This window comes from Lycium barbarum, chromosome 6, assembly GCF_019175385.1.
Source record: "Lycium barbarum isolate Lr01 chromosome 6, ASM1917538v2, whole genome shotgun sequence".
NCBI classification, from domain to species: Eukaryota; Viridiplantae; Streptophyta; class Magnoliopsida; order Solanales; family Solanaceae; genus Lycium; species Lycium barbarum.
The window spans coordinates 25319088-25463266 of NC_083342.1; the positions used below are offsets into that span (position 1 = coordinate 25319088).

A 144179-nucleotide genomic window follows, 5' to 3' on the forward strand; every position below is an offset into this window, starting at 1 on the left:
GGTACCCGCTCCTGGTGATGATCTTAGGCCTATGGAGAGCGCTGTTTTGATCGTGCCTGATCAGGATCTTGTTGGGAGGTTCAGGAAGTAAGAGCTGCCGAGGTTTTCAGGTACTTCTTTTGAGGAAGCTTATGAGTTCATTCTGGATATCTATGAGTTGCTACATAGGATGGGGATCGTAGAGACCCATGGAGTTGACTATGTGTCCTACAAGTTTCGCGGCGATGCGAAGATTTGGTGGAGGTACTTTGTGGCTTGCAGACCTGAGGGTTTCCCTCCCCTGTCTTGGACAAAGTTCTACCGGGCCTTCCTTGAGAAGTATGTGCCTCGGTCTTTGAGAGAGGCACGTAGGGAGGAATTTCTTCATCTTGAGCAGAGGGGTATGTCTGTGGATGCCTATGTGACCCTCTTTCTGTATCTAGCCCGTTATTCCACTCTTTTGATCCCTACTGAAGCTGACAGGATCAGGAGTTTTGTTGGTGGGCTAGTCGGTTCTCTTCAGATTCCGTACCTTCAGATAGAGGCTATGGGGGAATCCTTCCAGTCCATCGTCGAGCATGCTTTTATGGTTGAAGGCGCTAAGGCCTGTGCATTTGGTGGTGGTGACAAGAGACCGCGTCAGTGTCACAACCCAAATTACCGATCGTGTGGGCACCTACTTTATTATCACCAGTAGGCGAACCCTTACCCGTTAACCCTTTAATCACTAGCCAATTTTAACTTCTTTAATCATTTTTACTTAAGCAATCAATGATCATGTGAATAAATAAATAAATAAAACAAGTCATAATTAATAGATAATATAAGTACGGAAGTCTTAACTATTACACCCCTAAAATCAGAAAGTCATTGTACAAGGAATCTAACAAACAATGTCTAAAGGATGAAATATATCTCAAATATAATAACAAATAATGTCTGCAATGAAAGTAGACATCTGGAAAGAGAGATCTTCCGGTGGCATGGCATGGGTAAAAGCTCACCCTCGGATCTGATCGAGCAAACTAGCTTCAAGCTACAGATGTAATCCAGATGAAATCTCTGGAACACAATTTGTACTCAAAAAGGGTGCAGTAAGGTAGTATCAGTACAAACACTATGTACCGATAAGCATCATAGGCCGACTAAGATTAGTTTACGCATATAAGTATAAAATCAACAAGACAAACAGATAGGCACTTAACACTCAATCCAAGTCACAGAATATCCCATAACGGAGTCACATCCTAAGATAAAGCTTCTAAACCACAAGTCTGTCAAGTTTCAATAATCTCACCTGATAATCGCAAGTCCAAGTTCCTTCCCTAGGTAGAGTCACTAATCCACAATTTAACTCAGTCAAAGGTCATATTTATATCATAATAGGCATTCAACATCCAGACCAAAATCAGAAACAACTGAGCATATAATAATGCAAAATAAAATGTAATGATGTGCAATGCAAAATATAATGATGTTCAATGCAATGCAATGCACTGGCCAATCACTCGAACTGTAAACACATGCTAACTGATGTCATTGCTCAATAGTCATGACCTACAGGGGACCCATGTGTCCATGTACCACTCGTTCCGGAAACTCATTGGACCTGAGCCATAAATCCTCCGCTCCGGAAAGAATCTCGGACGCGGATCCACATCATGTACCACAAGTTCAACAAGAAAATTATATTAACTTTTTTACTAATTTCACATCACAATGTATGTCTCCACGTATTCCAGTTCATTAGTATGTATGGACTATGAACAATTAGCAATAGCAATGTCAAACACAAGGCATCATGCCACAAGTCTTTTATGAATCGTTACCGAACCATTTCCATCATGTATGAGTGTATGAATGCATAAATGAGTGTACACATGTAAATCAATGCAGGTAAACTAATGATGAAGGTATAAGTCACAAGCCATAAGTCATATAAAGACTTAGATCAACTCAACCATGAAATGAATCATACAACACATCTCAACCAACATGAGAGTCCTTGTCCCTCTTTACTTCCATCTATAGCAAGTACGCCTCGCAACTAAGTCTTGTATCACCAAGATACTCCGTTTTTCTATATAATATCATCAACAGTAAATCATACATCAAGTGTTCATCTACGTACTATCATAAATATATAAATCACAATTCAGGTCTAAACTCAGTATCTTTCCTTTCTCCGATGATATGTGTCACAATAAGAGAGAATTGAGTACAACACGACAATTTAGGTAATGAGTCTAATCATAATAACAGGGAAATAAACCACCATCAACAACAATCAACCTAATAGAAAGTCATCCCGAATCACCACAGTATGAATACAACTACACCTCGTATTTCAGTACATAACGTAATGGCAACGAGCCCACAAAATTAGAAGTCATACCAACCTAGTTAATATCCAACCAAAACACCATGTCCGAAGACCTAATCGTGCTTTCTCCCATCAATTCTACACAATACATACGTTTCGCTAATCAAAGTCTAACTAAAGCAAGTCGTAACCTACCTAGAATGCCGAGTAGCAGTCTCGAATCTCCAAACCTTAGCCTTTCCTTCCTCTTTGGAGAACCTCGAAATGATTAACTTCTATCAATATGTATTTTACGTCAGAATACAAATCTAAGGGTACCCATATTGCTATAGTTTTACCCAAAACCCAAAAATGGACCCAAAATAGCCAAATCCGAGCCACAAGGGTAAAAGTGTAATTTCATAAAAAATTCAGATACAATATATTCAAAATAGTACTCTACGAGTCCAACGATACCCATAGTGCTATACTTTTAGAAAAAATATCCAAAATACCCCTACAATGTGAGTCCGGGTTCATGAGGGTAAAACGGGAAATTTAATGCATAATTATGTTACCCATCATGTAGTTAACCTTCAATCTTAATTTCATGAAATTCTATTTATCACAAGATTTTCAAATTCATCTTTTCTATTTTTCGTCCTAGGGTTCTTAACCCATTAGTTTTTCACAATTAGTGTGTAGGATGACTATGAGATGATGATAATCGACAAATAAATAATGAATACTCGGCTAGAATCTTATCCCAAAGTGTTTGTGAATGCTTTTTCATTATTAACCAAGTCAAGCCCAACACTTTGAAACAAAGCCTTCACTCGAGACTAAAAAAATCCTTGAACGCCTTGGAACCCAAACCAATGGCTTCATTAAGTCATAGTTCGTACTAACGAGACTTGGGGAAAGGGTCAACACGGTTAAATAGGTCAAAACACTATAACGACTAAACAGGTTGCTACAGTCAGACTGGCAGTTATGGTGGTTCTAGTTCGAGGGGCGCCGGTCAGTCTTCTAGGTCGTATCAGCCATATTTTGGCGCCCTGTGCACTCAACTTTGCATGCTACCTCCAGTGAGCCACCCAGATAGAGAGCTCCTGAGCGCTCGTTTTCCAGACCAGTAGACAAGGTTGTTTCATCCGGGTCCTCAGCTTCAGTTTATCAGCCTTCGTCCCTTCTGATCTATTTTTCATGTGGAGAGGTTCGACATATTGCTAGGAGGTGTTCCCGACCCAAACGGGATTATTAGCCACAGGGGACTCCGACATCATCCGATGGTCGAGGTGGTACTTCTCAGAAGGGTGACGCTCAGTCAGGCCGCGGTGGTTCTCAGGGATCCAAAGGTGGATCCCAGGCAGCCAGAGGTGGATCCCATGAAGCTAGAGGTGGGTCCCAGTGTGCGAGAGAGGGATCGCAGAGTGGAAGTGGTGGGTCCCATTATTACTCGTTTCCAGGTAGGCCCTCGACAGAGGCCTCAGATGCAGTCATTGCAGGTACCATTTCTGTCCGTCATAGAGTAGCATCTGTGTTATTTGATCCTGGATCAACTTACTCGTATGTGTCTGCATATCATGTCGTTGTCTAGGATTTTCCTTGTGATAGCATAGATATACATGTTCATGTGTCTACTCTAGTTGGAGATTCTGTGATTGTTGATCGAGTATACCGGCCCTGTTTGGTTGCTTTTATGGGGTATAAAACTTGGGGAGATTTGATGAATCTCGATATGGTGGACTTTGATATTATATTGGGGATGTCTTGGCTTTCTTCTTATCACGCGATTTTGGATGCCATGTTAAGACAGTCACCTTAGCTATGCTGGATATTCCTAGGCTTGAGTGGAGGGGTATTCCTAGTCTCGCTCCAAAGAAGATTATTTCCTTCCTTCAGGCGAAGAAGTTAGTCAATAAGAGGTGTTTAGCGTATCCAGCTCATGTACGAGACACGACTGCTGCATCTCTACCCCTTGAGCAGAGATATTCTCGTCTGATCAGCCGGGTATGCCACCCGATCGTGACATTGATTTCTGTATTGATTTGGATACGGGCACTCGCCCTATTTCTATTCTGCCATATCGGCTGGCACATGCCGAGTTGAGATAGCTTAAGGAGCAGTTATAGGATTTCATTAGACCGCGTGTCTCTCCTTGGGGTGCTCCTGTGTTATTTGTGAAGAATAAAGATAGGACCATGAGGATATGCATTGATTATTGCCAGCTGAACAAGGTTACTATTCGGAACAATTGCCATATGCCTCGTATTGATGATCTATTTGACCAGCTTCAGGGTGCTTCAGTGTTTTCGAAGATTGATTTGAGTTCAGGCTACCACTAGTTGAGGATCAGGGCAGAGGATATTCCGAAGACAACCTTTCGGATAAGGTATGGCCACTATGAGTGTATGGTGATGTCTTTTGGGCTTACTAATGCCCCGGCTACATTTATGACTTTGATGAATGACATTTTTAGGCCATTTCTTGATTCCTTCGTGATTGTGTTTATTGATGATATCTTGGTGTATGCCAAGAGCAGAGAGGAGCATGAGAGTCATTTTCGTATTGTTCTTGGGTTTTTGAAGAAGCATAGCTTGTTTGCTAAGTTTTCTAAGTGTGAGTTCTAGTTGGAGTCTGTGGCATTCTTGGGCCACGTTGTGTCTAATGATGGGATTATGGTTGACCAACAGAAGATTGAGGCTGTGAGGGGTTGGGCGAGGCCCACTACTGTCACTGAGGTTCGTAGTTTTGTGGGTTTGGCCAGCTATTACCGTCGCTTTGTGAAGGGTTTTGCTGCTATTGCTTCATCTTTGACCAGATTGACTCAGAAGGATATTCCTTTCCAGTGGTCAGATGATTGTGAGGAGAGCTTTCAAAAGGTCAAGCTTCATTTGACTTCAGCCCCGATCTTAGCATTACCCGTAGAGGGTAAGAATTTCACGGTGTATTGTGATGTCTCCCATATGGACTTGGGTGTTGTGTTGATGCAAGAGGGTAGAGTGATAGCTTCCGTCAGTTGAAGATTCATGAGAAGAATTACTCTACCCATGATTTGGAGTTGTTAGTCGCGGTCTTCACTTTGAAGATTTGGAGGCATTATTTGTACGGTGCCCATTGTGAGGTTTTCACTGATCACCGTAGTCTTCAGCATGTGTTTACCCAGAAAGATCTTAATTCTAGGCAGCGCCGATGGATGGAGCTCCTGAAGAACTTTGACATCTCTATTCTGCACCATCCCGGGAAGGCCAATGTTGTGGTTGATGCCTTGAGTCACAAGGTAGTGAGTATGGGGAGTTTAGCTCATTTTGATTGTTTCTAAGCGTCCGTTGGCCATGGAGGTTCAGACTCTGGCCAACAGTTTGGTCTGCCTTGATATTTCAGCTTCAGGCAGGATTTTGGCTTATGTAGAGGCGAGGTCATCTTTATTGGACCAGATCTGGACTCATCAGTTTGAGGATGCTTAGTTGAGAAAGATTCGAGATAGAGTTTTAAGGGGCGAGGCCAAGGAGGCCGTGATTGATTCTGAGGGAATTTTGAGGATTAAGGGACGCGTGTGCGTTCCTCGTGTTGGTGATTTGATTCAGTTGATCTTGTCTGAGGCTCATAACTCTCGTTATTCCATTCATTCGGGGGCAACTAAGATGTACCGTGAAGAGAGATATAGTTGATTTCGTGGCTAAATTATCAGCAGGTAAAGTATGAGCACCAGTGACCCGGTGGTGTACTTCAGAGGATGCCCATTCCCGAGTGGAAGTGGGAGAGAATTGCCACGGATTTTGTGGTGGGTCTTTCGAAGACCCTGGGAAAGTTTGATTCTATTTGGGTGATAGTTGATCGATTGACTAAGTCCGCTCACTTTGTTCCAGTTCAGGTTTCCTATACCGCGGATAAGTTAGCACAGTTGTATATTCGGGATATTATGAGATTTCATGGGGTCCCCATTTCTGTCGTATCTGATCGAGGTACTATCTTCATTTCCCGATTCTGGAGAGCTTTTCACAAGGAGTTGGGTACCTGATTGGATCTCAGTATAACTTTTCATCCCCAGACCGATGGCCAGTCCGAGCGGACCGTTCAGGTGCTCAAAGACATGTTGAGAGCGTGTGTTATTGATTTTGGTGGTCATTGGGATCAACACTTACCATTGGCAGAGTTTTCGTACAACAACAGCTATCATTCGAGTATTGGCATGGCACCTTTTGAGGCGTTATATCGTAGGAGATGTAAATCTCAGGTTGGCTGGTTTAATGGGTTCGAGGCTCGACCTTGGACTACTGATCTGTTGAAAGAGTCCCATGATAGAGTGAGAGTTATTCAGGCCAAGCTCTTGGCAGCTCAGAGTAAGCAAAGAATGTATGCGGACCGAAAGGTTCGAGTTTTAGAGTTTGCTGTAGTTGACCAGGTTCTATTGAAGGTTTCACCCATGAAGGGTGTTATAAGGTTCTGGAAGAGGTATATTGGTCCATTTGAGATTGTTGACCGTGTGGGTGATGCAGCTTATGAGTTGGCATTGCCGCCAGGCTTGGCGGGAGTTCATCCAGTTTTTCATATTTCGATAATGAAGAAGTACTATGCCGAGGTACCTACATTGTTTGTTGGGATTCTATATTACTTGATGAGAATTTGACTTATGAGGAGGAGCCTATTGCGATCTTGGATAGGCAGGTTTGAAAGTTGAGTTCGAAAGAGATTGCTTCTGTGAAGATGCAATGCAAGCACCGTCCTCTTGAGCAGGCTACTTGGGAGACCGAGTCTGACATGCGTAGCTGATATCCCTAGTTGTTCAGTGATTCAGGTATTTCCCGCTCCTTTTCTCTTATTCACTCGAGGACAAGCGATGGTTCAACTGGTATCTGATGTAACAACCCGTTTGGTCGTTATAGTCTTTTCGGCACTTCCGCCCCTTTTTAGCTTGGTTAGCTCATTTTTTACCCTAGGGCACCCGTTGACACGCTTCCCGAGGTTTCTAGATTTGATTCGAGCGACTTTTTGTGAAATTTGGGCTTAAAGCGAAAAAAAGTTGACTCAAAGTTGACTTTTGGGTAAACGGACCGTTTTTGAAAATCCGTCGATTCTGAGAGGTCCGGATGGTCGTTTAGAACTCGTGTGTATATCTAGTTCGGTTTCCAATGCACTCGGATGCATTTTGGGACTTGGGTTGGGAAATTGGAAATGAGGTATCAGGGGTTGACTTGGTTAACGAGACCTCCGTTGGAAATTTCGAGGCCACGAATGCGTTCGTAGTGTATTTTTATGTGGGTCTGTGTGTGTGGTTTGTGAGTAGATGGCATCGCAAGTGGTTCGGGATTTCGGTTGAGACTTAGGAAAATATTTGGTTTCTGGTACCTGGTGTCCGCCATAACGGCACCGCTATTGCGGTGGGATGGCCGCTGGGGTGGCCAAGCCTATTTTGGCCCAAACCGTCCCGACGGCCTGTGATGGTGCTGGGGCAGTGGCGCTGTTGCGACCCCGGTGCCGCCGTGGCAGTATCAGGCTTGTTATTTCATTAAGTGTGTATTAAAAAACCCTTAGTCTATCATTCTTCACCATTACGAAAATTGAGCTCTTGGGGACTGTTTTAGAAGATTCTTGGAGAAAACTCTTAGTGGTAACCTCTTTATTAATTCCTTAGTCTTGCTAACCTCTTTATTAATTCCTTGTTCCTAATCATCATAGAATTCATCTTTCCTTATTAGTTCCTTAGTAATGGAAGATAAAAAGTGGATTTAATGGATATTCTACTTAGGCTTTTGAATGGTGATATTGATTGGGTTTATGCTAGATTATGATATATCTAAGGTTATTAATCATATATCTTCCATTATTAGTGTTGAATCTTTGAATCTAAGAGATAGGGTTCATACCCAAAATTAGGGGTTTTACTTGAATTTCGAAATTGGATAAATCCTTGAGTTAATTTAGCAATTAGTTGATGGGTTTTGAACACCTAGTGTTTAATTTGATATTTTACCCCCGAGTTTCCCGTTTTGCCCTTGTGGGGCCCGTTTTCCCAAATTCTAGGGTTGGTTTTGACCTAATTTGAATGATAGCAATATAGGTATCAATCTTCATGATTTCTAATCTAGATTTCGAATATGCCTAGACTTCTTTGATCTTAAGGCTCACCGGAAGGGCAAGGCTAAAGAGTGATTGTTGGTGTATTGTTGTTCGGCTATCTAGGTAGGTTATGGCTTACCCTTGGTGAGACTTCGTGTAGCGAAGCATATATTTAGATGATATTGCCGGAGAAAGCATGTAAACCTTCTGGTATGAAGTTGAGTTGGATATTGTCTTAGGTTGGGCCTTGTTGCGTGATTAGGGCTAGCCACCCCGTTGTGTTATGACTTGATTGTTCTATTGTGTTTGCTTGATGCCACGTGTTGTTAGTAGATATTGGGATATGTTGTCCCATCTTGATTGTGATATTGTAGTATCTTACGGGTTGATGTTGATACGAGAATAGAGTTCTATATGACTCGTGTAGTCTTTCATGATATTGTTGGCATACCGATGTTGGTACTTGTGACACTGATATATTGTTGGCGTACCCATGTTGGTACTTGTGACATTGATATGTTGTTGGCGTACCCATGTTGGTACTTGTGATATTGATCTGATTATTGATGTTGATACATGCATTGCACGCACTCTCATGATATACTGTTGATACATTGTTGGTGCTTGATGAAACATTGTGATGAGCTGGGCTCGGTTTTAAAATGAGAGTGATGTGAGAGTCCGATGTTAGTCCCGGAATCATGGATTGAGTGAGTGCATGGACTTCGCGGGTCCCCTAGGGTGGTGCCGATGAGAACCCCCCGTGGGTAAAGATCCGGGGTTTCGTCTGTCTATTGGGCAAAGATCCGGGACGAGTGGCACTTAGACTTCGCAAGTCACCTTGGGTTGTGCTACCGAGACGTCGATACTTCCGTCCGGAGTACATGTGTACACAGCATTGCTTTGCATTGTATTTACATTCATACATTATTGCATTACATTGCATTATGGATTATATTGTGATGATCTGGTGTTTTACTTATGATGTTGGTTTCGGATTGGACATATTGAGACTTGACACATTTGGGTTTAGATGCTCTACTTAGGTGATGACATGTACTTGGTTCTGATTATGTTTGGCTTACACTTGTTGATTTATTTGCCTATCTTGCTTTATTGTCTAAATTATGTTAGTTATACTTAGTCGGCCTATGATACCTACCAGTACTGTGGTTTTGTACTGATCTGCACCTGCTGCATTCTTTTAGGAATGCAGAGTTCCAAGTTGGGTCTTCTTCCGTCTCCTGTGGCTGATAGTCACCATCCGGACAACTTCGAGTTTATAGGATGAACACGAGACGTTTGCTGCCTTGAAGACTCCTCCTATTATGTCTTACTTTTTCTATTCTGAGACATAGACAGATTTGATGTATTATTATATTCCAGACTTGTATATTTTCACTTAGATGCTCTTGTATGGCTTAGACCAGACCCTGGGGGTATTTCGTTATTTCGGCACTATTCTATTATATATTGTTGTAAGACTTACGTGATTACTCTCTTTCGCTTGATTGATTAATTATTTATGTTTTTTTCGTTAGGTTGAGGGTTCGCTTACCGAGGTGAAAAAGGTAAGTGCCCGCGCGACTTAGCCAAAATGGTTCGTGACAGTTGACCGACCCTAAACCGAAGCGATGACGAGGGTTGGTCTTTCTGATACTTACCTCCACGTTTTGTTAGTAACCAATTATACAAGCTATAATTCATTTAAGCAAATAATGAATACAAAGTCCACAAATCAAGTAAACAACCAAAAATCAACAATTAGGTAAGAAAAGCTTCTAACCACGTGAGGTTCCATGACTCATTAAGTAAGCAATTTAAGCTCGATTCTTCCCAAGAATCCTACAGTATGTTTGTCACACCCCAATCCTGATAGGGCATGATGGGCACCCAACCCTTACTTAGAGTCGAGCGAACCCACTGGCTCTCGTTATACTCCTAATCACACCGGATCCTTAAGTCATGAAATGAGATGCATAATGGAAGCTTTTCAAAAATATTCTTCTCATCTTTCTCGAATCAAATAAAGTTTGCAATCATATGAATCTGTAAAGTAATGCATAATGATACATCAGCTTAAATAGCCGCTTACAAGAATGGCATACTATATACGTGACTCTGTCTGCAAAGTCTCTAACATAAATCATTATACCGTGATAGGGCGGATGTCATACATGCTTACTTTAAAAAAAAAACATTTTTATACATATATATATAGTAACATGCCCGGCCATTAAGGCGCGGTGTCATATATTATATCATGCCCGACCATCAAGGCTCGGTGTTGTCATCATTAGCCTGCGTCCAGGCCTCCCGCGTCCGGGGCAATATCATAACATGCCCACTGCAGTGGTGTGCACATCTACTTGCCTGCCCGGCCGACTATAGCGCGGCGCGGTGTGAGAAAATACATACATATATATATATATATATAAAGCATGCATGAGAGCCAAATAAAAGCTATGAGTACATCAGAGTGACGTAAGGTCGGTAACCTCCGATTATATATTATGGAATAATCATCGTCGCTTTGTCTCACCTTGAAGGAAAAATTATTATAAGTTGAGACCAACAACAATGAATAAAATTAAGAAAAGTCAAACGATAGCTCATTATTCTCATATCGTCATTGAAATCATAAACTTGGAACCATTAAACATGAAATCATTCTCATCATAGTCATCATAATAATATAAAGCTCATGTACATGAAAATCTCTGTGAATACAAATTATCTCATAATAACATGAAATCTGTATGCCTTGGAGCTTGGATAAATAAATCCCTCATAATCATCGTCATGGTTATCATGAAAGAAATTATTCATATTTGCCATCATAAAACTTTTAGAGTCATAAATTCCTAACATCCTTGGAAATGAATTTTTTTATGGAATCCATACATAGTTTGGTAGGAAAAGATTCGTGCTTTTGGAAATTCGATAACCTCATAAGGATCACGAAATTCATGGGTTTCTAGCATTTGCAGAATCAATGATATTATGGATACGACACAAATGTTTATAACGAAAAGATCATGCCTTTGGAAAGAAGGGGACTAGCCTTAGCATACATGGAAGATAATTCTCGACTTCCAACTTACTTCCCGTCTTGCAACTCTCTTAAGAATTATTCGTAGCCTCGTAATCTACATATAAAACCATTCATGATATCATTAGGATCATCGTCATACCCTCGTCTTAAACACTTAATGAAAGTCCTTTTAGATTCTGTCGAAATTCGGGCAGCATTTTCCCTGTTTATGTGCCTAGCCCGAAATTCCAATTCAATAACCAAAAACACCAACAACACTACCAATTGTAATAACATCATTTCCAACACAACATATGCCATAAAACATCCCACACAATGTTTTTTTTTCAAATTTCTCAACCAACCCACTTGCGATACGACTATTTAATAACTTTATTTCCGTAAAGAAGCCGAAATTAATACTAACAACATCAATAACAACATCCCCAAAATCCTACAAGATAAATATATGTATTTCCATCCAAATTTCTCTTCAACCCTCAATCCATAAATCAAAAACATCAACACAACAACTACAACTTTTATTTCTTGCAAATACTCCTTAATCAAGGTTGATAAAGAGAAGGATTTAATGATTCATACCTTGTTTTTATGAAGGTTGCAAAATCTTCATCATTTTCTTGTTCCCAAGCTACTCTTAACACAAAAATGAAATCATCATCGCGTCTACGTGTTGTTCGGACTTCGATTAGTACTCCGTAGCTTGAAATTTTGCTCAAAATCTTCAATTTTAAGTGGGATTTAGGACCTCTTTTGTTGCTGAAGTTTCTGGAAATTTTTGGATGATGAAAATGGGGGTTTTCCCCTTTTTATAAAAGCTGAGGCGGCGTCACTGTAGCAGTACTGTAGCAGTGTTGTTTCTGCGACGGCAGTTCAGTTTGTAATGTCTATAATTCTCTACTCCGATGTCCTATCAACGAGCGGTTTGTCGCATTACAAACAAGACTCGACGAACTTCATTTTAGGCTTTTGAAACGCCTTAAAACTCCAAATATACATGGAGATATACCCCTCCAAAGTTGACTAAAAATCTGTCCAACTTTCTCAAATTTTCGTCGAACTTATTTTCTTCAATTTGCTCAATCTCGAAATATTCCGAAACTCTTCCTACATGATATTTATCATTTATTATACATGATAATGGCCATATTCTCGTGTTCCAAAATAGTCTTTCCCGATTACGACTTACGAGATCGTAATTCACCCTTTTTCTTCGTTGTTACGTACTTTCCATGGCTTGTGCCCTTTCAAAACATCATGGGACGTCTTTGACACTCCATTACTACGGTGAGGTACATGTCATACTCGTGCTCTGAAAACGCGGGGTTTAACAATGTTCACTCATCTCAACGAGATTTCATCAAGTAAACAAATAAACTGGTTGAACCCACGAACAAGCCAATTAATGAGAATACAAGAAAATAAGAATAATATGCAATGCAATACAATGCCATGACTATAATGCACCAGTATACAAACGCTCCTGCGGTAGGTTTCACGTGATCCATTGGGGACTCATAAGGTCCATATAACTCATTCGGAATCCCCAATCTCCCAGATCACATCGGGTATACAACCGATAGGCTATCATGTCATCATCACAACCAGTACCATATCCAATCGGATCATTACAGACAATCCCTTATGAATCACTAATAACATGCTAATGATATCACATAATGTATGAAATAGATATGCGTTCAACATGCAATTGCATAATATCATGTCAATGACAAATATAGTTCATTTTTCATGATTTAGACAAGATGTAGAGTGATGAATGTACAATGAATCAATATCACAAGTATTAAACAAACATGGCTATAATAAGCTCATTTCATCAACAACCATACCAATAAATTAGATTTAACACTACCAAATCATGCCCATAAGCGTGACACATATTACTTTACAAAATTAATCCTTTTTCATTGATTTACCCATAACATGACATCGGTACCCGCACAAGTGCTCGTCACATCACGAGTACGGGACCCCCAATTCCCTGTTACACCCCTTGATTACAATAGCCAACACAAACACTTCATAAAGAGTCTAGTAAGTCTCAACTTGATTTAGATTTGAAGTACAAAAGCTCATGAACAGACTTGCCCTTCCTCGACGTCTCCGAAAGATCCCAAACTTGATCCGAGCGAGACACCTTCCAAAAGCTCCACCGCATCCAAATTTGCCAAATGAGTTCAATCTAGGCAAAATGGTACTCTACGAGGTTAGATGAGTCCAACAATATCCATATTGCTATACTTTAATTTGGAACTCAAAAAGGCAATCTCGAGTCCCGAAGGTCAAAACTAATTTTATCGCAAAATCGGGTTACCTATAACCCATAGGTTATAAATCCATAAAATCAACCAATTTCATCCATAAATTTCCCCTCAAATCAAAGATTTACCATTTTTCCACTTTAAGGCTCAAAATCCCCGTTTCTAGAACCCAAACATGGATGAAAATGATAACTAGGGGAAATAATTATGGGGAAACACCAAAATAAAGGTTAGATACTTACCCCCTTTCAAAGACGCAAAAAATCACCTCAAACCGAGCTCTTGAACTCAAGATATGCTCAAACTACAATAAAATCCCGATTTGTGTTTTTAAACACTATCCAGGCATATTTTATTAATCTCGATTGCGGCCCGCCACATCACGATCGTGAAGGTATTTTCTTTTTTTGTTAGAAAATTTTCTTCCTCACGATCGGGACCCCCAAATTTCACACCAGAAAAACTAGCAACAACCCAATCTTCATTTTAGTACCCCGAAACTCATCTGGAACTTCCCTGACACAAACCACTTATGCATTTCAATCATAAAACACGCTACGAACCTGCTTCCGCGCTCAAAACTCTGAAAAAAGGTCATTTTGACCCGATGTTGAGCGTGGTCAACTCCAATTCCTTAACTTAACTAGTTTCTCAACCGATGACCCAAATCACACTCGAACCTCTCGGGACCCGAACCAATGACTCGTCTAAGTCATAAATAACATTTCGAACCTAATGGAATTGACGAAACTCTAACACAGACCCATTTATCCCCAATATTGACTTTGATCAAATTTTCTCAATTTCTTAACTTAATAACTTCCAAGTTTGCTAAAACTGATCCGAAACTCACCCGATTGCGTCGAGAACCATGCCACCCATACCCGCAAGTAATAAATACCAAGATGAAACTACAGACAGGGTATTTTGAGGAAAAAAAAGTCTAAAATCTCAAAACGACCAAGCGGGTCGTTACAGAAAAAATTCGAAAAACCAAAAAATTGGATCAAATCAAATTGATTCAATTCTCTGCTTTCGATTCTTCAATTCTTTGATTGTTTTTCGATTTTGATTCTTAAAAAGTTTGGTTTTCGTTTCTAATTTAAGGTATTTCCATTTAACCTAAATAGCAAACAATTCTGTTACTGTTTCCTACTTAGTCCGCATATTACAATTATTGTGTACCTTCGTCAATATATTTGTCATGACCCGAAATCCCAAGGTGGCCGTGAGGGCACCTTCTCTAACTGGTAAGGGAACCCAAGTAAAAGGTAAAATCTTTTAACAATTATAAAAGCGAATATAAAGTAAGAACAACCCATAAGTCAATAATAAGGTCTCATAACACATAAATGCGGAAAACTAAGTCATACATCTCCCAAAACCTGAAGTTATAAGTACAAGAGCCACTAAATACGGAGTACAAGTTTGAAAGTCTACAATACTGTACGAAAAGTAAAGACTGGAAAGTAAGATAAATATGGAGTCCAGTGCTGCGGAACAGCCAGCAGCTCACCCTGATAACTCTAAAAGGTATGCATCAACGATCGATTAGTTATGAGTTAACTAAACTTGTAATACATATAACAAATCATTGTACTTTTAAACTTTTATTTTAAACAATTATAGATAATATAAAATGATTTGCCTATCTAAATGAAATTCAATATGGTTATTTTTGAGAAAAATTGCACAATTTATAAAAATTTGATTTCGATATCATTATAACATATGAACAATACTCGCTATCATGACAATAAAATAAGATAAAATTATAAAAAAGAATAGCTTTCAAATCATAATAAAAACAAAAAATGCTAAGTAATTTGAGTTCACTAGCACATAAATCAATTCCGACACTTGTAAAACACCATTAACATATGAAAAATATTATTGCCTTTATCATTCTTTTTAGTCTGTCCCAAAAAGAATGATATATGTTAATGAAATAATTTACCGCCACATAAATATCTATAACTTGTTTTAAATATAAGTTTAAAAAATCTTCCTCGGGACGGAGGGAGTAGTAAAAAATGGTCGGGCAATTCTCAGAATTGCCCTTCTTTTGGGGTGGTCTTTAAATTTTGCCCCTCATATTTGAAATCTTTAAATTTTGCCCTTCGGCTAAACCCCATGGGTTCCAGGTTCGAACCCCCACACAGTCAAAATTTTAATAAAAATTCGCAAGACAGAGTTTAAATTTCGCTATGCCCCCATCGGCATACACTTGTGAAGGAATTACCAAAGTTATGCCGGACCCGGCATACTTATGCCTTATGGCAGGTTTGGCATAAGTATGCCGGGTTCGGCATAACTTTGATAATTCCTTCACAAGTTTATGCCGGGTCCGGCATAAAAGTTTGCCCATTAAAAGTATGCCCCCACTGGCATAAACTTGTTAAGGAATTACCAAACTTATGCCGGACCCGGCATACTTATGCCTTATGGGCAGACTTGGCATAAGTATGCCGGGTCCGGCATAACTTTGATAATTCCTTCACAAGTTTATGCCGGTGCGGGCATACTTTTAACGGGCAAACTTTTATAGTATGGCACATAAGACAGAATTTTTCCTTAAGGCATAACTAAAAGTTTGCCTTATAAGGCAAAGTCTATACCGTAAGAAAAAGTTCTGCCTTATGGGGCATACTTTTGGTTATGCCTTAATTAAAAGTTTGGCCCATAAGGCATTGTTCCTTAAGGAAAAGTTTGCCCCATAAGGCATAACTAAACTATGCCTTAAGGAAAAGTTATGCCCCCTCCGGCATAACTTTAGTTTTTCCTTAAGGACTTTATGCCGGATCCGGCATACACTCCCCCCAGCCCTGCCTTGCAAAATTATTTTTTTATTTTATGCCTAAGCGGGGGTTCGAACCCAGAACCTCAGGTATTCAAGCGAAGGACAAAATTTAAAGACCACAAATATGAGGGGCAAAATTTAAAGACCACCCCAAAAGAAGGGCAATCCGTGCAAAAAAATGAAAATGGTCCAAATGAGTCAAACAGTGTTCGTAAAGTTAATTAATCGTAGTATATCAACTTTACCAAAATTACAATCTACTCCACCAAACTCATCCTATCCACCCCACCCCACCCCACCTTCAAATATCAAAACAAAAATAGACAGACACAAAACACAAACCTCTCTCTGTTGTTGTTTGGCTTTTATCTCAGTCAGTTGTTTTGTTTGGTTCTTCCTTCTTCGTCAATCCCTTTTAGATCTCCTATTAGATACTGAGTTTAAACTTAGTCATATTTGAGATCCCAGTTCAACTCAGTTCGTAGGTACTATTATTTTGCAATGTTGGCTTCACTTCAACGATAATGTCGGCTTCACTTGCTGCATTTGAGCGTCCACGTGTCGGCACTTCCAATACGGTAAATGTTCTTTTAATTTTCTTGAAAATTGTCAAGTTAATGATGGTCAAAATGGAGTGGAATGGGGAAAATTACGCTCTATCTCTACTGGGAGAAAATATTTATGCCTGGTAGCCCTTATTTTGGGTTTGTTACCTGGTTTAATTAGCCCATATTTGTGTATAAACACCTTTTATACAAGGTTGATACGTCATGTATATTGCTTTCGCCCGAGGTATAATGTTGAATAATGTTGTATTTGCATTATTTCATTTCCATATCGCTTTAAATCTCATCCGAAACTCTTAACCTTATCTAACCTTATCTGACTTCTCTTTATGCTTTTATTGAGCCGGGGGTCTTTCGGAAACAGCCGTCCTACCTTGGTAGGAGTCAGGTCTGCGTACACTCTACCCTCCCCAGACCCTACGATGTGGGATTTCACTGGGTTGTTGTTGTTGTTGTTGTTGTTGTTGTAATGTTGTATTCGGAGCTACGTGGGGTAATATTTTATGTTGGGATGTATATTTTTGAAAATTTCCCGGCTAGAGTTTGTTAGCATATTGGGTAAGTTAGAATTGTGAAATAAAGAATTTTGGGTCTACGTAGAACGTCATAATTTTGAAAAAAATTGGTAGGAAAAAGAGAAGAAAGATGGGGCATTGTTGTGAAGTCAATGATGGTCAAAATGAAAAAAGATTGGGACTTTTTGATATGGGTTAGATTGTTCTAGCCTAATTGATAAGTTAGCATTATCAAAGAAAAATTTGGGTCAATGAGAATAATATGCATGACTTCAGAAAAATTATGTTGTGTCGGAGTAATACCAGTTTTAACGAATAGATAGGATAGAAAATAGAAGAAAAGATATGGTTTACTTGTTAAAACGTTTAGGATTTGTTATAGTTGAGTTGCAGTTGTTTTAAGCAGATGATAAAGTAGAATGGAGAAGGAATTGTTTGGTCACTGAAAAGTCAAATTAGTACTCTTTGAGAAAAATGGGACCTTTCTTGGGATTGTATTAGAGTCAATTTTGAGTCATTGTGTAGTCAATGATGGTCAAATGATTTTCATTTAGAAACAATATGATTCTTCTTTCTCTTGTTTTTTTGGGTGATTGGAGATAATACTTGTTGTTCCAGAAAATAAGTTTAAAAAGTGAAGCAAATTGTGCAACTGTGAAGTCAATTATAGTTGAATGAATTTCATTTCGGACAAGTTAGGGTATTATGATTCCGCTTGCAGTTTTTTTTACCCAAAAGATATGCTGAAGAAATGAAAAATTGGTCAGTGTGAAGTCAATTATAGTCATATCTTGTATGATTTGCATTAGAGACATTATGATCTACTGATTGGAGTTACACCTGTTTTTACCAAAATGTAAGTTAGAATAGTGCAAGATAGAGTCAGTCTGAAACAATCACAGCCAAATGATTACGATTCAGAAAAACAGGACAGTCAAACCCGCAAGGGTGGCTCAGTTGGTTGAGCATGAGGCTTTCATAATGGAGGTCTCAGGTTCGAAACCCCCTGCCCACGACAGCAGGGGATTTGCCTTCTGGGTCGAGGTCGTCGCACGGGGCTTGCCTAGTGCGGGTTATCTCTCCTGTGTGGTTTGCGAGCTATTGCACATGAGCTGGGTTTACCCTGTGCGCACCCGAAGGGTAGCGGCTGCGGGTTCTCATGTCATCAAAAAAAGAAAAAAAAAAGAAATAGAGGACAGTCAAATAAAGTCCATTCAGAAACTAATGATTTTCTTATTAGGTTAGGTTTGATTTATCCTATAGGTTGTGTTTTGGAAGAAATAGGATAAGTATGTTTGGTACTATGTTGTATTTATTGGGGGCAAAAAAGGAGACAGATGCAATTGAGATTAGTTTTTGGATTATTGAATTATATATTTGTGTGTTTTATTCCCTTAAAAGATATCTGTATCGTGCCTGAAATTTATGGACTTGTATCTCTCTATTAGCTGAGAACTCCTCTAATGCTAAAAGGAAGAACAACACCTTGAACTCTTTTACATGCTATATAATCAGGGAAATAAAAAGGCAAGCTTTGTGTTGCTGCAAGATTTTTTCAATTTCTTGCTAAACATAATCTAATGAACCAAAAGGAAAGCCAAACTAGACCTGCACTTTGATTAAAGTATGAATTTACATTTTAAGGGACAGAACACAAATTTCTTTCCTTCAAGTAGAAATAACTCGGGGAACAAACATTTTTTTGATAACCGTGACTCTTGAACAAACTGATCACCTGCAACTCAACACCTGTCACATAGATTTATTTATAGTTAACCATTATCCAACCAAAAAAAAGGAATTTTTTATTTGTAGTTCGCACTGGATTTGGCAAGATAAGTTATAGAAGCTAGTACATCAGGCCTGGAATTGTTGCCAATATTAAGCATGCTAACATGTGAGGAGGTGATAGGTCTTTTCTTCTTCACATCTCAGTGCACCATGTAACTAGTGGCCAACGAGGAAGAGAAAGTAAAATCTCTGCGCCATCGATGGCGTTTCCACTGAACTCTTTTTAATCAGTAATAAGATGATATTATTGAAGAAATAACTTCACTAAGCAAGTGCTTCAAAACATAGTTAAACATCATGCAAATCCCGGATCATATCTAACGTGGTATCCACATCACGTACAAAGACCACGTTGCAGCCACAAGCTGATAAAGAAAAAGTTCTAAACTTAGGCTAAGTAAATTTCTTGACGAACCTTCAAAATTTGTAGTTTCTTTTGGTCCAAATCGTCTACCAGACTGCAATTGGAATGGTGCTGTAGAATTATTTTTGACTAATCATTGAGTCCTCTACTCCGAGCTTCAAAATAATCATTGAGTCCTCTACTCCTCTTTACTCTTCAGAAACTCCAAAGTGGAGTTTGGCATGCACCATTCTACTCCCAGAATGGCTATGAACATGCTCCACAACATGTGACTTACCTTGCATGTAAGAAAAGACGACAGACATCTTCGGGGTGTTCTTCACAAAGAAGGCATCTGTTACAGAGTTGGAAACCACGTCTCTGAAGGTTTGTCTGAGTGAGGCAGGCCTCTCTAGCCATTAACCAAGTGAAACAAGATACCTTTAGGGGTGCTTTGTTGTGCCAAATCTTTTTCCAAGGCCAAAGTTCTCTATTATATGTGCAGACAGCAAGTTATAGCATGATTTGGCCGAAAAATACCACTTTGCTGATCCATACAGGTAATGGAGTCCATCTTTGATTGTTCAGTGAAGTGTAACCAAGCACAAATTGTAGCTCACAGGTACATTGTACTTCCCAATCATTCAAATCTCTTCTGAGAAAGAGATCCCAGCCTTGGGCAGTAGATATTGCAGCGTTGTGAAGAGAAGAAATGCTGTAAATTTCATGAAACAGATCTTTTAGAGGAGAGTGCCCAACCAAGCGTCTTCCGTAAATTTAACTTTCGTGCTGTTTGTGCTTCCAGATTCCCACTCCATGAGGAGCCTTTGAACCTTTTGTTACTCAAGGACTTTCATAGGAGAATTTTTCAACTACTACTTGTCTCCAAAGTGCGTTTTCCTCCTAGGTGATCCTCCAATGCCTTTTCAACGGTAAGCTTTTATTATGGTGCTTTAAATTCTTGATCCCGAGGCCCCCACTGTTCCTATCTTGGGTGACATTGCTCCTTTTGAAGAGGCAGAAAAGCTTTGTTAGTTTATTTCCTTGCCAAAGGAAATCCCTTCTCACCTTGGCCTTTTTTTTTTTTTTTTTTTTTGTTTGAAACTGGTAAATTTGTATTCCTCAGCATTTAGGATATGCTGGAGACCATCAAAAAGAGTTAAACTGAAGACAGAAAGAGTAAAAGAAATACCTACAGTGATCTTAATAAATCTACAAACGGATCTATATCTTCTAATCCTATTTCTTTACACCAAAAGTAGAAAGATACTATACAATTCCATTTGACTTTCTGAATGGAATTAAATCTATCTTCAAAACACGTCTCATTCCTTTCTTTCCAAATAGTCCACCAAGTACAATGAGGGATCATCCTCCGCCATTTTTTCTGGCTCTTGCTGCCACCTCATCTCATCCAACAACTTAGCAGATCTGCAGTATGCTCAGGCATAGTCCAATTAGTCTCTGTCAGGTTGAAGAACAAACACCAAAGTTGTGCTGTGAATTTGCAGTGAAGAAAAAGATGGTTGTTGGTTTCATCTGTTTCGTTGCAAAGATAACATCTGGAAATTATGATGCTTCCCTTCATGTGTTAAACAAGCTCTCTTTGCCACCAGCCAAGTGAAACATTTCACCTTGGTTGGGGCTGGACACTTCCATATTTTGATCCAAAATTTTGACTGCTCCCCATTCTGCACCATGTCCTCCTTTTCATAAGCCCTGTTTACAGGGAATTGCCCATCATTACTGTGTCTCCTCAAAGTGTCTGGATCAGTGCTAGTGCCATGAAAATTAGCAATCCTATTCAACAGACTAACCAACCTTTCCACCTCCCAGTCATTCAAAACTCTTCTAAAATTTAAGTCCCATCCCTGAGCACTCCAAACTTCATGTATAGTGACCTCTGGGTTGTTACTTAAAATGAATAGATCTGGATAAACTTCCATAAGTGGGACCTGTTCATTCCAAGCATCTTTCCAGAACTTTGCTTTTTTCCCGTCTCCTACTTTCATCTGCAAGTTCCTTTCCAGCTTTGGCCACAGAGCTCTTATTGTTTTCCAGACTCCAACACCATAAGTACCATTGCTCACATTAGTACACCATGGATTGAGTTCACCAAATTTGCATTTAATAACCTTCCACAGTGCATTTTCCTCACTATTGTACTTCCATAGCCATTTCATCAATAAGCTATTGTTTTGTGATCTCAAGTTTCTGATGCTATGTCCTTATTAAAAAAAAAAAAAAAAAGAAAGAAAGACATGGTGCTGTGGGTAGATTGAACTCTTTCCTTATCCACATTGGAAAGGGATGGAATAGCAGTAGAGTTTCTCGGAATTAATGAAACCTTCCCCTACTAACGACCTTCTACACCCTCTCTATTGATTGAGCTACAAGTTTCAGTGGTCCTATGAGAATCCAGTTCTCTGAACAAGATGGATTTCAGATATTTCTTCCCCTGACATCCTTCTTTAGGTGAGATTGAGAATATGGAATCTGCTTTTAGTTTTTTTGTATGTCAAAAGCAGACTTCTTCTGGGCCAACGAGGAAGAGAAAGTAAGAAACTCTGATCCGTTTATGGCGTTCTTGCTGAACTCTTTCATCGTCCATCTTAGAAAGGAATTGGAATAGCAATAGAGATTTTCCGAATCAACAAAACCTTCACCCTAGTAATGACTTTCTGCACCCTAGTATTGATTGAGCTACAAGCTCTGATGGTCATATACGGGTCGAGTTCTCTGACCAATCAGGACTTCAAATGCTTCATCCTCTAATATTCTTCTTTGTTGAGAATGAGAAGATGGAATCTCCTTTTAGTTTCTTTGTACGAGAAAAATTAGAGAAGAGGAGGATGTATTGATGACTTGGATACTTTATTGTTTGATGAATACACAAACAAACCAATTTATAGTTCTTTATCAAAAAACAAACCAATTTATAGTTGTCAAATATTGTACACATATCACTGATGTAATATAGGACAAATTCTAACTTAAGAACTCATTACTTTCTAACACAAACATTTCTGTACACCCCACAAACACAAGGTGGAAAATTTGCTTGAATTTGTTCTATTTGAGAACACAAAAAAGCTTAGTCACTGGGTTGTCATAATAAGTTGCTTGAACAATAATTATGAAAACTTGTCGAGAAGTCATCAATAAGTTATGTGTGTCATGTCTCTGTTTCCTATCCCATCTAATGTTCTGAAAAGAATAGATTCATTGAGGAGAAATTTCATTTGGCAAGGCAACAAAGAAAGGAAAGCAATCCATTTGGTTAAATGGGACTGCCTCATCACCAGTAAGAAGGATGGAGGACTTGGCATTAGGGATCTCAAAATCCATAATCAAAGCTTACTTGTGAAGTGGTTGTGGAGATATAACATGGAGGTCAATGCATTATGGAGGAGGTTTGTGCATGATAAATATGGCCAAGAAGAAGAGTGGTGCTCTAAGTCAGTTAATAGTCCCTTTGGAGTGGGTGTTTGGAAAGCTATTAGATCATTGTGGCCATCTCTGGCCGAAAATATCAGTATAAAAGTGGGCAATGGAAGGAAAATTCTCTTGTGGCATGACAACTGGCTTGGGCATGGATCCTTAAAAGATTTGTTTCCTGAGTTCTATAATATTGTTACTTTACCGGAGGTAAAACTGGAATATTACTTTCAGAAGATTACTACATGACTGGGAATTGGAAAGAGCTGTGGAATTATTCAAGACCTTGGAACAATTTCAAGGTTTTAAAGAATCTGAGGATTCTTTGTACTGGAAACATGGCAATAATGGTGTTTTTACTGTCAAATCAGCATACAATTATCAGCTCAGGCAATATACACAATCCGATCAGTGGCCATGGAAATCCATTTGGAAGACTAAGGCACCGTATAAGGTTTCATGTTTCTCTTGGCTGGTAGCAAGAGAAGCATGTCTCACCCTGGAAAACTTAAGGAGAAGGGGTTTTCATCTATGTACTAGATGTGTTCTGTGTGATGCAGCCAGAGAAAGTAACTCACACTTATTTATACATTGTCCTTTCACTATACAATTGTGGCAATTTTTCTTGAACATGGTAGGACTAAGTTGGACTATGCTGTGAGCTATTGAAGTGCTGGAACTATAATGGGGGAGCAGTAAGACAAAAGAGTTGGTGGAAACTTGTCCCAGCAGTTATTTGGTGGATAATTTGGAAGGAGAGGAACAATAGAGTTTTTGAAGACAAATGCAATTCTGTGCAGAAAATCAAGATGAATTGTGTGATTTTGTTTCACTTTTGGTATAAAGAAAACTATGTAGAAGAGGCTGAATCACTAGTTGATATGATAGGTTCCTTGTGAAGCAGTAGTCCTCAGCATGGTGGGGTGTTTTTTTTTTTGTAAGTATGGCTGCACTGTCATGGTGCAGGTTTAATATATATATATAAATATACATGTTACCAGTCTCAAAAAAATAAGTTATGTGTCAAAATTTCACTGAAATGATTGTTGGAAACCAGAACTATCACTGAAAAAGAGACTTGAAGTTGCTGAAAGATCGTAGGGAACAAATACTGTTGTCTGATCTGTTTCTGGAGCAAGGTGCATTGCCACTAGATCGATCACTGAAAATAGGCAACAACAATAAAATTATAAAAGGAAGGAGAAGCAGCATCCAAGGTTATACATAGGTGTCAAATGCAATATGTACATGTTATTTTATTCAATGTGTGAAATATCTAGTTGAAGAATTTATAATCTGACATTCTAACTTGCATTTCACTTTACAACGTTCTGCTAATGACAACTTAGGCCCTCTAGTCAGTTCCTTATAAGACATCATAATTGTTGATGCAGACCGCATTTGATTTCGCTGGAATTCAGAGATGAGAACTAGTTTCAGATTATCTTCTTATTTACCGGTTGAGGTTCTAGAGCTAAGATGAATCTGATTTTTGTCTAACCTACTTGTCTTTCCTGTTATTATCTTTTTGAAAAGTAAAGCAATTTTATTAATGTAAACGTCACCAAGTAGGTGCAAAGATGAACAAGCAAAATTGAGTCCCTTATAAATGCAGGGAACTTCTAACAAACTATCCATGTCATATGCATGTAACAACTTACACAAAAAAGCCAAAAATACAGGTATTTTATACTTAAACTTGTTGATGGGTTCTGCCTTTCTCTCATACCACCTTTGATTTCACCATAGATTACCCAAAAGACACTAGCGAATGGGATCCTTTTGAGGAGATCTCTTTGGTAAATGTTTTTAAGAAGAGATGAAACCTTTTCTTCAGCCTTCCTATTACCAACTTCGTACTTTGATCATTTTGTTTTTATTGCCCTTTTGTTTTGCCCTTCTATGACCGACCAATTTTGATCATCATCTTGTTTAATTTTATCGAAGTAGTCTTTGCTGCTTACATAGCTATGTCATGGTTCATGGCTTTTCCCCTGTTTCATGGATCATGTATTTTCTCTTGTTATTCATTCTTGTTACTGTTGTTCTATTGTTGCTTATTTTTGTTGATTGTTCTTTATCTCTTGCTTTTTATGTTCTTCTTGATGGTATAGAAAATCTGTTCACGACGTCATAAGATCTTTGCTCTTTTATGTAATGCCTTCATCCTGAAACAAATTAAAGTCCAAACAAATGAAGTTACTGCCATTTAGGATTCAGAAATATGCAGAGCATGACAGCATGCTGAACTTTGAAATCCAACATTATGTCTTTATTGAACTTTATAAAGATAACAGTCTCCTAGTCTTATATAGTTCACTGTCTGTAATTATACTTTCTTCATGAAGGCGGTATTGCCTCTTCTTTAAATGCTTCTAATCTTGCTTTACAATTAGACTTCTTGGGCTTCAAGTTTTTAACTGGCTAACTATTTGCAGGTTTTCAAGAGTGGGCCACTGTTTATCTCTTCAAAAGGTCTGTAAAACTTTTCTAGTTTCCTTAACACCTTCATGTTGATGATTATTATGCTGGTCCCTCATGATTTTGCTTATTTCTTATGCACTAGTTGGTTAAAACTTTGTCAACAAGTCTTTACTTGATAATGGCTTTATGTTATATATAATTTCAGGGCTACACTTTTTTTCCGGTCTGTAGGAGTTAAACAATATCTGTTAAGATAAAAAGACTAATTTTTCCGTTCTTTTTTTTGAAATTACTAATTTTAAAGTTCTTCTCAAAAGGCTGGTCTGATTATTGGAGGATCTTAGATTTTGATGGGCCAGGAGGTTCCATTAAGGCATTAACATCTTTTTTCTTCTCTTATTGTTGAGGGAATTTTGGAATAAAGTCAATTTAGAAATCTGAGGTACTTTTCCTTGTGGGGATGCCGAGAAATCCAGGATAACGGCTTTCAGAAGACAAGAAAGGGACAGCCCGATTTACCCTGATCTATTTTCAGTTGGTTTTGATTCTATATTGATAGAAGACAAACAGGCAAATGTTAGTTATGAAGGTGTGAACCTGGGAAAATTTAATGATAAGATTGAAACTAAGAGAGCAGTGTGCAGTAGTGTTCCTTACCCTGCTAGGTATTCATACCCTTTAGCAGAATGACACTTCCGAATGAAACTATGACAAGAACACTCTCAGTCCCTATTAGTAGAATGCCATCTGCACTTCACCTATGGCAAACCTCAAAAGTATGAATATGCACATTTTTTTTTTGGATAAATCGAAATGCTCAATGCATGAGGTCAGAAACAAATACAAAATGAAGAGCTGGGATTTGCAGTTGCAGGTCCAATCTAAGTGTTAAAGGACTTCTTTTTGGGCTTGCACTAGTTGGTTTATTTATTAGGATCAAATTATTCTTGGGAGGGGACTGGGAAATGAATCCTTCCTACTTCAAATTTGAAAATATATGGCTGCAACTTGAAGATTTCATGGAGAAAATTGAAGAATGGTGGGGAAGCTACAATCTAAATGGGAGCCCAGACTTCATTCTTACACAGAAATTAAGGCTTCTGAAGAAGGACATTACAATCTGGAACAAGGAAATATTTGGCAAGGTGGAGGTTAGGAAGAGCAAAATCCTAGATGAGCTCATGGCACTCGAACAGTTCACTGAAAACAGACATGGGAGGAGAGGAATAAAATGGTTGCGTTGAAACTGGAAATGGAGCTATTTGTTAAAGCTGAAGAGATATCGTGGAGGCAAAAATCTAGATGTTCTTGTCTCAAGGAGGGAAACAAGAACACTAAGTTCTTTCAAAATATTGCCAACTCCCACAGAAGAAACAATCAGCTTGAAAGACTAAAGATGGGCCCTGAGGTAATTGAGAATAAGGATCAAATCAAAGGGGAAATCCTTGACTTTTATCAGAAACTTTACACAGAATCAGAACAATGGAGACAGCCAGATTTGAAGAACTGGCCACCATCTCTGAGGAGGATAGGATCTGGCTGGAACACCCATTTGAAGAACAGGCAGTGCTAGATGTTATCAAGGCCTGTGCCCCAGACAAGGCCCCTGGACCTGACGGTTTTACCATGTCATTCTTCCAAAAATCCTGGGGGATCTTTAAAAATGAGTTGATGTCTGCTCTACACTATTTCCACCCAAACTGTTACATGGTGAGATCATGCAGTGCCTCATTCATTGCCTTAATCCCCAAAAAGAAAGGAGCCTTGGAACTCAAGGATTATAGACCAATCAGCTTGATTGGTAGTGTATACAAGATTGCTTCTAAATTCTAGCAGAAAGGCTCAAAAGGGTGGTACATGGTTTGGTCTCAGGGTATCAAAATGCATTCATCAAGGGTAGACAAATAACTGACGCAACACTTATCGCAAATGAGGTGTTAGACTGCCAACTGAAGAGTGGTAAGCCTGGAATTTTATGCAAATTGGATGTGGAGAAAGCTTTTGACCAATTAAACTGGTCTTATCTACTACTAGTCCTAAAAAAAGTGGGCTTTGGTGATAGGTGGCTAAGATGGATCAAATTTTGTATTACCACACTCAAGTACTCGGTGCTGGTTAACACTGGGGGGGGGGGGGGGGGGGTTTCTTCTCCCCACAGAAAGGTTTGAGACAGGGCGATCCCCTCTCACCCTTCCTTTTCATTCTTGCGATGAGGGCCTCAGCAAGATGCTGGAAAAAGCTAAGGAACTGCAGTGGCTCAGTGGCTTTCAAATAGGCCAGATTCCAGGGAATCCTCTCTCTGTTTCCCACCTTCTATGTGCAGATGACACCCTCATCCTCTGTAGGGCAGAGAAATACAGGTGCTGTATCTCAATCTCACACTTCAGATATTTGAAGCTCTCTCAGGTTTGCACATCAATATGTTGAAAAGCAAGGTGTATCCAGTAAATGAAGTTCCCAATCTTGAAGAATTAGTTGGAATCCTATCTTGTGACATAGCTTCCCTGCCCACTACTTACTCTAGGTGCTAAATTCAAATCAAATGAAGTTTGGAGTGGTGTAATAAAAAAAATTTGAAGCAAGGTTAGCCTCCTTGCAGAGACAGTTCCTCTCCATGGGGGAAGACTGGCACTCATTAACAGTGTCTTAGACAGTATCCCCATCTATCTAATGTCTTTGATTCCAGTCCCTAGCAAGGTAGTCAAGCAGTTGGACAAAATCAGGAGATCTTTTCTATGGGAAGGAGGCAGCAAGGGCATAAAATTTCAACATTATGCCTGAACAGCTTGGGGGGCTAGGCATAAGAGACCTTGTTATTCATAATAAATGCATGCTTATGAAATGGCTTTGGAGATACTGTCAAGAAAGGAACTCATTATGGTAAGAGGTGGTAATGGCAATTCATGGCTCCCAAAGTCACTGGTGTACCAATTTTTCTAGAAGAGCTTATGGAGTAGGGCATTGGAAGTTCATCAGGAAGTTCTGGAATGAGTTCTCTATGAATACATCCTTTAAGTTGGGAAATGGCAACAACATCAAATTCTGGAAGGATAAATGGTTAGAGGGGACAGTTCTAATGAATGAGTTTCCAGTCCTATATCAACTAGCCACTGCTAAAGACTCGACAATCTCTCAAAACTGGCAAAACAACATCTGGGATATTCAGTTTAGAAGAAATTTTCAAGATTCGAAAATTCCACAGTTGATGAATCTCCCGGCTAAACTAGAGGGACATTCAGTTAATGAAAACATGACTGACAACATTAAATGGAAGGATGGCCTCTATTCAGTCAAAGTAGGGTACTCTCATTTGTGCTCCACTAATGAAATCATTGACAAATGGCCCTGGAAGTACATCAGGAAAACAAGGCTCCCCCCAAAGATCATTTGTTTCCATTGGTTAGCCCTCAATGAAGTTTGTTTGACACAGGACAACCTCAACAGAAGAAGAATACAAATCGTCAACAGATGCCCGATGTGTCAACAACAATTTCCAACGGACACCTTTTGCTACACTCCAATTGTAGCAGACATATGGTCCGTGTTCCTCACTATTTTTGGTCTAAGTTGGGTTATTCCTCAAAGTACTAAAGAAGCTTATGAATGCTGGTTTGAATGGAAAGTTGATAAAGCCATCAAGAATGTCTGGCAAATGATACACAACAACTACAACAACAACGACGCACCCAGTGAAATCTCACAATGTGATCTGGCAAATGATACCTGCCTGCATATTTTGGTGTGTTTGGACTGAAAGGAATCATAGATGTTTTTATGGGTTATCAACTCCCCTGTACACTCTTAAAGCTAGATGTTCTTTATGGCCGTATAGTTGTCTTAAATTAATCCCTGTAGACTGTCCTATTGCATTTCTGGTCAGCCCATTTGCTCTAGCTTAGGCCTCTGAGGCCTCGTTTTGTATTATAGCTGACTCTATCCCTCTTTTGTACTAATTGCATCTTCTTGATGCCCTTTCTATACAGTCTATTACTTCATCAAAAAGAGACTTGCTATCCGAGATAAAATGTCTAATGATGGAATTATGATAGAGTACCACACAATGTCCTTTGGGGTGTGATGGAAAAGAAAGGAATTCATACTAAATATATAAATGTCATAAGGTGACATGTACGAAGGAGTCGTCACTAGCATGAGAACAGTAGTAACAGTAGTAACCGCTAAGTTACTCGGACTCTTCACTTTCGGCGCCGCACCCGTGTCGACACGACGTGGGTGCGGGTGTGGGATCCGTACCCGATCTATTCAACCGATTTTGGGTACTTTGAACAAAATCAACGGATAAATTTGGGATAGATACAATGACTTGTATAATCAAAACAAAAGCTAAGGTGAAATTGAAGAAAATTGAATACCTCCTATATGGAAATTTCTATGTGAGTTCTTTTCCTTACATCTCCTTCTAGGATTCTCTTCTTGATCAATATTTTCTCCTCGAAATACCTTGTATGTTTTCTACACAATGTCTCATAATTTAGACATATAACTATATTTTTATTTATTTGGATTATTTTTAACTGAATTCCCGCACCGGTATCCGTACCTGGATCCATACTCTCGAATCTTAAAATTTAGATCATGAAGGATCCGACCTCTAGATTCGTACCCGTGTTGGACACCCACAACTGAGTCCTAGTAACTTAGGTAGTAGGTGATATAGAGGAGCTTCCCATAACAGTGGATTTACACCAGGGATCAACATTGAGTACTTACTTGTTTACTCTACTTATGGACGAGCTAACCAACACAATACAAGATGAGGTCCCATAGTGTATGCTTTTTGTTGATGATATTGTATTAATTGGCGAAACTAGTGAGGGTGTCAACCAAAAGCTTGAATTGTGGAAGTACTTTAGAGAGTAAGGGTTTTAGGATGAGTAGAAGTAAGACTAAATACATGCATTGCAGGTTTAGTCAGCATGAGAAGAGAAAAGCTGAGGTGAGACTAGATGGGATTGCGGTGCCAAATTGCAAACAATCTAGATATATAGGCTCATTGTTTCAAGAGAATGGAATAACAACAACGACATACCCATTGTAGTCCCACAAGTGGGGTTTGGGGAGGGTAGGATGTACGCAGACCTTACCCCTACCTTTGTGGGGTAGAGAGGCCATTTCCGATAGTTTCAAGAGAATGGAATGATAGATGAATATGTTACTCATAGGATAAACCGGATGGTTGAAATGGAGAAGTGCTACCGGGGTGTTATGTGATAGAATGCTCAAGGCTTCCTACCAAAGTGAAAGGCAAGTTCTATAGAGAAGCTACAAGACCGGCAATGTTAAATGGTAGTGAATGTTGGTCTGTTAAAGTCCAACATATCCACAAGATAAGTGTTGTAGAGATGCTGATGCTAAGATGGATGTGCGGTCATACCAGATTAGATAAGATTAAAAACGACCACATTTGCTAGAAGGTGCAAGTAACACACATTGAGTGTAGAATGCTAGTAGGTTGCTTGAGATGGTTTAGGCATGTTCTATGTTGACCTACCAATGCACCGGTCCATACGTGTTAAAAGGGAACAGATAGACCTAAAATCACATGGAAGGAAGTTGTCTCGAAAGACCTTCAAATGCTTGGTATCAATGCAGACTTAGCTAAAATAGGGCACAATGGAAGATTCCATATAGGTGATAGCTACTAGTTGAGGATAGGTTCTAGACTTGTTAGAGAACTTTTATTATTATTATTAATAACTTATTTTTCACTTTTATTTTATTTGTATGATGAATTGATGATGATAGGATATGAGCTTAAATGAAGAAATGGCTCTGTGCAGTCCTATTTATACAGAAACCTCTGTTTTCCATCATTATCAGACCAACTTGACCACTTGACATCCCAATTGTTAAATAATAACTTTCTGCAGGATTAGGTTGGAAGTCTTGGAAAAAGCGTTGGTTCATCCTTACACGCACATCTCTGGTCTTTTTCAAGAATGATCCTGTTAGTATAATTTCTCACTTTGTTCTTTACTTCCAAAGTTGATTTTTTCTGTTCAACTGTTTATTTGGCTGCATATTTTACTTCTAAAGAAAAGAGAATGTAGCTTGAATTCACGCTGATGATTTAATTCTAGGAAAACACCTAGTAGTTACTCTTTCATTCCCTTTGCTCTTCGAAGTTTGATACTTTAATTTTATTTAATGACTTTGTTCTCTTCAGTTCATATCAATGACCACTTGGTATGTCCAACATAGATATTGTCTTGTGAATTATTTCTTTAAAAAAAAAATCATCTTTCTATAGATGGAACATGTGTACTATATGGGTCTTTACAGGTCAAAGCAAGTTAATGGAATGATTATTTCTTGCATCACCTATAGATCAATCATCCAGATCTTTTTTTTTAATTTTGTTTTTAATTCTCCATTGCTGTGAACAAATCTTTTTGAGAAAAGGCATCATGATGTAATTACTACTACTGAGATACCAAATTGAAGGAAAAACAGTAATTAAGCAAAGGAAATTGATACTTCATAACTGATAAGCTCTCACAGAGCAATGGACTACATATATATCTTCCAAAAGGGAAGAGAAGGACTTAAATGTAAACAAGCAAATATAGGGACTGAACTCTAAATACTAAAGTGTAAATACCCAAACTTATTAACCAACTAAGGAATGTACCACTCTTCAGCCAGCTTACAATCCCTAAAGCATCAGCCCAAAATCAGTTCATATCATTGCTTCCCTCTTAAAACATTCCTTGACCTCAAGGAATAAATGTAGGAAATCTCACTTTAAGGGCATTGACATCTTCCCATGTAGCATGAGCCTCACTAAGCTGATCCCACTGTACCAAGAATTGAACTACTGCCTTGTTTCCCTTCTGAATCATCCTTCTATCCAACACTTTGGCAGGAGAGGGACAATAAGGACTTGCTAGATCAAGCACTGGAGGGTGAGATTTGGTACTGGGAATCTCATGACAATATTTAAGGAGGGAAACATGAAATGTGGAGTGAAGAAGCAAGTGGGGTGGGAGTGACAATTTGTAAGCAACCTTGCCAATTTTTTGTAATATCTGATAAAGCCCATAATATTTGGAAGAGAGCTTAGAGAAGTGCTTGTTGGATAGAGTAAGTTGTCTGTAAGGCTGAATTTTCAAGTATACCCAATCACCAACCTAGAACTGTCTATCTGTCCTTTTCTTATTAGCTTGATCTACCATTCTTTGTTGTGACCTCTGTATGTGGAACTTGAGCAACTGCACTTTCAACTCTCTTGCTAGCAAGCTTCTGTCAACTTCTTGTATGTCAGATTCCCCTTGTATGTATGGCAAGTGCAATGGTGGGGCTGGCCATATAAAGCTTCATAGGGAGTGGTTTGAATGGATGTGTGGAATGTGGTGTTGTACCAATACTCAGCCAAAGACAAGTAATCAACCCAGTCCTTCACAGCATCTGAGCAATAACATCTTAAATAAGTTTCAAGGCATCTGTTAACCACCTCAGTCTGACCATCAGACTGGGGGTGATATGCAGTAGAGGTACTGAGTGTTACCCCTTGAATTGAAAACAGTTCCTGCCACACTTTACTCATGAATTAAGGATCTCTATCACCGACAATATCTTCAGGCATTCCATGTAATTTAAAGATGTGTTCCATGAGCAATTTGGCAATATCCAAGGCTGAATAGGGGTGGGACAAAGCAATAAAATGGCCATATTTGGCAAGCCTATCCACAACCACCCATATAACTTCCTTTCCTCTAGATTTTGGCAGACCCTCTATGAAATCCATGCTAATATTTCCCCAAGCTACAGTAGGAATTTGCAGAGGTTGTAGTAAGATAGGGTAGGCTGATTGATCATATTTGCTCTTCTGACACACATCACATTTCTTGACAAATGACTCCACATCTCCTTTCATGCCCTTCCAATAGAATAAGCTGGCTATCTTTCTGTATGAATGATCAATGCCTGAATGTCCTCCTACTACTGAGCAATGCCATAGCTGTAGTATTTCCTTCCTAAGTGCAGGATCAGCCCCAATGACCAATTTGCCATTTTTCCTGTGTTGTTGATTCACAAAAGAATTAACCCTTAACATCTTCTTTTAGCTCAGTAAGCTTGTGAATCAACTCAGTTATGCAGTATCAGTCTTCCAACTTTCCTTAATAGCTTGTAGGAGGTCAGTTCTTACTGAAGAAAGAGACAAAGCAGCCAGTTCTACTGCTGGTATCTAGAGAGAGCATCTGCAGCTTTATTTGCTTTCCCTTTCTTGTATTCAATCTCAAAATCATACTTCATAAGCTTGGTTATCCATTTGAGTTGTGCCCCAGTGTGTAGTTGTTGTTCCAGGAGAAATTTGAGTGCCTTCTGATCAGTTTTCACAATAAAATGCCTTCCCACCAAGTATTTTCCCCATCTAGTTACCAGCCATCACCAAAGCTAGCAGTTCTTTGTCATAGACTGACATTGCTTGATGTTGTTTAGATAATCCTTTACTAAGGTAAGCAATAGGTTTGCCTCCTTGCATGATTACAGCTCCAATACCGACATCACAGGCATCAGTCTCCACTATGAATGGAAGGTCAAAATTGGGCAATGCCAGCGCAGGAGCACAAGTTAAGGCCCTCTTTAACTTCTGAAAAGCTAGATCAGCTCCAGTATCCCATTTGAAACTGTCCTTCCTAAGCAGATCAGTCAGTGGTTTACTAATTTGACCATAACCAAGGATAAATCTCCTATAGTACCCTGCTAAACCCAAAAAACCCCTCAATTGTTTGAGTGTAGTAGGGACTGGCCATTGGTGAACTGCTTGTATTTTTTTTTGGATCAGTGGATACCCCTTTAGTAGTATAAAGTGACCTAAATATACTACACAAGCAGCAGCAAACTGACATTTTGATTTCTTGGCATACAAATGGTGTTTGGTTAGGAGGTGAAAGGTAGTTTTTAGGTGTTCAATATGGTCTTCAATACTTTTACTAAAAATCAAAATGTCATCAAAGAATACAAGGATAAATTTCCTTAAATGATCTCTAAAAACATGGTTCATGAGGCTTTGAAAACTGGAAGGGGCGTTAGTAAGGCCAAATGGCATTACCTTTGGCCTTACTAGGTATTCATAATGCCAGAATGGGTCCTAAAGGCAGTCTTATGCACATCTTCAGGTGCCATTCTAATTTGGTGATATCCTGATCTAAGATCAATCATAGAAAACACTTGTGACCCTCCTAATTCATCTAGCAGTTCTTCAATAATGGCGATAGGATACTTTTAATCGTGATCTTGTTCAGGCCTCTGTAATCAACACATAGCCTCCAGCTTCCATCTTTCTTCCCTACAAGCACCACTGGGGAAGCAAAAGGACTGCAGCTGTTTTGAATGAAGCCTTGCTCTTGCAACTCCTTTACCATGTTTTCTATTATATCTTTTTGCACTGGGGAATATCCGTAAGGCTTGGCATTGATTGGATTAACACCATCCTTAAGAGGTATATGATGATCAAATTGGCTTTTGAAAGGAGGAAGTTCTTTTGGTTCCTGAAAAACTGTAGCAAAATCCTGTAAAACAGCTTGCACAGCCAAGTTATTAGGGGTTTGAGAATCCTTTGCCTGTGTTCCTGTATGCTCCTCAGTTTTAGAGTTAACTTTGATCATGAACGGTTGTACTGGTTCATCTGATGCCTTCTGTACAGAAGAAGAGTCTACCAGAGCCATTTTAGGGGTTATCCCTGTGAGTGAAAACAGTTTACCATCATACTTGAACTTCATAGTTAGTTGCTTAAAGTTGAATAAGATATCCCCAAGGTCACTGAGCCATTGTACCCCTAAAACCATATCACAAGAACCCAGTGGCAACAGCAGGAAGTCAGCCTTAAAAACTAAGTTGTGTAACAACCACTCGACACCTTTGCACATGCCTGATAAAGGGACTGAGTTGCCATCAGCTAGACTAGCATCCTGCAGTTCACAGCCATCCACCTTCCATCCCAACTTAGCAACTAGATTACTATTAAGAAAATTATGAGTGGAACCAGTGTCCACAAGTACATTTAAGGCTCTCTTTTGACAATACCCCATTAACCTCAATGTCCTGTACCCATGAGTACCATGAAGTGCATGGATTGATATCTCACAAGTCTCAGCAACTTCATCTTCCAACACTGTCTCCTCTTCTACTTCTTCTATTTGCACTTCCTCCTCCAATTCTAGTAAATACAGCTGAGCCTTAGCTTTACAAATATGTCCAGGTTGAAACAGTTCATCACACAAAAAACATAGCCCCTTAGCTTTATCAGCCAATTCAGCAGGAGTGAGCCTTCTCCTTTTGAACTTGTCATTGTATGGAACTATATTGTTTTTAGGCAAGTGGTTCACAGGTTTTGTAATTGGTTTAGAGTAAGAGGAAGTGTTGAAAGGGGTTCTGTTGTTATTGTGACTGGACTGTGACATAGAACTCTTCATTGCTTTAGATTGTTTCAGGAAATTAGACTCTTGAATCCTAGCTAGATGGTAAGCTTGAGGTAATGAATAAGGTTTAAGGATTCTGACAGCATCCCCTAGTTCAGGTTTCAAGTTCTCTAAAAATATGCTCACAGCATAACTAGGATCCAAATTGAGCCTAGTCATGGCTCTGTCAAAGGTTTCTTGAAATTCTGCTACACTAGCAGTTTGTTTAAGTTTGACTAGCTCACTCATAGGGTCATCAAATTCAGTACCAAACCTATCAGTTAAAGCCCAAATGTATTCCTCCCAACTAGGAAGGTGCAAATTAGCTTGAGTTCTACTCCGCATATAGGCTCTGTGCCATTGTAAAGCCAAATCATCTAAATGCATAGATGCAACTCTTACCTTCTGATGATGGGGGTATTTCATCCATGGAAAAGAATTGCTCCACTTGGTACCACCAATCTTGGAATCCAGTTCCATTGAATCTAGGAAATGCTACCCTATACTGTCTTAAAAGAGATGCAGGTTGAGATTGAGAGTTTTGATAGAAGGGTGTATTATAGTTGTTGGTATACGAAGAGAAGGTTGGGGAAGCATTAGGGGTCTGGATTTGGTTAGGTATTGTAGTATTGAGCATGGGTTGGGAGTAATTAGGTATTTGAACTGGGTTTTGTGAGCTTGAGCTGATGAAATTGAAATTTGGTACGGGGTTTTGATTTTGTAGAGTCGATGTCGAGGTCAAAGAATAAGGTACTTGTCCAATAGAAATTGATGGTTGAGCATGTGTGTAGGTGGGTGTAGTTTGAGCTGGAGGTGTTAAAATGGAGCTCAAATTGGGTGGTGGCAGAGAAGATGATAATGATGATGTTTGGGGCATGAAGAAGGGAGGACTAGATGATTGTAACCCAGAATTTCTAGGGATATTAGGGGTAGATTGAAGTCTGCGAAGTTGCACTTGAGAGCCCATACCTACAAAACCCATCGGACCTTCAGTCGGTGAGTACAAATCGTCACGTTTGAACTCCGATTGCAACTTCTTTCCTCTAATCGAGGTTTGTCCAGCCATCATCGTGTTCTTGAGCTCACGTATTGCCTTTTCATTCATAGCTTCCCTCTTATTGAAGTTTTCCACCTCGATTGCCATACGATCCAGTCGACTGAGAATTTCTCCGATGTCACCTGCCATTATGTTCCCACTGAGCAGGAAAATGCTCTGATACCACTGATGTAATTACTACTACTGAGACACCAAATTGAAGGAAAAACAGTAATTAAGCAAAGGAAACTGATACTTCATAACTGATAAGCTCTCACAGAGCAATGGACTACATATATATCTTCCAAAAGGGAAGAGAAGGACTTAAATGTAAACAAGCAAATATAGGGACTGAACTCTAAATACTAAAGTGTAAATACCCAAACTTATTAACCCACTTAACCAACTAAGGAATGTACCACTCTTCAGCCAGCGTACAATTCTTAAAGCATCAGCGCAAAATCAGTTCATATCACATCACGGGATGCACTCTTTTTATTGGAATCTTGAATAAGCTCACAGATGCGCTAGATTAGAAGTTTCTGGCAAATGCACTAGAAATACAAGTAATCTAGTGTAAATGTAAGTGTTGATCCCATGGTAATTTGGATGTTTAATTTCTGGAAATGTCATTTTTTCTCCATGCATGTTACCTGTGAAGCTTTTACTCTTGTTGATTTTATCATCTAAGACTCTATTGATTTATCGCGTTCCTCATATAGAGTACGCTTCCACAGCGAGGAGGTGAAGTGAATCTAACTTTGGGAGGAATTGACTTGAATAATTCAGGGAGGTAATAAATGAGTCCTGATCTGGTTATATTTAGTATGTTTAGGGTCTCTGTCTTGCTCTTACTATAATTCCTTGCTATCCAGTGTTGTCGTTAGAGAAGATAAAAAGCTTTTGACCGTACTGTTTCCTGATGGACGTGATGGGCGAGCTTTTACTCTTAAGGTACTATCCTTTTCTCTTTGTCTCTCTTCTAAACAGGAAAATAATCCTAGAAACTGTCGATGCATGTGACAAGTGATATACTTCGAGGAGTTGGGCAGCAAAAAGAGCTGCTTGTTTTCTATATAATGGAACCCTCCATGGGTTACTTTACACTGGTCTATTTCATACTCTTTCACTTTAGGATTATAGAGAACTGAACATGCAACTCAAAGAAGTGCTTCGAACTGAGTTAAATAATTTATCTGAAAGAACCTATAATTTGGCTTATTATCATCTCACATAGGCCTGATGAGTGACTTGAGTTCTAAATGCATTTCTTCTTCACTTGCAAGTAGTTTGTATGAATTCCTGTCTCCTGCCACATACACCAAGCTCCCATGCAATTCTGCTACAGTGTACTTATTACTGGATCATACATTAGTAGAAGTCGTCTTTTGAGCTTTGAACTTTGAACTGCAGGCAGAGACATTGGAGGATCTGTATGGGTGGAAGACAGCCCTAGAGCATGCTCTTGCACAAGCACCAAGTGCTGCTCTTGTTATGGGACACAATGGCATTTTCCGGAATGACACTAGTGATTCTATTGAAGGGTCTTTCCATCAATGTTAGTCGCTTTTACTGTTATCTGCCAAGACTTTTGTGTTCACATCTTCAATGCTCCAGATGAGATTTGGATGCTATCCTAATGAAACTGCACCTTCTCCCTGTTTGCTGTTAGGGCATAAAGATCTGACCAGGTTTCTTTTATTCAGGGAGGGATAAACGCCCTGTTAAATCTTTAGTTGTTGGAAGACCGATTTTGCTGGCCCTAGAAGATATAGATGGAGGCCCATCATTTCTTGAAAAGGCACTAAGGTTCCTTGAGAAGTATGGTAAGGCAATCAGTTTCCCTCCTGAAAAATTGGTTATGTAAGAGTAATATCGAGATATTGTTTGCATTAAATTGCATGGCTAAACTTCAGTTGGATAACCTTTTTTGGCTGGCGTAATATCATCTTATGTTTATTATTACTGTTGTTTTTTTATTAATAAGAGAAAATACATAAGTTGTCCCTCAAACTTGCCCTGAAAAGCCAGTTACACACCTAAACTTTATGGGCGATCTCTTACCCTCCTAATCTTGTTCAAAGTGGAACTAACACCCCCTTAAGACATATATAACTAGTCGCATGATGGAAGGGTATATTATACTCGCGCCTGGATGTTGCCACGTCAGATTACTATTTAGTTTTCCTTTTTACACTTATTCTTTTTTCCCCGCTCTTTCATCTCCAGTATTTTTTTCATTTTCTTCTCTCTACATTGCATGGTATCTTTCCACTCCATCAAAATCTCTACAATCACCTTATTTCACTCTTCCACCACCATCAAGCTACCACATTTCTTCCACTGCAAATCCAGAGCCTTAATTACTCCATTGCAAAACCCATGACCTCTATCCCGTAACTCTCTCACCTGAAATCACTCCACACTGATCTCTCTCAGCACACCAAAACCCCACCTTTCTCTCCATGGATATACTCATATACCTTAAGCCCGGCAGCTTCCATCCACAGAAAACCCAGGACAACTAGTCTGCATCAACGACACTTTCAATCCTCAAAGACACGGGACAATCCTTCTTCATTCCTCACCCATTTTTGAAGAGCAAAAGTTCTTTTATTCTAGAAGAGCTCGTGTTGTACTGTTGAGATGGACTGATGTAGTATGATTGAAAACTTTGTACTTTGCAATTGAATGTGAATGAACTGATATACGATTATGAACTTTTAAGCATTCTTGATTTGATTGGATTCTACCTTATTTGTTATCTGAATAATTAAGTCACGCAAGTGTGGTTTGTGTATTTCTGCGGGTCTCGTTAAAATACTTCATAGAGGAACAAAAAAGGATTAGTCTTCCTTCTCTAATTATGTTTTTTTTTTTTTAAAAAAGGAAGTAAAACAACAGAAGAAAAGGAAGAGAAAAATAGAACTGCTACGAATGGATCTTGAGCCCAACTCAACCCCAAAAGCTAGCTCATGAGGGGAGGATTGCCAAGACCATATAAGGAGACCATCCATCCCATTAACCACCATGTAGGACTTCTTCACACCCCCCTCATGCCCAGGACTAGACATCTGGAGCGTGGGCAATTTAATATGGGGGCTCAACATCGGGAAACAGGAATTGGGATGGTCCTGCTCGGATGTCATGTTAAGAATGGATCTTGGGCCTAACTCAACCCGAAAACCTAGCTCATGATGAGAGGATTGCCAAGACCATATAAGGAGACCACCCATCCCATTAACCACCGATGTAGGACTTCTTCAAGAACAAAAGAAGAAAAAATAAGAAATCTAGAAATGTACTGAAGAAAGGGATGAGACGAAGATGGGGAAGGAGATAAGGGGTGCAGAAGCATTAGGGAACGGATGATAGGGGCTGAAATGGAAGATAGGTGGGCCCACAATAGACCAGTGTAAAGTAACCCATGTAGGGGCTGGAATTCTGGACTGCAGCTATCACATCCTTGTTTATTACTGTAAAGAAATGGATCTTGGGCCTAACTCAACCACAAAAGCTAGTTCAAGAGGTGAGGATTGCCCAAGCCATATAAAGAGACCCCTATTCCGTAAATCCTCAATGTGAGACTCTCAACAATTACCTTATTTACCTCCCAACAATGTGCGAAAAAACCCATTGAAAGCTCAGGCATGTTGAGTCTCAAGTGTTTCTTCAGTCATCTATTTACGGCCAAAGTTCTTATAGATTTTCTTTGTCATTATTAATTGGATGCTTAAGATTCTGTCTAAAGGGACTTCTGAGTCAGTGACCTTAAGTATAAAGAGGTCCTCTATTAATCAGTGTTATCAAATGCGAAAAGCGCAAAAAAGCTCTAAGGTCAGCTGGGGCTTTAAGCGCAAAGCACAAATAAAGCGCGGGCTTTAATGAAAAAAGGCGCAATGGTGCAAAAATACAGCTATATGTATGTTTAGTCCAAGACAAATAATAATAAGCATGAATAACAAATATCCGAACAAAGAAACTGTAAAAACATTACGATAAAGTGAAATATCAATTATCTAGTATCACCTCTTCAAGAGAGACTCATTGGCAAGGAAAAGTATGTCTTAGAGCCTTGATGATGACACTGAAGCGCAGAAAAAGCTAGGCGAAGCGCTCAACATGATTTGAGCCTCGCTTCATGGCTTAAGCGCGCCTTTGACAACACTGCTATTAATTGATGCCTAGTTGGTAACATGTGATTTAGGACATCTTGCTCCAGCTGCTGTAATTTCTGCACGTGCATTTTTTCCTTCTGTTCCCTGAATGGTCCTCCTTCCATGAAGAGCCTCAATTTCTCTCTTGTTTCCCTTTAGTTTCTGGTCACATCTTCTTTTTGTCTGATCCTTGTTATGGTTTAAACTTTGGTTTGAAATATTGAAGATCTGCATAACCTTTTGTGTCACTGATTATGATGTTCACATTGTATTCTTTCACTGAGGATGCTGAATGGGTTTAGTGATGATAAGGTTATGTTTGTAATTATTCTTATTATAAACCTCCTATTTTTTGAAACTGGTAACTTTTTCTATATTTCATATGTAGCAAACAGTACTTAGGTAGTATTGAAACCGTATTTGCAAGAAAGTCTAACTTTTACTGCCCTCTCTCTATATTGTATCTAAAACATCGATTATAGTGACAGTATCATTAGAGTAGATCTGATTGCACCAAAAACACAACAGCAAAATAAAGCTTAACTTGATCTTATTTAGGAACCAAGGTCGAAGGTATATTGCGACAATCTGCAGATGTCGAGGAAGTGGAGCGGAGAGTAAAAGAATACGAACAAGGTACAGCTTCTTTACTGAATGAATGCCATCTGTCGGATTATTATCGCATTTTGAGGCTTTTCTATCTGTACCATCTAATTTCACTATATTTCAAGGAATTAAAGTAAATTTTAGATCAGGAATGCATTTTGGTTGTGTAATTCCATTCTATTCTAGGTTATCTCTGATTGTTATGGACTGTTCCTTGGATTAGCAAAATGTTAATGACATTGCTTCTCCTCCCACTTGCTTTTGCGTTGCTCCTGGCAGAAGTGCCCTTGACGAACCATAGAGTACCGATGGCATTTGAGTAAAGGTCAATGTAGTGCTTTGCAACAGAAGTACGGGTCTCATTAACGGTCCAATCCTATGTTTTGTAATGCAATGCCCATCTTTTTTTTCAATCTATGAGTTTTGTTAACTGATGATGAAAAGATGCTATTCACAAGAAACTCGTGTATGACCATTATCTTTTTCGGTTTTCACTCTTTTTTTCTTTTCCTTGTTTTGGTGTTGTGGATGTGTTCTAGCTAATTGTTTTTTTTTTCAAAAAAATAAAATAAAAATGAAGTAAGAGTGTTTTAGTGGTTTATTATGTCTATTGTACTTTTATATTGATGGATTCTCCATAGCTTGCTGATGTAAAATTGATTTCCATAGGAAAAACTGAATTTGTACCGGCAGAGGATGCTCATGTAATTGGCGACTGCATTAAGGTACTGGTTATAACATTTGATGAACTTGCATTCATGTGATGCTCTATCACAATTTCTCATCTTAATATCTTGATGCTCTTTAAGTTTGATATTATTGGGACGACATTTATGCAGCATGTGCTTCGTGAGCTGCCATCTTCTCCTGTTCCTGCGTCCTGCTGCACTGCTTTGTTGGAAGCTTACAGTAAGTAAATTCCCAACTATTTTATGAGAGAGTTTGCAACCATTTTTTGAGTTTGTTATTTTCTGGTTACTTATAATCACCGCATGGCTCTCTTTCTTGTTTTCCCTTGTAGTCTCTTTTATACTTGTGTTTATTTGCTTTATCCTGCACTGTATATAAATATAACACAAAGGTGCCCAAGTACTTGGTTTACACTTTTGACCCAAAGGACGTTGGAATATTTAGATGTCCATAGTCAGTTAGCAGGATTTGAAGACGACGGGGGCATTATCTTAACATAGACGTCGATGAAACTTTCGCTGATGACCGACGGGTAGTGCCATGGCGGGAGAAGCTGGGTATGTTATTGGATGAAGGGCTTCTTTTATTTTCTATAGCGTCAGTGTTGTCAAAGGCGCGCTTAAAGTGCGCTTAAGCCCTGAAGCGAGGCTCAAAACATGTTGAGCGCTTCGCCTCGCTTTATTTGCGCTTCAGTGTCATCAACAAGGCTCTAAGACATACTTTTCCTTGATAATGAGCCTCTCTTGAAGAGGTGACACTAGATAATTGATATTTCACTTTATCGTAATGTTTTTACAATTTTGTTGTCCATATATTTGTTGTTCATGCTTATTATCATTAGTCTTGGACTAATATATATATATATATATATATATATATATATATATATATCTATATATATATATATATATATATATATATATATATATATATATATATATATATATATATATATATATATATATTTGTATTTTTTCACCATTGCGCCTTTTTTCATAAAGCCCACGGTTTATTTGTGCTTAAAGCCCCAGCTGACCTTAGAGCATTTTTGCGCTTTTCGCTTTTAATAACACTGTATAGCGTCGAGAGAGAAGTGATTTCGAACTTTTCTGAAGAAAGGGGTTTAATTAATAGAAAGAGGGGGATTTTTTTTTTTGTATGTGTGTGTGTGAGAGAAAACTAAAGGCGAAAAGCCAAAAAAAAGGAAAAAAAGAAATCAGGGCTGCATTTTAAGCCATTGAAATCAAAACAAAAAAACCAAAGGGAATGTGAGATATGGAACTCGATCCCAGCTCACAACTAAGGTATGCAACAACTTCAACTAGTGCCCCCAACCAACTTTTGTCTTTCAGGGTGCCTAATCAAATATAGACTCGTTTTTCAAGATATATATATATATTCAGAATTTTTTCCGACATTAACGGGGTCCGGTGACCCCCTACCTTACACGTGGTCCGCCTCTGGTTACAATCCATGAGTCATCGGACCTGAGAAGACTGTAGATCTGATGCCTTGATTGTCGTTGTATGCAGAGAAGCGATGTGACCATCATGCTTGAGTATCTGTCGTTCTTTTACAAGAGATTTGAGGGAGAGAATATTAGGCTTTTTTTTTTTTTGATAAGTTAAATAATTTTATTAACATTTGGGGGGAAACCCCGTATACAAGTCATATACTGAAAGAAGAGAACCTACACCAAAATATGGTTCTCAACAAAAGAGATCCAATCCTTCATACAAATTGGGACCTCGTAAGTACACCAAAAGGAAACTAGGGACATAACACTACTATGCATTTTTTTTTTTTTACAAAATCAAGTTCCACCCCATCAAATGCCCTCCTATTCCTCTCTTTCCAAATGACCCACATGATTGCTAAGGGGGCAACGCACCATGGCCTCGGGCTTTTCTTCCCCCTTCTCTAAGTCCAACTCTGCAAGGCCTCCTTCACTGTACCCGGCATGACCCATTGCATCCTAAACCACTTGAGGGCCACCCTCCATAATCGACTAGCCACCTTACAATGCAAAAGAAGATGATTTGCATTTTTGCCTGCACTATTGCACATGAAACACCCTCTGACATACGTGATTCTCCACTTTCTCAGATTCTCCGCTGATAAGATCACACCCCTTGCCGCCAACCATACAAAGAAACAAACCTTCCTAGGTGCTGTAGGGATCCTAATGAAGTCATGGGGGTAAGTACCTTCCTCTCTCAGTAGCAACCTCTTATAAAAAGAGCTAATATTGAATAAAGCCGTCACCACTCTCTAGTCACCTCCATACGTCCGATATGTTGTTTGGTGTGTCCAACCCATACCAAGCTCTATCAAATTGTGAAATTCTTCCATCTCCCCATCATGAAGGTTCCTTCTGAATCTTAAGTCCCAATGAATAACACCCTCATGAGACATATAAATTTGTTGAACTGTCATCTCTCTCTGGCATGAAACGCGATATAAATTAGGAAAGGCTTGCTTCAACTTGATCTCCCTGCACTGCGTATGTGCCCAAAAACTAATCCTACTACTTCTCCAACCTTAAAAGAGATATGTCCACAGAAATCCTCTCACCCCTTCATGATACTCCTCCACAAACCACACCCAAATGGAGTTATAATGTTTCTGGTCCTCCAATCACCATCCACTATACCATATTTTTCCGCTACCCCTACCCCCCCCCCCCCCCCCCCCCCCTCCTTCCAAAAAGCATTCTCATCCATCCGAAATCTTCAAATCCACATCCCTAACTGAGCTTTATTGAACACCTTGAAATCTCACTCCACGACCTCCCCATTCCTTTGGAGATGTGACAGATCTCCAATTCACTAGCTGGAGCTTCCTAATGCCTCTGGATAATATTAGGCTACGTGAGGACTCTTTCATTTCTTGTGCACTGCATTGACTATTTCAAACCCCATAAGTCGTTCTCCTGTTAATCAAGAACAGGCAAGATTAATAGAGAGAGTTTTAGGGTCAACATATTGATTTAATAGGAGAATAAAGAGAGTATTTATGTTGCCTGTTCTATGATGTATTTGTGCTTTTGCGCCTCTCTGGTGCCTGTTTTATGGGAAAAAGGAATGATCAGCGGGTTCAGGATTACTCTATTGAGTCTGCAAATATGAGGAAGAGGAGATTCATTCATGTGTTTGGCGCTATTAGTATAGATGTTCAGGTGAAGATGTGGATCAATTTTTATTACATTGCCAAGTAGTCACGCACCTGTAATGGGAGGTTTTGAGTTGGGTTAAAAAGTGGGTCATGCCGAGGACAATAAAGGAGGCATTTCATAACTGGACTTGCAGAAGAAGGAAAAGAAGACCCAAGGCATGAGATGTAGCTCAACTAGCTCTTATGTCGGTAGTGTGGAGGGAGAGGAATATGATAGTTTTGAAGGGATCGGGTCTGTGTTTGTTTATGTGAAGAGTAGTCTCATGTCTCTAGTTTCTTTTTGGTGTACCCATGAGGTCCTTGTTTGTATAGATGATTGGGTGACGTTTACAGAGAACCATATTTTGTTCTAGGTTTCTATACTTTTTGGGGTACTACTTGTATACAAGGATTTTGTGCGTTATTAAAAAATAGTCATGTGTACCAAACACTTAGTCCAATTCAGCCATATAATTGCTACATAAGCTCTCAAGGGTGAACAATAATTAAGATATTGGTTTTGAATATGTTAAGGTGTCTGGATGATCCCGTGGAATTTTTTTTGGGGGGGTGGAGGGTGCATCAATTGGTTTCCCTGCAAATATGGCCTATGGGTGTCTATTGGCCTATTAAGGCCCCCCATCTCAAAAGAGAAAAAAAAAAAAGTCGAGACTTCTCTCAAGTGACAATTTAGAATAGAGATGAAAGAAACTATAAACAAAGAGTTTCAGCTTTATGCAATAATGCCTTGCCATCTTCCATGCCTATCAAGAAAGAAATAAACAAACGTTCCATCTTCCACATTCTCTTCTTTGGGAAACAGTCACTTCATACTATTTTTCTGCTTCCTGGGGTCAAATAATATCAACTTTTTAAATTAAGATTTTAGTTAATTATTTTGGGAACTCTGCTAGAGATTGTGATTATATGGACATTCATTTACTTACTGCGTTTTACCTGTCTATCTATCTTTTCTTTGTGATTGCATGGACTGCTGGTTTATGATCAATTAACATCCTTCACTTTAGACTGTTGAAACTTAAGCAAATTGGTTCCTAACATCAAGTTGTTTCACTTTTGATCATAATAGAAATTGATAGGAAAGAAGCTCGGGTTAATGCTATGCGCTCTGCCATTCTTGAGACATTTCCTGAACCAAACAGGCGCTTATTACAGAGGTAGTTCCATTTGGTATGATGTTGATTAGTCTGCATGAAATTCTTGATTGGATCCTTTGGTTTCATTTTTCGTGATATCTTTTATGGTGGTGCTGTTATCTTCTTTTTCTTGATAAATTACCACACCCTTTGTGCTGGTTTATTTATAAGCTTGCTTTACCTTTTCAAAACAAAAAGAGCTTTATATATCTCAAGTTGGATTTGAGAAAAAACTAAATTCATTTGTAGAAGTGGAAAAACTGAATTAGAACGGAAACCTAATCGAACACTTTAAACTCGATTCAAGGCAGCAATGGAATAAATGACACAGATACTTTTGTGGTATTTTATTACTTATGTGGGGAAGAAATATGTCTCACAGTGGGAGGTTGTCCACAAAAATTTCAAGAGGAGATATTTTACCCAAGTATAAAAAGTATGAGGAGATATTATACCAAGTATGAAAAGTATGTCCCCAAGAAAAGTTTATGATGTCTGTGTTCACATTGAAATTTGGATGGGGAATGATGATACGTTTCTGTATTTAATGCAGAAGAATGAAAGTAGTCCATCTAGTTGATTGTTATGTTCTGCTTGTAGTTTTAAATTTATTGATGGAAGAAGAATTGATATGTACAGCAAGTGGTTATCAGTTCTCAGCTCTTTCAACTAGGACCTGTCTTTCCCCCATTTATTTTCTCTAAAATACTCCCCCATTCACTGTCTCATTCAAGTGATTGCTAGCTTACGTGTGTTATGTTACGCGGCGCCTTCCTGAGACTTCTTGGAAGGGCGACGTAAGGCTAAGCAACCGATGATTCCAAGGTTACTGTCCGCCAACCGGGGTCCCCTCCGCACGCTAGACGAGACTGTCAGTGCCGTGCGGGAAAACCAATGTCGAGCAATTGAGAGAACAGGAAAGTGAATTGAGAAAAGAGTTGTTTGCATTAATGGAAGCTATTACAAAGAAAGCAAGCGGTGTTGAGGGGGAGAGACACCAGTACAGAGAATTGATTGCTTGCTTGAAAGTTTTGATTGCTTGATCCCCCCTAATAATGCTTTAAAAATAAAAACCCAAGTCATAGAACTAGACATAGACTTGCTAGAGAATCACAACAAAAAATACATAAAGTAAACTACTCTATAATTACAACAAAAGAGACCTAACTAGAGCAGGTCCATGTGCGGGGCACTGCCGTGCGCGCAGGGCATGGTGCGCGCGCGCACTGGGGCGCAGGCACTAGGCGCTGAGCGCTGGCACTGTAGCAGAGCTGCATTGTCACTGGGCGCTGGGCACGCGGTGAGGCACGACCAGCGCAGGGGCGCGAGCGAGGGACATTGATGGGGTGACATTGGCAGAAGCAACCTTGTCACTTGGGGCATCCGAGATCACGGGGCCGTCCATGGCGCTAGGCGCTAAGAGGCTTGCCATGGCGCCATGGGGCGCGCCCAAGGGGTCATGGGGCATGGCTGGAAAGCTGCCCATGACATTCTCCCCCACCTGAGTTGGCGACGTCCTCGGCGCCTTGCTTGCAAGATAGTCATCGATCAGGTGCTTGTAGGCTTTGAGGCTGGTGCCCCTGTCCCACGTATTCTCTTCAGCATCACATCCCAGCCATTTCACCAGGAACTCTTGGTGATCTTTCCTTGAGGCATGTATGACTCGATCGTTGAGGATGGCTTCTACTACCCTTTTCCCAGTTGCTTGTGGGCCTCGAAAAGGCTGCATGAAGGGTCTTCTGTGTCTTCTCGAAAAGGCTTTAAAAGACTGACATGGAACACAGGATGAATCTTCCACCAAGCTGGGGTATCCACCCGGTATGCTACCTTCCCGATGCGCCTCTCAATGGACAGAGGGCCAATGTATTTTTGCAACAGGCGAGGGTCGTGGACCCCTGCAAATAGGTATCTCTTGGGGATCTTCACCATCACATTGTCCCCAACCTGATATTCCACAAAGCGACGATTCTGATCAGCATGTCTCTTCATCCGCTTTTGTGCTTTTATCAGATAGCTCCGCACAATCTCTAGATTCTGCTTCCATTCTTTTGAGAAGCTAGCTGCTCATGGAGATTTGGCCATGTTTGGGGCATTCACAGTGTGTGGGAGTAGCGGTTGCTGCCCGGTAACAATTTCAAAAGCGCTCCTATTTGTGCTAGAGCTCTTTTGTGAGTTGAAACACAGTTGGGCCGCATCCAATAGCTTCACCCAATTCTTCTGCGAGCCGGTAACAAAGTGCCGCAAGTATTCCTCCAACATGCCATTGAACCGCTCCGTCTGACCATCGGATTGCGGGTGAAAACTCGAGCTGTGGCTCAATTTAGACCCCAAGCACTTAAAGAGCTGGGTCCAAAAGTTGCTGGTGAAGCGAGAGTCGCGGTCACTAACAATATCCTTGGGCAGGCCCCAATATTTGACAACATGGGTGAAGAAGAGTCGAGCTGTCTCCTCTGCTGATATATACTTGGGTGCTGCAATGAAAGTAGCATACTTAGAAAACCAATCAACCACGACTAAGATAGTCGTGAGATCTCCAACCTTGGGCAAGCCGGTGATGAAATCCAGTGAGACGCTTTCCCAAGGCCTCTTTGGGACAGGTAAGGGCTCCAACAGGCCCGCTTGTGTCAAACGGACAGACTTGTCTTTCTGGCATACTAAGCAAGTCTTCACATACTGAGCGACATCATCTGCCATCTGGGGCCAATAATATGCACGGCGTAGCAATGCCATGGTACGTTCTTCTCCAGGGTGGCCTGCCCATAGAGTATCGTGACATTCCATCAGGAGAGTTCTCCGCAAATCTCCTCCTTTAGGAACGTAAAGGCGGTTCCCTTTTGCTTTCAGGAACCCATCTTCCATGTAGAACTGGCGAGTTTTTCCTTGACCTGCTAGGTCAACCAAATACTGTGCCGAAGGGTCCTTGGTGAGAAGGTCCTGGATTTGATCTTTTATGGTGGTAGCCATCTCGCTCCCCCTAAGGGTGGCAAGCAGGCATACCGATGCTAGATCGGCCCTTCGACTCAGTGCATCCGCAACATGATTGGTCTTCCCACTTCGATATTCCAGATTGAAGTGAAATTCCGCTAGAAGTTCCTGCCATCTAGCCTGGCGGCCATTTAGGTTTGGCTGGGTCATAAAGTGACTGACAACCGTGTTGTCCGTCTTCACCACGAAAGGGGAACCCAGAAGATAGTGCCTCCAAAGGCGCAAGCAATGGACGACAGCCAATAATTCTTTCTCATGAGCCGCATAGCGCCATTCCGCATCTTTCAATTTTCGACTTTCGTAGGCCACCGGGTGCCCCTCTTGTAGCAAGACTCCGCCCAAGGCGTAATCAGAGGCATCCGTCTCTACTTCGAAGGGTCTGGTCAAGTCGGGCAAGGCCAAAACAGGGCTACTAGACATAGCCACTTTTGGTGAGTTGAAAGCGTCTGCTCTCTTTGGCGACCAGTCCCAAGGTGTGATCTTCTTGAGGAGCTCTGTCAGTGGTAATGCAATGAGGGAGTAGTTCTTGACGAACCGTCAATAAAAGTTGCATAGGCCAAGGAACGCCCTCAAGGCATGGATATCCTTGGGTGGTGGCCAATCTGTGACAGCCTTGATCTTTTGTTGGTCCATCTTGATGCGACCTTCTTCAACAACATGCCCAAGGAAGTCAATCTGTTTTTGAGCAAAGGAGCATTTGGATAGCATTACGTACAATTCATGCTCCCGCAACCGAGTTAGGACTTTCCTTAGGTGCTCCAGGTGTTCGCCTAACGTTTTGCTGTACACCACAATGTCGTCCAGGTATACCACCACAAATTCATCAATGTATTCTCGAAAGACCTGGTTCATTAGAGTGCAAAACGTGGCTGGAGCATTGGTCAGACTGTACAGCATGACCAGGAAGTCGAACGAGCCGTATCTTGTCACACATGTCGTCTTGGACTCGTCTCCTTCCGCAATGCGGACTTGCCAATAACCTGTCTTCAGGTCTATTTTGGTGAACACTGTGGCACCGCCCAGTCTGTCAAACAAGTCCGCCATTAGTTGTATGGGGTACTTGTTCTTCACGGTGATCTTGTTGAGGGCCCTATAGTCAACACAAAGCCTTAGGGTGCCATCGTGTTTCTTTTGGAATAGTACAGGTGACCCATAAGGCGACTTGGAGGGCACGATGATCCTCGTGTCCAGCATCTCCGTCAACTGTCTCCGAAGCTCGGTGAGTTCGGGTTGTGACATTCTGTAGGGTGCCCGGGCAGGTGGCTTCGCACCCGGCACTAATTCAATTTCATGATCGACCGTCCGCCTAGGCGGGAGTCGTTTCGGCATATCTTGCGGCATGACATCCTCAAATTCCTTCATGAGCTCCTTCACGGGCATTGGAATGGGACCCGAAGAACGCTCAATCTCTTCAATGCAAAGGGTAGCTAGGAACGTGGGTTCTTGTCGCTGGACCCCCTTCTTCAGCTGCAATGCAGAGATATTTCCTGAAGCCATCTTTATGGTTGTGCATGGGACAATGCAGGGTTTGGCCCTGTTTGCTCCCATCATCAGAAGCACATCCGCGTACGGTATGGGAATGATGTTAGTTTGTCTCATGAATTCCAACCCCACTATCAAGTCGAAGTCATCAATGATCACTACCCGCAAGTCGAACTTGCCTTCATAAGGACCCATCTTTACCGGCACTCCTTTGGCTATCCCACCCACCAATTGGGGCGGTGAGTTGATAGCTTTGACACGACCTTTACCCTTTCCAACAACTAGGCCAAGGCGTTCTACTTCTGTGGTGGCCAGATAGTTGTGCGTAGCACCTGTGTCTATCATGGCCTTAATAGGTTTGCCATTTACTCTCAAGTCGACAAACATCAGGGTCTTCTCCTTGCTGGGAGGAGGCCCGTTGCCTGCCTTTGTCTTTCCCCTCTTGGCAGTCGAGCTTGGGTCTTTCTTTTTGCATAGGCCGGCACTGGTGCCCTCTACAGCGTTGGAAATGGAACAAACAAGTGCATTGAAGGCACCTATTGGTTCTGTCTGATCCGCATCATCCTCATCATCGTCCGTCCCATCATCCAGAATTTGATGGGCGTTCATCTGTTCCTGTGGGCATTCATTGTTCCAATGTGGTCCGCCGCAATGACGACATCCTGAGGGGGGCTTCCGCCCCCGATCATTATTATGAGATGCAGCACTATTGCTGCCTGAGGAGGAACCTTTAGATTTGGTCACACTACGATCTCCCCCACTTCGGCTGGGGCCAGCATTGTAGGATTGGCCCCCTTTGAATCCCCCACGGGCTGGTGGTTGAGGTCTATCCTTTCGAGCATCCACTTGGTAGTCACTGAGGCATTCCGCAGCTTGGATAGCTTTGGGCAAGGAATCCACCCTTTGTCTTTGTATTTCCATGCGGGCATAGGGTTTCAAACCTTCCATGAACGTGAAAAGCTTGTCCTTGTCGCCCATGTCCCTTATGTTCAGCATGAGTGCAGAGAACTCGCGGACATAATCTCGGACCGACTTCGTTTGCCTGAGTTCCCGAAGTTTCCTCCGTGCATTATACTCGACGTTCTCGGGGAAGAACTGTAAACGAATGGCTGCTTTTAGTTCTTCCCATGTCTCAAGAGCATCCTCACCTGCCTTGATAGCTTCATATTTCACACGCCACCAGAGTTTGGCGTCGCCTTGTAAATACATGGCAACAGTTGCTACCTTCTTGGGCTCCTCCAGTTCTCCCACAGCGTCGAAGTACTGCTCGATGTCAAAGATGAAATTTTCCACTTCTTTGGCGTTTCGAGCACCCTGATAGGGCTTTGGTTCAGGAATCTTGAGTTTCTGGGGTGCCGCGGCAATGTTTGCCGCGCCCCCAATAGGATTGCCCCCTCCTCAGAGTAGGCCCTGTAAGGCAGCGTTGACAACATTGAGCTGATTAGTCAAGTTGTCGATGGTTACTTGCATGGCAGTCATTCTATCTGCCTCCTGAGTCCTATGGGCCAGGTCCTCATCTCTTTGTGCGGCAGCCGTCTTTGCGGCTGCATCAGTGTCAGTAGCAATATTTACAATGTCTTGTTCGGCCTGCCGCATCCTGCGGTCCAGGTCCTCCACCCTTTAGGTCACGGGTCGAAATCTATTGACCGCAGTTTCCAAAATCAAGAGGCGGTCTCCATGGTTCACCATGGTCAGAAAATGATAACAATAGCAACGTGTTCCCTCGTCCGATGTCGAGCCTAAGCTCTGATACCAACTGTTACGCGACGCCTTCTTGGAAGGGCGACGTAAGGCTAAGCAACCGATGATTCCAAGGTTACTGTCCGCCAACCGGGGTCCCCTCCGCACGCTAGACGAGACTGTCAGTGCCGTGCGGGAAAACCAATGTCAAGAGCAATTGAGAGAACAGGAAAGTGAATTGAGAAAAGAGTTGTTTGCATTAATGGAAGCTATTACAAAGAAAGCAAGCGGTGTCGAGGGGGAGAGACACCAGTACAGAGAATTGATTGCTTGCTTGAAAGTTTTGATTGCTTGATCCCCCCTAATAATGCTTTAAAAATAAAAACCCTAGTCATAGAACTAGACATAGACTTGCTAGAGAATCACAACCAAAAATACATAAAGTAAACTACTTTATAATTACAACAAAAGAGACCTAACTAGAGCAGGTCCATGTGCACCCTTGGTCGGGGCATTGCCGTGCGCGCAGGGCATGGTGCGCGCGCGCACTGGGGCGCAGGCACTAGGCGCTGAGCGCTGGCACTGTAGCAGAGCTGCATTGTCACTGGGCGCTGGGCACGCGGTGAGGCACGGCCAGCGCATGGGCGCGAGCGAGGGACATTGATGGGGTGACATTGGCAGAAGCAACCTTGTCACTTGGGGCGTCCGAGACCACGGGGCCGTCCATGGCGCTAGGCGCTGAGAGGCTTGCCATGGCGCCATGGGGCGCGCCCAAGGGGTCATGGGGCATGGCTGGAAAGCCGCCCATGACAGTTACTTTGGTGCTCAATTTCCCCCTATGTCTGCGTTCACAGTTATTCTGCTGAGAGGTTGCCGGTCTAAGTTTAACTCAGTATTCTGACTAAATGTAAGACATTTCCCTCACCGCCATGGTTGTTATAGATCCATTATGCTAAATTGCTGGCTCAGACAAGAAGATGATCAAGTCATGGGATAGAGACAGGGATACTCTTAAAGTCTCTGTTCGATAGTAACTACAATCATATTTACACAGTAGTTTATTACATCTTTATTCGAGGAAGCTGAACTTCCATATACTAGCCAGACAAGTATTTTTTTGTTTCTCTTTGATCTTCAAATGCATGCATCAGTATACCAACCTAACCTGTAAAGTTCCTTCTCCTGTAGAATTCTGAAGATGATGCATACAATTTCTTCACATGCATCTGAAAATCGGATGACTCCATCTGCTGTTGCTGCTTGTATGGCGCCGTTGCTGTTACGCCCTCTTTTAGCAGGGGAATGTGAGTTGGAGGATGACTTTGATGTTAGTGGAGACAACTCTGCTCAGCTTCTTGCCGCCGCTAATGCAGCCAATAATGCCCAGGCTATCATTACGGCACTTCTTGAGGAGTATGAGAATATCTTTGATGTAAGTGGCTCCAAAATAAAAGACAAAAGGGCGTTCACTAAAAAGTAAAACCCTGAAGTTGTTTAAGAGTTTATATCTTTCTCTTTTGTGGTGCGATTTCTTTGTCCTTTCTCCTTATTTATGAGTTTATTTCACCTTTCCCCTTACTTATGAGTTCTATATCTTTATCCCTTGTGATTCCCTTTCATCTCTCTCTGCATTTATTTTCTTATTATTGGTTGTAGATTTCATCTTTCTCATGAAAGTATTTTCTGTTTATTGACTTACTTGGTCTATCCTATTATAATACATATTTGTTGTACTAGCTATGTCCTTCTGCAGAATTTCGTTTGATGGTTGAGCTTAGCTATTTGTTGGCTTCTCTTGCAGGAAGATAATCTTCATAGGTGCTCTATTTCAGCAGATTCTCAAATTGTAAATAGTGGGAGTGAAGAGTCATCAGATGATGAAAATATGGATATGAAGGACAATGGTTTTCACGATGCAGAGAATGAGGTTGACCCAGATTCCGACGATGACCGTGAGCGTGTATTGAGTGGAAAATTAAGCGAAAGCAGTGGCTCTGCTGCCAGTGATCTTTATGATTATAAGGTTCTTGCTCTTTCCCCTCCTCTTTCTATTTCACTTACTGATTTCTTCTTTCTTGATTGAGGATAATATGTATGCGAAAATAGAGAATCTAGGCACAAATATGATTTCTCTGAAAAGTGCACCCAATTATCTATGTTAATTTGAATTCCGTGGGTGTTCGAAAAATTACCAAAACCCACAAGCGACCCCCTAATATGTTGCTTTTAACTCTTTTAGAAGTTCTGTTCCCTTGTTCCTCTCTTTTCAGATCATCTGCATAATTGCAACTGACCACTTCCCATACTCTAATTTCCTCTTCCTTCTAATTGCCTAACCTGACATCAAATGTTAGATATATTCCATGCTGTGCTCCCCAGTACATTTCAAATCTCTTTCAAATAAAGCACCAACTAGCATGGATTACCTTCCTCTTTCTCAAATGTTTGGCAATAGCTGGCATTACCAATTCAATATCAAACATATTTTAAACTGTGTTCCGCAATACTTCCTTTCCTCTCTCTTTCACATAGAGCACGGAGTGTCATGGATTACCTTCCTATTTCTCAAATTCTGAGCTGTGAGTGTGTGCTCCTCCTGTTGCTAACCGAGCAAAAATAGACATTTCTAGGTTTCTAGAACCATACGAAAGAGTAGGGAAGAGGTATCCTCCCTACTCAGTAAACCGTGATAAAATGATTTAACTATGAATAGTCCTATTGGGACATTTGACTTGGAATATGTGCAGTACATGATTTGTTTATATTTGTAATAATTGAAACAACATAATTAATGAAGCATTTGGTGCATATATGTCTGGTCAACTATTTAAGAGTTGGCTACTACTGCATATATTTGCAGTCAATTCGAGCTATAAGTGCAGTGGATTCTTAAGATAACATTACTCTTTCATAGTTCCCAATGGGAATAGGTGTACTTTGTGTTCCAAAATAAAGTCACCTTGGCGAAATATTTCCTTCTCATATTTTCTGATGGTATCAGAGTTCTTTCTCCTGAGTTCCGTCACTGGTTTTGTTTATACTTACTGTCGGTACTTTACGTAGAGTCAAAGCAGAGGTTCACTAAGGGGAGTTTACCTATCATGAAGCAGGCAGTAGCCTCAAGGAATGGGGCATAAGCACTACAAATGTTTAAAGTTATTCAAATAAAGTGAAATTAGAAGTAGATAAAGTAATAAACTTATAAAAAAAATAGAATAAGCATTATGTAAAATCAAAAGCAAATAATGTACAAAAGTTGATTTAACTATCTAGACATAACAATAGGAAGCACCTGGTACAAACAAGATAATGGGGTGTATATAACTAAATCCAAGGTGTAAGGTGTGTTAGGACATTCCTGGAGCAAACAATCCCAGGTGTAAAGCGTGGCATGAGGTGACTTTCTCACTTAGCGAGTCCTACGAGATTTTAGCCCCTCACTGTCGTCTCAGGCGTATAGCAGATACCCCGAGGAGTTGTGGGGAGTCTCCAAGCTTTGCCTTTAATTTTTTTTTTTTTGTAGATTTTAGACTAATTAGAGTTAAAAGCTTGAAAATTGGATCACAAAATTTAGAAAGACATATAGTTAGAATATAGATTCTTTTGTACAGGACTTGACTCCTTTTGTTAGAGCAGTAAAAATATTAAGATCTTGGATAACAAGGCTCTAGATATAGCAAGGGATATGAATTATCATATGTCATCAGAGCAGACTCTTGGCAAGCTAGTTGAGAATGTGAATGTGAACTTACAAATGGTGTGAATTAGTTTCCTATCTTGACCGCAATAAATGCACTATGTTCAACAACAACAAAAGCCTAAATCTCAAGCTAGTTGGGGTCAGCTTTAGAAATCCTCACTGTCCATTTAGCTCCATTGAGCCCCTTCCATTTGTCCGGCCTTTCCATCGACCTCATGCACAGCGGGAGCTTAGTGCACCAGGCTGCCCTTTATTTCTATTCTGTTTTTTCATATAAGTTCTAACCTTGAGAAGCAAAGTCATATGCTTACAACATTTCCTAAGGCTCTTATCCGTACAAAATGGTAATGGTTATTTGTCTATTGCTTCTTCTTAGTCATACATGAATGAAAATGTTACACCTATATAATGATCTATATAAAAAGGATAAAGTTACTACTCTGGTTTGTGTCATACAAAACTGATTTCTGCTAAACTCATATATCAAGTTTGGGCAAATAGAACATCCTGCCCTGGGTTTATTAGATTTTTGCAGATATTTATTAAGGGTGTGGATTAATTTGCTACACAGGGTTTCGGTGGTGATGATTTCGATATTGAGTCTCCTAGGGATAGTCGTGTACAAGGAGTGGCATTAAAACCAACTGTAGACACTCAGCCTCATGCAGCTTCTGATGTTCCCTTCAGCGAACAGCTGGAAAGATGTGGAAATGAGGTTGATGGTCCTTGTGAATTAGCTGGTAGTGAGTCTCAGCGATCTATGGGTGAAATACTCTCATCTATGGATCAACCTCATGGCGTCTCTGGACCTGATTCACGCGCAGACAAGCCTAGCAGCAAGCTAACTCCTTCTAACCTGAATGTCAAAAGGTCAACCTTTTGGGGGAGAAGCAATGTGAGTTTTGGCCTTTATGGACTGATTTCACTTGGGACTATCTAATTTTTTGTCGGTTATACTCCATTTCACTTGTAATAAAGATTTTCTTTCTATCACGTGTTTAGTTTAATTTATGTGGTTATTAATCTGCAAAACCTGTGGGGTTTCTCTAGTGTCTAGAAACACTCAAATTTGATTTGTACTTTTAGAATTATTTGTTACCTTTTGGATATGTTAGAACTTGCAATTAGGAAACTTCTATATATGTGGGGAAAAACAGCAAATAGCTTTCTGTTCTTTAAATAGGTAATCAAACTTTGGAAAAATTATTGATCGATAAATTAGTGTGTTTTTCTAGAAAAATTGATTCAAGTAAAAAAGATTTGTATTTCTCACCCATTTGTATCATAACAGCTGAATTGGGAATCTGATCTTTTGATTGTTTTCTTTTGCACAGGCTAGAAAGACGCCATCGGTGGAATCAATTGATTCCTCTGGAGAGGAAGAGTACGTTTCTCTCCCTCCCTCCTTCCCGCCATCCCTCCCTCCTTTGGTGTCTAGAGAAACTTGTTCCATTTAATGAAATGTGGTAATTTATTCTTTTGGAAGATCGAGGATATATAGATGCCTCTTGATGTTAATATGAATAATTATTAACTTTTACTTAAATAATGGAAGTTCGATTATCAACAGACATCTCTATGTTATCAACGTGGATATTTACTTCCTTTTGTATTATAATTTGTTTTGGGTCCGAGAGTTGTTCTATAACAAGGAGGGGGAAGGGGTGAGGGTGCTATTCTTGATGAAATGCTTATGTGCAAATGTAAATTGTTGCAGTGAGGTTCTAGTGCCATGTGATATTGATGTCCTTTTATCTTTCTGGGCACCTATATATTTGTATGATTTGCATTTTATGAATTCAAATCCTCATGGAGACACGCAACACTGAAAGAAATAACATTAATGAGTTAGTTTAAATCTTGTTTCACCCCTTTTTATTATTCGGTGTCCTTTCTAATGTGGGCCTTGATAACTTGTCAACAGGCTTGCTATACAGAGACTTGAGATTACCAAAAATGACTTGCGCCATAGGATTGCAAAGGAGGTAATCTATGTCAGTAGCTTTTACACCTCATAATTCATGTTATCTCTTCTTTTTTCTGATACCATTAACCTACAACTTTTGCTAGGCAAGAGGAAATGCAATCCTACAGGCGAGCTTGGAGAGACGGAAACAAGCCTTGCATGAGCGGCGCTTGGCTCTTGAACAAGATGTATGCTCTATTTCCTATGCAATTAATTCCTAGAAAGTCCGGTAATTGTGTCCTTTCAAGGTGACTTTTTCTCTTTTGCATGTGGGTCTCTGCATAAATATGTAACAGCTGGCTGCACTTATCTATACACAGACATACATAGCTGAGCTAAACCATATTCCTGGCATCCTTTTTCTTTTCTCATTTATTCCCTATTTTGGGTTGATTATTTACTCATACCTTTCCAATTCAATATCAGTTCTTTCTACTTGATCCAAGTTTTCTTAGTATTTTGGTCACTATTTAAAATATATAGCAGTGTACCTCTTTGATAAAATTTATAATTGTCCTTCTGTGTGTAAATTAAAGCTTAAGATGTCTTGTGCACTTTAAGTTGATGAAACTTTTTGCTTCACAAGCTCCTATATATCTTCTAATGTGCAACATACCATTTGTGATTTTGATGAAGGTTGCAAGACTACAAGAACAGCTACAAGCTGAGAGGGATCTAAGAGCTGCACTGGAAGTTGGTTTGAGTATGTCCTCTGGACAATTGTCGGGCACTTGCGGTATGGATTCCAAGGTTTGTATTGAAGATTCAGTAGTTTTATTTTGTTCCTGGTTCGGTTGATTTTATTGCTTCTGAAAGGTATTACTTTCTTAAAGACTAGGGCTGAGCTCGAAGAGATAGCCCTGGCAGAAGCAGATGTGGCTAGATTAAAGCAGAAAGTTGCTGAGTTGCATCATCAACTCAATCAGCAACGGCAGCATCACTATGGCTCGCTATCTGATGCTTGTGAGCAGTTTCAAAATGGGCCAAACCATAATTCTCAATTGTGAGTTTTGGATCACTTGTTTTTGTTCTGGTGCAATTGCTTCAATGTCAAGGATTTCTTAGTTGCATGCAGTCGTTAACAAATGTAGTTGTTATTATGAAGAGTTTTTGATACGATTTCCATTTTTCATCATGGGCTTTGCCATTTGATTAAACATGTAAACAATGATCTATGCTATTGACGCAAATGAAAAAAAGAAAATCGGTGCAAAGTGATTGTCCATATATTCTTGTTCCAAACAGAGAATCACTAGGTATCCCTGCCAGTGCTAGTGATACTGCCTCTTTTTCATCTATATTGTAATCTTTATGTTCCCTTTTTCTCGGTTACGCTATTTGACTGCACAAGAGTTTCATATGTTAATCCCTTTTTCTTATTGGTGAAGAATTTTTTTTGAAACAGAAAATGTAACATCAAAGTTTAAATTTTACTTTTTAACTTAATCTAATAATTTGAAATTTGCGGAAGCTGTATGGGATAATACTATTACTGGATACAGTCAAATACAGGTAGTGATAATCTGGCCCAGAAGTGGTTGCCCTTTGACATAGCCATTTCAATAGCAACAGCAACAAGATCTCTTCTCTTCCTTCTTTTTATTTTGGGGAGTGTCCAACCAGTTAGTTTTGCATTTAATCATAGTTAATAGCAAAATGAGTGATTAAAATGGTGACCTGTAGGTTAAGAGTAGATAAGTTTTATTGATTTTGGGGGTGGGGTTGGGGAGGAATAATCTCAGCAGTTGAAGTTGGGATCTGTTATGTTCAACAGCTCAGCCATCGTATTAGGCATTTCAAAGATTAAACAGGCATCTTTTATTCTAAAAGTGAATAATTGTTGTGAGTACAGCCTCATGTTACAGCACCCCAATGCATTGTTTTTTCCCTTGTCACAGAAAGTGAGGGAAGTGATCAACATGAGACGTTGAATTAACATTTCGTCTTTGGACATACATATTGAAAGACTTGGGGGACCTGAACCATCTATTTTGATTTTGGATAATTTTTCCTTATGAAGTGTGTTTTTATTTGCAGGAAGTATTTCCAGCAAGATTTTGACACAACACTGGCTTTCTGTAATCATGAAAGAAGACAAAGAAGTCAGGTTATTTTTATCATTTATTAGCATATGATTGGTATGCACATTTCATCACACAATTGGCTCAGACACAAATTAAACTTGCTGCATTGAACCTGGGTCCCAGTGTTGTTTGATCATGTGATAAAGTGAGACTAAGGAAAGTAGAATTGAGAAGAACTCAGCTTGATTATTCCTCAAGCCATTGAGGTTCAAATAGCTAAGTATACATATTCTAAGAAAGGAAAGAGAATCAAATACATCATTACAAGTTATACTATATTTATGAGATTCTAGAATGTCTAGATTCGAACACTCTCCTTCAAAGTGGTGCATATAAATCATATGTACCAAGTTTGTTACAAATAGAGCTGATACAAGAACCAGTGAGGGACTTGGTAAAGATATCTGCAAACTGATCATTTGAATTCACGAATTTCGTAGAAATGTCTCCCAAGAGTATCTTTTCTCTGTTGAAGTGATGATCGATCTCAATGTGTTTAGTTCTCTGACGAAACACTAGATTTGATGCAATCTAAAGTGCAAATTGGTTATCTCACTCAAGTTCCATATGACTGATTTCTCCAAACTTAAACTTCAAGACTCTGAGTAACTGCTTAATTCAAATTAGTTCGCAAGTTGCCACATCCATTGCTCGATATTCTATTTTTACACTAGTTCGAGCAACCACAGTTTGTTTCTTGTTCCTCCAAGACACCGAATAACCTCCTACCAAAACACAAGATCCAGACGTAGACCGTCTATCAGAAGAAGATCCTACCCAATCAGTGTCTGTGTATCCAACAATTTTCTCATGGCCTCAGTCCTCAAAAAGCAATCCTTTGCATGGGTTGACTTTATATATCGAAGAATACGAACCACTGCATCCCAATGATTCTCCACACAGATAGTCCAAAAACTGACTTACAACACTCACAAGAACGACAATGTTAGGTCGAGTCACTGTGAGATAGTGTACTCACCAACCAGTAGTCCCTACCTTCCAGGATCACTAACGGGCTCCCTTTGTCATGGTAGAAGTTTATCATTTTTATCCATAGGTTTGTCAATAGGTCTACTACATGTCATACTTGTCTCCTCGAGAATGTTTAGGGCATACTTACGCGTGAAATGACAATTCCTGATTTGGACTGAGCAACCTCAATGACTAGGAAATACTTTTAATCTTGCCTAGGTACTTTGTTTGGAAGTGCTGAAAGAAATACCGCTTTAATTTAATTGTACCATCATGATAATTGCCCGTGATGACTATATTATCAACATAAGCTACCAAATGAATGCACGCATTTGGAGCAATATGTCAATAGAATAAAAATGATCAGCCTCACTGTGAGTCATACGAAACTCCTGAATAATCGTGCCAAACTTACCAAACCATGTTTGAGGAGACTGTTTTAGACAATATAAGGACCGACACAACTGACATACATGACCACTCCACTCCCCCTGAGCAACCAAACTAGGTCTTTGCATATATACTTATAATTCATCCTCAAGATCACGATGTAAAAAAGCATTCTTAGTGTCGAATCGGCAAAGGCCAATGGTGATCAACAACCATGGATAGAAAAAGACGAAGGCTATTTTAACCATCGAGGGAAAGTATCACTGTACTAAGGCGGGCTTAAGTCGATCAATTCGACCTTCCAGACCAACTTTGACTGCATAAACCCATTAACAACCTAGGATAGATTTACTTGGAGGTAGAGGAACAAGCTCTCAAGTACCACTAGCATGTAAAGCTGACATTCTCCGATCATAGCTTGTCGCCGTGTAGATGGCACTTCACCTGCAAACATAGGGGTAGAAATAGAGGACAAAGATGACATGAAGGCATAATGATAGACGATGATAACTCAAGCAGGTATAATGGGATTAGGATTACGGGTGGATGAATACCTTTCCGAAGTGTGATTAGTGGACTAGGAGGATACAAGATCGCAGTAGGTGAAGGATTCAGTGCAAGATGTGAATCATTTAGACCTGATGTTGGACACTAAAGATGATAATAAGTCAGAGTGAGCTATAGAAGGTTGAACTGTAGATGGTGGAGTTGTAGAAGATGGAACTGGAGTTGTAGGTGGTGGAGCTATAGAAGATGAAATTGGAGTTGTAGGTGGTGGACTGTAGAGGATGATGAAAAAGAGATAGTGACTTTAAGTCTCTAAAAGATGGGATTGGTAACACTTTGTCTTAGGTGATCACCTGGACCTGTGAAGTATGATTGGGTTTCAAGAAATTAATTATGTGGGTAATTGGTTAGATGTTGGATTAAAGTTAATTAAAGAATAAGTGAATAAGTGCTATGTTGGTAAAGTTATTCCACGTAGGTCTATTGCAATGAGAAACTCATGACACTTCTCATTTATACATGCAGAAGTGGTGGCTCATTTATAGCCAAGTTCTTGGCATTAAATTAAACACTCAGTGGTGTGGACCCTACGGCCAAAAAGGGAAAGCATTAGCTCAAGATTTCTCTTTAATTATACATATGTGCAGCAACTTTTTCTCCTTGAGAATAGATATATATCCTCTGCAGCAACTTTATTTGAGATTGCACTTTGGGGAGCTAATGCTCTTAATTTCAGCAATATTATTTCCAAATTTCTTTTATGCAACAACGATAAGGAGATCTCACTTTGGAGTAGAAAATTCTCTTATGCTAAAGCAAGTAATCAAAGAACAACGTAAAGGTTTTGCTCCCTTCTTCCAAAAAGTAAGCAAATCGGAGATTTCTTCGTGGCGAAGTAAGGTGATGGGAAGCTCTAAATAGGGCAACCAAGATACGGTCCGTTGTCTACCTTCTACGAACTCGTATGAGCATCTAAGGTATGTTTGCGATAAGAACTCAAGGGATGGTGATCGGAAGCCTTGAGTTCAAGTTGTAGTAGTTGTATAAAGTGATTAACGGTTGTTTTCTTGAGATATGGAGATCAGGAGGGGTTATGTAGCTCGTGTTGAGCTTGTATGTTGTTAGGAGGAGGACAATTGTGGAGTACATCTTTGAATTATACCTCGGGAGCTCATCTCTCTTCGATTGCTTGACGATATTGTTGGTATAACTGTAGTATACTATTGGGTTGTTGATTATGTTGATATTAACTCCATTTTTAAGAGCTTAAGCATATAATGGAAGGATTGACTCGTTGTATTCATCCAAATTCGAATCGAATCAAGGTATGGAAGGCTAATCCTTCTTTCACCGCTACGACGCAACCTCCAGTTTATTGTTTCTCTTATATGAGCTATAAGGTCTAAGGATTACGAAAGTATGTCAACTCCGTGTTATTTGTTTCATGAGTCATAAGGGTTATGTCATGTGCCTACAAATCTACACTTCATTCAGTTGTGTTGCTCCTAGGATCGAGCTTTCAGGTGACCGTTATTGGGTTATAGTTCCAGCTTAAGGTGAATCATATCAATAGTTGGAGATTACCGTTATTGGGTTGTAGTTCTTTATTTAAGGAGAATCACATTGATATAGCCATTCTAAGTCTTCCACGAGAGTAAGATCATTCAGGTGATATTGTTGAGCGCTCATAGGATTTTATTGTACTCCTGATTGAGGATGAGCTTCCAGATTCCATAGACTGATAGTTGTACCTTCTTTAAGTTGTTTGTCAATATATTTATATAGTTGAAACCTTACTCTGGGCGTACGCTCCTAAACGAACTTCATATGAATCATGTGCTCCCCTAGGCTTTGAGATCTTATAGTTGGGCCTCTATGGTCTGTTCCAATATGTTAGTCATATGGGCCACGTTTAGCCGATAGTCCCAAGAGCTTAAGAAGAGAACTAGTGTACAGGTTCCAATAGTCTTGAGTAATGAATCATAAGAGCAGTTGGTATGTAATGTCTATATTGTTCCGTCTCCTTCGGCATGACCTCCTATCATATGTTTCTCTTTTTATGTAAAGACTCAATAGAACGAAACGTCGTGGATCTTCTATTCATATACTTGATGTTCACCTATCCCTTCCATGTGATATTGTTCTTGTCGTATCAGGCTTTTATATGATCTTATATAGTTCCTTGTCTTTTACTCGAGATGCTTAGGTTCCTTACTTGAGATGGCAATGTGTTATATGTTAAATAATCATTGTCCATAAATTAACGGCTTCATCAAATCATGTGTAATTGAAAAGCGACGAGCTCCCAAGGCTATAATTCAATGGTGTACTCCAAACCCGTCCTCCTTCTAACAACATACAAGCTCAACACGAGCTACATAACCCCTCCCAATCTCCATATCTCAAGAAAACAACCTTTAATCACTTTATGCAACTACTACAACTTGAATTTTGATCATCGTCCCGTGAGTTCTTACCGAAAACATATCTTAGATGCTCATAGAAGGTTGTAGATGACAGATCGTACCTTGGTTGCCTTCTTTAGAGCTTCCCATCACCTTATTTCGCCACGAAGAAATTTTCGATTTGCTAAGATCCGGAGGAAACTGACGTTAGAATCACGATTTCATTGAAGAAATAACCTTGCTCTTTGGGAGAAGGGGGCAAAAACCTTTATGTTGTTCTTTGATTACTTGCTTTAGCATAAGAGAATTTTCTACTCTAAAATGAGATCTCTGCTTAATAAAAGAAATTTGGAAATAAATGTTGCTGCTAGAATTTCTTAAGAGCATTAGCTCCCCCAAAGTGCCATCTCAAATAAACTTGTTGCATAGGATATATATCTAATTCTCAAGGTGAAAAAGTTGTTGCATATATGCATAATTAAAAAAAAATCTTGAGCTAATGCTTTCCCTTTTTGGCTGTAGGGTCCACACCATTAAGTGTTTAATTTAATGCCAAGAACTTGGCTATAAATAAGCCACCACTTATGCATGTATAATTGATAAATGTCATGAGTTGCTCATTGCAATGGACCTACGTGGAATAACTTTACCAACATAGCGCTTATTCCTTAATTAACTTTAATCCAACATTTAACCAATTACCCATATAATTAATTTCTTGAAACGCAATCATACTTCACAGGTCCAGGTGATCACTTAAAGACATTTCTAAGGTGTTAACGATCCCATCTTTTAGAGATTTAGTCGCTATCTCTCTTTTAGAGATTTAGTCACTATCCTATGCTTTAAGGCCTATTGTTGTTGGAGCTAACATACCTTCTGGAACTTTGCATCTTCTTGATGCCAGCAATACAAAATCTTACTTCATAAAAAAAAGGTGTGCATGATTGAGGAAGGATAAGGTAATAAAGTTCATGTAATGTCCGTTACCAATGATCCGTCCCGTACTGTACGGTTTATGAAGAATGTTGCAGTTTTTTGTTTGGGATAAGTGACTAATATATATGAGATTGAAAGGACTTACAAGAACATAAAGAATTAAATTCAAAGTTAAAGAAGCAAGTGAGCTAGGTTGACCTATTCCAGTTTACATGGTTTGAGACCTATTGGCCATTGTGGCTGTTGGAAGACATTGAGAGTAAGAAATAGTAGTGAAAAGAGATTTATTACCAGAAAAGTAATCAAATGCGCCTGAATCAATGACCCAAAGATTGGGAGACACAAGTCACGCCATTACTTGTCTGAGCGACAGAAGCTATCTCGAGGATGTATGCTTACGTGCTTTGTGTCGAAGGGACTTAATATAATCCGGGTGGATAAACCATCCGGCTATTCAATATATTGGATCCTAATTTGTAACCGAATTTCTCAAATACTCACGAATGATGATTAGATTCACCTGAAAAGACTGAAAGATGCTAGAAAATGCCAGGTCCTACTAGAAAATCTAGTGGAATATTTTGTTTCGAGGGAAAATGCAGCCAAAATATCTTAAAAAATCACTGAAATAGTCTGAAAGTTTGTGAAAGGGTGGAATAGATTCAGGCAACCCCCACAGAGTAGACAGCTAGCCTTTGAAGTTACCAGAACTGAGAAATGGCCGGAAAAAAGTAATTTGAACCTAGCCGGAACGCTACCCTGTAATCAGAATCTTCAGAAATTGGAGGGATCGAGTTGGAATGCTCGGTCAAACCCCAAAGACCAAAGATCTTCATCGGAAAGTGGTTGAAAATAGCTCACGGGTGATGCAGATCTCGCCGGAAAAATCTGCTTCTGTCTGGTGCATGGAAGGGAATCTGCTAGTGGAGTTTTGTGGGATTTGGTCACCGGATTATGCTGGATCTGATGATGTTGTCAGATTTTCCAAAGCATCTATGGAAACAAGGATTTGGTCGTTTGACAGTGCTGGAGGACAATTTTACTCACCAAAAAATGCAGTGACGATATTCTCTTTCTTAGCATCACTGGTAAATGCTCAGTAAGATGTAGCTGTCTTACGAAGGCTCTGATACCATGTGAAAATGTAAGAGGAAGGAAAAGAGAACTGAGAGAAACTCAGTTTGATTATTCATTCCCTCAAGCCATTGGGGTTCAAATAGCTAAGTGTACATATATCTAAGAAAGGAAAAAGAATCAAATACATAATTACAAGCTATACTATAATTACAAGATTCTAGAATATTCTAGATTGTAACAGATCACACTGCAATTGGTATTACATCTTCGCATCTGAGCTTCTGAGATAACTTGCCTTTTCCTGTATTTTTGTATGACTAGCCCTCTGTTGTTGGCTTCTTATTTCTGCTCTCCCTTGTCCACCATCTTACTCTTTCTTTTTTCCATTTAGTTCTGCTTTGTTAAGCATCATCCGACTCTCAACTCTTCATTTGGTTTAAGAATTCCGAGTTGGAGAGACTGCTTTGTCTTTTCGTGGTACCTATACCTTTTCCATTTAATTTGTTTTATTTTATGAAATTAGGCAGCACTTTTAAAGGCCTGCCCCTTATATTGAACAACTTCATTACTCTAGTCCTCCCCGTGCTATAAGTTGAGAACATGTAATTAGTAACCATGGCATTCCGTGAAAATCAAAATAGAATGGATGACCATGGAAGTTCAGTCTTTTTACATAAATATATACTTCGTATCATTCAAAGGCTGCTTCGACCCGTACCACTGTTGCATCCTTTTTTTGGAAATGTAAAGTCTTACTGCTGTTGCATCTTCTTCTTCTTTAAAAAAAGATCCATTTGCATGTCTCATGCTGAGATTAGCATCTTAGAAGCTGAAACAATGTTAGCTGGTATATGTCTGCCGGTCAACTGTTGAAGTTCATCACCTAAAAGCCATTATCAGGAGTCTATATTCCAAGATCATCTTGTGACCCCTAGAATTTACAGGAAATTTGAAAGGTCTTTAAGCGTTAAAGCTTGTGCTGTTAGGGCTGAACTATTGGGGCAAAAAGTATCTTGTCCCTTTGTCAATGGAAGTTATTTGTAAAAAGATTAGATGCATATCATCTTGAAATTCTGACATCAAGGTAGTAGCTCACAACATTCTTGTAATATTCATCAGTTTGTTGTGTATAAATCGGCAAATATGCTAAGACTCTTGAAAAAAATGCAGGAATTACTGGGTGCAGATACAAGGAATGTCAAAGGACAGGTACTGACATCTGGGGCCAGTAGTAGGCAGCTGGCTCGGAAGCTATTGCTAGATTCACCCTTAAGTGATTCCAAGAGTACTGAGGCGTCAACCAGTTTATCCTTGGATGAGCTCGGTGCCGTTGATTCTCCCTGTGGGCCTTGTACTTCAAGGGCCGTTGAGGTATCAGAAATAAAAACTTCTGCTGCTTCTTGTTCTCGACAGTTTACAAACAAGGGGTCACATAATAGGCTCCAAAACAAAATCATGCATACTTGGATGAACCCCGTACTGTAGAAATTCTACATCATAGTTTGGTGGGATTTCTTGTACCAGTAGTTAATACTACCTGGTATTCTCCTATCACTTTGATTAGCAACATGATACTTGTAAGTTTAGAAACATTTCTAGATCAAGCTTCAAATGCATTGACTGTATGATGAATTCAGAGGCGGATGCATCTTATGTTTGATTGGTTTAACTGAACCCTGTATTTTCTACAGGGAATATAAATATGAAAAACCACTAAAAATTCAACAAATATTAAATTCTAAACCCATAATTTCAATGCTACAATGAATTCAATCCTAAGAACCTTAAAGGTTAGAACCCATCGAGTTTAAATTCTGGATCCGATGGTGATTGTGCATATATGGATATTTAGAAGTTTAGTGCCATATAATGATCTTTGGCCGTGAATTTAGCAGGCGATGGATTATGGCCGACATCCCAGAGCCGCATCTTCCACTTTGGTAGAATTAACAACGCGTCTTGACTTCTTCAAAGAAAGACGCTCTCAGCTGATGGAGCAACTCCATAACCTTGACCTAAACTACGGGTCAACATCTCAAGATTTTATGTACAAACCTTCGTCTCCTCCGTGGAACTAACTGAAGATGTTGTATTAAACATTTGAAGGGGCGAGCGACCTCTCACCATTTGTACATCCTCTGTATCATAGCAATGTACTTTATGTACTACCAGGTGTATTTTTTTGTGTTTTTTCACCTCTTCCTGATTTTAGTTAAGTCAACTCTAGATCATTCAAGTTATACAATTCATTCTTAAGTTTACCAAAAAAAACTGATAAACATTTTTTCTGTATAATATAGTAGGCAGGGCGTGTTATGGAATGGAGTAGAAAGGTTTTGTACTGTAATTTGTTAAGGCATTTCGTGAGATGTAAAACTTCTGAATTCTGGACTATTTGCATGCAATTGACATCAGCTTGTTTGTACCAAAAAAGAAATTTACATCAGTTTGTATTTGATATGTTTATACTTCTCATCTCCTGTGCGTACAATACTTCTAAATTGAAAGCTTTCTTTTTTAGAGAGGCATTGTCTTTTAAGAGAGGACTCGTCCACTAAACTGGCTCAATGATAGATTAGACCTAGTAAAAAGATACTCCCTCCATTTTAAAATAAGTGACTCTTTTAGTTCATGCACACTCCTTAAGTTTTGCATTGGTTGACATAGGAGAAGGGAGTGGCTTGCAAGTAATAATACCTGCCTTGGATAGAATATTGTGAATATATTAGCGTCAAGAAAGCCAAATCCCATCAAGCGACAAACCTGCACCCAAAAAAATAGTGTAGTGGCCCCAAATCACGAATTGAAAAGGTGAGAAATGACGGGTAGTTATTTGTAAGTACAGTATCATCGACATGTAGAAGTAGAAAAGAAACAATATTGTTATGCGAGTAAATGAAAAAGGAAACATCAGTCTTGGGGGCAACGAATTCGACGGTGTGGAGAAATTTTAGCAACTTAGTGTACTATTCCTGGCTTGCTCGCCTGTTTAAGGGCATATAATGACTATGAAGCTTACATACATGATTAGAGAAGAATGAGTGAGAAAAACCAGGTGGTTGGTGATATGATCCTACTTAGCACACTTCATTTCAAGACGTACATTTAAAGACGAGATATGAGACCTCAAGCTCTACAAGCTACATGGAGGATGAGAAAGTCGTTTGAGGCCTTTGGAGGCTCCTACAAGCCACACAAGATGGCTTACGACATATGAAAGGTAGCTTGGGCAAGGCAGCAAGAAAGAAAGCCAACACTCAAAAGTGGCTAAATGTGCAAAGGGATAGAAATGCAAAAGTGGCCAAACATGCAAAGAAGGGACATACATACAAATGGTCGTAATTGCAAGCTTTGAACATTGAATGATGGCTATTTGTGCAAGGGAGAGACATTTCGGATTCCAAGCCAACATCCAACTAGCCAAACAAGGCCCTTGCCTCATTAAGGGCAAATATGTAATAGCTAGCTTTCTTCTAATTTCTAGGAGTATAAGTATTAGACTTAGCCTTCATTTTACACTTAGATTTTGATGATGAATATTTGAGAGATATTCATATTTTGAGTGATAAATTGTTAGGTAGATTTTAGGGCTATTTTAGTCAATATGATGGTGGAATCCATTGTTGGTTTGTGAACCTTTTATGTCCATTGATATCCATGAAGAGATTGTCATTTGTGGATTCAAATTGAATCTCTTGCCTTGAGTGTCAAATAGTAGTTATTCTTTTAGGATCAGATTCAATTGGAAGGGTCTAGGTTTAATATACTTAGGTTTGTTCATAAATTCGCCCTAATTGGGTCTTACTTTTATCCTCTATTCCTCATCCCCTTTTCTTCGTATCTTTAAATTTCGCGTTTTTGGATTGAATTGGTTCTTCCCCAATTCAATTCTTATCATTTGGTATCAGAGCTTAGGCAAAGAGATTGTTCTTACAATTTCTAATCCTAGGTTCGTATTGAGGTGGAAACATCTAAATATGAAATTTGAAGTTGTTTGGGTGGGTTTTGAAGTTTCACCATTGAGGCTTCATCAAAGCTTGAAGAACTCAAAGTGGATCTGGTTGATTTTGGTGAAATTGAGCATTGATTGATATTGGGCTTTGTTCTCCAATTGAAGAGGAGCTTAGATCTGAAATTTGGAACAAAAATGAGTTGATTTGGAGGGTCTATGAAAATTGGGTGTTCTAAGTGTTCTTGAGGACATTCATAGATTCATAGTGAAGAAGAAAGCAAAAAGAAAGGTTTGATCCTCTTTATTTGAAAAAGAGACATTTTTGGTTTGGATATAACCAATCCATTTTGAATAATAATTTTCTTGAATGTAAATAGGAATCCTAGTAATACAGTAAACATTAGAAGAACTTAGGAATATGGGTCCATATAGGAATGAAGAAAGGGCATGATAGGCTAGTTTGATTCCAAGCCAAACAGCAGGGCATGATCAGTCTTATCGGGCGGGGAATTGCGTTCGCTAATAGAGCCCGCATACTTGAGTGTTGACATTTTGCTCTTTCTTAGTTGTTCTTGTTCGATGATTATCTTGACCGATATAAAGATGTTTAAAATGTTTCTATAGTATTTGAAAATACTATGATATCGTCAATATAAACAATAATAAAATTGATATAAGGCATAAAAATATCATTCATAATATTTTGAAATTCTAAAGACATTTTTTAGTCCAAATGGCATAACGTTCCGTTCGAATTGCCCGACAAGGACATTGAAAGCAGTTTTGTACTTATCTGCTTCAGCAATTTGAATTTGCCAATATCCTGATTTTAAATCAAATTTTGAAAATATAATAGCATTATGAAGTCTATCCAACAAATCGTTTTTGTTTGGAATGGGATATCTAATCCATTTCAAAACTCTATTAAGGGGTTTACAATTTATAACCAATCTAGGAACTCCTCATTCCTGTTCAGCATGTTTATTAACATAAAAAGCTATGCATGACCATGGAGACTTAGAAGGCCTTATGAGATCTTTTTGTAAAAGAAAAGAAATTTCTTTTTTACATAACTCTAAATATTCAGAATTCATTTAACATGGCCTTGCTTTGGTGGAGATATTTCCCTCATTATAATCATCTTCGTATGGAAGAGTAACCACATGCTTCTTTCTATTCCAAAGCATTGGGATGTTCACTAAAAATTTATAATGAAAACTGGTTTTTATAAAATCAATTTTTTGTTGTAATATAGGATTTTGTAAAATTTCCTCAACATTCATACTATAAAATTCTTGTTTGAGAAAATTGACTTGTTGATGTGTTTAGTAAGCAACTTATCTTTGATTTCATTTAAAATTCTTGAGAAAGGTGAAGTTATAAATTGAAATTCAACTGCTTTTCCTTCAAAGGTTCCTGTAATACCTTTCTTATCCCATTTTTTAATAGGAAATATTTTTTGGAAAAATGGAGCTCCAAAATTATTTGATTTGAAATATTTTTTACCGATACAAAACTTTCTGGTATACAAGCATTTTCTTGGTAAATATAAGCTCTTGGTAATTAAAAAGCAATTTTCATTTTCTGTCCATTAGCAGATCTAAGACTATGAGTAGTTTTATGAAAATATTTTGAAGGAATTAGTCCTTCATAGATGCAGTTTAAATCAGCTCCGCGATCAACTAGAGCAGTAAATTCCTTTTTAAAATTATAATCAATTAAAAGAGTAATTTTTATTAAAAAAAAAGAAACTTTTGAGAAGTAATTTTCTCAAGTGTTTAGAGAAATTCCTTATTCTCCTTATTACTTGTACCATCTTTACCCTCAATTCTAGAAATTCTTTAATCTAGAATAATATTACGTTTCTTGAAATTTGAAATCTCCTTTTTGAGGTTATTAACCTCTTCTTCCAAATCCTGAGTTGTAGTAGGAGTACTTATAATATTTCTCCTTTGTTTAAGAAGTCTTTTAACTTCAGACATAGTATATGGACCGGATGTTTCTTGGATTTGTGTTTCACCTTGAATTTCTAGTGCTTCATGAATTTGATCAATGATTTGAGATTTGATTATCGGATCTTTAACCACCTTTAATAATTCAACCAGGTTATTACCATCCAAGGCATTGATGTTCAAATCCTTAAACTGAGAGAAGACATTATAAAATTCATCTTCTTCTTTATTGCCTTTGCTAGAACAAGGTTGTCCCATTTGACAAGGAGTACATTCCTCCTCAGAGTCTGAAGAAAGATAACTTTCATTTTCAAGAACTCTAAGATCTTCAGCTGAAGTAGAATCCTCTAGTATATCTGAATCAAAACCTGAATCTTCTGGTTCTGAATTCAATAATAATTTGGATAATGTATCCTTCAATTCTTCATCAATGTTAAGGATCTTAATTTTTTCCTTAACGTTGCAGTCCTTATAATAATGACCTATTCTGCCACACTTATAACAAGCTTTTGGATTCTTGGATTTAATAAAATCCTTCTTTTTCTTGAATTTCTTTTTCCTTCTTGCTTTCTTTTCCAAGCGTTTCTCTTTCCAGGCTTGGAAATCTTTCTTCTTCTTTTTATGCCTATGAGGCATTTTGTTTTTTGGTATTTTCATACCAAATTGTCCACAAAATTCTCCTAATTTTTGTCTTTCATTTAGACGATGTCTCTTGATTTGCTGATTTAGCTTAATCTCATTGCATAAGGATAAACCTTCTTGAATACAAGTACCTATTAACTTGCCATAAGTGTATTCATCATACTTGATGCTAGTTTCTCCTTTTCTAAGAGTTTTCCTAACTCTTTCTGCAAAAAGACTAGGTAGTTCATCTATAAATTTGGACTTCCAATGGATGTTATTACACTCGGGTAAGTCTATGACCCTACTTAGGAATGAATCCTTATACCACCTAAATGAGGTGAGGATTTTACACCTTAAATTCTGGAGCGTAGTCCTAATGTTTTCACTATTATCGGACCATCTTCTAGAAAAATGTTCTATTATATTAATAACCAAAGAATATACAACATTTTGTAATTAGGTTGGTCCTGCTGTGCCTAGTTCCTCTTTGATAGCAGTCATAATCCTATTACGGTGATCTTGGGTTAAATAACTATCCCACCACCCTTTCAATTGACCAGTAAAACTAGCAGTGAAAATTTGAGCAATAGTTATATCATCATTACGATTTTGCTTACAAATTGTGTTATACATGAGCATTCTATGTACAACGGTATAAATTCGTCTTTCAGTATAATCGTCAATATTTCATTCATAAATCTCTTTACCACTATAGCTGTTAGTAAGAGTATACTCCTGTTCTTCGATTAGTACATCTTGGGGAGTAGGATGAGGATAATAGTACATCCTTTGAACAGGCTTTTGGGCATATTCTTCTGATATTTTATTAATATTGTTCATCACCTTCTGCTTATAATTATGATTAGAAAGGTCTAAATCACTTTCTTCCGCAATTAACAGACTAATTTGCAAACCTTTAAATTTATCATCAAGCAATTGCTCCAATTCTGAGAAAGCTTCAATTCTGAAAAAGCTTTTAATTTAAAGTCTTTGATTTCAGGTGGAGGCTGCACACTAGGAGTGACGATGGTTTCTTGCTTTTTGTCATTAAAGCTAGCAGAAAGATATAATTTTCTGATTTCAGAAAATAATTTTTCAATTCTATCATGTAATAAAAGAATTTGTTCACCCAACATATTCATGTAAATATTGGCGTAATTTTGTTGCTTTAGCATAATATTAATACTTAGCGGTAACTTGTAAAGTGTCATTTTCAAATAATTTTGAAAAGGCTGCAAAATGAAGAACCTTATCGTCTTTCTCAAGTTGAAAAGATTGTTGTGGAGGGAAAATAGTATGAAGAATTTCTCCATTAGTCAATCTACATTCTCTTTCTAAAACAGAAATATAATTTTCGACATATTTGGCCATAAACCAAGGAACAAAAGATATAATCTTGTTAACTTGTGAAAGATCTTTATAAAATTCTTCTTGAAAAAATGTTCTTTTTCAGTATTAAAACTTTCAAAAAACCATTTTTTAAATGGTTCCCATCTGGGTTTGAAAAATTCTTCACTGATTTTTTTTCTTGTGGGTAATCCCCGACTAAAATCAATTTTTTGGTCTTTATTCATTATAAACCATCTGGAAAATTCATTTCTGACTCGGTAATTTCCGGGTCTTGAATACCACTGACAATACTATCTTTGTCAATTCTAATACTAGTAATTCTATTATTATCAATTTCTCTAATTTGAGAAGTAGAAGCTCTAGTTGGAGATTGAACAATATAATCAACTGGTGAAATATAAGAATGATATGAAGAATTTGATCTACCTAGTCTAGATCTGGTGTTGATGCTATTACTTTCAACTGTATCTATCAAGGATTTTGACTTTGCGAACCTTAGCTTGATAGTCCCATCTGGGGCCTGCTCAATTTCATTAATATCAATATTCAAATTATTTTGGGGAGGAGCAGCTCCCTCTATGACCCACTCTTTGGGAAAATCAATCTCATCCCATTTAATAGGTCTACGAGTAGTAACTTTGGATTTGCCAAAATTAGTTTCTATTAAAATAGTTTCATTTTTGAAATCCATAATTTTGCACATAGGATTCATAGCAGATAATGATTTAAAATATATCCTATAGCAAATACATATTACTTCAGTACCAGGCATATAATCATACCCATGTAATTTAACACTTAATATTAAAGCATTACGAGAATTTTCATCCTACAAAGATACCTGCAAGTTAGGATAAGCATTAAAATATACAGGACCATATGCTAAACTGGTTTGAACTGTTCCTATTAGGAATTTTTTCCAGTTATGGTTCCTGCCATCTCTTAAAGCTGCTATAAAGCTTTCAGGCGAGCCTCTTAATGTAAGTGGCTTGAATCAACCTGTACTAACCCAATATGCATAAATCTATGAGTTTTCCTATAAGGGGCTAAATTACTTTCAGATAATAATCTAAAAATAGCATGGTCACTATCAACCGTAATAGTTTCTTCCGTGGTTTTTACCACCTGTTTGAGACCTAATTTCTCAAAGGTACCCATTTGATATATTAACCTGGGCTGAATTTTAGGAATAGTCCACTTATTAAGCAGATTTAATTGCTGAGGCATATCATATTCCTCCCTTTTTACTATTTTAATAGTATTTTTACTCCTAATGATATTCATTAAGAAAAGTGTGTTGGACTTATATCACCTATTACTATTCCTGTACCATGGCTCTGATACCATAAATAGGGGCGGATCGCACGGTAAGATGATACTGCAGAGGGACTTTTACTAGGTTAACAACCCTGACATGGAGGTTGTCCAACTCAGAACAGATCCAAAAATAGCCCTAACACCACAGTAAGATGATACTGCAGAGGGACTTTTACTAAGTTAACAACCCTGGCATGGAGGTTGTCCAACTCAGAACAGATCAAAAAATAGCCCTAACACCACTTCAGCTCAGCGGGCACACAAACAGGACCATCAGCCTGAATTTGAACAGTCTGCCTGAGTTATTCTCTACCTGACCTCAGTACCATCTTATGTGGGTCTTAGCTAATTAAAGCATTTTCACCATAATATCTAGTAGTCTAGTGTGATATAGTTCAACACAAGATGTTTAGCCTGTCATTTAGGCTAAATATGAATACCTAAATTAAAATTTAGATTAAAAAAAAATTACCTAATAAATGAAAGTTGTGCTCAGCAGAAATGGAGATATAGTAAGCTGCAAACTTTTATTATATGGGGAATATTTTTGCAGAGAGAGAGCTGGTGGTTTCTAAAACCTACCTTCTACTTAATTGAATGATATGTTTATAGAGGATCAGTACAACGAGCTACAAAATTAAAATAGTACAGTGGCCGACATGTAGCCAACAAGATAAAAAGGAAATCACCAATAACGGATGCTTTTTGAAAAGAAAAATACTGAGAAGAAAACTTTATAAAAGCTATCTAGAAAATTTGAAAAAGAAAGTACAATAATTGAAAGAAAGAAAGAAAGAAAAACTTTGCTTTATTAAAGCAAAAGAATCTTAATGAAAGTTGACGTTTTCTTTTCAGCATTATTGCTGAGTACTGGGTCCTTTTATCACTTCATTTTTTCTTTCCCCTTGTCTTTTGTAGAGGCGGAAGATTCTTCCAGCTGGCTCTTGAATTTTTCAAAATATTCTTCAATATCTTCCGTATTATCAAAGCTCTGAGATTCCCCTGCTAAACAGGTCTGGTCCTTATCATCATTATCTGTGGTATTATCAACTGATGTCATAGATATGTTTGAAGGCACCTCTATGTCTAGATTTTGCATTAAATCTTTCTTAACTTCTTCCATATAAGAAGCTATCATCTCTGCTCTGGATATAATACCTTTTTTCATCTGGATTCTTCTGGCAATGTGCTTGAAGGGACTATGAATTTCCTTTTGTTGTCTGGAATCGATTGAACCTCTATAACTGGCTATAGTAGTTGTGATCTGATCAACCAATTCTTGTCCATGGATATTACCATTAGCTGTCTTTCGAATAAGTTTTTTCCAGAATTTTGTATAAAAAATTCTATTAAGACAAGGAATATTGTGAGGGGTATAACCCACTTCTACAGGCCATTTCATGATCCATGGAATTGAAAATTCTATAAAGAAATACATATTAGCCATTCCTTCAAAAAATGTATTATTATTTTCCAAATCTATTAACTTGGGAGAAACTTCGACCCCTTCAGCGTATAAACTTTTGAAGGGTTCTGGTAGTATTTTAACTGATGGACCATAATTAATTCAGCATTGACATAACCAGTTTGATATGCCTTGTTTATAAACATTGGCACATATCTTTATAAACCAAGAATATTTTCTATTAGCATTCTCATATAAAAGAGCTTTATTAAAATTTTCAACATAATCCCAAATATTAAATTTAATTGGGACCTTCTGCCCAGGATGGATATAATCCCTTTCTTTAAGCGTACTTAATCCCCACTCAGCTAGAGAAAATATCTTTTTAATTATAATTTTAGAAAAGTTATAAACTTTTCTGCTATTAGCAGGATAAGAATGTTGGAATTCTCCCGATCCTGTGAAAGAGAGTATCATCTCATAATGCATTCTATACTTATAAGTATGAGTAGCGTATGACGCTGTGTCAAAATACATCTGCATTATTTGCCAAGGTTCATCCTTCCATTGAAGGTCTTCATTTTCAAGGAGAAGTATTACCTCTCTGCTTTCATTTCGATCATATAAATCTGTGTCCTCATGATCATCCTCAGTAAGGGCACTAGAATATGAAGGTGGAATATTATCATCTTTCTTTTTGGATTTTATGAAATCCATAAATTCTTGATACATAGGGTCTTCTTTATTAATACTAATATTAGAAGATTCTGCAATATTGTCGGCTATTTGTGCCTCTTCCTTCCCTGCCTCTATAAGAGTTGGGGTTATACTGCGGCCTCATCCTGCAAATAAAATTAATTATTAGAGTTATCAACTCAAATATTCTCTTGTAAGAATATTAGGGAGACTATTATCTGACCCTTTTTTATATTGAATTTCAAAATCAAATGGCGCTAATAAAGCTTGCCATCTTGCAAACATTTGTTTAGAAACATCATGTTTACAATCTTTATTAAACATAAATTTAGCTGATTGGCAGTCAGTCTTTATTAAAAACTTTTGATTATACAAATCACCTTGAAATTTCAATACACATTTAACTATTGCAAGAATTTCCTTAGCAACAGTCGCATAGTTTTTCTGGCTATTATTCCACTTGCTAGAGTAAAATTGAACCAAATATTCTTGTTTATCTTCCGGGGAATATTGTTTTAATATCCCTCCATAGCCAATATCAGAAGCATCTGTTTCAATAATATTTTGCCAATCAGGATTGGCTAAAGTAAGGCAAGGAAGGTTATTAACCTTTTCCTTGATTTTCCTAACTGCTTGGGTATGACTCTCAGTCCATGCTTTAGGAATCTTTTTTTATCTATCATATAAAATAGATGTATCTTTTGCTATAATATGCATATATATTGTGCGAAAAGTGTATCTACGTACACACTGTGTATATGAAGTGTATAATAAATGTACATATGAAGTGTATAATAAATGTATATATAGTGTATAATATATATATTTTGGCTATAATATATCTTTTGATTTTATGTGTTCATTTGATTGCCGATATTTCACCCCACGTACTCGCTTAATCTTGAATTTTTATATTACTCAACAGCCCAATCAAGTTAACAATAAAAAATAAGTCTAATCATTTGTTTTACAAATTTTAATAAGTATGCTGTGTAGAATCAATGTATAAATACCGTATAATTAGAGTGTAACCAATGTATAATGTATGCACAGTGAGTTTACACTGACAATGACTACAAAATGTCATAAAGCGAGTGAATTTTGTTAAATCGGCGGGTTAAAATGTTAAATGTTTGGATAGGTAAATTATCCTTATAGTGTATAAATTAACATCAATACTCACTATAACTTAAGTATACACTATATATTGCCTAAAATTTATTGATAAGTAAAAGTGTTAACGGGTATGCTATGAGTTTTTAGCCACCTATTGAAAAACAGTAGGGAATAGCCACACTTTAATGCAAAAATAAAATAGAAAAAAATACCTCTACTTAAAATAGGAAAGAATTTATAAGGATTTGAACCCCACTAATCATTCCTTGATTTTGAACTTATAACTGTTTAAATGCCATGAATTGTTTATGGGGTTTGAAACCCAAGCAAATATTTGAACTCTATAGATCGTTCCTTGGGTTTCGAATTGTCATTCCTTTGAATTCCAACAACGTCTGTTGGAGTTGTTCCATATTTTAGTTAGAGGTATTTTTGTCTAAAACTTTTTGCATTATCTAAGAGTGATTAAATGTTACCCCTTTTGTCTCAATTTATGTGATATAGTTTGACTAGACACGGAGTTTAAGAAAGGAATGAAGACTTTTGAAACCTGTGGTGTAAAACAAGTTGTAGATATTTGTGTAGCAGTAAATCATTTCATTAAGGGTAAAAGGGAAAGTTTCAAGTTAAATTATTTCTAAATACAGAAATGTATCATTCTTTTTGGGACAAACTAAAAAGAAAAATGTATCACATAAATTGGAACAAAGAATGTAATAGTTTTTTAACCAGTGGTTAACATGTGATAGGATAAAAGTGGTTATTTACCCACTTCTCCAAAATTTTGTCATCATGACTCTATTAGGATGTTGTGTAGCATAAAAACTCCAATTTCCTATCGGATGTTGTGTAGCATAAAAATTCCAATTTCCTATCAAGTCTACATTGATACTTTGACTTAAGCCCATATATAAGCCCACATTGGTCCATAAACTTCCCATGGCAAACTAGCCTGATATTGGGAAAAGATTACCAAGGGACCAGAATATACAGAAGAAAAAGAATCTGGGACATGAATCTCTTCTAGAGCACAATTATTCATTTTCTCAACCTTCAGTGTTTCTTTTCCTTTTAATTATTTGGTATTAAAAATTTAATGACAAACTAATTTGAAATTGAAATTATATTAGATATGTCTACTAAAGAGGATAAAACGCTCCTTGCCTAAAAATAAATAGAGAGAAAATATTCATCATCGAGTTTACCTTGATCAAACCTTTAAAACAAGTAGAGGCTATTAATCAAAATCAATACCGTCAATATGAATCTCTGATCAAAACACTTATCTAATTGAACGATGAAGAATAGTTCTACAGGGGCGACCTGAGAACATATGTGTCACATTTACAAAAACAAATATGATTACAACAAATATGCACATACACATGTTCTCAAATCATCCCTATTGAACACATCCACATATTGTGAAGACATCTTTTGTGGGAAATCCTGTGGATCTTGGAGACAAATATAAAGGAAAGATTTTAAACAGGTGTAGAATTATCTCACTGTACTATAATTAGTACTATAGTAATTCAATTACTATAATTAGTACTATAGTACTTCAATTCTAGGACAATAACTTTTTTGTAAAATATGTGATGTCTTTGTCTATAAAGTAGTACTACAAATTATTGTACTCCACACATTCTACATCACTTATTTATACTACAGCCAATCTGTTGAAGATTTAAACCCATCTCATCAATTTTTATATTATAAAGTCGAATTATTTATTGTAGCATATAATTTTTCTTATTTTTAAGATTTTAAATCTCATAATTTAAAAGCTACTCACAGATATTCTTTAAATAACTTGATAATGTAATTTCTTTTATTCCTAATAATGTATATAAGTTAATTTATTAAGGAAACTAAACCGGTTGGACTAGCTTTCATTGAGGTGTACCTCTCAGATGTACTTTAGTAAGTACAAAATCGTAATACACATACACGCTAAAGTTGTCATTTGTTTGTGTGGATTGCCCTTCAAACGCACTGGTCTTTAATTTTTGTCCCTCAAATTGTTGGTCTTTAATTTTTGCGCTTCGTTTAAAAAAGTGGCCGAAAATATCTCAAGGTTCTGGTGGGTTCGAACCCCGCTCGGTAAAAAAAAAAAAATCACAAGGCAAGGCTTTCGCAAAACATCTGCCTTAAGACTTAAAATTAGCCCTGTTCGGGCAAAAGTAGGCCTTAAGGCCTAATTTTAGGCAAAAGTTTGCCTTAAGACAAACCTCTGCCTTAAGGCTTAACTTTTGCCCGAATAGGCCTAATTTTGCTACGAAACTCTACCTTGCGAATTGTTTTTTTTTTTTATTGAGCCTGGGTTCGAACCCAGAAACTCGGGGTATTAGGCGAAGGACAAAAATTAAAGACCAGTAATTTGAGGGGCAAAAATTAAAGACCACCCGCGAATAAGGGTAATCGTGCAAATTGCCCTAAAGTTGTACCAAATGAAGCCACAGTATTCTGACCCGAAATATCATAATATAAGCAAGCTCCGTCATAATTATTATAAATGTCGTATAATGAATTTTAGAGATAAATAGGTCAAAATCCACCTAAACTATCACACTTTTATTAATTTCATACTTAAACTGTGCTTAGTTTATGTTATCCTCCAACTATAGCTTTCAAGTACTTAATCCACACACCCCGCCCCTTCTTCCCTCTCTTATAACATTCAGGTGCTAAACCCCCTGCTCATTATATGTTATGTAAGTGTGTTCACGCTCCTAAAAAATTTTGAAAAAATGGCAAGTGACATTACACATGTTATTAAATTATTATTTTTGTAGATTTTGTTTAGATTATTAATGGTGTAATTATAATATCAATTTTAACTAAATAAGTAAAACTAAATAAAAACAAAATTTAAAAGTAAAAAAGGAATTAAAAGCTACAAAAGAAATAGAAATGGTAAAGACAAAAACATAAGGGGCGTCACTTTTGTCCCATTATGCTGAGAGCTCTGTGGTCGTAGAGAAGTTGAAGCAGACCAACTCTCATTTGGTTCAATTTCAAAGAAATTTCAGTCTATAATCTTTTATTTTATCATGCTTTGGGGTTGAAAGGTGTGAATCAAGTTTTAACACCTAAAAATTGTAGTTCATGGGGTAACGAAAAATAGGCATAGTTTAACTATGAAACTAATAAAATACCTGATAGTTTAGGAGGTTTTTGATCCATTATCTCTAAAACTTATGAAATTTATTTATAAAATACTCCCCCCATTCCAAAATAAGTGACTCTTTTAGTTCATGCACACCCCTTAAGAAATTGCTCACTCCTAGAAAATTAGGAGTGTTTTTACCAACTTACCCTAAATTATATTTTAAGTTAACATTGGGTATTGAGTAGTAGTTAATTAAAACTTTAGTTGGATGAACAATTAACGAGGAGGTATCATTAAACCTTCAACTAACAAAAATTTCAATTGTAAATCTAGATTATGAATGAAAATTTAATGGAGCTGTTATAAAATTAAATTATCCATGCCCGAGTTGGATTAAATGAAACCATTGGCTGGATTGAACTTTTAATCCACTCCAATAAAATCATTAACTTAAACATTTAGTACAAATCTTCCTTGTCATGATTTTTAATAAAATTCCTATTCAATTTATATATCCATAATTCATCGCCAATAATTTAACAAATTAGCTAAAAAATTGTTTTGATACATAGGAGAAGAGTTATGCTAGCATGATACTATGTATAATGTGAACACCATTTCATTTGACATAAAATATTGTGCTTATATAATTAAATGTCTAGAAAAAAAAATGTAATTAATGAATCTTGATTACTTAAACAAGGGCAATTTTGGTAGAATTTGTCCAAAATATTCTTGAAATCCAAAAATGTCACTTATTTTGGAACAAAACAAAAAGTCTAAAAGGACACTTATTTTGGAATGTAGGGAGTATTATTTTATCAATGTATAGGACTTAAAATAAAACCTTTTATTTAAAGCAAAGGAATATTGCCGGTAATAATGATAGGAAATTGTAGAACTTTTTCCTCTTTTATTGAAACATGACTAGAGCTAGTATATTTAGCTTTATGTCCAGGTTATTTATTTTTTACTCATCATGTAATATTACATAACAAGTCATGGTAGGACATAGTGATTTAGCCAACAGCCGTTAATAGAGGAAAAAATGAACATATAGTCACTTTTTACACTGCTAATAAAAAGTTAGTCATCATCTAAAAACTAATCTAGAAAATGATAACCCTAAATTAAACAGGACAAATATAGCTTCTTCTTCCCAACCGTGAATTCTCATACCGAGCAATAGTGGAGTTCGAGTGGTTCTGGAAATAATTCAATGTTCATTCTGCCTACAATTATGAAGTATACCATTATGAAGTATACCATTGTTGACGCATCTGTCGTCATAATGTTTTGTTAATGCACTTATCATCAACCTTTGATTTTTTATTTCTATTTTGTTATGGTTAATGAGTTTGTTATTAACCTCCAATTGTTGAAGCACTTGTTTCCAACTTTTAGTTGTTGATGCACTTTGTCACCAACTCTCAATTCTTGATGCATTTGTTACCAACTTTCAATTGTTAAAACACTTGTCTCCAACTCTGATTGTTGATGCACTTGTCGCCAATATTCAATTTTTCTTTCTGTTGTTGATGCACTTGTCACCAACCTCCAATCTTGCTAAAGCATTAGTCTCCAAAGTTCATTTTTTGTTATCGTTGATGCACTTGTCATCAGCCTCTAATACTTTGTTTTTATTGTCAATGCATTTTTCAACAACATCCGATTGTTGAAGCGCTTGTATCCAATTCAAAACTGTTGATACATTTTGTAATCAACTTATATTTTAAATTTTTTTACGCCCACTTCTCTTCAACTTTAGAGAAGAATTTTTTCCTCTTGTATTATATTTGTTTGCACCTCTTTAAAACCTGCAATTTTTTTCTCAATCATTCTCGTGATGATTACTTTTCATGCACATATCATTTGCATAACATTTGCCAACATAATCATTTGCCAAATGCGCGATACAAGTTGGCTAGTGCCCCTCGCTGACAGTGAAAGCTGTTTTTTTTCTCTACTAAAACTGTATAGGAGCTCTGATACCATGAAGATAAATAATTTATGTAGAATATTATGATAACATCTAATTAAGAATAAATAAAGACTAAGTTTTGTTTGAGTTTTAATATTTTTCTTCTGATAATGCTTATTTTTACTTTGCAGAAATATGCTTTTTAGAAGAAAAAAAAAAGAGAAAACCAAAAGAAAGTAAATAAAAGGAAGTGAAAATAAAAAAAAAATGCTACATGAGGTGCTACAGAGAAATAGTTTGCAAGGATTTTGCATTAAGCTTTACAGCAATATGGGAATAAACAAATACAAAGGCAAAAAAGGCAAGTTGGAGGCTTGAGCACATGGGACAATCTGCAAGTTGATATGCACATTAACAAAAATGATACTTTATGTCATGTCATGTGAAGGTTATAAAAGATAGTTATTTTTTAATTGAGAGACACATCTTTCAAGGACAATTTGGTGCGGCCTTTGTCCATTTCACGTTCTTCTTAAGATTTCTTTCTCTCTCTTTTTTTTTTTTAAGAATAAAAAAAGTTCCTAAAAAGAGCTAATTGGTTGAATCATTGAGCAAAAGAAATCTATAGCTTCTTCTTTGAGTTTCTTTTTCTTCTTTCATTTCCATTGGTTCTTTGTTTATGTTCTCTAACTCAATAAATTGGTTTTGCTCTATCTACTACAAAATAAAAGTTTCGAAGTTAGTTCTTACTCCTAATTTTAATTAAATAGAGAAAATTATTCATCTTGAATGTTTCTTTCTATTTTCTTATTTGATGGAAAAGACTAATTCTTGTAGTGTAATTGTTCTACTATGGAATAAAAAAATTCTGTTGAGAAAATGACGGAACTTGATATTTCATTACAAGTGTAGTAATTGTACTTCGATTTCATATACTTGATTTGAAACTTTTTATTTATCTTCCGCTTCAACAGTAGATGCTACTTTAATTTGCAATATTTGTCTATTTTATATCATGACATAACTTTTACTACTTTTGTAATTGAAAGAGCAAAAGAAGTAATAGAGTTAAGCGTAGCATAAATAAGTGAATTGTCAAAATCTCATATGCCCGCTGCATGTTATAACTTTGATTACATAAAGAATAGTAATTGATGTGCCGTGAAATTATGGGATATTCGATGCTAATTTCTTAAGCTTTTGTAACTCTTCAAGCACTTTTGTTGTTACTTTTTTGTGTATTTATGTTGTTTTGTAGGATAAGATGCCCGGAGAGCATAACGGAGCAAAATAGAGCAAAAATAGAACAAGAAGCACTTTCTGGCAACACATGATAGTAGCACTTGCTGCAGCATGTTGTGCAGCATGTGCTGACAGAGAAATTGGCACAACATGCTACGTTTTGGCACAACATGCGACTCGCATGTTGCACCTGCGACACAAGATGCGAGTAGCATGTTGTTCACGCAGGGTATTTTTGTCAAAATTTTGTTCCCGTTTTAGCACTTCTATAAATAGAATGCTGGGGTTTGTAAAACTCATCTTTGGCCATTTCATAAAAGCTTGGAGAGCTAGGGTTTCATCTACACCATTGGAGGAGAAGATTGGAAGCATTTTAATGAGATATTTCTTAATCCTTTCTTCAATTCCTTGTTTTGTATTGAATATTTAAGTGTGTAGTATTTTCTTCTTTCACTTGAATCGTGTTTATGATATTATTCATTATCAAGTGTTGGATTAAATCTCTTGTTATGCTTATGTATTGAATGATTTTTATTGCTATTGAAGTGGGTCTTTGTTGTTTTAATTAATCTTGCTCTTTAAAGTTTCTTAAGGGATTAGCTAACCCTACGACTCGCCCATTTACTTTGATTGAGCTCGGAAGAGGAAATCTAGGTTGGGAAAGATTAATTAACAAGAATTTGGGTCATTAAACCCATCTAATAACTTGAGCTCGGAAGAGAATAGTTACTTGAGATTCAATTGGTTGTGCTTGATATCACACTCTAAGGCTTGGAAAAGCTTAGAGTGAAATTCATTGATTTGGTTGGAAGACTTTCAATGAGATTTTAGAAATCATTATCTATCAACACAAACATGCTCTTAGTTGTAAAATCATAAAATACACTGGATCGTGACTTGAGAGTTTCTTGTATCTATGCTTGTGGCCATTGATCATTTTACTTGCTTTCTAGGTTAGTTTACATTTCCGCATTAGTTATAATTTTCTCAAAAACCAAAATATTATCTATCGTTTGGCTTAGCTTGGTAAGTGAAAGTTCCTTACTTTCTTAATCGCCTAGTATATTGTTCCCTGTGGGATCGACCCCGACTCATAGTTGGGTAAATTATATTGCATACGACCGTGTACACTTTCTCTTTGAGGAGTAGATTTGGACGTTATCAGTAATCACAAGAGCAATTCTAATAATAATCAGTTATAACAAGGGAGATAACCGAAAGAGACTCGCTTAAAAGAGCATGTTTGAGTGCTAGTATATATTCCTGTTGATTAATATTGTTTATTTTGACAGTTAATTTGTATAATAGCAAGAGTTCAACTAATTAATTGATAAATTTAAATAATAATATGTAAATGTTAATTGCAAGAGACATTTGCAAGATTTATGAGAAACAAAAAAAATGAAGAATAAGTAACTCTACCTTATAATTAAAATATCAAGTGAAGTCAGGATTTCAATGCTTTTTTATCATTTTTGTGAAAGAAAAACATATTTTTTTTCTAAGTTCTGTTTGGAGATTGCAAGTAATCATTGTACCACTCCATTAATTGTTTTGTTACCAGTTGAGAATAATTTATTTTATTATTAACGGATTAATTTTTGTGCAGAAATTGAAGGAGGTATAAGACCCGTTCTTCGTCAAAAGAGGCAGTCGACCTTGATCTTGAAACAAACAACACTCTAAGTCTATTGAAAAAACTGACATGAAAAATAATCAAAAAATACTTCCTTATAGGGAAGACAATCGGAACCCAATCATGGAAGATCAGGTAGATGAAGTTGAACCAAGGCCAAAGGGATTACGTTAGGCCAACTTACGCAGGAAGGGAATCTATTGTAACACGTCCTCCCGTAGCCATCCATAATTTTGAAATCAAGTTAGCTTCGATTCAGATGATTCAAAAGATTTGCCAGTTCAACGGACTCTCACAAGAAGATCCTAATTATACTCATCTGGATTTAATGGAGATCTTGGATACCTTTAGAAACAATGGAATTCCAGATAACTCTATTAGATTAAGAGTATTTCTCTTTTCACTAAGGGTAGAAGCAAAAACATGGCTCAGAATGTACCAACAGATTCCATTCAACATGGGACGACATAACTCAAAATTATCTTATTTAATTTGACATAGTATTTTACCACTTTGTCCTTAATATTTTTTCTTTTTCTCAAAATAGCTTTTGCGAAACAAAACTCCTATTTTACTCCTCACTTTGTCTTGGTCATTCCTCCATTCTTTACAAGGTACTTCAAAATTTATAATTTTCTGCAAAAATTTTAACATTCTAACAAACAAACAACTTTCAATATCTTTTTTTACCATACACATAAACTGATTATTAGCAATTTCAATCAGTGTTTTCAGAGACGTTTTTGGGGCAGGGCGTACCAAAAATGCTTTGGGGCGTAAATGAAAGACGTACATCCATAGGGTGTATGCCCTAGAATTTGGGGCGTAAATGAAAGGCACAAAAGCGTAAGCCCCCGGTGTAAAGTAAGGGCGGAGCTAGGTAGGCTCCAGGGTGTTCATCCGAACTCTCTCGGTGAAAAATTACATTGTATATATATATATATATATATATATATATATATATATATATATATATATATATATATATAGTAGATGTTGAAACCCCTTAGCTTCTTCGTGTATTTACTTCTTCATTTTTTGAACCCCCTAGATCAAAATCCTGGCTCTGTCAGTAAAGGCGTACGCCCCGGGCATTACATTTGATTTTTATTGTCTTAAAGGTATTTTTGCTATAAATTATGATTTTTACTATTGGTATAATGATATTTATACTTTATGTTATCATGTTGTACTGATTTTTTCTAAAATATATAAATAATACAAGCAACTCGCATAGAAAATAACACTGCCATAAATTATTTTTTTAGATGATTATGCCTGAAATTAATAGCGTTATGTTCCAAAAGTAGCTCTATCCATTTGTTGTCATTGCTCTTATACTTTTTGCCCTTCTCCTTCTTTGGATATACAAATAAAAGTCCGTGCAAATATCAGTTGAGTTCGGGAAGGACTAATAGATCTGGAGATTGATGAAGAAGTGAATGAAGATTTCATTTTAAAAATTATCTACGCTATTATCATTTTTTGTGTTGTTACCATTCTCAAATAATATTTATAATAATTCTTTTTATATCATTGGTAATTTATTTAAATTTATTCGCAGAATTTTAATGAAAACTTTACTTTTTGCTTAATTTATAGTAATAAAATCATAAAATTGACGATAAATGAGTCATACGCCCCCTAGATCCATGGGACTTACGCCCGTGTCTCGGGGCTTACGCCTCACTCCGCACTGCATAAAACGTCTCGCCTCGCGTCCCCACCTATTAAAACACTGATTTCAATACTCCTTAACTACTTATTTATAAAGACAATTTCAACACTTAAAAATGCTTTTCAGCACTAAAAATTTATCAACTATTTACAATTCACCAACTAATCCAAACGAACCCTAAATTGCTTCTCCCAAGAACTAAAACTTTCGCAATATTGGTTACATTAATATATTCATATTACTACTATATATAAGGGACAACTAAGGGTTATTTGTAATCCTCACAAAAGCTTCCAATTTAAGGTTAAATTTTTCAATTAATTACTTTTAGGTCTCAAATTTATTTTTTAAGGTCAAACTTACTTTTTATTTTTATTGTCTACTTTTCATTACTTTACTAATATATATAAGGGAGAATACCCATTTTTTGTAGTCTTCACGTGAATTTTTTTCGATCCTTTTTATCCCTAATTGAAAAATAAATGGCTTTGTGATCTTCACACATTTTGGTAAATTTTGAGAACTTTAAGGACTTTTTCATGCCACTAAAAATGATGATGTTATATAAAAGGTTATAGAGGCCCCACCAAGCATACTCATACATATTTGAATCTTTTATGTATAAATATTATTAAACTTGTTTCAAATTATGTTTTTCCTTAAGAATTTATTATAGACACATAAAGAATTATCATGTCATTCAATTCTATCTTAATAATATTATACTTATAATACTATTTATTGATAATACTATTTATTGATGTTATTCACTATTTATCATTTGCTATTTTAATTTTTTATTTGTCCATTTAATAATTTGTTTTAATTTTCTCCTACGATCTTATGCCGTACATGCTGGCGAACATAAATAATTTATAAAGATTTCACTTAAGTTTGGATTAAGTTTTAAATTAAGAAAATAAATATAAATAACTTATATCATTGTCAAAATACTTCAAAAATGTATCAAAAATGTAAATTACAGTCCCTCCGTCATCGAAAAAAATGAATTCCGAAGTACGGTAATTAATCAATAAATTTCACGTGCGCACACTATTAACATAATATTTATTTACTATATTAAAAGAGTAACTATAAAATATTATTTTTATATATTATGAAATTTTTTGAAAAACTAATGTAGTTAAAAAAATACAATTTAATTTTCAAACAGTAATAATACTAGACAATTTGCAAAAGTTATATTTTTCGCTTTTTTAAAATATTAAAATATTTTACAAAATATCGGATAATCAATATTTTATGTAGTTTAGGATAAAATAGTTACGTTAAAATGAAAAACTTCTTACAATGTAGATTTGATAAAATGGTTTATTAAATTAAGAAAAGGTAAAAAAAATGTTAATTTTTAACATGCATTTTTTGGAAGGTAAAGAAAGCTTAAAGTAGTAACAATTAATTTTATTGACTTTTCATTTTTTTTTATTTTTTTTGTGATTTAATTTGAAAGAATATCTACAAAAAATTCTTGTAATATCAAGGCTTTTAATTATTTATATTATTTGTAAATTAACTTTATTGATTTCATCATGCAACAATATTACACATCAAATATTTTTTACATAAATTGACTAATATAGTATCTTTAGTAAAAAAATAAGTTAGCCAATATGAATTTAATTCAAAGAAACAAATGAAGTTAATTTAACATATGAAAACTCAATTTGAATCATCAGAGACTTTAATCTCAAAAACTTTAAGTAAAATTAAAATTAGAAGAGCTTTCAAATATTTGATATTTCTTTTTAAATCTAATATATAAACTAAGAAAAATATTTTCCTTTAATTTTCAGGTACGTTTTTATACTTTAATATTTTAGAAGTCTTTGGAAGTATCAGATTGATGTTAAAAAAACAAAGAAGCAAGTGCAGAAAAATTTAAAAGATATCTATAAATTAAAATTTTAACTTCAATAAGCTCGGGCCAAATAACACTAGTTATATGAATATGAAGAAAGCACTACAAAAGAGCCTACCATGATCAAGATAGTGTTGAACTATCTCTGAGTCTATGACAAATAACATGCTTTGATTCAGGATATACGACTATTAGTCACAAGCAAAATTTCAAGTGTAAAATGATAAAGCTAGAATATTAATGCATTTATTTCCAACTTTATTACTCTTAATGATTCTTCCTCATGCACCAAAGGTTCATCTTTCAAAAGAAAAAAGAACAGAAGAAACAATTGTAAGTGAAAGGTACACCATTGTAATACAACTACAGATATTGCCTCCGTAAAAAACCTTACAAAATTCCAGCATAAGTCCACCATCGATCAAGTTCCCTTCTATAGTAAAGATCATTTCTGAGACACAATAACTTGTTTGTCCTAATTTAACTCAAAAAGGGCTCAAATCTCCTATTACACTTTAAAAGATATTACACAGCAACAGATTTTTACAAAAGAATACTAGGTTTATAGTTTATCCAGAAGTACCATGGTGGGAGAAAGAGAAATATCTATAAAGGACAGAACTACTCTAGTATGACCACCATGTCTATTTAACTTGTTTAAATCATATATCTTTCTAAGGATTATCCATCGTGAAGCCTGCCAAAAACTGGGAACTCTTGACATGCGCTGTGCTTCGTGAAATGAGCAAAGTATAAATATAGTAAGTACACAGGTCATTTTAACTCATTTTCACTGTGTCTCCCATCCAGGGATATTAGCAGTAGCTTCATTAACCATCTTCACTAATCTTACCTGCAAAAAGGATTTTAAAAAAAAAAAGACATGAGCAATGATAAAAAAGTCTGGCTCCTTGCAGCTACCGGCATTTTTTCCTCTCTTCACTTGTATGTGTGTAGCATACAGCATGTCTGCTTGCATCAATCATTATGATGAAATTTAATCGCCTTCGCATGTCAATATTCAATGTTCACATGTGTGCCCACAGGTAATATGCTATGGGTTAAACGGGATATGAGGAAAGGATATGAACAGATCTGTCACACTCTAACTGAGGCAGACACGTCAAGTTCTAACTGATGCAGACAGGAAGAGAACTATAGTTTAGTAGTATTTGCAACGGCTTGCATTCAATTGAACATAGCCATTTGTTATCAATCAAACAATAACTATACCTCAGTCCCAAACAAATTGAGGTCTCCTCATTCACCATGTCTCTCCACTTAAGGTCATCGCAGGACAATATTATATAAAATAAAAGTAGAAAGTACTAGAAGTTCTCTATAATTTCCAGTAGCAGCATATAAATCTCTAATAGCACTAAAAGACTCCAAGGAAATATAGGACATAAATTCAAAACTATGCATAATTTTCGTAGTAGGATTTGTCTTTTCCCTTTCCTTCAGGAAGAGCCATATTGATCTGTGTCATCATATTAGAACTGATTGGGTCTTTGAGGACAGTAACGTGTTATAGGGGCTCCCGTGATAGTTCAGCAATCAGGAATAACACTTACCATTCTCTGATTAAAAAAGAGGGTTACCACTTACAACTTGTGCAGATATGCTAGTCCAAATTATGGCTTGAGAAATTCCTTAATCTAATGCTCAGTTTCTTATTCAGCGGCTTACAATTATTGATAGATATTTCGCTAATTCTGTTCCATGACCACTAGTAAGAGACTTGTCCTGACTTGGTGCAGGCATGGAAGATGATTTCTAATGTCAATCCATTTCCATTTTCTTGTGGTACTTAAATGAATAACATAAAAGTACCTGCTTCATCCTGATATAATAACTGAGTGCCTGCATCATAGGTTTGAGGAAGTGATCCAAGCCCACTGGGATGAACTCATGTTCGATGTAGAAGTAACTTGTAGATCGAGCTCATCAAGGATAAGTCAAGCGCAAGTTCACTGATAAGTTACAACTGCTCTGATACCATGAGAAAGAAATGGACATTGGGCCTAACTCAACCCCAAAAGCTAGCTCATGTGGGGAGGATTGCCCAAAACCATATAAGGAGACCAAACGACTCTATCCCCACCGATGTGGAATATTCAACACCCCCGCGCACGTCCAGGACTAGACATCTGGAGCGTGGACAATATAAGATGGGGGCCCAACATCGGGTGAAACAAGAATTGGGTGAGCGTGGCTCTGTACCATGTTAAGAAATGGATCTTGGGCCCAACTCAACCCCAAAAGCTAGCTCATGAGGGGAGGATTGCCCAAAACCATATAAGGAAACCACCCATCCCATTAACCACCGATGTGGGACTTCTTCGCAGAATTATTGCAGAAGAAGATTTTTGCATGATAAGTTCAATAAATTCCTGTTAGTCCATCCTACAGGTTTCATCTTGAGAAAAAACGTCAAACAATATCTTGTGTCGAGGATCTACCGGAAACAACCTCTCTACCTCCCAAGGTAGGGGTAATGTCTGTGCACACGTCACTTAGTGGGATTTCACTGGGTATGTTGTTGTAATAGTTATTGCTTGAGGCTCTCAGTCGCAAACTTTTATGATGACATGATAAAAGAAAGATAAATAGCAATGACCATTTGAGGTAAAATGAAGCTAGGAAGCAAGGGGAAGCCATAACGTAACCTAGTACCTTTTGACCACGTCAAGCAAGGGAAGTCAATCCGACAAAAGTATGCAAAACAAATGCAATGGAGCAATATCTAACTAACAGATAGCTTTTGTTGTTTCCATAGCTTATAAAGCTCTGCAACCTCAACTTTAAAGTTGACAGTGCAAATTTGAATGATTTCCCAGGTACACTTCTACAGTTAATAGTTCTACAGCATACTGTAAAGCAGTAAACGGAGGTTTAAACGTACCACACTTTCAGGAACCCCTGGAGGGGGCAAACTGAGATTTTTTGGTGGAGGGCCTCGAAGGTATGATCTTTTGTCAAATCTCCATTCACCAATTTTACCATATGTCAACTCTCCCTGTTTAATCATCAAAAGGATTCAATGAACGGCAGAACAATGTTTGTTACAAGTTATGCCGAGAAAATGGCATGTTTGCAAAACAGAATCTGTGAGTGTTTATTTTACCTTCATATTATAATCACATCCATAGGTATAATGAATAATGAACCTCTTGCCAACTTCCAGATCCCATGGAGGCTGAAAGTGAATGACGTTTGTTAGCCAGGGATTAGTCAAGCATAACATAATGAAGAAAAGAATATTTTCATTTAGCTCTTGCAGACCTGTAGCATGAAGTCCTTACGAAGAATGTGTCTTACACCATGTAAAGCCGATGCCACTGCATAGCCATACCTGGAACAAGGAAATACAAATCAATTTTTAGACTTCATAAGCCAAAGATAATATCAAACTACGAGCAACAACTGAAGTAGAAACATAAACATCACTCACATTTCCAGAACCCAGCCAAAAGCCTTGTCAGTTTCTGGATCATCTTTCATCCTCAAAGACACATTCATCCATGTAGGAGCAATTTTTTCCAAAATGGACTGCAACAATCAGAAAAACAACATAGAAAATCAAAAATGATTGCACGAACCAGAGAAAATAACCAGCCCAAAAAACTAGACACAATAATGAGATCAAACAGCATTTTCATCACATAGCATATGGAATTGTTAAGGCCATTCAGCAGGCAAGAAGTTTAAAAGCCCTTCGCCAGCAATAACAAAATACTATTTGGTTCAGCATATTACAGCTAACCTTTTTAATTATTACTGGAGAGTTTCCAATTGGATCAACATTATTCACTGGGCCCATCTCCTCTGGATAGTATTTTCGTATAATTTTCTCATTTTCTGATGGTTTTATGTAGAAAAAGGGGAATGCGGCTGGGTGATCTCCACGACTCAAGTTTGGTAAGGGATTTGCAAATACATGGTCGGGCTCTGCCATTAGAATGTATCTGCATCAGTCATAGCATATTGTACTGTTCAGACTATATGCATACAAGAGAAAATGGTATACATTATCCAGTGTAGTCACTTACTCTTCTTCAATTGTTGCCTTCTCCAGCCACTGAACAAAAGCCCATGGTCTGTTAAGAACAATATAACCCTGAAGATAAAATGGAATTTTTATAAGAAAAGTTAGGATGAGAAACATTGTGCTGCTAATGAAGCAACTCAAGTAATTAAACACACAGAACCAAAGCTTTCGCAGAAATAAAAGATATTGTCACAACAACTCAATTTCTGGTAAACTACTCGAGGCTTCCCATGGTTTCAAACAGCACATGCTCATTTGTTGATTCATTATTAAACTGTTGAAAGAGGAAAAGTTAAATCATTTTCCCGTTCTGAGCTTTGAGCTTCTGAAGAAATCACTCATCTTTCCCTCTGACGAACAGGTCAAAGCCATGTCACCCCCTAAAGTTACCCAATAGTTCATACATAGCTAGAGAACCAGGAAAGAAGATATGAAAGACCTAAACTGAACAGATGGAAAACCAAACCTATCTTAGCATGCACTAGCAGGAATTGAAGGGCAACTAATGAAAACAGTTTGAGCCAATTTCATTTTGGCTCGTCTATAGCAGGAAAATTTGTGATGGCCAAGTCTATCTGATTCATTAAACATGTCCATCTTTTTTACTTGCTCATTTTCTCTTCCTCTCCACGAAGAACCTTTCCCCTTCCTATTTCCTTGACAAGCTCTGCCCAAAAGAGAAATTTAACTTTTAAAAAGACGCGGGATTTTTGACATATCAACATTTTTCCTTAAGTCCTGGACAGAAGATACAAGACTATTTACGATGTCTGGAATGATCTTCACCTATTACATCAGTTTTAATTTTATAGCTTTTTAAGCAGGATGAGGGGGAATATTTAGCGTCTTCAACTGATAGTCTAATATTTAATAACAAAAGAAAACTGATAGTCCAATATTTGGACAGGATGGTACCATAGGCTACAAGAAGATCTCTCATCTGATATATTATACCGAACTTGAAACTGACAGGAGTACAAGACAAGCTCCAATCTGTGCAAAGCCCTCCTCACTCTCTCTTTCCTTTTGTTGGAAAAAGTACTGTTTATGTATAAATATATAAAATATAGGAGATAAAGGGAAAACCATATCTATTTCAAGTGAAGACTGTTGACACATTTCAGCAACCCAGTGAAGGGGGTGGGTACTTTCCCTTGCTATTGCCGGGGTCTGAAACCCAGCTTGTGTAATCTTTTTATTTGTAGCACCAAAAGATCTACTCAGAAATAAGAATTACTGAGGTAGGATCCAACTCTCCACCTGATACCTCAAGGGAATAAAACAAGGTTTAGGCCTAATTTAGGCTATGTTTCTCTTTTATAAATAACTTATTTAGCTCCCTCAGTAAAATAATAGAGACTCTAATGTTAGTTTCTTTTCCCAAATCAAACTTCAAGCTGAAAGAAACATGTAAGAAGTTTTCTCACTCCTTCCCTGGGTTACTTCAGTGATCATGGGTTCAGCTTCATTAATTGCCGAACACCCCCGATGAAAATCTGTGTATGCCACTGACAAGAGCATATTCCCATAAACTCAGACCTGCTGTAACAAAGATTTATAATGCTTACCAATCTTCCCAAAAAATTAGAACTACAACTATTCAATTCTAGTGTTCATGAAGATCTACTTACATGAGAAACTAAAACCTCCTTCCTCGAAGCCATAAACCAATCCCAAGAAAAGTGAGTAAATTTATCATTCAACTAGGTTATAAACAAATTATCAAAACCAAAAGAGAGTGCACCTTGCCAAACTAACCTTAACATGAAAAAATGAAATTCACTACCTCAGTCTCAAACTATCAATTCCAAGTTTCGCACAGAGTCCTAATAAACATTTAAAAGAGTAAGGGCGTGTTCGGTATGGAATTTTTCAATTTTTTCATGTTCGGTTGGTCAAAAATTTTGGAAAACAATTGCTCTAGGAAAACAAGTTCCTTAAAAATGAGAAAATGACTTCACTAGTGGAAGTAAGGAAAACAAGTTCCACAAGTTGCATTCCATATTGACTATGTCCTCCGCACCCTCCAACACACCTCATCTTCACTCCCACATGTAACCCCCGTCCCAACCACCCCACACCACCTACCCCGCCACCCCATCTCCCTTAGTATTTGTCTAGATTATATACAAATATTTTTAAGATGATATTTCAGTACTTATATACAAATGCTTTTAAGATAATATTTTTTGCTTATATACCGAGCACAAGAAAATAAGTAAGAAACCCACTTATTTTCCTCGAAAACATTTTCCATGGAAAACATTTTCCTTCATACCGAACACACCCTAAGAGTTACGCATTATCATAACCCATAACATAACACAGAGGATAAACAAATCGGCGAAATCCCAAAACTAACCGTTCTATATATTTCCAAAATACACAATACCCAAGAATAATTCTTTACATAAGCAACTGAAAGTCACTTCCTCCATGTCTCAAACTAACCATTCCCAAAACACCCCTGAACAATTAAAAAGGTATCTCACAATTAACCATAAAACAAAAAAAAACAGCAATCTTTATCTTTTCATCCAAAGCTAATACTTCCTCCGTTTCAATTTGTTTGTATTACTTTCCCTTTTAGTCCGTTTCAAGAAGAATGTCTATTTCCTCTTTTAGGAACTCTTTCATCTCAACTTTCCACATGTCATGTTTAAGACTACAAAATTAAAGAGCATTTTGATACATTCTACATATCTTTAGTTTAAGACCACATGATTCAAAAGTCCTTTTTACTTTCTTAAAATTTGTGTCAAGTCAAAACCGGACAAACAAATTGAAACAAAAGGAGTAAAATTGAATAAACAGCAATCTTTATCTTCTGATCCAAAACTATTTCCTCCGTCTCAATTTATGCGGCACCCTTTCTTTTTTAATCCGTCCCAGAAACAATGTCACATTTTTATAGTTAGAAACAACTAAACTTTAAAATTCCTTTTTACCCTTAATGAAATGATTTATAGCCACACAGATGTTCAAGCCTTCAAGGTTTATTTTAGACCAAAAATTTCAAAAGTCTTCCCTTCTTTCTTAGGACTATTGGCCATGAGAAATTTTCACTTTTTTCCTGAATTTTTTTCGCTTTATTTGAAAATTAGCGTTTGGCTGAAAATTCCAAATACAACTTCAGAACGCACCTACAACCCTGTTTTCACTTCTTTCTTTTTTATTTTCTTTTTTTTTCACTTTATTCACTTTCATTACATTCAAACAACCAAATATTCCTTGCAAAAATATAACCAAACACAGCTCCATCTTCAACTCCAACTTCAAAAATTCCAAATAAAGTGAAACATAGTTGGTTACTATAGCCAAATGCCTACTTAAACTTTGTGTCAAATCAAACGGTGCCACATAAATTGAAACGCAGACAGTAATAAAATTGAGAAAGAAAAACAAACAATTCATAACTAGAAACAAATTCTCCTACTCCCTCTCCTATTTAGTCAGTCCCAAAAAGAATGTGACATTTCTATAATTAGAAACAACTTAACTTTAAAATTTCCCTTTTAGCCTTAATTAAATGATTTATAGCCACACAAATGTTCAAGGTTAGTTTAGACCAAATATTTCAAGTCTTCCTTTGTGCCTTTGTGCCAAGTTAAACAGTGCCACATAATTTGAGACTGAGCGAGTAATAAAATTGAAAAAAACAACAAACAATTCTTAAATAGAGAGCAAAAAATTCCCCTACTCTCTCCTTTTAGTCGGTCCCAAGAAGAATGTGATATTTCTATAATTAGAAACAACTTAACTTTAAAATTCCCCTTTTACCCTTAATAGAATCGATTTATAGCCACACCAATGTTCAAGGTTAGTTTTAGACCAAATATGTCAAAAGTCTTCCCTTTGAGCCAAGTTTAACGGTGCCACATAAATTGGGACTGAACTGAGTAATAAAATTGGAAAAAACAACAAACAATTCTTAAATAGAGAGCAAAAAATTCCCCTACTCTCTCCTTTTAGTCAGTCCCAAAAAGAATGTGATATTTCTATAATTAGAAACAACTTAACTTTAAAATTCCCCTTTTACACTTAATAAAATCGATTTATAGTCACACCAATGTTCAAGGTTAGTTTTAGACCAAATATGTCAAAAGTCTTCCCTTTGAGCCAAGTTTAACGGTGCCACATAAATTGGGACTGAACTGAGTAATAAAATTGGAAAAAACAACAAACAATTCTTAAATAGAGAGCAAAAAATTCCCCTACTCTCTCCTTTTAGTCAGTCCCAAAAAGAATGTGATATTTCTATAATTAGAAACAACTTAACTTTAAAATTCCCCTTTTACCCTTAATAAAATCGATTTATAGTCACACCAATGTTCAAGGTTAGTTTTAGACCAAATATGTCAAAAGTCTTCCCTTTGAGCCAAGTTTAACGGTGCCACATAAATTGGGACTGAACTGAGTAATAAAATTGGAAAAAACAACAAACAATTCTTAAATAGAGAGCAAAAAATTCCCCTACTCTCTCCTTTTAGTCAGTCCCAAGAAGAATGTGATATTTCTATAATTAGAAACAACTTAACTTTAAAATTTCCCTTTTACCCTTAATAAAATCGATTTATAGCCACACGAATGTTCAAGGTTAGTTTTAGACCAAATATGTCAAAAGTCTTCCCTTCGAGCCAAGTTTAACGGTGCCACATAAATTGGGACTGAACAAATAATAAAATTGGAAAAAACAACAAACAATTCTTAAATAGAGAGCAACAAATTCCCCTACTCCCACTCCTTTTTAGTCGATACCAAAAAAAAATGTTACATTTCAATAATTAGAAATAACTTAACTTTAAAATTTCTCTTTTACCCTATTAATGAGATGATTTATAGTCACACAAATGTTCAAGGTTAGTTTTAGACCAAATATTTCAAAAGTCTAGTTAAACAGTGCTGGGACTAAGCGAGTAATAAAATTGACAAAAAAAAAAGAAGAGAATTCTTAAATACTGACCCGATCCAATCCTTGAGGTAAAGGATCAACAACAAAAGTAGGAATCTCATCCATCAAATTATCGGGTTGACCCGAATGCAAAACCCGAGTAAACCCACCCATATCTGATCCGTCTCTATCCTTCATTCTCTTATACCAATAATACATTATCCTACACTGCCACTTACTATACGCTGCATCTGTCGCCGTCAATGCCACGTGGAATTTCCTCTTCTCACCACCACCGGGTTTTTCCTGTACCGGGTCGAACCATTCGGATCCACCAACACCAACATTGTTAGTATTAGAGTTACTTTTGTGGATTATGATTGTGACTAAATTGTATGTTGCGAAGAAGAAACCTAATGCGAGTAATATTAGTAATAATGATGAAACACGACCACCCATGTTGTTCTTTCTTGGTATCATTTTTGAGAAAATTGAGAATTCAGAAGAGCGTTATATGGGATTTTTTGCAATGATTTTTCAACGCTCTTTGTTAAAGTTGAAGACTTGTACTGTGGAATGGAAGGCAAGTATATACTTTTGTTTGATTTGTTGAGTGTCAAAATTGGAAGTTTAATTAATATATAGGAGAAAAAATGACAAAGATGGTCAAGGCGAGATTGGATATTTAATTTTTAGTTTGGCCATAAGAATTATTCACTTTATTTCGGAAAAAAAAATCACTTTTCAGCGTTTGGCCATAAGAATTTTGAATATTTCGGAATTTCAAAAACTTGTTTTTGTAAAATTCACTTTTTTACAATTACATTTCACCAAAAACTACAATTCCAAAAAACTATAGCCAAACACAACTCCAACTCCAACTCCAAAATTCCAAAAAAAATGATTTTTTTTTTTGTTACAAACGGGGCCTATAGTATTTCATTAAATAATATAATTATAATAAATACTTTTAAATAGCTAAAATTGCATAAAAATTGAAGAAAACTATAAATAAGTGAAATATATATATAGATGTGTTCATCCCTACAAAAAACTAATCAAAACAATTTATTATACGCTATTTACAAGCATAAGTGACTGTATGTTACTTTTTTGAGATAGTAGAAGACAAGATAAAGAATTGGTAAAGAACATAAATTAGGGCATCTCGCACTAAAAAAGGTTTTGACTTTATATTTAATGTTTCAGTTCCTTTTTAAAACATTTGGATAATTACACGTTGACTTTGAGAATTTAGGTATTATATTAAGGACTTAGTTAACAAATTTCGTTTTAATATGAAGAAGTTTTCTGCGCTTATGCCCCAACACAAAAACCTTCCTCACACGCTCAGTCGTACGCCCCGAATTGCTGGGCGTACACTTTTTGGGACTTTCGCCCCCCACCATCGCCCCGGGGCGTTTTTTGTGAGGCCCCGCCCCAGGGCTCGTCCTGAGAACGCCTTTTAAAACACTGGTTCAAAATAATGGCTTTAAAGTAGGTATTCAATAATTTTGGTTCTTTAAGTATGTCAAAGTTAATAATTTTATAGTTTCTGTCAAATATTTATTAAACTTTGTTACTTAGAATTGACGAAGACAGTGAAAATATTAGCCAGAAGGGTGGAACTCATATTTAAAGGTACAAGTTTTGTATTCTGGAGTTTGAAGCTTGGATGGTCACTCAATAGAACCCTCACAAAGATAAAGTGTGTAGTTGGAAAAATAATAATAGGTTGGGGGGCTTTTAGCCATTTAATATGTGTGTGTTGTGGGTTGGGGGGTGGGGGCGGGGTGGGGTGGGGAGGGAATTGAAAATCTCAATTAAAAAAAAATATATGGTTTAAATTGAAAACCAGAAGTAATTTTTTTCAACAAAAGATAGTAATATGTAATTGAGGAGAGGAAGCGAAGGAAGTTGAGCAAGTAATATCACGTGCTTAAATATTTGGACATTCAATTCAAGCAAAAAGCAAGTAAGGTATCATTTACTGGATTTTATAGAAAAAATGGCTTAATACATAATTTATCCCCTAACCCGTAATCAAATTTCTTTAACACACGCCTTATTTAGGTAACTCTTTACACACCATATTTCATGATTGTCTAGTACATATCACTTTGCCCAAAAAAAAAAAAAAAAATCACTTTGATCACCTGACCAACGTGTTTTCTCACAATAAATTAAATGCATTAATAGGAAAAAGAAAAAAGAAAAAAAGGTGTCAGGGCCTTCTTTAAGCGCCACATATCCAAGTGTTGTCTAAATTTTATTCTATCTATTTTAGTTTTCGAAAATTTATATTATCTTCCTTTTTAAAAAATTACTGTAGATTCCCACCATCGCGGAGATTTTATAGCTTAAGTTTGAACACGTAAATCCATGGTCTTTTCGTAAACTAGATATTATATATACATATATTTTTAAAATTGGTAGAATATTATTTACTGGAACCTATATTATAAGAAGGTAAATGGTGCACTTGGCCGAATGTTCAATTGTTTATCTAGAGGATTAAGGATCAATTCCCACTTAATATATTTTTTCCCTCTTATTTTTAGTGATGCATCCATATTTTAAAAATCCTAAATTCGCCTTTGATCGGTGGCAGATATGGAGGTATAGAGAGAAAGGAAGAGAACTCCCAATTAACTCTTCTTAAGGAAGATTTTCTTATGCACTTTATTTATATCAAAAGACATCTCCAAAGGTTTAAAATTTGGGTCCGCGGAATGAAGGAGATGGGAGAAAATCATGTGTTTTTTGTTGAAATAGGTATTCTTGATGATTGAAGGTGGTTCACGGTAGAAAAGAGATGATGAAAAAGCTCGAAGATCACTATATCAAAAGAGGCTTTTAGTGGCAACAAATTTTCTTTTACAGGCAATATTTATTATCACAAAAATATTTACCGACAATTGATTAAATATCATTGGATCCAGAGTCGCTAAAGTCTTTAGCAGTATTTACGTCAAGTGCTGGTAAAGATCCATATTTTTGTCGCTAAAAGTAATTACTTTTAGCAGCATTTATTTAGTGGCACTTACTATTGCCAGTAAAGCTGCCTGAGAAATGTGATACAAACATATTTCGTGGCTTTTGTTATTGCCGGCAAAGGTGCAACAATTGCCGGTAAAGACAACATGTTTTAGTGAAAATTATTATGGTGGCTAAAATTGATCATAGATTCACCTTAATCCACATGTCTAACCAATCACTATTTTATAACATCAAAATTAAAAATCACAAAGAGAAATCAGTTCAAAGGTTGGAATAGATCAAGAATTACCAAATTCGAAACGTCATTCACTTAAAAAAAGAACAATCAACTTAATACATACAATTTTTTATCTGCTAGCGATTAAAAAGGTATGAATTATCAAAACAAAAAACAAAGCGTTCAACAATCAGAATTCCAGTACAATACCTAGATCAAAAACTGTAACTGTTTATTCACAAACTCAAGATAGTTAATAGCTAGTTACACATTTGGGAAGTATTTTGGCAAAAGGAGGGCTGTCACACCCTAACCTTATTAAGGTGTGATGGGCACCCGACCCCGCATACGGAGCCGAACGAACCCTCAGACTCTGATTTCATACATATTTTTCCGAGTTTCCAGAATCTGACCATTCGAAACATACAACAGACCATATGACAGAAATTGTGGACAGACAGTGACTTAGCGGCCACGTGTATTCAAACTTATCAGACATATCGTAACAGATCCAGAAGGCAGGCGGAATGTACCTCGCCTGAACATATACACATATGCGAACATATAGGCCGTATAGGCCATCATAGCAAATAGGGCCACTTAGGACACAAATTTCAGACCAGACCAAACAGTATATGTAGACATATGCAGCTGCTCACGGACTGACTCCCTGAACCCATAACTCTGTCTGCAAAGTCTCTACACAAATTAGAAAAACACAACACATGTATACTCTGACCCGGCGACACTCCGATGGGAAGTGGAGCTCGCCAATCCCGCTGGAATCTCTTAGACGATTCTTCAGATCATCTGAGTGTACCTGCGTGGCATGAAACGCAGCCCCCGAAGAAGAGGGGTCAGTACGGAATATGTACTGAGTATGCAAGGCAAGAACACAGTAATCAGGATCATAATCAGAGTCATAGTACAAAAATGTAACAAACAGAATCAGAACCAAACTCAGATGTACAGATCGTATGTACGGTATACAAAGTAGCAGAACAAACTTACTGAACACAGACCATGCATGCCAGAACGGTATCCAGTCCCTTACGGAACCCGGGGAAACGTGGCGCCGCCTTGCCCTCGGCGCCAACCACATCATACTTCAGAAGATTTGCTCCTGTCTCCGACACACATCATAATATCCGGATGTACAAATACATATAGTCGGTTCAGCGAACCAAACACATCATACTTCGTAACACATCATACTTCGGAATTCATTTACGGTGCCCGGCCCTCAAGCGAGGAACTCGGGAACCGTGCGCACGATATGAACCGGCCCGGGACTCGGTGAAGGAAGTAGACTCTATGCACGAGCAGAAAATGAGAAACTAAATGCACATAACTAAGACTCAATGGATTAATCTACCGTACTATCCAAATGTCCGTAACAGATTACTCCTAACAAATTTCTTATACCAAAATTCTTATATCAGATTTCTTATGTCAGAATATTTATTTCAGCATACCTATATCAGAATACTTACTCTAGGATACTTATATCAGAATGATCAGACCAACATACTTATATCAGAATACGGGTGTCGGGTTGCTTAAATCAGAACCCACCTATCCAGATTATTAGTTACCTACTTTAAGGAGGACATACAGATCACAAACAGACTCAGAATCACAGAATGGAATAACCCAAGGTACATATCATTATCATACCCTACTTAGCTCTAGGACATGCCAAAAGAATAAAAGGGTAAGTCTTACATACCTGTGTCGCGACCAACTAGTTACGCTTGTGCATCCAACTTGTTTGTCTACATGCAAGAAAGTTCATCCCTTCATTAGTTTCATTATCATATACTTGCTTTAACCTTTCAAACATGTTCACTCATGTTCTGCCGGAATTTCGGCAGCACTTCCCCTGTAAACGTACCAACCCCGAGAATACGGCTCGGCCCCAAATCAACAACAACAACAACAATCCGGGAATTTAACCCGGCCAAATCATCAACAATACTAACAATTATTCTAGCAATTTTCCCAACATTCAATTTAGTTCACCCAATATTCCAACAACTTAATCAACATACTATTTCATCTGAAACCTTCAACTTCAACCCCAACCATACATTTACTTATCCTTCGTATATATTAACTTCAACGACACCCTTCATTCAATATCGCATAATTCATAACGACGACAACTAGAATATCAAATTACATAAATTTACCTTAACTTACCAAACAACACCATTTTCGACCACAATGACTTCTTACATATTTTCATACAATTTCATCCATCTCTACATGTCACAACAACAACATGCTACATAAAATTCATTCATCCTTTTCCATATAACACAACTCACACACACGGCCAACATACTACATATACTCGGCCATACCATGCATTTACAACTACAACTTCAACATGCATCATTTCATACCTTCCGTTCATTTTTCATTATGAGATTCACAACACAACAATCAAGCTACTATATCACATTAGCCCATCATACCTACACAAACCAGCCCATCATCGGTCAACACCACAACACACACATTCCATAATTTTCATGCATTCCCTACACGTTACTACAACACACAAACATGTTGAATGCAAACTAATTCATCACCCCAACACAACTCTACATACACATTGTTAGCCACACATATACACGGCCAAACATACATAACACCATATTTTTACGAACTTCATTCATTTCTACATTCCACAACATCCACAAGTCACACATCACACATGAAAATTCAAGATTAAATCTTACCTCTTCCAACCAACTTCTCCTACGGCTAACTTGTAATTGTGAAAACGGATGCCTCTCTTGCTCCAACAACTACTTCACGTTGACGAGGGCCTTCTAATTAGTAGAGAAACTTGAAGAGACAAATTTTTCTTGATCAACTTTGAGGGGCAAGGTTCGGCCAGCCCCTCCTTGGCCGAACCCCTCCATTTTTTTTCTCTCTCTTTTTCTTTCTTCTTGCTTTCTTTCTTTCCAGTCCTTCTTAAAAATGACCACCCCATGTCTATATATATATATGTATATAGTGTAGGCATGTGAGGGGCACATGCCCCTCTCTAGAATATTCCTTCATTTTCCACATTTTTCTTGAAAATGAATAAAGGGGACTAATGGCTTCCTTGGCAAGCTTGGTCCACATAGTTTTAAAATTTTACAAATAACCCCCCTTCATTAGTTACAATGCATGGCCAACATGGCCATTTCATGCACTTTGCAAAATTCCCATTTTGCCCTTAAGCTTCCACATCATTTCCATTGGTCCTTTTGCGCATTTCTCTTTTCGCCCTTAACCTCTCTCAATATTCCCATACTAGTAATGACCATAAATAATATTTCCAACAACTCGTGTATTAAAATAATTTTTGAAACATAGCCTTGTTCTTAACTTCTCTCCATTGTCTTGAATTTTCCGAACGTACGAAGTACGGGCTATAACATCCTCCCCCCCTTTAGAACATTCGTCCTCGAATGTTCAACTGACCTTACGGGGGCTTATAACACTTCGAGAGGAGGTTTCTTTTATAGTTGCCCATTTCTCCATGCTCATTCCATATAGTCGAGCCTCTCCGTCCTTGTATGGGCACTTATTCTGTGTCATGGGTTTTCTAATCTACTGGGACGACATTTTATCCTTGTCTTTTTCAGATCATCTCTTTTCTGTTACTGTTTCATGGCCAAAAGGCACATCTTTAGATCCTTACCACAACTCCTCTTTAATTCTTCCTCTCGTATCTCTTGAGGCAGGCGTACTTGCCTTTGACCTCATGTGTTGGTGCTCACTTCGTTCATCGTCATTCCTTGTAAGCCTAATATGGCCTCCCCCCCTTTAAGGGGGTTCCTCATACATCACGATCTTTAAGTATTCTTATCTTTAATTATTCTTCATCCTTCGTCTCGCTCTCTAACTCTAACATATCGAAACCTTTCAACTTAAGTTTTTCTCTTTCACTTCGCACTTATATCGTCGTTTGCCCACTTTTTCATTCCCTTTCATCTCTGCTTATGGAAATTAATCCTCGAATCTCACACACTCCTCCTTTGTTCCATATTATCGCACTTTATTCTCGCCCCATGCCTATATTTAAACCTTTATCTGATAATCTCGTACCTCACCGGAAACTTCCTCTCAGGGGTTCCATCCACCGAGGTTTTCTTGTTTCTCACCTTTCTCCGATATCTTGATTTCCTTACTCCTCAATTACTCTCAATTACCATACTGTTAAGACTTTTCTGTCCTTGACCTATAGTGAAAATAGCGTCTTATCTCATAATACTTACACCATTTGTTTTCTTGCTACCACTCAGGTTTCGGTGTCTTTTACTCGATTGGGGTCTCCTTTACCGTAGCATAGGTTGTTGGGATACACGTGCCCACTAATACCATCACAAATAAGCCCTCATACATATTCATATACATATACATAATTGTTATCAACTATCCCACAAAATGCTTCCAAATGTTATTCAAGCCTATCCTAATTCTCAAGCTGTGACACACCATTTGTCCCTTCTCCGAGCTAGTCTGCCTCGTTCTCTGCGTCTTCTTATGGTCTCCAACCACCCCCTTACACCATAGTTTCACTCAGGTTACTCTAGTTTTTCATTTGTTCCCTTAAATTTTAATTTTGCAAAATTTTCCCAATTACTTCCCAGGGGGTCACCCATCCTGAAATTGCTCCCACCTGAGCACGCTTAACCTCGAATCTTTGGTGGAATCCGATGCCTTAATGTTGATATTTTCGGGTCCACTTTCTCGCATGACCTTTACTACATGATTCGGGACTAATCGAGGTCTTACAGATCCCGGGACACCCTCGTGGCACGCCTCTACTTCCATAATTACCATTTTACCCTTTTGGTCCTTGGTGCTCACCTTCCACTTCCGTGTGTAACTACTTTTCATCCTAGGTTCCCAGGCCCCTGATGATCATAGATACACCTCCGTTGCCATTATTTTATGGATGCCCCGATATCAGTCCGTTCGAACTTCTTACTCACCGCTTTTACTTAGTGACCTGTGGCAAAATTAATTGTCAACTTTCTAAATCCTCCATCCGACCTTGTTTTTCTTATACCATCCCCCTGTACACTGCAAATACCAATAACACCTTACGGAACATACAGTTACACCACATTCCGGCCATCCGGGACTGCCAATTTTAGGTAACAGATCAAATACACCAGTACTTACCCTTGTGACTTTCCATGTCACCACTCACCTTTTCCGTCGTACGTAAGGCTTACATAAGAAATTTCATTTCCTATAGCTTGGCTCTATCGCACGATCTATGACAGAAAGAAGGTCAACTATCCCTAAATACACCGTAGCCTCCTGTTTATAAATGTGGCGCGCTACACACCATAAACAGGACTCTACCGGAGACGACTTTGCAGACAACCCCTAGGACAGACCTGCTCTGATACCACTTTGTCACACCCTAACCTTATTAGGGTGTGATGGGCACCCGACCCCGCATACGGAGCCGAGCGAACCCTCAGACTCTGATTTCATACAAATTTTTCCGAGTTTCCAGAATCTGACCATTCGAAACATACAACAGACTATATGACAGAAATTGTGGACAGACAGTGACTTAGCGGCCACGTGTATTCAAACTTATCAGACATATCGTAACAGATCCAGAAGGCAGGCGGAATGTACCTCGCCTGAACATATACACATATGCGAACATATAGTCCGTATAGGCCATCATAGCAAACAGGGCCACTTAGGACACAAATTTCAGACCAGACCAAACAGTATATGTAGACATATGCAGCTGCTCACGGACTGACTCCCTGAACCCATAACTCTGTCTGCAAAGTCTCTACACAAATTAGAAAAACACAACACATGTATACTCTGACCCGGCGACACTCCGATGGGAAGTGGAGCTCGCCAATCCCGCTGGAATCTCTTAGACGATTCTTCAGATCATCTGAGTGTACCTGCGTGGCATGAAACGCAGCCCCCGAAGAAGAGGGGTCAGTACGGAATATGTACTGAGTATGCAAGGCAAGAACACAGTAATCAGGATCATAATCAGAGTCATAGTACAAAAATGTAACAAACAGAATCAGAACCAAACTCAGATGTACAGATCGTATGTACGGTATACAAAGTAGCAGAACAAACTTACTGAACACAGACCATGCATGCCAGAACGGTATCCAGTCCCTTACGGAACCCGGGGAAATGTGGCGCCGCCCTGCCCTCGGCGCCAACCACATCATACTTCAGAAGATTTGCTCCTGTCTCCGACACACATCATAATATCCGGATGTACAAATACATATAGGCGGTTCAGCGAACCAAACACATCATACTTCGTAACACATCATACTTCGGAATTCATTTACGGCGCCCGGCCCTCAAGCGAGGAACTCGGGAACCGTGCGCACGATATGAACCGGCCCGGGACTCGGTGAAGGAAGTAGACTCTATGCACGAGCAGAAAATGAGAAACTAAATGCACATAACTAAGACTCAATGGATTAATCTACCGTACTATCCAAATGTCCGTAACAGATTACTCCTAACAAATTTCTTATACCAAAATTCTTATATCAGATTTCTTATGTCAGAATATTTATTTCAGCATACCTATATCAGAATACTTACTCTAGGATACTTATATCAGAATGATCAGACCAACATACTTATATCAGAATACGGGTGTCGGGTTGCTTAAATCAGGACCCACCTATCCAGATTATTAGTTACCTACTTTAAGGAGGACATACAGATCACAAACAGACTTAGAATCACAGAATGGAATAACCCAAGGTACATATCATTATCATACCCTACTTAGCTCTAGGACATGCCAAAAGAATAAAAGGGTAAGTCTTACATACCTGTGTCGCGACCAACTAGTTACGCTTGTGCATCCAACTTGTTTGTCTACATGCAAGAAAGTTCATCCCTTCATTAGTTTCATTATCATATACTTGCTTTAACCTTTCAAACATGTTCACTCATGTTCTGCCGGAATTTCGGCAGCACTTCCCCTGTAAACGTACCAACCCCGAGAATACGACTCGGCCCCAAATCAACAACAACAACAACAATCCGGGAATTTAACCCGGCCAAATCATCAACAATACTAACAATTATTCTAGCAATTTTCCCAACATTCAATTTAGTTCACCCAATATTCCAACAACTTAATCAACATACTATTTCATCTGAAACCTTCAACTTCAACCCCAACCATACATTTACTTATCCTTCGTATATATTAACTTCAACGACACCCTTCATTCAATATCGCATAATTCATAACGACGACAACTAGAATATCAAATTACATAAATTTACCTTAACTTACCAAACAACACCATTTTCGACCACAATGACTTCTTACATATTTTCATACAATTTCATCCATCTCTACATGTCACAACAACAACATGCTACATAAAATTCATTCATCCTTTTCCATATAACACAACTCACACACACGGCCAACATACTACATATACTCGGCCATACCATGCATTTACAACTACAACTTCAACATGCATCATTTCATACCTTCCGTTCATTTTTCATTATGAGATTCACAACACAACAATCAAGCTACTATATCACATTAGCCCATCATACCTACACAAACCAGCCCATCATCGGTCAACACCACAACACACACATTCCATAATTTTCATGCATTCCCTACACGTTACTACAACACACAAACATGTTGAATGCAAACTAATTCATCACCCCAACACAACTCTACATACACATTGTTAGCCACACATATACACGGCCAAACATACATAGCACCATATTTTTACGAACGTCATTCATTTCTACGTTCCACAACATCCACAAGTCACACATCACACATGAAAATTCAAGATTAAATCTTACCTCTTCCAACCAACTTCTCCTACGGCTAACTTGTAATTGTGAAAACGGATGCCTCTCTTGCTCCAACAACTACTTCACGTTGACGAGGGCCTTCTAATTAGTAGAGAAACTTGAAGAGACAAATTTTTCTTGATCAACTTTGAGGGGCAAGGTTCGGCCAGCCCCTCCTTGGCCGAACCCCTCCATTTTTTTTCTCTCTCTTTTTCTTTCTTCTTGCTTTCTTTCTTTCCACTCCTTCTTAAAAATGACCACCCCATGTCTATATATATATATATGTATATAGTGTAGGCATGTAAGGGGAACATGCCCCTCTCTAGAATATTCCTTCATTTTCCACATTTTTCTTGAAAATGAATAAAGGGGACTAATGGCTTCCTTGGCAAGCTTGGTCCACATAGTTTTAAAAATTTACAAATAAACCCCCTTCATTACTTACAATGCACGGCCAACATGGCCATTTCATGCACTTTGCAAAATTCCCATTTTGCCCTTAAGCTTCCACATCATTTCCATTGGTCCTTTTGCGCATTTCTCTTTTCGCCCTTAACCTCTCTCAATATTCCCATACTAGTTGTTACACCTCGGAAATTTTTCCGTTAGCATGTGCAAAATAGGCTAATAAGGATAAAATGTGTGTGTGGCATTTCGAAGGCAAGTAATAAGGTCCCGTAGATTGGTATCGAGGAGTTGAACAACTTTTAAGAAGGTTCCATAAGGATCGGAAATGAAACAAAGTAAAGAAAATAAGATTCAGTGAACTGGGAGTATACGGTCCATTATACGGACCGTAAAAGTGTTTTACGGTCCATTATACGAACCGCAGAAGCGTCACAGAAGAGACTGACTGAAGGGTGAGTTTTACGGTGTACTATACGGACCGTATAACGGTTTGACGGTCCGTAAAATGAATCGTCAAAGTGTCACAGAATGAGGTTGAGAGAAGGTCAGTTTTACGGTGAATTATACGGACCGTATAACGATTATACGGCCCGTCAAATGGATCGTCAAATGGTCACAGAGAGGGGCGATCACTGAGTCCATTTTACGGTCAGTTATACGGACCGTATAAATTTATACGAACCGTATAACGAACCGTATAATGACATCGGGACTGAAGTGTGTTTTATAAAAATATGATCCAAAGTTTCATTTTTCATTTCCCATTTTCTCCTACACGATCCTCTCTCTCTCTAGAACCTCCCACACACTTCTAAACTAAGAATTCAAGTAAGAATCAAGATCAATAATAACCAAATTAGAGGAATTAAGAGTGTGGAACTCCTCATTGTTCATTTAAGCCAAGAAATTCCCTAGATGGTGGAACTAGGGTTTTGTGAAAGTGAAGTATTTCAACTCAAGGTTTGTTCAATCACCATCCAAGGTATGTTTCATGACTTTATCAAGTTATTTAAGGTTAGAAGACTAAGGAAAGCTTGAATTGTAGAAAGACATGGAAAATGGGTCTTAAAAGGGTGAATAGTGCCACTAGTGAATAATGATGGAATTAAATCATGGAAGTTGAGGTGTTATAGTTATGAATATGCTAGAAATGCTGCTTTTATCATGAAATAAGTATTAAAGGTGCGGAAACACGATAATAAGCTATATGGATAAATATGGGGAAAATTGGAGGAAATTGGTGGAATGTGATGAGGGCATGTAAATGATGTTTGTTGATTGTGATATTGTGGTGAATGTTGGATGTTGATATAGAACATGGGAAAAGTAGCATAAACAAAGGAAGTGCCGCCCAATTTTCTTTAGAAATAGCGACGCGTTCTTATAGTCCATCAACTAATGATAATTCGAATTCCCTTATGAAGGTAACGACACGATATTGAAGAAGAGCAAGTGAACGATATTTAGCTAAGCAAACAAGGTATGTTAAGGCTTGTCCCTTTCTTTCAAAGGCATGATTCCTAAGTTGCGAATTCATAAATGCTTCCATGACTTCCTTAATTTCAAAAGTTAGAAGTTTATGATTCCAAAGCATGATTCCTTCCTTGATAACCCGTAAATGTTTTCGAAATGCCTGCATCGTTCCAAAGCGAAGGTTTACGAGTTTGTAAGCTCTTATGAGAACAATAATGGACATATTTTTTTTATCATGATTACAATGATGCCAAAGATGAGAATATTTTCCTATGATGACTACGATGAGACGGTTTCATGTTTAAAGGTTCCAAGTTGTGAATTCAATGACGATGTAAGAATATTGAGCTATTTCTTGACTTCTCAATTTTATTCATGGATGACTACTATATTTCCTTTAAGATTTCCAAAAGTATACAGAATGACTTCTTACAAGATTATGACCCTACTCTCTGTTCTCTTTATATTAGCTTTCGTTGATATTCTCGCCTTATGATGATTGTCCCTTCAAGGCGAGACATGACGATCATGATTAATCCATAATATAAGCGGAGGTGTTCGACCTTACGTCACTCCGGCAGGAACATAACTTTCCTTGAGCCCTCATGCATGCTACGTATATTATGTATATATATGTATATGATATGAAAATGTTTTCAGGGGGAGTGGGGAAAGGTGAGGCGCTATAGACGCATAGCCACCTGTACAGCTGGCATATCATGATTCCATCCCGAACGCGGGGTGCCCGGACGCGGGGTATATGGGTGATGGATCGGGCCGTACGTTCCTCGGCACTAACATACTATATTATTTATGGATCGGGCCGTACGTTCCTCGGCACTAACAGATATATATATATATATATATATATATATATATATGATGATACATGGATCGGGCTGCACGTTCCGCAACAATATATGATATGATGATGGATAAGAAGTAAGTCAGCATGTGCTATTTCTTCTATACGAGACAGTCACATACAGTTGATCCTTATTGATGTTTCCTTTATCTCATTGATGTATTTCCATTGTTATGCCTTACATACTCAGTACAATATTCGTACTGACGTCCATTTTCTTTGGACGCTGTGTTCATGCCCACAGGTAGACAGAGAGGCGGCGCAGACTTATAGGAGCTATCAGCAGATTTACAGGGGCACTCCACTATTTCGGAGGTGCCCGTCGGGCTATTCCTTTGTATATATTTGTATATGTCTAGTTCTCCAGTAGAGGCTCGTAGATACGTAGTGTGGGCTATGGGGTCTCCCAAAGTTATATACATATACGTGCATATTATTTTGATAGCTTATGTTTATGAAAGCATTTATGTTTCAAGCGAAAGATGATTTCTTTATGATTTGAATATAAATTGATTAAAAGAGCATTAAATTAGTAGAATAAGTCATAGAGCGAGCGGTGCTCGGTGGTTAGCCCCGGGTACCCGTCGCGGCCCCTAGCTGGGTCGTGACACTAGTAATGACCATAAATAATATTTCCAACAACTCGTGTATTAAAATAATTTTTGAAACATAGCCTTGTTCTTAACTTCTCTCCATTGTCTTGAATTTTCCGAACGTACGAAGTACGGGCTATAACAAGGGCAACCTAAGATCTTGGTTTCTCTTTCTTCTCGTTGAAGAGAGGCAGGAGAGAGACACATAAACCTTCACAACCTTGAACCTGACACCAGGAATATCTTCCACAGAATGTCCATTACAACCAAATCCAGCAATCAACGCCTCATCTACAATGTAACAAGAGCTGATGGAGGCACAACACTTTCTCTCTTTCTTACTGCACCATTTATGGGTATAGCACGGGTTTTTGGCAAGGATACAATTCTGAAAGAACAGCGAACACACATCAGTACTTGAAGTGCTAATCAAACACCTTTTCAGTAAGCTTAAGAGTAGAAATATGTATCTCTCAGCCTACTGTAAGATTAAGTCTCTTGACTGTAGATTACTGTTCAATTTACTGCTTGACATTGGTAAAAGAAAATGTATCCACATGAACAAGGGAGAGGAGTTTTTGTTTCTGTCAGTGGAGTTTTTAGGGGCACGTGACTTATGATAGTGTTAAGGGTGAACTGAGCTGTAGAAACACCAAAGGACATGATGCATCGGATGTGGCTGCTCCTCCCTTAATCAGAGGTCTCGGCTTCGAATCCTGGGTATGAAAAAATTCTTGGTAGGGAGCGCATCCCTCGGATAGGCCCTACGCGATGCGGATCCGAATTTAGTCGAGTTCCAATCTAGGTATCGAACACCGAGTAGAAAAAAAGGAGTTGTAGAAGATGAGTTTTTATATGTGTTCTCTAATTTACCCTTACAAGTATAATAATAAAAAATAAAAAACAAGAGCATTTTTTAGGTTTTCTAAAGAAATAAGTAGATTAGGGAAAAATTGCTTAAAATATAAAATAGTTGCAAATTATAAAACCACACACCTTAGTAGGAGTGCTTATCGGTTGGTTCGATTCGGTTTTGTGAATTACCGGTTCGGTTTATCGGTTTTCGGTTTGTAAATATGCTAAATTAAAACCAAACCGATAATATATTCGTTATCGATTTTTGGTTCTTAACATTTTGGTTTTCAGTTTAACCAATAAGAAAATGCTCAACTAATTTTTTTTGCTTTCTCTTGTTTTCATTTGCCTTCATGCATAAAGTCTGCCCAAATTACAAGACAAAAACTATAAAATGCACTGTAGCAATCTTTCAAAGACAAAATAAGGTTAGTTCATTTGTTCATAAACAAGGCCAACCCCAACTTCTTAAGAAAGAAAACACCAGCAATAAGACAAAAACTATAAAATGCAAAGTAAGCAGTAAGCAGCAGCATCACCAAGCTAGCAACTTCAAAGATCCAAACTGTTTGTATTTAAATAAAATTTAAAGTCACTAATACATAATTAGGGATAAAAAGGCAATTTTAATATAAGCTTATAGGGTTATCGGTTTAACCATTAACTAAATCCTTAAAACCGAAAATCGAACCGATAACCCAATAAAAAATTTTACAAAACTGTTTACAAACCTTTAACCCAATAACTCAAAAATCGATAAACCAATAGGAATTTTATTGGTTCGGTGTATCGGTTTAATCGGTTTTTGCACACCCTACACCTTAGGGATGTAAAGCGCAAAAAAAGTTGGTTTTCCCTGGAAAATTTAAACCAAATTCAGTAAAGTCAAACCACAAGTCTGATTTTTTCGTAGGTTTGAAGTTAATGATTTTTCTTACACACACCTATATCTAATTTTGGGTGTTACATCCCTGCAGGTACTATTTAGTGACCAAAGTACTTCAATTCGAACTATACCTCACCTTCTAATCAGTAATCACTATATTCAGTGATCAAAGTTATTCAATTTATATCTCAACTTCTAGTCACTATTGATTTCCCTTCTTTCCTTTTTAAACTCATACTAAGATGCCATTTTAGAGAACAAACTATTTGCGATTTTTGGGTCTATTTGTGCAATCTTAGTTATTTTATCAAATATCTACTAGTACAAATATTTGATAATTTTGCCTATCAACGTTTTACTTAGATAAATTTGGAAAAAAATAAATTATCGTACCTTTTTTAATCTCAACTAATATTTGAATTTGATCTTTTTTTTTTTTTTTTTTTTTGCTAAGTCCAGCATTTTTATTGATCTCTCATAATTTTAAGAGAACTTTGAAGCACCCAAATTAGTTTAACCCTAATTTATGCCCACGTTATATTAGATTGGTCCTATTGTGGCTACATCAGTACATCGTTAGATGCTATTTTAGAGAAGAAAATTTGAACTATGCTTTTAGTTTATCCCTAATTTATGCACATGTTATTTTAGATTGGTCACTCTGGATACATCCTTGGTTACTATGCTGGAGAAGAGCCATTTGAGGTATACGTTTAGTTTTAACCCTACCTTAACCTTATGCATTAGATTTGTCCTAGTAGAAACTTTTGTTTTTTAAACTAGTATACGTACCCGCGTGATGCGCGGACAAAATTAAAAGAATATTAATCATATTAAAATGTGATTTATGTGGTAGCCAATAGTGTTCAAGTAATTCTTTATATTTACAAAGTATAATACTTCCCCTGTCACTGTGATTATCAAATATAAATAAACCTATCCTGCAAAACTAACGAACCACATCATACTCTGAATCAACTTTTTTTTTTCTTAATACAACTGGGAACCAATTTTTATAGACAAATAAAAGAATTTCTTATTAAGAACAAATATATTAACCTTCCTAGTTACACCAGTTGTAACTTTCACATTCAAGCCAAAAATAGGATCCGAAAGGTAACCTAAATTAAGAAAAAAAAGATAAAAATTGTCAGAGGAATATTTAAATTGTTTTAAAACAAACATAACCTATTAAACTTAAGCAAGATCCATATTGTATTTCTAAATATCAGTTCCCATAATCTCTACAATCATCATATTCTCTATTCCGTTAACACTCCTTGCATTTTCTTTATCGCTTCTGTATATTGACCTCGTGTGGTACAATTTTATCGATAAATTACAACTTAACGGCGATGATTTTTCTTAATTATTAACTTACCTTTTTTTAAAGCTCTTATTGCCTTGCATGCCACTTATTTCCTTCATCTCAATTTATGTGGTACTTCTCACTTTTCAAGAGTTAATTTGACTAAATTTTGAAGCTAAATTGAATTAGATTAACTCAATATTTTAAAATTAAAATTTATATATTTGAAACTACATGAAAAGTATTATAAGTTGTAACTTTTATCATATCAATTTGGTGAAAAAAAAAGACATCTTAAAATGATAGTCAAAATTCATGCAGTTTGAATCTCAGAAAGCGAAAAGTATACATAAATTGTGACAGAGGGAGTATAAACTTTTGTATCCAAATAAAGCATTCACCAAACTTACCAACTTTAACACTGTAAATAATTCAAATCATTTCTGAACACCCCCGACATTAACTTACTGTGTAATTCAATTTTGTTGTATAATGCTAATGCACCCCTTGTTGAGCATTGACTTTTCTCCCCAAAAGTTTCCACATCAAGCACCAATGGCTAATCAATACATTTTACCCCAGAATCGTTATTCATATATGTGGACATGGTGAAGAACTGGAAATATCGTTAATAATTGCTATATATTTATATTTTAACTATATATTTAGATTTTAACTTCCTCATTATTTACAACAACAACAACATGCCCAGTGTCAAGAGTCTCTGTGCAAGAAACCATTTATAAAATTAATTAGATTAAAACATACATTAGAGAGAGTAAATTAGTCAGACTATAATTTCTTGTATTATTAACAACAAATAGATTAAGATTTTTTACAAAAAATTAAAATAAGGGAGATAAACATAATATCGTAAGTCACAAGGGAAATTAGTGTTATGAGGTCAAATTTGTTGGGAGGAATCTGAAACTATTCATGTTAATTCATGTATACTTAAAATAAATGATAGGCTCAAAAAGTGAGCCAAGAATAAAAATTGCAATGTGGTTCACAAACTTTGACTTGCTTTATCTATTCACAATCATTTATTTAGTTACGTACTGCCGATGATATTTTTGCAGTGACAGATACTATAAAATCAGAAATGAAATGATATTAATAGAATTAACTTTAGAATTAAACCAAAGAATACAAATATGTATAACAATTGAGTATGAAGCAATTAGATTAGAAATTTGATTGAATAATAATTAGTATTTGTAAGCTTTATATTTTAGTTAAACGCGCTTTAATACATCATTTCAAAATATTATTGCATCAACCTCATTTTCTCATTAAAATATTATAATATATTAATTCAAATTTTTTATTTGACCCTCTTTTAAGGTTTCCTCCTTGCATTCTCATATGCAAGTGTTAACCAATTTCACAAAACACAACATCAATTTAAATTTGAAAATTCTCTCTAAAACTATAATAAAGATCAATTTCAAATTCAAGTAAATCTCGGATTCACATACAAATCGCAAAAAATGCTAATTTCATACAATATATTCAAAAAGTTAATTATGAATTATCATCTAGTTAAGTTTGTTTTAATACATTCTAAAACAAAAGAAAACTAATCCCTAAAAACAAATATAACAGATAGCAAGCTAAGAAAAAAAAAACATACTCTTTTAGAAAAATTACTTGCATAAGCAGCATAACTGGTAGAATGAACTATGAAAAATCCCGTGTTAATCAATGAAGTAGCAAGGAAAAAGGTATGTAAACGGTTGTGAAGAAAATATCTTAAGTATGTCAATGGATAATAAATAAGAAAATATATTTTTCTATTGAAACGAAAGCTATTGAGTTTACCAATTTCTCAATTTTCTTTTCTTTGAGTAATCCATCTAAAGTTCCTCTCAAACTGGATTAAATAGATAAACTATCACCGTCATTAAGCAATAACATAAACACGTAAAATAAGCCAAAAAGATCATAATACTATGAGCATTAGGTTCAATAAATAATAATCTGAAATAATAACAAAAGTTAGTAATTAGAAAGCGTCTAATCGACTAATTAAATTTCCAATAAGAAATTAATTTTCTAATTTACGTGGTCGAGTGTATCCATTTTCTATCAAAAAACAAACAAACAACATTAAAATAATTACATTAAGTAATAATAACTGTTTGACTTTAGGCCTAGGTATAGTAGGCAAAAAACCTATTTTAGTGTCATAATTTCCTGTAATACGACTATCACCATCTGCGCATAGAAATGAAATGTTAAAACTAAATAAATTTTGAAAAATGAAGAATATGAAGAATGCAGTAAATATAAATTCACGAATAGAGCTAACGATTAATATCAAAAGTGGAGAACCTCTAACATTGTCATTATGTATTACTGATGGGATATATATAAAAGATGTTATCAAAAATTCAAATTCAAATTTTATATCAATCTATACAAAAAAGAAGAAGATTTTTGTACCATTCCTTACGTTTTCTTTTCTTTTTTTCTTTCTATATTTACACCTTTTACTTTCAACATAAAAGGAATAAATAATCTACAATTAATGAGGCAATAATTATAATTTTTAATATTTTTGGTTGAAATGTGGCAATAATTGTAATTTCCTTATGTGGCAATAATCTTAATTAAAGTCCTATAATTACTACCTTTGAGCAAGGATCTTGTTTCAAGACCTTTCAAATCTTTATTTTATCTCTCATCTATTTGTTATATTCTCCAATCAATATCCACCAAAATAAAATTTAAACCATTTTCAATTAAAAGTGGCATTTGGTTAATAATATTAAAAAATTATCATAATTCCTTAACTTAATGTTTTTCTTCTATAACTTTTAATTTAGATTCAAATAATATAATTGGTTAATATCAAATTTACCTTTGCAATACAGTAATCAGTATCCAGTTAAAAAAATTAATGTATAATAATTATTAACAAAAGAAAATCCTACATACTGAAATGTTATTAAAGATGATAATAGAATAATAAGCATATCTTGTACTGTTTTAAAGTTTTTCAGAATCTATTTACTGCGAGAATAGGAGTCAATCTAAATTGATTTCTAAATAGAAGTTAATCTAAATTGATTTCATTTTTTTTTATTATTATTTAAAATTATACTATGATATTATTCTTATATGGTAATATTTGAACTACAATTAATAACTTCTTTTTAAATTAATACAAATAGAATTTGTTGCCAAGTGGCTTGTTCATATTACACCACTTGGCTTAATATCAAGCTAGAATACCCTCCTTTATATATATATATATTATCAAAGTCGTCATCAAAGTTTCATATATTGATTTTTTATTATAAAATTCTAGTTATTTATTTGAATATCTCTATCACATTTTGAAAAAAGAGCATAGAATTTAGTACTTCGGTCCCAATTTATGGATGGTGTTTGGTTCAGACGGAGTTTAAAAATAAATTGAAGACTTTTGAAATTAGTGACTTAAAATAAGTCATAAATATTGTTGTGATTATAAATCATCCCATTAAAGGTAAAATGAGAAGTTTAAAGTTAAACCGTTACTAAATATATAAGGTGTTTCTATTTTTAGAACTGACTAAAAATAAAAAAAAATGTCACATAAATTGAAACATAGAAGTATCTTTTATTCATAATTTTGTAATTTGTAGATAATATATAAATTAGAAAAATCGAGGCCTTCAGTTTTTTGGGGCCTAATAAAGCTTTACTCCCCCCCCCCCCCCCATTGAGCCAACCCTGTGAATATAATACTTTTTTTTTTGCGCGAATTGCCCTTTATTTGGGTTGGTCTTTAATTTTTGCCCTTCAAATTGGTGGTCTTTAAATTTTACCCCTCGCCTAACACCCCAAAGTTGTGGGTTCGAACCCTAACTCAGTTAAAAAAAAAAATCGCAAGACAGAATTTCGCAAGGCAGACTTTGTTAGGCAAAATTTTGCAAAATTTTTAAGGCAGAATTTATACGGGCAGAAATTCTGCCTGTGCAGGCTAAATTCTGCCTGAAGGGTAGAATTTAAAGACCACCATTTTGAGGGGTAAAAATTAAATACCACCCCAGTGAAGGGCAATCCTGCAAATTGCCCAATATAATAAGCATGTTATCAATTGAACTTGAAGTGATCGATATGGAGTGAATAGCACACTCTTTTTCTTAGAGAACATATCCAGTTAGAATATTATTTAAGATTGTAACTTTTCTGAAAGGTTGAAATCTTTTCCAAAACAACCGACCACCAGAGAAAGTAATGTGAGTTTTCATAGATGGTACGTGAGTAATTATTTGCATAAATCTATTGCACTCATGGTATCTGAAAAATCATTATTTAAATAAACCTATTTTACACATGGTATTTGAAAAATTAATTAAATAAATATATTTTACTCATGCTACCTGAAATAAATTTTCAAATAATCTATTTCACTCGTGGAAACTGTAAGTAGCTCTTTTAATATTTTTGTTGCACTACAATATTACAAACTATATAACACTGTTTTCATAAAAGGTGGCGGACTAATTTGAAAAAGAAAAAAAAGATAGTTAATTGCTGTATTGGGCAAATTACATTGCGTGTGAAAATGCAGCTAAATATAGGGTAAGCAAGTCTAACATTTAGTTTGGTGTTGTATCCCACCGAAAAATTAGTTAGCGAACGGCGGTAATTTATTTATAATGTACGGTGTGGGGTCCAACATATTTAATAAATTCAACAAAATTGGTTTGTTAGAGCCTGTTTGGATGGGCTTAAAATAAGCAGCATATAAGCTGGAAACAGCTTATAAGCCAAAAAAAAAAATAAGTTGGGGTAAGCTAACTTATTTTTTTTTGCTTATAAGTTGTTTTCAGCTTATAAGCTATTTTAGATAAGCTAAGCCAAAAAGGCCCAATTATTTTTTTGGGCTTATTTTATGCACAAAATGGCTTTAAGCTGGCTAGCCAAACACTCAAAAAAAGCTGAAAACAGCTTATAAGCAACTTATAAGCCAATCCAAACGGGCTCTTAGTCGCGATATGATTGACTCGTGGAACTAAATAGTGTACTACTATAAGGAGATGGATAAGTTGTTTCACATGCCACAAAAGGATAGTTTCACCTCTGCATGCTTCTCATTAATACTAGCAATGTATATGTTTATTCATTTTAATTAGTCAGTTTTTAAAATTTATATTTTAAAAATAATTTTTAAAAATATTCTAATTGTTATTATATATAGCAACATGTATAGAGTGTATTTTATGCAACATCACTTTAGTTATAATTAGAAAATGGAGTTTAAAAATTTAAAATATATGATGAAATTAAGTCTTTGATACAGAAAGATTCGGACTTTTTTCTCATTATCATGACAATGAAAGTTGTTTATCGATGTGAAAAAGAAAATTAGTAAGAATATGAGGGAAAATTAATATTTTGATTCTAGTTCTTTTCTTTTAAATTTTTAAATATCTTATATGTATACCGATAGATTGATATCCATCTCAATTAACTAATTGTTCATATCCAAACAGAAGAACTATTGTTGTATATATTGAATTTTTTAAAAGCAAAAACAATAAAATATTTTTATTAAATTAATGAAAAAATATATTACAATATAATTTTTTGTATTAACAATTATAGATAAAAAGAATTGTTACAAAAAAATAAAAATTAGAAAGATATATGTTATATCGTAAATCACCAAATTTTAATTTCGAAATGAAAATATAAAGTAATACATTTTATAAATGTAAAGAAACAATAATAAGAGAATGCAAAGGAGAGTAAAATAAGTAAAGTATTGATAAAGAACGAAAACGGAGATAAAAGTCACTCCCTCCCTTCACTTTTACTTGTCCACGTTGACATATCAGGGGAAAGAAAATTTTCTTCTTCTTATTTTACCCTTTACATTAGTTATTCATTTTCAAATAATTTTCTAACACTATTGAGACTATGCATACACCAATAAATATGGATATTATGATAAAATATATACTTCATTTATTAATTCTTAAAGAAAGTAAAAAGTCAAAAGTGGACAAGTAAAAGTGCACCGAGGGAATAAATATGTGTAGGAGAATTAAAATTGAAGTGCATATGTATATACATGAGAAGAGAATAAATACTCAGTACTATGACATATGTCTAAGTGGAATAAAAAAGTAGTTGGTTAAAGTGTACAATATATATAACTTTTGGTACAAATTTGCATTGCTATTGTTCGTCAAAGAAGGAAAATAGGGATAAAAGTCACTCCCTCCGTCCACTTTTACTTGTCCATGTTAACATATCGAGAGAAAGAAATTTTTTTCTTATTATTAATTTTACGCTTCACATTAATTATTCATTTTCAAATCATTTTCCACGGCTATGGAGACTTACACCAATAAATATGAATATTATGGTAAAATATATACTCCCTCCGTCCCATATTACTTGTTGCTTTCCCTCTTAAGAAATCATAAATAAAAGATATATTTTACTATCTTACCCCCATCTTTACAATAAATACATTCTAATCAAAATTGACTATTTTCAAGAACATTTTTTAGTAAGGGTAAGATGGGAAAGATTTAATAATTTAATCTTGATTTTTGTAAATGAACAGGTAATTTGGACATATATTTTTAGTAATATGGGACGGAGAGGGTAAATGGGAAATATTTCATTAATTTTATCTTGATTTTGTAAGTGAACAAGTAATTTGGACATATATTTTTAATAATGTGACCAAATAATATGGGACATAAATTACTGATTATGGACGGAATTAGAGAGAACATGAATTAAAGTGGATCGTGTATTAATTAGCACTGTGTAGAAGGAAAAAAAAGACCACCCAGGGAAGAAGAGAAACGAGTTTACTTATGTATGATATATTGAATTATTAGAGATTAATCTGAGTCATTAATTTAATTAAGTGACATGTGTCACCAATCAAAAGGGGGATCGGAGGAACTCGAGGGAAGAGGCACTGGAGGGGAGCCTCTTCCCCAACCTTATGCCTACGAAATACTCCCTCGATTCTAATTTATATAACACACTTTTCTTTTTAATCTGTTTAAAAAAAAATATGTCACATTTCTATATATATTTAGAAAAAATATAACTTCGTGCAGTGGCGAAGTCAAGATTTTTATCTAGGGAGTTCAAAAATTCTAAAAGGTAAATACACGAAGAAGTCAGGGGATTCAACATTTATTATATATACATAATAAAATAATTTTAACTTGGAAAATACACTGTACTTTTTCGCCGAGGGAGTTCAGATGAACCCTCTGGAGCTAATGTGGCTCCGCCACTGACTTAGTGAGATGGCTATAAAATATGTGTCGAAAAATTAAAATTGAAGTGCATATGTGTATACATGAGAAGAGAATAAATATTCGGTACTATGACATATGTCCACGTGGGATAAAAAAGTAGTTTAGTAATGTGGCCAAGTAATATGGGACGGAGGGTGCTGAATATTTATTCTCTTCTCATGTATACATGTATGCACTCCAATTTTAATTTTCCGACACATATTTATTTTCCATGTGTACTTTTACTTGTGCACTTTTGACTTTTCATGTTATTTAAGAATTAATAAATGAGGGAGTACCATGGGGGGTATGAACACAGCTTCCAATAGGTGTACCATGAGCTTCACAATTTGTACACGCAATGAATGCTTGTATCCTAAGCTATATAACTTGTACACTTTATCCAACTATTTTTATATCCCGCGTAGACATATGTCATAGTATTTAATATTTATTCCCTTCTCATGTATAGACGTATGCACTTAAATTTTAATTATCCGACACATTTATTTTCTTCGTGCACTTTTCCTTAGACGTATGCAGTTCAATTTTAATTCTCATACACAAATTTATTTTCTCCATGCACTTTTACTTGTTCACTTTTGACTTTTCATATTCTTGCTGAATATTTATTCTCTTCTCATGTATACAAGTATGCACTCAAATTTTAATTTTCCGACACATGTTTGTTTCCCCCTTATACTTTTACTTGTGTACTTTTGACTTTTCATGTTATTTAAGAATTAATAAATGAAGTACTCCCTCCATCCCATATTAGTTGGCCACATTACTTGACTTTTCACGTTCTTTAATAATTAATAAATTATTAATTCTTAAAGAATTTGAAAAGTCAAAAGTGAACGGAGGAAATAAACGTGTCGGAGAATTAAAATTAAAGTGCATATGTGTATACATGAGAAAAGAATAAATATTTAGTTCTATGACATATATCAATATGAAATAAAAAAAATAGTTATTTAAAGTGTATAATTTATATAGCTTTTGGCATAAACGTTCATTGTTGTGTTAGTTGAGGAGAGACACTTACAATTAATCTTGATAAAGTATTGATGTGCTACACGTGAATATCTAAAGAAACTGGAATCCACGTGTCCTTACAAGAGTGATTTATTGGCAAAGTTTATAGTACAATTGAAAATGACTTTTGTACAATATTTTAGTGCTGTGTTCGTCCTCTTATCCCATTTATATATATAGTAGAAAAATAGTAGTAATAATAAATAATATTAATACTACCACAATATAGAGGTTTACAATTTTGATTAGTTGATTTGTTTCCCTAGTTGTATTGGATAATCCAAATTAAAGAAGTCCAAGCAAGAAGAAATAGTAGCTAATTAAGCTGCGTTGAATAGATCGTTCAAGTTATTCAACGACTTTGGCACTTGACATAATTTTCTATTCAACGACTTTGTCACGTGACATTAATTTCAAATGGGAACTATCATGCAGTCCCTCAGTTTCAATTTGTTTGACTTGATTCAGTGTACGGGCTCAAACTAACTTATGTTCAGTGTAAATTTGGATATAGGATCTTCAATATTTTTTTTGAAATAAAATTTTACATAATTAAAAACTACATAAAAAGTGTTATAAGTCACAATAGTTAACTATCCAAAATATTTAGAAATATTTGAAAAATTATGGTCAAACAAAATACGGAAAGGGTCAGATTGCCCCTGTACTCTCACAAATAAGCTATATTTGCCCTTTGTTATGCTTTTTTTTTTTTTTTTTTTTTTTTTGATATGGTTACCCCTGTCATCCAACTTTACGGCCATATTTACCCTCCGTCCGTTAATTCCCTTTGTCCCGCCTTTATTTTCTTACGTGGCGTCTACGTGAACTTATTTTCTTCCAATTTAAATCTGGTTACAATTAAACCCAACCCCGTAACAAAAATAAATCCAACTACCCCATCCCGTTGTCTTCTCCGCACCCTAAATTAATTCCAAACTCAAGATTCCAGAAAAATATAATAATAGTTCCTAATTTCATGTACAGTAAACCACTCACTGAAAGTCTGAACATTACAGAGATATGCTCACATACCATTATTTTAAAAATTATATGTAATTAACTCCTCGGCTCTCAGTGTCTCTTCTTCACTCTGCCTTTCTTTTCTGAAAAGGGTAGAGCATTAATAAATACTGTTTCTAATAGGGATTATATCGCAGTCCCAGTACCCAGTGAGAACCTCAATCAATTCACTACATCCTTTTCTAGTCATAAGGGATCAGAGACGAATCTAAGATTTAAATTTTAGGGGCTCAACCTTCTAATTTTTTTAGCATTGAACCATTATATTTCTAAAGTATGGATTCATATGTACTATTTATTGTAAATTTAATAAAAATTTACATACAAATTTATACACCGCATCAAAAGTTTGAAATTAAACTCTAAGTTATAATGCTCCATCCGCCTTTGTAAGGGATGACAAATGTCCTAGGCAATCAGTGACCTTCCTTTGTTGCTCTTTATGTAACCCAACCCACCAATCTTCAACATTTCGGGTGCTTCAAGGACCATGTCAAATCGTAAGTTTGGAGACATCTACAGAGCACTATTAATTCTCTCTTTCCTCCCTCCCCTCCCCGGGACAATGATTTGAACACATTTAGGCACAATCACATTTCCAATTAGCACATAGTGAGATGCAGTGTCTTTCGGGTCATAGACCGTCTTGATACAAATGTAGTCTTGTAATGAACTTAAATACGTCTCAAATATTTAAGCCGTCCTTGGTAAGTATGCGCTAAGTATTTTCTTCACTCTGCCTTTCTTTTCTTAATATTGTAGAGCATTAATAAATACTGTTCTAATTTCTAAAAGCTTTAAAAAGTGTTCTCTCCTGAATCAACTATTTCTCTTTGTATATATAGTCATCACTCAAGCTCTTCTTGCCAGTGTCGCGAAGGTCTCTTATCATCCTTCTCTTCTAACGTCTCTTGGAATTAATTTGGGGTGGTGGAGAAGACAACTGGGGTAGTTGGGTTTATTTTTATTACTAGGTCCGGTTTAGTTGTGATAAGATTTAAATTGGAAGAAAATAGTTTCACGTAGGCACCACATAGGAAATAAAAGTGGGGACAAGGGGATCTAACAAACAGAGGGTAAATATGACCTGAAAATAGAGTAAAAGGGCAAATATGAATCTAAAGTTTGATGGCAAGGGCAAATATATATAAAAAAATATATCTAATGAAGGGCAAATATAGTTTATTTGTGAGAGTACTGGGGCAAATCTGACCCTTTTCCGAACAAATATCTCTTGACTGTCCAAATAGTAACTAAGACAAACAAATTAAAACGAAGGGAGTAAATCAATGTAAATGTTCGTTGGCATTTCGGTATTCTTTCTTCTCTATTGTCAAAGAGAATCGAAACCTTGTGATTGTAAATATCTGAACATGTGTTCGAGTGATATCATTTTATTAATTGAACAGAGGGTAAACTTTTAATCGTATATTTAACTGATTATTTATTATTTGGTGTTCATATCAAACTAATGTCTACAAACATGTGACTTTCACATAAGATATTAAATTAACAGTAATGTCGAATCCAAGATTTGAAGATGATGGTGTACTACTACTTTTAAGATAGGCTTTTGGTTTGATTGTTACTTCATCGAATTTCAAGTGAAGAACTTCAAACTATATATTTGATATGGTCAAGTGAGATTTATTTTGAAGGTTCGGGTTTTCTGGCACAAAATATTCCAGTACCAATTCTGCTAAACTTACATAATTAGAAAAAATGTCAAAAAAAATAAAATAAGGAATGTAGTAATCCAACCCCTCTTTTTGAGCATCAATGCTTTAAATCGTCATTTGTGACCTTGTAAAAATCACCAATACTATTTGAAACTCGTTGGCAGGATTTGGATTAGGATCCGATGGGGGTCGGATGATTTTAAGAGCAAGTTGAGTTTAAAGACTAACTACTGATTTTGCTGGTGCCGAAGCCTCGCAAAAGCGAAGATTGGTCCGCAAATGCAAACTCCTGAGGGTTGCAAAAGCGAAGCCAATGCTCGCAAAACCGGAAGGTAGGACTGAGCCTCGGCTTCCCAAAAGCGAAGGCAATGAGGTTCGCAAAAGCGAGGAAATCTCCGCAAAAGCAAGGAATGCCAAATATTTAAGGATCAGGTTATTTGAGAAACCAACATTCTTTTCCAAATTTTGAGAGCCCTAAACTACGGGATTGCACTCTTTTTAAGAGGAATCATCATGGAACCTTGAGGTAACATTTCTAAGACCTTGTTTGAGTTATTTACATGAATGTCCATAAATTTTAAGATATATACTAAGGGATTCCAAGTGTTCTAAAATGGGTATTAACCTTAAGTTCTCTAATGACAATTTTCCTGATTTGACTTGTAAATTGGATCAAGACTAGATTTTGGGCATGGAATTGTATTCTTTAGCTAATGGGTAACACGTTCAGCTAGTTAATTTTGAATTTCGAACCGTTGACATAAGGGTCGGGTTGCAATTGTTTCAGAGTTGACTTTGACCCCGAGGTATCCTAAAATTTTGGAATCAGTTCTTCTTAACTAATTTGGAATCATGATTCATGATTTAAATAGATTGAGTTCATAGAAGATCGTTTGGAGAAGTTTGAGCATTTCAAGTGAAGTAAGAATTGATCGTGTCGAGGCAAATGAGGCTTTAATTCTTAATTTGCTTGAATTTCCTTAAAAGCACATTATATGTGTTGCTTGTATGTATTTAAATCATCTAGTTCATGTGAGTGGAAAATCATGAGTTAGGTTGGCTAGTTTGAAATATTTAGAGTTGACCGTGACGGATCCTAGCACATGTTTTCACATGATTTGATAATTCTAGCAGATTCAATGAAATTAATATTATTTAGTTATTTAGCATGTTTTATCATTCAATTAGCTTTCAGAATTTATTTGTGATTTCTTATGATACATGTTTAGTTTTTGAGTACATTTTATCCCGAGGTTAGTAGCACACACAGTCTGGACATGATGTATGCCTGTATGTGCAATCAGTGAGTTGAGCTTGAGTGGCTTCCTCATGGAACCATTGTGGGTTGAGCTTGAGTGAGAGTACTCATGGCACCCCAACGAGTTGACCTTGAGTGAGCGCATTCATGGAACCATAATCGGGTTGAGTTGGGTTAGCGTACCATTGTTCCTGTTACAGTTCACTTTTACGCAGGTGCAAAAGCTATTTCATAACTTGGCTTCTATGTTGGTTTAATAGAGTCGCCAATTAATTATGGGAATTAGGAAACCATTTATTTAAGGTTGTTTTATAAAAACCCTTTAAAGAGTACCAGAGTTCGGGAAACGGTTCTGGTGATTCCCCGAGGAAGGTTTTAGGCACCTCGGAAAGAATCCGCAAAATGCGGTTAACCTACGAAATTGAGCAGTAATGAATTGTGTATTGAAAACATGTACATTCAGTTTTCGTATTTATATAGTTTGTTTGAATTTGTGTATTTGAAACATCTTGTTTTTTTGATGTGTTTCTGCGTTTGTTTCTTGTAAACCATATACATCTTTGTGTGTATTTATGTATTTGAGACAGTGTATCATATATCTCTCATGTTTGTCACAAGTGTTAATGTATTTGACATATTGTATATAATTGATTGTTGTATATATAAATCTGTAGGTATTTATGTATTTGGGAGAATGTTTCATGTGTTGATTATCATAAGTACTGGTGTATTTGAAAGTATGTGTGTATTTGATAAACACAACTTCTGCTTGTAATATGTTTCAGATATATATCTATCTCTGTGTGTATTTATGTATCTGGGATAATGTTTCATATGTTGTTTATCAAAAATGTTAATGTATTTGAAAGTATGTATGTATTTGATTCACAGAGTCTGCTTGTATATTACCAGTGTATTAATTTTATATATTATTTTATAATGTATTTCAGGTTGTAATCAATCTTAACTAATTCATTCATATTGAGTACAAAGAATGTCCATTGTATCGTCGTTGCTAAGACACACAGGTAATTGGAACAATGAAAACTGTTATGTGAATTTCAAAATCGATGCGGTGGCTTTCAGAGAGTATTCGACGTATATAGATTTATTACAAGCAGTTGCAACTCAGCTGAATATAGACATGCAACTGAAAAACATATACATCAAATATATCGTTGAAGGTAACGATACGCCAATAGAAATACATAATGATATGAGTGTTAAGGTGTATGTGGAATTGAAGAAAGAGAACAAACAGTTAGCGATGTATCCATTGTGCATAACTACAACTGATAAAAGCGTTGATAATTGTGTATCTGGTGAAAGTTGTATTGAACGAGGGGTTTTGCAAATTGGTTACACAAAACAAACAAATGCTATGGAAACAGTAGGGAGTGCAGACTTAGCTTCTTCAAGTTGTGGCATTGCCGTTGTTGTATTCGAAAACGACACAAATCTGGTTATATCAGTAACTAAAAAGAGGTTGTTGTTGATCAAGTTTACAAGGACAAAGATACACTAAAGGCTGTTATGGCGAATTATGCAATTTCCAACAGGTTCAATTTTCGTGCCGAGAGGTCTAATGCGATAAGGTGTGTTTAAAGGGTCTGAACTATAATATTTTAAATTTAATGTAGTTATTTGATGTATTGTCAACTAATGTATTTGTTTTCATGTTTGTGTTTGAAGCTATACACTAGTATGTGTGTCCGAAGAGTGTGATTGGAAATTTAGGGCATCGAGCGTTGGTAAATCAGAAATGTTCAGGGTTAGGGAGTTTCGTGACAAGCATACATGTCTGCTAAAAGATAAAGTGTATTCACAACGCCATGCGACAAGTTGGTTGATAGGTGGAATTGTAAAGCTAAAAGTAGCCAACCATAAGAGGAAATACACACCTAATGATATAGCGGAGGATGTAAGAAATGATCTTGGAATGGATATGTCCTATATGGTCGCTTGACGGGCTAAGGAAAAAGCAATGAAGGATTTAATTGGTGAACCATCGGATTCTTACCCAAAATTACCTGGGTACCTGTACATCATGGATAAAACGTATCCGGGTTCACATATAAGAATGCGAAAATCCGACGAAAACGAGTTTCTGTATTTGTTTATAGCATTGTATGCATTCATCAAAGGGTTTGATTGTTGTAGGCCAATTGTTGTAGTTGACGGGAGCCACCTCAAAATAGCATACAACGGAACGTTCGTTTCAGCAAGCACGTTAGACGGTGCAGGTAAGTCAAATACACGTATCAGCTTGATTATACTAACTAATGAATATATAGAAACTGATTTATTTTTTTAAATGCCGCGCTATGTGCAGGTAATATACTTCCTTTAGCATATGGTGTGATAGATTCAGAAAATGACAGGTCCTGGACATGGTTCTTTGAGCGATTCAGGGAAGCGTATAGTATAAGAGAGAACATGTGTATTGTTTCTGATAGGCATGAAAGCATAAACAAAGCTGTTTCTAGAATCTATCCGAATGTGCCGTATTATGCATGCATATGGCATCTTTGGGGTAACGTATGTAAAAAGTATAAGAAGAGCCATGATGTGTTGAGTCCCGTGTTTTATGCAATGGCAAAAGCGTACACGCAAGAAGATTTTGATGAACTTATGGGGAAGGTTGAGAAGGCAGATTTTTGGGTGGCAGAGTATTTGGAATTGGCTGGAAGAGAAAAGTGGGCTAGAGTGTATGCAACTGTTAACCGAGGGTGGACAATGACTTCAAACATAGCAGAGTGTATTAATCGTCACCTTGTAGCAGCAAGAGAGCTTCCTATATTTGATTTTCTAGAAGAAGTGAGGAAGATATTTGGAAGATGGAATTATAATAACCGGAAAAATGGTACATACACATTCACAACACTCGGTAGAAAATTCCAGGAGATGTTGTCAATAAATGAGTATTTATGTATACGTATGACGGTATGTTTCCTTTCAAATTGCTTAAGTATGTTCGATTGAGATTCAGTTATGTTGGTTGTATTTGATATATTTGGCATATGCAATCTGTGAGATCTCTGTGAAATGATAACTTGTATTTATTAGTTGAATATGTATTTGATTTTATTGTATTAGCTGTATTTGTTGTATTTAATTATATGCAGTCTGGATATATGTGTCAAATATTCACACAAATTTGGTGTATGTGACTAGATTTACCAAATACAGTTAGTCAGCTATGAAAAATAATTAGCGATATGTTTATGACTAAAATGGTTTAATCTTTGCAAACATGAACTTATGTGTATTTGACTATACTTAATGTATGTTTTTTGTATTTGACTGATCTGTTGTAGGTCGAACCATCAACCGAATACTTGTACACAGTATATGATGCAGGAAGGCGTTTCATCGTTAACTTGGACAACAAAACTTGCAGTTGTCGGATGTTTCAAATAGACGAAATTCCATGCCCGCATGCATGGGCTGTCATTAAGAAGAAAAATCTAATGGCTGATGATTACTGTTCCGAATTGTTCAAACCGCACACCGTGGTGAAAACGTATGATGTCGTCGTGGATCCTCTCCCTGACGAGCGGGAATGGAAGGTTCCAACATACATATCAGAGGATGTGGTTTTGCCACCAAGATACAAGAGACCTCCTGGTAGGCCGAAGAAAAAGCGTGATAAGCTGTTATTTGAATTGCTTCGAGGGAAAAAGAGACATGCTTGCAGTACTTGTGGACAGACTGGACACAATAGACGATCTTGTAGTAATGTTCCTAGAAGGAAGTAATTGTTTTTTGTTTGTAGCAATTTATATTTGTTACACTAGATACACTGTTGGTTTGCTTTTTTTTTTTTTGAGTAAAAACGAAATCTGTTTGAATACTACTTCTGTGATATCTTCATTTGGATTTGTATTGAATAGTTATCTTTAAATTTATGCATAAATGAATATAAAAGGCAGCATCAGTTCTTTCTTAAAAAATAGTTACTGTATATTAAAATGTAGTATTGATTCCAACATACATCAAATATATATAATTTAAAAAATGTATCTGACTGTGCCATCTTATTAAGTTGCAATTGTATTTGAAATATTTGGTGTTTCTGGATTTGGCGAATTCAAATACATACAACTCCTTTGTTTCAAGATCTAAATATGCGTACGTATTTGAGTGTACCTCACTGTGTCACGTCCAAGATATAGCCAGATATACACATTCATCTAAATTCCAAAAATAAAATCACACAATGGTCACTGTCAACTTAAATGTAGCCAGATATACACATTCATCCAGAAATAGTCACTGTATATTAAAATGTAGTATTGATTCCAACATACATCAAATACATATAATTTTAAAAATGTATCTGACTGTGCCATCATATTAAGTTGTAATTGTATTTAAAATATTTGGATATTTCTGGGTTTGGCGAATTCAAATACATAAACCCCCTTGTTTCAAAGATCTAAATACGCGTACGTATTTAGAGTGTACCTCACTGTGTCACATCCAAGATATAGCCAGATATACATATTCATCTAAATTCCAAAAACAAAATCACAACTTTGATAATTAGACTAAGCTTAAATGTTCCAATTAGAACTTAAGGAAAATGATAAGATAGTCTTAAACTAACTAAATCTAAAATATTTGCTATAAAAATAGCCATAGTCTGAAATTACAATTAAATATTCCTACATCGATCCTAATTAACATCAATTGTGTCAGCTTTGCTATAATCCACTGCTGACCTAACTTGTTTTGGTGGCGCCTCAATGTCACTCATAGCATGTTCATCGATCTTCCGTGCAACATAGTCCCAAAGGAATGCCCCGTACCTATTGCGGAGCATTGTTGTATCGATTTGTGTTGGGATACCTTCACCAGTGCTTAGATATTCAGCGAACGCTGCTACGTACACACCACAATCCCTGGAAAAGTATAATAGAAGTAGAATTATTAGAATGAACCCCGTATATGAAAAATTACAATACATTAAAATATACGTACATGCTGGTAGTGTCTTGCTGCGGCAGATTTTCTACATACTCCACTTATTCGTTCTCATTTTGTGTCATGTACGTATATGCTGGGTGATTCTGCCAATTTATGCCAGTTTGTTTAGTGTAGAATCCACTGATGTGTAGATAATGTGGCAGGGGGGCAGCAAGCTTTTGTACTTCCCTTCTAACAACTGCGTTGTGGCCTGCGCTGCCTCGGTATGAGTTGTACACATAAAGTCGCTTGTCGTACAAAAAAAGAATATACATAAATATATGATTCATTAAAACACAGTTGAAACTGAAAATACTTAACTAATAAAATATAGATACATAAAATACGTTTCATTGAATGAGATTACAACCAAAATCCAATGATTATCCTCTTTGATGTTGACAGGTTTAAAAATATTGTCAACTGAATGCCACGGGACATTTGCATGCAATCTGTAGCCCTTAACATATTGACATATATCGTCTTCTTCGTTGGCTACATTGGGTCCAGTTTCCGGGTTGTTGTATGCAAGATATGTTTGATCAACCTTTCGCATGAAGAGACAGTCAACTGTTGTGTATTTGAAAGTGCTCCTTCTGTCATACTTGCCTTTCTTTCGCAAGTAGTAGAAAATCATGTCAATGTGCTGAAAATAGAAACACATAAATATTAAAAACATCAAAACATAAATCTTAAAAAGTGGAAAATTGTATTTTATGTATGTATATCTTTATTGAACCTCATCATTCCACAGCTGGCCACTCATTGATAACTGGTAGACTGGAGAAATATCAGCTAGGACCTCTGCTATGTCAGCGAAGTTTGCTGATACGACTGGAGATTTGACAGATACGGTGTCTTCAGGAAACTGAACTATGTATTCCTATTGAAGAAATCGAAATACATTAAGTACAAAATATAGATTATGAAACAATCAGATGTATTTGATTTATGCATACCATCGATTCTTTTTGTTCTCCAGAATTATCACCATTGTCTTGAAGTTCTTCAGTAGATGCCTTTAATGTTTCCCCACTTTCGTTGCGGTGATCCATTCCAATATCAGGCACATCAAACTGTTGCATGCCAACTCCCTTTGGAAAAAAGAGAGAAATTAAATAAATAAGACAAATACATTAAATAAGTTAAATATAATAGATTATAATACAAATATGACTATAAACAAAGTCTTGCATCAATAAAATATAAGTAATTTCAACGTACATCCATGTACATCAAAGCGTAATTCAAGATACCCAATAAACACTTGACACAGTAAAAACTGTGTTGTATTTGGAAAAAAGGCAACCAGATACATGGATACTAAATTCAAAATATGTAAAAACATGAACCAAATACACTGGATTAGTTTACAGATACATCAAGTAAACTCTGATATATGACCAAGTATTTTGAGAGAAAACAAATACATTCAAAACACAGCAAATGGGTAATTCAAGATACCCAATAAACACATGACAAAGTAAAAACTGTGTTGTATTTGAACAAAAGGCAACCAAATATATAGATACTAAATTCAAAATATGTCAAAAAAAACTTGAACCAAATACACTTGATTATTTTACAGATACATCAAGTAAACTCTGATATACAACCAAGTATTTTGATGGAAAACAAATACATTAAAAAACACACCAATTTTTTTTTTTTTAAAAAACAAACAATTATGTCAATCAGAAAATACAAGTACAGTTTCAATACATCGAATTCACAAACAAACTACCTCCGTTGACACTGCATGACCCGTGTCAGTTTGCATTTGTACTCCAGCATCCCGTGGAATGTAGTCGTCGGCTGGCTGAACCGGGGCCGCACTGTCAGCACCCTATAAAAACAGTTTTTTTGATAACTTTTATGTATCCGTTTTATTTCAAAATTTCAAATAATTGTATATGTATGGATCTTTAATACCTTTTCTGTAGTTTGATTCACTTTCATATATTCAAAAACCTTGGCAAAGTTTTCGTTGATGGCTTTGTGAAGATCCTTGAATTCGGCGAAACCTAAAATTTCAAACAGTAAAAACATAAAACTGCATACCTTATTAAACAGTAATATAATACAAAAAAAAATGATAAAGAACAAATAATAAGTCTTACTTTATTATTAAACTTGTTGAGATCCTCCCTCAGACCAGAGATATCCTCGGATTTACTGGTGGATGGGATGTCAACAGGAACAGCAGACGGGGGGTTGGGTGTTGGAGCTGATTCCTTTTCCATTGCTGAAGCCTTCCCAGTTGATGCCAACCCATGACGTCTGGTCAATCGTCCACCACTCGGATGACTACCAAAACGTGTAATTAGAGATGTGGTATTCTCCGATGGCGATGGTACCATTGGCATCTATCTAGGCTTCTTGTGAGGTGGAGATTGTGATACACCTTTATTTTGAAGCTACTTGGCCGCAGACACATATGGTGGTGTCGAACTAAAATGGTGGTGTCGAACTAAAATTATCATAGTCATCCGCTACCTGTTGTTTAATTGTCGATGCAAATTTACCGGAGAGATATGGACGCAATCCAAGTTCCTCAATCTCACTGATGGTCGACACAATATTCCTATAAGTAGGACGGTCCTGCAAAAGTATCATACTTAAATAAGTCAGATACAAAAATACCAAACATTTCAGAATTTATTTTCATGTATTTGATTTAATGGATAATTTCATAGGCATAGGTTCAAATACATAATTATGTTCAGATACATGTGGATATGCATTTGAAAAGACCAATAAACTGATTTACAGTTCACTGTTCTTTATCAAAATAAATAATTATGATTCAAATATATGTTGAAAACTCCATTTATTTAACATAACTTGAACATTCATGTATTTTTGCATCAAAATAATGGGTGCAAATTACCTCTGACTCGTCATCATTGAACATGCCTGTCATGAGATCTTTAAAGTGTGGAGTCCCGTCTATGGTTTTCCAGTTGAACATTCTGGGAATACGATCTCCATTTTTTACTGCCAAATTTGGGTAAGACATGGAGCAGCACTCGTATAGCCATGCTTGCATAGCAAACGGATAACCATGAAGACAATAATACTGTTTTGTATTATCCATCTTATGGTGAAGACTTCTGACCAAATCATCAAACGCTTCCTTTCCCATGTATAGTCTACGTACTGCCAACTCTCTACCAAGTTAAAATGAAGCCTTGGAATGACAACATTGTTTTTCTCACCGGATAAGATGTATGTATGGATAAAATACAGTAATGCAATCTTTACAGCATCTCCGTCTACATCATCGTCAACGCCCCAATTCTGATCCTCAAAGCATTCAAGCAATTCACCCTTTTTCACACTTTTGTTGGAACCCCCAAAATATGTATCCAACAGTCTGTTTTTCTTAGAGTTAACAACAATTTCTTCCCCAAAACACTTCAACCCAGTCATTAATGCAAAATCGAAAAGCTTGAACGTTAATTCGAAACCATTAACATCAATAACAAAGGCAGTGGGGGTACTCCTTTTCAGCTCTCTAACCATAAAACACCTGAACATCTGTGGTTGAACTTCACAATGCTGCATGTCGAGGTATTTCCCAAATATTGTTTCGGAAAAGAGTTCAAACTGTCTATCGGTAAGCTTGTCCTTCAATTCTTTTTTTAACTTTCGGGTTCATGTAAGAAGCATATCGTATTGCATGACTGGGAGGGTATTGGACAAAGAATTTATCATCTTGTATAAATACAAATAGTTAATTAAAAAAAGAAATAACAAATATATGTATACGAATATCATATGAAACTGATGAAGAAAATTAGAGTGAACATGTGTATGTGTGTTCAAATGAGCCAATAATTGAATATTAATTGATCAGTTGTTCAAAATACATAACTACCTTCAAAAATTTATATATGTGTTCAGATACATCATTCGTTAATGTTTTCAACTCACATATTTTTTCAAGAAAATAGAACATCAACAATTAATAGACATGTAACTCAAATAGAAAATTGAGATTCAACTACACATACATTCAAATACATGATTCTCAGTTCATCACCCTTTTCAGATACACATCAAATTTCCAAAATATGTGATTCTTAGTTCATCAATTTTGTAAATACATCACATACATTGAAAATGATTCCAAGTTCATCAATTTTCCAAATACAAATACATGATTCTCAGTTCATAAACCTTTTCAAATACTCAGCAATTTTCCAAATATATGATTCCCAGTTCATCAATTTTCCAATTTTCCAAATACATAACATAAGATACACAGAAAAAAATATGATTCCCATTTCATCAATTTTCCAAATACATAACATACATTCAAATATACGCAAAAAAAAAAAAAAACACTCTTCATCAATACATAACATACATCAAATACATTATTCACATATATATGTTTTCTAGTATTCGCATGTTCAAAAATACCTGCTTCATCGCTGGGTCAAACTCTTCCTGTTCTCCTGCTTCATGTTGTACGACTTTTTTCCTCTTCATCTCTTTTCCGGTATCTATTTTCTTTGTTGATTTTGTGACTACCGGTTTTTTAAGCCATTGCATGTGGGAAGGATCATGATTATTTTTCGTCCTTCTTTCAGCAATGATTCTCTCAGCCGAACCTGCAACAACATCATGTTGTTGTTGAGAAATCCCCAAATCAAAAGAAGGATAACCAAAATTTTGAAGAGTCGAAGGTATACCTCGAGTAACCATGTTTGATTTTGTTCCGTCTACCATTAATGTATAAGTTTGAAAGTTCAAATTGCTTGAAACCCTGGCAATTTAATACTTCAATTGGCTTGAAATTGGTGGAAAGAAAAAGACTAAAAGATGAAAATACACTACTAGAGCAAGAAAAAATCTACAGAAATATAGCTTCCCCAAAAATCATGTAAGAATCTTTTGCTAATGTTGATCGTGAAGGAGATAATGGAGAAAAATACGGTGAAAATTAATGTAGAATGAGAGAGAAATCAAGTTGAATAATGACGTATCCGTTAAACTTGGGATATGGGAATATGGGAGCGTCTAATATGGTCAGTTACTGAGTGTATTTAACTGTGTATGTTTATCAGTAACTGAACTTTACTGATGTAGTTATAGATGGTAAATAAAAAAAGTAAATTAGTTATTAAATATAAATAAATAAAATGGTAGTTATTATCATTAAATATGTATTATAAGAAGCTATAACCCGTAAAAATTCCTATAATGAAAAGAGAATGGGCTGGTGGGTTTACTAAGCCCACCAACGAAACTTATGCCATTTTCACCTATGGTTGGGCCTTCAAAGCTTTTGGGTGACTCGATCTAAATGCAATGTTGGGCCTTAAGCCCACCAGAATCGGTGGAATAAAATGGGCAGGCCCAGTTTAGGTCCTCAGAGGAGTGTTCGTGCAAAGGGGGAAAGGAAAGTGGGAGTTAGAAGGTATCTACACTTAATAACCATTTAACAAAGAAGTTCAACATGATTATCTTTTAAAGACACATGAGACAACCCTAGTATATACTAAATATACACAGAAAATACATAGTTTTATACAAATCATGGTATGGATATCGCAGGCCCATGACTGTGCCCTTAGATCATTAGATGTAACAACGAAGAAGGAAAAAACAAGCAGTTCAGCCTAATGATGCAACAATGCAGTCCAATCTACCATGATACACAACAGATATATGTGATATACACCCTTTGTATACTTAAGTATATACATGGATTTATACTTCTGTATACCCGGTGATATATCACAATAAATCAGCCCAGGAAAAGAGAAGAAGAAGCGTTTTGAGCAGCTATATCCATCAGTATACAAGACAATCCAATATACCCTGAATATCTAAGATATACAATCGATATACATTCTATATGCTCAAGATATATTGAATGTATAAACCTCGGTATACTTGGAGGCATATTCAAGTTATATGAGATCATACATCTATCGTAGTAAAAGAAAAAAATAAGCAACAAGAGAGCAGAGATGAAATAACAGAATCAAATTTTCCCATATCCAACACTCAGGAGACACGCACATAGCTTTATTGTTTCAAAATACCCAAACTATATATACTAAGACTTAGGAACACCATCACAGTATTAGAGACAACTTAGATAGAAGGGAAGACAAAAAGACACAGAGAGGCATTGACTAATTTATAGTCATGACATGCATATGTGATCCATTCATATAGGGTTGTTGAATCCATGAAATAAACTATTAAATATTTCTCTTCAAAAACAAGATTTTTCACATAAATGTATAAACTGGAAATATTGTTGTGATGCATGAGGAAGGAAAGCAAAAGAACCTTGGGACCTAATGCTAGGTTTCACAAATACAGAGGATTAGGTGTTGAAAAGAGGAGCTCCCTTCCTATTTCATTTTTAGATTTTAAGACTTATCAGGCATTCAATTTACTCAGTCAACCGTTAAGGCCAAGGACAAATTGATATTTTAAGCTTGTGGCATATACAGTCAGGTAGTGAAAGCATTTACTTGTTCAGATCAGGCCTTTAGTCTTAACATTGTACTAGGATCAGCCTTGTCAAGTCCATAAAACATTTGTACTAGAAGACAGGGAAAAAACGGTAGAGAACTCTTAAACCAGATATGCCCAAATTCCATAAGAGAGGGTCAAACCCTCAACCGCTAATGATAGTACTCACGTGAGTCCAAGAGAAAGGAACCAAACAAGGGTCAAAACATACAGAGAGAAGCATATACATAAGCACAAAGGTGTTTTAACTTATGATATCATGACCTAAAATCCCATTTGTGCCGTGAGAGATCCCAACCCAACCCTTAGGCGAAACCCCAAATCCATACAAGTCAAGATAACATAAGAAATTGCGAAAATAAAGTCAAACAATCCAAGGTACCTAAGTCTTAATAATACATAGATAGAAAATATGTCTAAGTCTTAAACACTCCCCAAAACTTGGAAGTCACAAGTACAGAGCTACTAATCCGAATACAAAGCCGAATAATACATAATACTGTCTGAAGTAAAGAAAGACAGAAAATAAAGTTCAGAAGGAGTTTGGCACTATGGAACCATCATCAGCTCACCCTAAAACTTCGAGAAACGCTCCAAAGGATCGATAAGCCTTCACTTATGCTCGGATCCGTACCTGCACACAAAAGGTGCAGCAAGTATAGAGTTAGTACGGGAAACACGTGTACCCAGTAGCATCATTGACCCATTCTAAACTATAGTGATGACGAGGGTTGGGGCTAACGATACTCATCTTCTTGCTTAGTTAGTCTCAAATTCACAGGTCATAAGCATACAATAAGTAGATAAGAGTCACATATTACAATCGAATCATAAAGTTCATTCCTTTCGAGAATAATCATGAAAGTTTAACCTTTCCTTCGATTTAAGTCAACAATAAGTGTAAAGATCTCATCTTTATACCGATTATATCAAGTGAGCATAAAGATCCCATCTTTATATCCTTAAACGCACATATGGCATGAAATTCAGTCAAACAAACATAAGTAGTATGGACTGTAAAGGATGCATGCAATGCAAGTGAATGGTATGCAATGCAGTGGCCTTATGCATCGATATACACACGCTCATGCAATAGGTTTCACGTGACCCATAGGGGACTCATGAGGTCCATATACCCACACAGAATACCAGATCTCTTAGATCACATTGGGTCTCTACCATTCGGCTATAATATCATCATCATCACTCCATGACGTACCATATCCAATATCCGGCCTTCCAGGTCCCTGTTTTATATATTCATCAATGAAATGCCAATAATATCATAAAAGTATGAACGGATATGCGTACACCATGCACATGTATAATAACAAGTCAATGTCAAGTGTGTGTATATGTGTGTGTGTGTGTGTGTTCTTTTCGTAGTTTAGACTAGAGGTGGAGTGATGAATGTAAACCAAGTCATTATTCACAATTATTCAAGAAATAGTGACCGTCATAGCCCTACTAAATAACAATCATACCAACCTAAATGGATTTATCTATCATTGCTCATGGCCCGAAGGCTAAATACATAATCTCCATCACAAGTCATATTAGTTCATGTTTTAGTTACCTATACAGATACACCGATACCAGCACAAGTGCTCATCACCTAACGAGTCCGGGACCCCCAATTTCCCATTACGCCCCTTATTTATATTAACCAACACATAACACTATATAAAGGGTTTAGTAAGTTCAACTTGCCTGAATCCGAAGTCGAAGAGTCACTCCGCGACCTTCCTTTTCCTTTGAGCTTCTGAATGATCCCAATCTGTTTAATTACGATCTCTACATGAGAATACGAGTCTAACGATACCCATAAGGCCATACAAGGTATTCGAGTCCAAAAAGTCAACCTAAAATCCCATCCCAAATTTTGAAGGTCAAAGCTGTAATTTCACATGAAATCGAGTTCAACATAGTCAAATCTGTACTCTACAAGGTCACACGAATCGACAATACCCATATTGCTACACTTTAGTCTGGATCCCAAAAATGACCCTAAAAAGGCAACCCCGAACCCAGAAGGGTAAAACTGGAAATTAAGCATAAAATTATCTTACCCATAGTCTAGATGCTCCCTGTCCTAAAAATCATCAAGTTCTAATCTCAATTGCACCTTCTATTTCATAAATCTCATCAAACCTAATTCTATGGAAAACCCTTACTTTACTACTTAGGAATCATGAATAAAATCATAGAAAGAATCATTGATAAACCCTTAGTTTTAGGTTAGGAACTTACCCCAATGAACAAAACTTGCAATTTGCACTTGAAATCACCTTAAGCCGAGTTCTATAGTTTCTAAAATGGGTGAATGAAAAATGAAACTCGAATTGAGATTTTATGGACTGAATACAGTGATCCTCATAGGTGCGACACATTTTTCGCACCTGCGCACCAAAACACGTAGGTGCAAGCCTTACTTAAAACCCGCTTGTCCATAGGTGCGAACAAACTTGCGCAGGAGCGCATCCTCCCCCTGCGGACCAAACCTCGCAGGTGCGAACACCTGGCCACCCTTCTACCCTTGCAGCTGCGACCAGCCTTGCGCAGCTGCGGCTTGTGCAGGTGGGGCCCAAATGGCGCAGGTGCGAGACACCAGAACTAGAAAATGATAAGTCCTCAAAATTTCCGATCCAACACTCGAAACTCAATCGGAACCCCATGAACACAAACCAAACATGCATTTCTATCATAAAACACGCTACGAACTCAGTCGCCTAGTCGGAATTTCCAAAAGAGGTCGTCTTGACCCGAGGTTGACCAAGGTTAACTCCAAAACATCAAAATCCTAACTTTCCAACCAAATACTCAAATCACACCTGAACGCCTCAGTACCCGAACCAAAGGCTCGACTAATTCAAAAATTACGGACCTAATAGAATTGACGAAACTCTCAAAATGATGCATTTACCCTCGATGTTGACTTTGGTCAACCATCTCTATTTCCTTAACTTAGAAAACTCTAATTTCACTAACATCAATCCAAAACTTGTCCGATAGCCTCAGAAATTGCGTCACCCATCCCAACAAGTCATAAATACCCAGATAAAACTACGGGAAGGGTATTTAAGGGGAAAATAAGGCAAAAGGATCAAAATGACTAAGTGAATCATTATATCAGATACCACTTAAAATAGCGTTCATCCTCGAACGGCAAA

General features: G+C 36.7%; 3 protein-coding genes across 5 annotated transcripts; 2 read left to right on the plus strand and 1 right to left on the minus strand.

The window, feature by feature from the left end:
* The first annotated feature begins 16797 nt into the window (after positions 1-16797).
* LOC132643649 (rho GTPase-activating protein 7-like) lies at positions 16798-69408 on the plus strand. 3 transcript variants are annotated; one of them, XM_060360135.1, is made up of 22 exons: positions 16798-17062; positions 25576-25612; positions 31453-31529; positions 37744-37814; positions 37897-37975; positions 38435-38579; positions 38728-38847; positions 41737-41814; positions 42454-42509; positions 42624-42693; positions 46718-46805; positions 54120-54363; positions 54733-54954; positions 57203-57526; positions 57966-58015; positions 58556-58616; positions 58702-58785; positions 59234-59347; positions 59431-59600; positions 60635-60704; positions 68142-68342; positions 68864-69408. In XM_060360135.1, the coding sequence occupies exons 1-22, from the start codon at positions 17009-17011 to the stop codon at positions 69047-69049; spliced, it is 2601 nt and encodes an 866-aa protein (XP_060216118.1). In that variant the 5' UTR covers positions 16798-17008; the 3' UTR covers positions 69050-69408. The 3 variants fall into 3 exon arrangements, with proteins under 3 accessions (XP_060216118.1, XP_060216120.1, XP_060216119.1); XM_060360136.1 differs by having other exon boundaries at positions 16799-17062; positions 68867-69408; XM_060360137.1 differs by lacking the exon at positions 68864-69408 and having other exon boundaries at positions 60635-60699; positions 68142-68336.
* A 21683-nt stretch (positions 69409-91091) lies between these two features.
* LOC132643650 (hydroxyproline O-arabinosyltransferase NOD3-like) lies at positions 91092-100415 on the minus strand. The gene is made up of 8 exons (XM_060360138.1): positions 99869-100415; positions 94907-94974; positions 94621-94822; positions 94309-94406; positions 94140-94209; positions 93982-94053; positions 93760-93873; positions 91092-91707 (listed from the first exon to the last, which is right to left on the minus strand). Exons 1-8 carry the CDS (start codon positions 100274-100276, stop codon positions 91645-91647), a joined length of 1095 nt encoding a protein of 364 aa, XP_060216121.1. The 5' UTR covers positions 100277-100415; the 3' UTR covers positions 91092-91644.
* A 31205-nt stretch (positions 100416-131620) lies between these two features.
* Positions 131621-133298, plus strand: LOC132643958 (uncharacterized). The gene is made up of 4 exons (XM_060360492.1): positions 131621-131783; positions 131873-132403; positions 132666-132700; positions 132858-133298. The coding sequence occupies exons 1-4, from the start codon at positions 131621-131623 to the stop codon at positions 133296-133298; spliced, it is 1170 nt and encodes a 389-aa protein (XP_060216475.1).
* The last annotated feature ends 10881 nt before the right edge of the window (positions 133299-144179 follow it).

Bases quoted from the DNA above. Each gene is read 5' to 3' on its own strand.
- LOC132643649 (XM_060360135.1), top strand. From the start codon at position 17,009: ATGTCGGCTTCACTTGCTGCATTTGAGCGTCCACGTGTCGGCACTTCC. The intron at 31,530-37,743 runs GTTAGTATAATT...TTCCTCATATAG, and splicing joins TCTTTTTCAAGAATGATCCT to AGTACGCTTCCACAGCGAGG. The intron at 57,527-57,965 runs GTGAGTTTTGGC...TCTTTTGCACAG, and splicing joins CCTTTTGGGGGAGAAGCAAT to GCTAGAAAGACGCCATCGGT.
- LOC132643958 (XM_060360492.1), top strand. From the start codon at position 131,621: ATGCGAAAATCCGACGAAAACGAGTTTCTGTATTTGTTTATAGCATTG. The intron at 131,784-131,872 runs GTAAGTCAAATA...CGCTATGTGCAG, and splicing joins AAGCACGTTAGACGGTGCAG to GTAATATACTTCCTTTAGCA. The intron at 132,701-132,857 runs GTGTATGTGACT...GATCTGTTGTAG, and splicing joins CAAATATTCACACAAATTTG to GTCGAACCATCAACCGAATA.
- LOC132643650 (XM_060360138.1), bottom strand. From the start codon at position 100,276: ATGATACCAAGAAAGAACAACATGGGTGGTCGTGTTTCATCATTATTA. The intron at 94,975-99,868 runs GTCAGTATTTAA...TTTTATCTTCAG, and splicing joins TACCTCAAGGATTGGATCGG to GGTTATATTGTTCTTAACAG. The intron at 94,407-94,620 runs GTTAGCTGTAAT...TGATTGTTGCAG, and splicing joins CTCCAGTAATAATTAAAAAG to TCCATTTTGGAAAAAATTGC.